This window comes from Mustela erminea, chromosome 6, assembly GCF_009829155.1.
Source record: "Mustela erminea isolate mMusErm1 chromosome 6, mMusErm1.Pri, whole genome shotgun sequence".
NCBI lineage: Eukaryota > Metazoa > Chordata > Mammalia > Carnivora > Mustelidae > Mustela > Mustela erminea.
The window spans coordinates 82,025,739-82,169,917 of NC_045619.1; the positions used below are offsets into that span (position 1 = coordinate 82,025,739).

A 144,179-nucleotide genomic window follows, 5' to 3' on the forward strand; every position below is an offset into this window, starting at 1 on the left:
TAAGACAAAGAGTAAGACACGGAATACTAAGCAATATAAGGCGCAGGGCTGCATTCAGTAAACATCTGTTGAATGAACGAATTGCGATAAATAGTTGTTAAAATGGGCTATGGGACTTTAACAGGGAAAACAGAGTGGACCTATTAGGAAACGGTATATGGAAGATGGAGTTTCTGCCATGGCTTTGGAGGACAAATGCAATTGAAGGGTCAAGGAGAGGCTCTTCAGGTACTTGGAACTCCAGGAGCAAAAGCATACTGGGAAACAGCATGGAGTCTAGTTTGGCAGGAAGGTAGGTCAAGGCATCAGCCTCCCTCTTGAAAAATCAGCAGGGCACACAGTAGGACATAATAGCTCCTTGCCAATGCATTTACTAAATCAAGAGTTAAGTCCCAGGGGCGCCTGGGTGGCTCAGTGGGTTAAGCCGCTGCCTTCGGCTCAGGTCATGATCTCAGGGTCCTGGGATCGAGTCCCGCATCGGGCTCTCTGCTCAGCAGGGAGCCTGCTTCTCTCTCTTTCTCTCTGGCTGCCTCTCTGTCTACTTGTGATTTCTCTCTGTCAAATTAATAAATAAAATCTTTAAAAAAAAAAAGAGTTAAGTCCTGGATGAAGGGCCTTCCAGGCTGGCCTTTGTCCTTCAGAGCCCAGTCTCTTATGAGGTGGGGACAAACCCCTTGTTCTTCCTTGTCAACCAAGGTAACAATTGGTAACAATTTTTCTTTATTTATTTATAAAAAGTGACATTAAAAATGATATGTACTTAATTTAAAATTCAAACAATTCTTAAAAAAAAAGAAAAAGGGGTGAGAAAAAAATACCCCACATTTCATCTCCCAGGAGATAAACATTGCTAACGTTTAATATCACTTCAGATCCTTTCCTTTGCGTATATAGATGGAGGGCTGTCTGGTGGGGAATGGTTTTGCAAAAATGGAACCATAGTACATGCTAATTTTATAGAAATTATTAGATGTATTTCTACTTGATTTTAAAAAGAGAGAAAGAAACTGATAAGAATAAAGGAAATACAGAAAATTTAGGTAAATGTTTCATTAATTTTAGTTCCTTTAAAAAATAGATAATATATTCATGTGGTACACATTTCAAAAGCTACATGTTAGTGAAAAGCCATAAAAATTCTTCCGCCCACCCTAACTCCCATCTATCCAGTGTTCTTCCCCAGAGGTATCCATATTACCAATTTACTGTCCAGAGTTCAGTGTTTTTAAAATTTCTTGACCACAAAGATCCTATAGTTCCTAAAATTAAGGATAAAATTATTGTTAAAGATTTATGAAAGATTATTAAAAACCATACAATTTTGGAGCCATTTTGTTTTAATAACTGTGTTTTAATTTTTTTATAATGGTACCTAATGCTGGGCACCTTACTAAGAAATTTACTTGGGTTATTTCATTTGCTACCCGCAACAACATTATCATCTTCATCTTACTGGCAAGGGAACTGAAATAGTTCAATACTTTGTCAGAGACCAAAAGTAAGAATTGACAGAGCCCTGATTTAAACTCAGGTGGTCTAATTTCTGACATACCCACCACATACACTGCCTCCTTTTAATACCAAATAAAATACTGGTGCCTTTCCCCTGCATATCCACTCATTTCTTGTGTAGCTTGATTTCCTCTCTGTTAGTCTTTCCGAAGAAGGACTGGATCTGCTAAAGCCTCTCATGTTTGAGAATGTGTACCTGTTACCTTTATTCTCAAAAAATAAAACCTTTATTCTCAAACAACAAAACTGGTTATTCCTAAGTCACAGTTTCTTTCCTTCAGAATTTTGTAGACAGAGCTCTATTGTCATTGTTGATTGTAGTGGAGAAGTCTAGCCAGCCTAATTCTATTCTCTTGTAGGTGACTTGATTTTTTTCAACCTGGATTCCTTTAACTCTTCCTTTTAATCCCCCAAGGTCCTTAGTCTAATGAGGCTATATATCTGTTTTAATAATCCTATATCAGTTCTTCCTGGAACATGGACTGCCTATTTCACATGCAAAATTACTTCTTCATTAGTTTCAGTGAAATTTTCTTTTAAAAATATTTGTTTTCTGTTTCATTTGTCTGGTTCTTTACTTCAGAGACACCAATTATCCTTGTATAGGATCATCACTAGCTCTGTTTCACATCTGTGACTTCCTCTCTAATTGTCAAAATCCTTTATCCTTTCTTTCTGCATGTGCAGTGATGTCACCAAGCCTTCCTCTCAGTTAGCACAGCAATTCTGTTCTCAGTCTATTGGATCTTTACCTTTCATGTGTATTGGTTCTCTCATCGTGTTGTTTTGGTCCTCAAGTTGCATTCTTCGCTGTATCCCTTTTTACTTCTGCTGTTTTACCATATTTGTCTTCGACGTTTTATTATGTTTTCATCGAGTACAAAACACTGACAGTGAATTTTTTTCCATTTTTGAATCCCCTTTTCTTTCAGACTCGGTCCCTCACCTTTTATTCTTATCTGTCCTTGTCTGTTCTCCCCTCTAATAATTATTTTGTGCTGTAGTGTATTTGCATCACCGTCATATCCATTATTTTCCTCTCACTCATGCTCAACAGAAAAAGCATTTACCAAGACCTCCTACTTAGGTTGAGATATTATGGGTAAATTCTTCTTGATTTCCTTCTAGTATGTGGTGTTGTCCCCTCCGAGTTGCACGTAAGGAATGGTCCTCCTGCTGCATGAGGTGTGCATGGGTGTGCAGGAGGTGGGAATAGACATCACCTGGGGATGTGTGCAACCTTTGAGGGAAAATCAACGCATACCTATTGAATCACACACACACACACACACACACTACAAGGGTATACTTTAATTACCAGAGAGGGTAAAATCTGCATTTACATTTAAAAAGGAAAATATTGTACTAACTGCAGCATAACCTCGACAGCTGTTTCTGGAAACATAATGATGTTTCTTTCATTCTTGTTCAGGAGATGGTATAATGGGTATAATGTGATGGTTGAGAGCACAGCCCACTAGATTCAAATCCTAGCTCTGCCACTAACGAGCTGTGTCGCCATGCACAAGATACTTCTGTTTCTAAGCCTCAGCTTCCAAACTGGAGATGATGAGGGAACCTATCCACAGAGTTGTTGTGAGTCAGAAGTAGATTTGTACATAGGAAGCCTTTAAACACAGTGCCTGGCATATGGTTACGGATGTAATAAATGCCAGCTATTATTATCATCAAAAGAGTAGCAGTTTCCTCTTATTTTTCCTCCTGCTTTCAGAATTTGATCCAGAAACTTCATGAGTGAGGGCGATTAATGAGCGATCCACCTCCTGACACCACATCTTGGCTAAAAAAGTACTACAGATCTGAAAGTAAAAACATAGATTGCACACACATTGCTGGTGGAATATAAATGATATAGTCATTCTGAAAAGCGGTTTAACAGTTTCTTAAGAAACTAAACATGCAATTACCATTCAACCCATCAATTGTACTCTTGGGCATTTGTCCCAGAAGAGTGAGGATTTATGTTCATACAAAAACCTGTACACAATGTTCATAGCAGTTTTATTTGTAATAGCTAAAAACTGGAAACATAGAGATGATTTTTAGCAGGTTATGTCTGAACAAACCATGGTACATACATATCATGGAATATTACTAAGCAATAAAAAGTATTGAGCTATTGATATCTGTGACAACTTGGAGGAATTTCCAGAGAATTATTCTGAGTCAAAAAAAAAAAAAGCCAATCCCAAAATGTTAGATGCTGTATGATTCATTTATGTAACATTTATAAGAAGCAAAATTTTATAAATGGAGAAAAGATTAGTAATTCCTGGGCTTTAGGGATAGGGGTCTGGGGAAAGAGAGGTGGGTATGCTTGTAAAAGGACAACAAGAAGGATCCTTGTAGTGTTGGAACTATTCATTATCTTGACTGTTATGGTGGATATTTCAACCCACACAGGTGACAGAATTCTGTGGAACTTAATACACACACACACACACACATATGAGTGCAAGTAAAACTGGAGAAATCCAATATGAATAAGATAGGGAGATAGTATCAATGTCCGTATACTGGTTGGATATATATATTATTCTATAGTTTCATAAAATGTTACCACCAGTGGAAACTGTACAAGGGATCTCTCTCTCAACTATTACTTACAATTGCATGTGAATCTATAATTTTCTCAGTAAAAATTTCAATTAAAGAATGGAGGAAAATTCCCTTAATCTCCCCCTCTCTGCAGAAATAGAAAGAGAAGAGGAGGAAGAGGGAGAAGAGAGAGGAGGAGGAGGAGGAGGAGGAGGAGGAGGAAAGGAGAACTCTTTCTCTACTTTTGGAGCCTCAGTAGATTTTCAAGCAGAAAATCCTTCTGTAACATCTTATTGGAAGGGAAGAACTGTGGGAATATACTATATTCTTTGATGCTAACAGCTGTCTGCAGTGGTAGGGATGGGGTACTGGCAAGGAGGGTTCTGCTAGCTGAAGGGGAGAAGGAAAAGAAACTTTAAATGATTTTGAGCCAAGGAGTGATCCCGTGTGTCACAGAAAGAATAACCTTGGTGGAACTCTAGGGGCCTAGGGTACTACTTCGCAGTGCAATTTTGGGGGTGCTAAACAGTTCACTCGGTTTAGTAACCAGCTCTTTCTGGCCTCAGTGTTTGAAATTTGCATGTTAGACAACCCTTACATTAAGGTTTGGCATATCCCATTTGCAGTGCATTTATGTTATCTGCGATGCTGATGTATCTCATTTGGGGCATCAGTTTACCTAGTTTATGTCTGTCCAACTAGATTAAGATCGTGGAGTAAAGGGATTTAAGAGATTATGAAGTTTGGTGGTAGAGGCGAGGCTCAGGAAGTGCCAAAACATATTGAGTTGCCTGTATGGGCATATGCTGATGCCTTATGGGGGTCCTATGGTGGGATGCATGAGTGGGGTTCTAAACTGTCTAGGAAGCCACTCGAGGGCACCAGAGGACTGTGGAGAACTCGGGAACTGATTTCTCAAGTCCTACATAACTTTGCCTATATTATTTCATTAAATCTCCCAACAACTTTCTGTGAGCTACATGTTGTGATCATTATTTTAAAGAGAAAAAGCTGAATCTCAGAGAACTTAACTTTTCCAAAAGCACATCATTAGAAAGTTGTAAAGCCAGGATATCATTGGAGAGCTTCTGAATACCAATCCAGGGCTCTCCCACTTTTCTACACCATCTTCTGCTGGGAATTTGACTTTGCCTGTATTTTACATTTAACTAAAAATTCATCTCATGTATGAATCAGTGCTGATCTACCCATTTTAAAAATTCTAAAGGTGAAAAACCAAACCCAGCTCTAGTTGTCATTCAGTATCTCTGATCTTCTTCTTAGCCAAGTTTCTGGAAAGAATGACCTCCATACTTGGTCATCCTTCCTCACTTTGATTCACTCCTTACTCCCTTCCACTGGGCTTTATCCCCACCAGCCACTGAAGGTACTGGTGCTTGGGCCACCAAGAACCGTACATCAATGAGAGGAATTTCACTGGAACTTTCAACATCTTTCAACAAGGTAGGCCAACACTTTCTAACAATGGCTGAATTTTAGAATCACCCAGAAAGCATTGTTTTAAAAAGAATATCTAAGCCCCAGATATTTTCCCTGAGAATAGTATCCCCTGAGATTGTGGTTTAATTGGCCTAGGGTAGAATTTCTTTATTAACACAGTGGGTAGTACTCAGGGGCTTTAGGTAGGATAATAACATAATTTGATTATGATGACTTGAACTAGGATTGCAGACTTGGAGATGAAGAGAAGTAGAAACGTTTGAGAATGGGTTCAATAGGATTCAGTAATTGATTGGATGGGGGAGAGGCAGGTGTCAAAAGTGATTCCTAGATTTCTGGCATATGTGATTGGTAGTTGGTGGGACCATTTAATAGGATACAGAACTCTGGAGAGGTAGCAGATAGGAGAGAGTGGCCAATGGGGATCGAGCGCTTGGTGTTGCCATGTTAAGTCAGGCATGTTTTTGCGTATACTCAAGGAGAGATTGAAGCATGCAGTTGAATATTCAGATCTGGAGGTCAGAAAGAAGTCAGAAGTTGTCAGCATTGTTAAAAATAAGACAACAGGCTCAAAATAGAACTGCTTATGCTAAGTACATCACCAGACCAAGATTTAACTTAATCATAGTTTCAGCTCTCCCAGAAATGGAATCATAAGCCAGTCCATCAGGAATTCCTGAACCGCACTAGTTAGGCAAGCTGTATGATAGACCTCTGCCATCCCCCAAAGGGAAGTAACCTTGCAGCAAACAATCTGCTTTTTGTGTAGTGTAACGTCCTTGTTTCTTCTCTCTTCTGCCTATGAAAAGTCTTTCTTTCATTTTGTACAGCTTCCCAGAGTTCCTCTCTGTCTTCTAGATTGGATGGTGCTAAACTCATGAATCATTGAATAAAGCCAATAAGGTCTTCAAAATTTATTTGAATTTCTTTGAATAGATTGCATATAAGGTCATGGGTGGATGAAATCACAAATGTAGAGAATAGAGAGAAGAAAGAACAGGGAAAATCCTGTAGAGTTCTGTCACGCAGAGATCAGCAGAGAAGGTACAACCAGCAAAAGAAATCATGAAAAGAAGTGGCCAGTGAAGTACAAGGTAAACCGAGAGCATGGCCATGTAGAGTCCAAGAGAAGAGGAAATCAAGGAGGAGGAAATTGCCCATGCTGCTGTTCTCATCCTGCCTGACATTAGAATTAACCAGGGAGGCTCTCCCTTCTGCCTCCCTACACCTCAGCTACCTCCTGATTAATGCTCTTAGTTCCTAAAGCCTTAGCTTAATTTAGTCCTTAGAGTCTTGGCTTAAAGGTCCTGCTCTTTCAGCCCCAACATAAAAAAAGTCCTCCGGTGTATACTCTCATACCGTCTGTACTCTCTTCTTGGCACTAAATAGGATTTGTAATAACAATTTTACTTGTGTGTTATTTGTTTAAAGATGGTTTAAAGTTTCATCTACCAGATTAAACTCTGTATGAAAGAGCAGGGTCTCTGTTATTTTGCTCACCTCTCTATTATTAGGGCTTTGCATGTATCTGGTATGTAGATGTGCTTAATAAATTCTTATTGGGGAAACAAGTTTTGTTTGTTTGTTTGTTGTTGTTTTTACTTTTACCAGACCATCTACGTTATTATAAAATTTTAGTGATGCTAGATAGAATTTTAATCTAGAAATCTTCAATTTTAATAATTTAGAAGTTTTTAAACTGATTGGTGTTTTAGGATCTTCCTTCCCTTCCTTTCCCTTCCCTTCTGTTCTCTTTTCTTTCCTTCCTTCCTTCCTTCCTTCCTTCCTTGACAAGCCAGCTGACATCTCTATTCCTTTGGAGGTTGGAGAGACAGTCTCAGGTGTCCTTGGCTGGGGGTCTGCTCCCACTTCAACATCACTGGCTTCAGTTACGCAGATGATGCTACTACGATGGGGAGTAGTTCTGGTTCCTATGGGTCATGGGCCAGATGCTGTTGAGAGTGACCTGGGAGCTCTTGCTGATAGCGATCCCCAAGTAGGAGGTGGCCAGGTTTCCCGGCTGGATCTCCCCTTTATGACCATCAGGGACCCCTTTGCCCTGGTGGCTCCTCACGGACCGTCTGGCAGTGAGTCCCACCCATTAACAGCAGGAGGTGGGGGACATCAGATTGCTGTGTGTGGTGCTATGTAGCTGCCTGCTCCTCTTGAAGAGCTGTTGCAGATACCCAACACTACACGGAGGCAGCTCCTCTTGCTGAGGCTGCGGGAGCTGGAAAGAGGAGGGCTTCTTCTTTAGAGAAGACAAAAAGTATGTTTACAGTTAACACTCCATTGAGTGCAAAATTTGGGAGAATAGGAAATATAAACAAAAGAGTTGACATATTCCATTGTTTGCATATTTGACACACTTTTTCTCTTTCTTTGGATAGTTTATTAGTAGTTAATTATAAAGAGAAGTTCTATTGTTTTCATTTGCATTGCATGCTGTACTCTCTGAATACTTCCAACACCAGCTCAATGAGTCTGGGGTTTTCTTAAATTGCTGGATGTCCTGCAGTTTAACTCAATTCTGACATTACCTATCTGGAAATATCATCATATCCCACAGGTTAAAGGCTGTCTCACAAGACTGCTTCCTCCACCCCTCGCCCCCACGGCCCACTCCCACTTTCTAAGTCCAGGCTGTTACCTGTGGTTCTGGCTAACCAAGTATAAATTGACACCTTCCTTAAGTCCAATTAATTTGCTAGCACAGGGGCACCTGGGTGGCTCAGTGGGTTAAAGCCTCTGCCTTCAGCTTAGGTCATGATCCCGGGGTCCTGGGATCAAGCCCTATATCGGGCTCTCTGCTCAGTGGGGAGCCTGCTTCCTCTTCTCTCTCTGCCGGCCTCTCTGCCTACTTGTGATCTCTGTCTGTCAAATAAACAAACAAACAAATAAATAAATAAATAAAATCTTAAAAAAAAATTTGCTAGCACAGCTCACAGAACTCAGAAAGGAAGTTTACTTATTAGATTACTGGTTTACTACAAAGGATAGTAAAGGTACCAGTGAACACTCAGATGAAGAGACACATAAGACAAGGTCTTTATGGATCCTGAACCCAGCAGCTCCTGCCTCCATGGAGTTGGGTCATCCTACCCTCTCAGCACGTGGATGTGTTCTACTTCACCAACCCCGAAGCCCTTCAACCTCCATTTTTTTTTCTGGAGTCTTCAATACAGAAGCATGATTTATGAAATAATTGGACACTGATGATTGACCTCAATTTCAAGTCCCTGTCCCTCCCTGGAGGTCAGAAGTCGGGGGAGTGGGGCTGAAAGTTCCAGCCCTCTCACCACGTAGCTGGTGCCACCAGCAACCAGCCCCCCCCACCCCCCCACCCCACCCCCTGTCCTAGGACCTTTCCAAAAGTTGTGGTTGAAAGGGGCTTATAAAAGGATAACAAAAACACCCATTCCACCTTTATCCCTGTGAAGCTATTTCAGGAACTGAGGACGGAAAGACTAAACATTATAACAAAAGGTATTCCCTTCACTGGGTTTGGGGAGCTGTAAGCCAGGTATCATGGATGAATACCAAAGTATACAAATCCCCAACTTATTTAAATTTTTGAACTTTGATCTTTCTCTGGGCAGGCAATATGCAGTGTGATTCCCTTTCATGATGCTGGGCAGTGACAGCAAGCCGCAGCTCCCAGTCACAAGCATATAATTACAAATAAACAACTGACACACTAACATCCACTCCATGCCCATACAACCATTCTGTTTTTCACTTTCAGTACAGTCAACAATAAATTATATGAGATATTCAGCACTTTATTATAAAATATATTTGGTGTTAGGTGATGTTGCCCATCTATTGGCTAATGTAAGTGTTCATTTAAGATAGTCTAAGCTAAGCTAGGGTGTTTGGGTTAGGTGTATTAAATGCATTTTAGACCTAATGGAACTTTTTTTTCCTTTAACTTCATGGTACTTTCAATTTAACAATGGTTTTGTTAGGATGGAACCCCATCATAAGTCAAGGAAGATCCATTTTTTTTTTTTTAGATTTTTTTTTTATTTATTTGTCAGAGACAGAGGGAGAGAGAGTGAGTGAGTACAGGCAGACAGAGAGGCAGGCAGAGGCAGAGGGAGAAGCAGGCTCCCTGCCTAGCAAGGAGCCCGATGTGGGACTCGATCCCAGGACCCTCGGATCATGACCTGAGCTGAAGGCAGCTGCTTAACCAACTGAACCACCTAGGCGCCCCCCATATTTATTTTTTATGATAAATCACAATATCACAAAATGAGGTCTGGAGATTTAACATCTATTTCCAAGAACATCATTTCATTAGTGTAGAGTCAGAGTTCGAGGATTTAAGGGACATTTACTGTGCTTTGCAAGGCTTTAGGTGCTTCCCATGTCATATTTGGTTTATTCTTTTCAACATTTATGGGAGATAAACATCCTTATCCCCATTTTACAGATAAAACTGAGGATCAAAGGATTACCTAACTTGCTAAGGATGTGAGATAGCACGAAGGATCAGATAATCAAATCAGACTCACAGGATCACATATGTCACACAGTAGCAAGACACTCTAATGGTTTCAAGGATACAAATAACTTTAAGGCAGTGATGAAGCAAGGAGAAGTCTGAGACCCACCAACACAGCTCCCAGGTCACTTCTTCCTCCACTGAGACTAGTTTTATTTCTAATTACTGAACAAGATCAATATGTGCACGGTCACATCACTTACACAGCAGAGAGCTGTTTCTTTCATGAAACATCTCCATTTTATACTCTAATAGTTAAATAGATCGCATGACATTTTTTAGGGAGGGACATTATAAATATCCATAAGCAGATTTGATTACCATAGTAACCATTCCTAGACAGGTCAGATTCATCCTGACCAAAGCATTCCATAGGTAAACATTACTAGTGTGTTTGACTGAGGTATGTGGTTACATGCCTATAAGGAAATTGGTCCACATTATCATCCTTCTTTCCTTCCCAGGGGCATTTCCTCAGTGAAGGGAGAGAGTGTGTCACAGGCCTGCAGCTGATCACCTTGCCAAGGTGGCAGCCCCGGTGAACATCAGAGCCAACGTTCAAATCCAGCTCTGTTCCTTGCAAGTCCATTCTGCTCAATACACCGTACTCTCTAGGAGGACCTAGCTAGGAGACTTCATAAGTATTAATACTTCTTAATATGTCTCAACCTTTAATTTTCATGGTTGTTGCCATTAACATTGCTCAAACTGCCCTGAATAGTCTTTCATAGGGTTGTTTCTGCTGCTACTGCTGACAGCCGAACAGTCTGATTTGTAAAAGAAGGAAGAAAAAAGGCGATCAATCAATCAATCAATCAATCATCAACCAAATGATGCAGAGAAGGAGGCAAAGGTGATTCAACTAATAACATTTCATTTGAACCGGGTGTTGAGTGGGTGATTCTTCTTTAAGACAGCTGGATAAGAGGTATTTGTAGTCACCTTATTAGTTTCAACAGATGATAAAGTCGCTGGTTATTTATTTATTTGTTTTTTAATAAAAGTAGGATAATAGTCTTTGGCATTTAATTTTCAGGATATAACAGAAACTCAGGATACTTCATAGATAGTGATAGGTTATAGCTGGTTAGTACCAGTTTGTGAAAGCCCATTGTGAGCAGTGATGTCATTCACATTGGTGACTTGACATGGGCCGTGGTAGCAATATTCACACTACAGAAATGATCAAGTACTACAAACCAGGACTTTTCTTCCCCAGAAAGCTCATTGTTGAATGTTTACCACCAGGCACATCAATATTCATAGACAGATATTCATACACTTTCCCATTCTTGTATTCAGCATTAATCTGTTACCAGAATTAGAAAGTCGAGTGGAGAATCAAAATATTAACTATAATAGGTAATTGGAGTTTAAATGTACTGGATTTTCTGGGAGGGACAATAAATAACATCCATTTCTTTCCCTCCTGAGTTTGGAATCGATGGAAAGATAAAGATCAGTATCTCCATTGACTTATTAATAACCTAATTGGAGGTCACAGCATAGCTGTGTGCTCAAGGGGGCTTCCTAATTCCTTGCCCCTAAACTGGGTTCACCCATCCTGTTCCTGTTTCATCACAGACTATGAGGCCCCCCTCCACTTCCTGCATGTTTGAGCTGAGTCTGTGTTTGTGCCAAGGTCAGGGGATTCAGAGTGACACAGGGACTGAGAAAAAGAGACAGAGGCTTTGCCTGTACACTCAGTTCCTGCTTCCCGAGTGTCCAGTCATGCTCATTGTGTGGGTCATGTCTCTTCCTTTGGGCGGGGACAATGAGAGGGATGGAAGAGAGGCAGGAAGCCCCTGCTGTATGATCCAAGGTAGGAACTTGAGTTGTGGAAGAGAGTGATTTTTCCTACAATATATTTCATGTTAATCCCCTTTCTTACCACTTAGTAGAATTGATCAGACAGCAGACATTTTGCTCTGTAATGCTGTTGAACTGAACAATTGAGGTGAAAGTGTGGGGAAGTTTTCAAATCTTTCTGTAGGAAGTGGTGGTGATGGTGGTGTATTTTACCTACAGAGGCACCTAAAAATATATGCTAGGCAGTTTTGATTTCTCTTTATCCTTTTTTAAAAAAATCTGTGAGCAAAAGAGCACCTGGCTGGCTCAGTTGGTGGAGTATATAACTCCTGATCTCCGGGTGGTAAGATCAAGGGCCATGTTGGGTATAGAGACTACTCATAAAAATAAAATCTTAGGAAAAAAAAAAGTTAACAAAGATTCTCACTTCTGTCCACCAATGCTAAAATATCAGACCCCTTTGAACATTTTCCTCAAGCAACCAGTTAATTCATTGAAAAAGAGATAATCAGATGAAGGATTTATTTAAATGACTTATTGTTGAGCTGAATTGCCTAGCTGCTTAAAAGAATTGACATCAGTTCTTTCGGGATTGTTAATCCAGTGGCCCTGTGTATACAGACAGCCTCTTTTTCTCTGTCAAACCACAACATAATAAAGTTTTGTCTACATTTCCAGTTTTGTGTGGGAATGTTTAAAAGAATGCACAATCCTATTTTTTTTTTAAAGTATGATACATTATCCTTTGTGCTGAGCATTGTATTTTCTTTTGGGGGTCGAAGATAATTTCAGGTTTTTGTGTGTCTCCTGGTTTTTCCTTATGGTCCAATGAGGTCAAATTACCAAACGGATGATCTTTATATTCGATTTGTCTAACAAACATGTCCTTTGAAGGAGGGTTGTTTAAACCAAGGAACATGTACTATTTGAAAGGCTGATTAGATTATGTTAAAATCCAACCTAGGTTGGTGATGACTGTGGACATCTGCAGACTCTTCTCATCCACGGGAAATGAGGTGGTCCTGTCTCAGCGCCACAGGGCCTCAGAGCTGGTACCAAGTGGCACCATTGTTGGCAGGCCCAGCAGGAGGCCAGGGACAGGGTAGTCATCACTGGGCTCCATCCCTGCGCCCGGGTGAGGAAACACTGGTACACCATTGTAAGGAGGCTTGTTGTCCTGCACATGTGGTCCCCAAGTGAACGGTACCAGGGCACCTCAGCTCTGGAGTGAACTGCTTGCCCTGTTCACACACACTCAAGCCCACACATCACTCAGGAGAATCAATGCATTTTGTCTTTCATTGGTTTGATGTACTTCATTTTAGGGAATGTCTCATTTCCCAAGTCCCACTGAAAAAGTATCATATTGATTATAATTTTGACAGAGATTATTATTAATAATGTTATTTTGCTATAACAGTCCTATTATAGAAAGTCCCTTTTTGGGATGTTTATTGGAAATAATAGACTCTGGTTGGCATATTAACTTGCATTGAATTTATATGTCATCACGTGGTCAAAAATCATAGATGCCTCTTTACGTCCTCATGCTCCTTCCCATCCAGAGACCTCGAGCACCGTTGCTCTTAAACTTAATCCTACTTGGGTTCTCTGTTTTCTTCACTTCAAAGGGAAAAATATAATTTGTAGGAAGAGCTCTGATTATATGTATGAAACAATGACATTTCACAGATGATAAAAGATGAATAGACTATTAAACCCCACACTCTGGTGAGGTTGTGTTTAGAGTTCCAGCTGATACTGTTGTGATCCTCTATTACATGCTAACTAAGTAAGATAACATTGTCATTTTATGAAGAAATTCTTAAATGGTTATTATTAAAGATAGATTACTGGCAGTTACTTAAATGATTGAAATTCTTATAATTTTGTAGACCTAGGGGCATCATTTTGAATTCTCCTTTTTCCCTTATTCAACAAATATTCTATGGACACTGGCCCTATGCCCAGGATCACACTAAGTATCAGGAGCACACAAAGGTACTTAAGGCCCAAGAGACTTGGCTTTGTCTCCTCCGTTATGGTAGCTCATAGTCTAAATGTGAAGATAAGTAAAGGAATTCTGATACCAAATTGTAAGGGTAATAATAGGAGCAGAGTAGTCATCCTAGCTGGATTGAAATTGAGGTTTGGCTACATTTAAAGTATGAAACAAACCAACATTTTTTTTCCTTAAGAATCTGCTCTATCCACACAAAAGAGTAGAAAAGAACTTGGAAATGTGTTTAAAATTGAATGTAGGTATCTATTTTTTATTAACATACAATGTATTATCTGCTTCAGGGGTACAGGTCTGTGAATCATCAGGTTTACACACTTCTCAGCACTCACCATAGCACATACCCTCCCCACTGTCCATCACCAAGCCACCCTATCTCTTCCCTTCTTATGCCCCAGCAACCCTAAGTTTGTTTCCCAAGATTAAGAGTGTCTAATGGTTTGTCTCCCTTCCCGGTCCCATCTTGTTTCATTTTTTTCCTTCCCTAACACCCACAATGCCTCGCCCTGCCTCTCAAATTCCTCATATGAGCGATCATATGATAATTATCTTTCTCTGATTGACTTATGACGCTTAGCATAATGCCCTCCAGTTCCATCCACATCATTGCAAATGGCAAGATTTCCATTTTGATGGCTGCATAGTATTCCATTATATATATAGTAAAGATGTCTAGCTAGCATCAGTAGTTAAGGCAATGAGCAGTAATCTGAATTTCAGTAGGAACTGTGCTGAGCATAGAGTGACTGAGACCGGTGACACTGAATGACTTGGATTGCCAGAGCTAGCAGACAGCCATATACCATAACATGCCTTCTCCATGGTATCTCTCTAACTAGTTTTGTACCTTTAGAGATTGTCTAAGATCCTTAACAATTATTGCATGAAATTGTGTCATAGAGACCAATGCAAATGGTAGCCAAGACTAAATTCTTAAGTGTATTGGCTCCTTGGGAATTTGCTTAGGGTCCCAGAGAACCTCATGATGGAGTTTCTTTATGAACTGGTGGGGGCTTAGCACAATCAAGATTCAGTATGGATATTAACGAATCCTCTATTCACAATCTGGGAAATACTCTTAATTTAGTCATAAATCTGGTGGGCAGTCCCAGCCATGTCCAGCCTTCCAGACATCCCTGCCAAAGCACCAGACATTCAAAAGAACCATCTTGGATCCTCCAAACCTACTCTCCGCCAGCTGACTACTGAGTGGCCTCCTTCAACACCATAAAAACAGAAAAATCACCCCAAATCACTCAAAAATACTGCTTTTCCATCACTTCTCAGTTATTATGGTTCATATAATTTAAAAATCCCACCTTAAGTTTTCAAGTAGGAACTATGTAAGTGGAAAAATTTCTCCTTCAAATCTGTTCAAACCCATCAAATCATGATATAACTATCTAGTTATTATTTTGAGCCACCATGTTTGAAGGTAGTTTGTGCCCCAGCGATAGATAAGTGGAACAGTGTCCCCAAGAGCTGCATTTAGAGAAGCCTCTTCTGCCCTGAAATTATGTGTTCTTATTTTTGAAATTGCATATTGTACCATATTGAATGTATGGGGTTAACAGAAGTCAAAGCAGTCTTGCCAGTACTCTGTTTCAGTTACCTTATGGTTTAAATTGGCTTTTATTGGCTGGTTTGGGGACCTCATCATCAGTGTCACCAACTAGGAGTCCTGTGTGACTCCTGAGTACCCAACACCTAACTAATAAATGAATTGCTGGAGTTTTAACTGTTTGCTGCCTGGGAACGTTTCCAAGGAAAGCAGCTGCTGCTCTGGGAAGAAGGGCAGCTGCACAGGTCAATGGTGTCTGCAAAATGAGTGAGCACAGCTGCAGAAGGGCATCAGGGCAGGCTCCAGAGACCTCTGCAGTACCCACCTTCTTGCTCGACTTCACGGTGGGGTGGGGGGGTGGGGTGCAGCCTCACCCGAAATCCCTAGTGTGCTCAGTCACATTTGCTTGCATCTCTTCCATGGTGTCTGCCACACCCTGCACACTCACTCTTGAATTGCACTTATTCCTACGTATTTATTTTCCTCTCCTCTACTAAACTGTAAGCTCCCAAGAGTGGGTGTGTTGCTGCTCTAATTTGCTGTCTTTGGACAGTGCATGCTGCCTTATGAGACAAATAAACATTTGTTGATTGACTGAATGGATGTTTCTCTCCTAAAGTGACTGCAGTGGTTAATGGATAATGTTCTAGCTTTAAAAGGCCAGCGTGTGGGCCTTCTCCTCTCTTTTCTCTTCATGATTTAGCATCATAGAATATCAGAGCTGGCTGGGAATTTAGAGAACATAGACAGCTGGAGGAACTGAGAACAGGGCCTGCTGAGTGAGTGTGAGAGCTGGGACTCGAGCCCGGGTCTCCTGACTCGGTGCCAGAGCTGCTTCCACCAGACTCAGCAACCTCTTCCTCTCACTGATTTACCTGCTCTCTCCAGCCCGACAGTGGTGACAATATGCCATCAATTAACTGCTCAGTGGAGTCCCTAGCCAGTTCTGCATCTCTGACCGTTGTCCGAAGTCCCTCAACTTCGCTTTTCCATCTCATCGTGTTTGCATTTAACAGTTCATTTTTCAAATAGGAACTTTATGTAGGACGGTCTCCTTCAAATGAGTTGTTTTCCTAATGCTCTCAGACCCATATCATGTACATTCATTGATTCAGTGGGTAATCATCGCATGTTTATCATTAGTATTGCAACAGATGGCTCTAGGAGGTTTCTTCTATCATGTTATTATTCACTTTTAAAATTTACTCAACAGAATCATTTGCTTTCATTTCTTTCTCAAAATATTTACCATTGTGTTAGATGCGCTTTTCATTCATTCATTCATTCATTCATTCATTCAGCAAATACTTGTAGGGGCCTCTGTGCACACCATTGAAAGAACTAGAGGCAGAGCGTTGAATGGGACAGGTGTGGTTCTTGTCTTCACAGAGATCACAGTGTAGCTTTCTCCTGGCTATCTTGGTTCTGCTCTTCTCTAACTCACCCTGAAATCCCCTGGGGGAAGGGGAAAGAAAGCACATTTTCCATCCATCGCAGTCTTTCTTTCATTCCAGGACTCACCCCTTCTGCTCAAAGTCAGTCTTCTCTCTTCTCCCCCCATCCCCAGCCCCTAGGACCCTGCTACTCACATGCAGTGCTTATTCATATCTCTGTGTTACCGTGCAAGGCTCCTCCCAAACTCTGGAATGTCCTCACCACCCTCTTCCGTCAGAAAGACACCATTTCATCCTTCAAGGTCTAGGCCACGTGTTCCTTCCTCACAATACTTTCTAGCCCTCAGCCACAGCAACTTCTTTGTAAGTGTGCAGTCATACCCAGGTTCTTACTTATGGGTTCAAAATCATCTAGAATATATATGAATGCAACTCAAATTAAAATATCAAGATTAGAATACTAATATAAAAAAAACTCAGAAAAGATTTTTATTTTTTAAAAAAATAATATATGCACATGTTAAAAATTCAGTTCTGTGAAGTCCCAACTTACTCCCTTCCACAGAGGAAAGTATGGTTATAAGTCTGTTGCAATGTTTTCCAAATGTGTGGTCTATGCATATAGGAATAGGAATCCTAAAACTTTTGTGAGGGGAACCGGACAGAATGATTTTAAGTTCATTTGGCAAACTAAAAACCAATGGAGACACAAGTAAACTATGTGTAAGAGTAGTGAAAGATGATGTAGGGGAAGAAAAAATTTTCCTCAGCCCTCTTAGGGTCCCTGGCTGAGCCTGAAAATTAAACTGGCAAAGACAGATTTACTGGAGAAAAACATGCAAATTTATTGAATGTCAGTTTCATGTGACCCAAGAGCCTTCATAAGAAAATGAAGACTGGAAGAAACAGACCTGAGTATTTTTATGCTAGTAAGTGTACTGAAGATCGGACAGGTGTAAAGAAATATGATAAGTCAAAGAGTATGACTTAAGTGTGGAAAACTAAGGGAGACAGCAATACCTGTTTGTCAGCATTCTTCTCAGCATCCCCTTGTCTTCAGAGATAAGGATGCTCCTTTCTTTTGAATATAGGGAGGACACCTCTCAGGTGAGAGTTTCAGGGGAAAAGGGCACAGGAAATGTCAGAGTGACCTTGCTTCTGCTGTTTTCTCAAAAATTTTCAGCTCAAAAATATTTAATATGCCAAGATGCCAGTTTGGGGGGTAGTGTGTCCTGAACCCCATCAATGACATGCTTCACCAGTTATAATAATCATAGCTAATACTTACCAATTACCCTGCACCAGACACTGTTCTGAACACTTGACATACGTTGGTCGTTTAATCCTCACAACTTCACGAGTTAGATACTATTATTATCACCCTTTTATAGAGGAAGATATTGAAGTAACTTACCCAAGATCACAAAGCTGGTGGAGTCTGATCTCAATCTAGTCCTTTGGTTTCAGAAGGCCACATCCTGCCACCCTGTTCAAGATTATTAAGCTAGTCATAAAAAGTACGACAATAAAAAGTATGATATTGACATAGGAATAGATAAATAGATCACTGGAATAGAACAGAGAGTCCAGAAATAGATTCGTGGTAGAGATGATGTTCCAATTGAGTAAATGGTGGGAGATTTAATAAATGATGCCAGCATAGTGTGCTATGCCTTTAGATATACCTTTAATATCTATTAAGATTTAAAGTCCACAGAGTCTTTGACTTGGCAAATATATATTCAGAAACCCATCCCTTACAAATAAATACACACAAAAGTTAGGACACACAAAACGGTGGTGTTCATAAAAGCACTGCTTGTATTGGGAGGGGAGAAAAGAGACTGAGAAGAAATAAAGCTGAATGTCGAACAAACAGGGAAATGACTGAATAAATTCCACATTATGCAAGAGTATGCAGGCATTTTAAAAACATATCAGATCTATATTCATTGACCAGGAGAGATATCCTTGGATAGATTGTTGGATAATTTTTTTTTTTTTTAAGTTGAACAATATGGGGCGCCTGGCTGTCTCAGTCGGTAGAGCATGTGACTCTTGATCTCAAAGTTGTGAGTTCAAGCCTCATGTTGGGCAAGAAGTCTACTTAAAAAAATAAAGTTGGGCACCTGGGTGGCTCGGATGGTTAAGCATTTGCCTTCAGTTCAGGTCGTGATCCCTGCGGAGCCTGCTTCTCCCTCTGCCTCACTCTCTCTTTCTCTCTCTGTCTCTCATGAATAAATAAATAAAATCTTTTTTAAAAAAAATGGAGTTGAACAATTACGTTGTAGCCTGTTTCCATATTTACCAAAGTAAACCAAACTGAAAGCAAGCATGTGGCTTGTGTTTGGTGGAGAAAGTGTGGAAGGAATCACTCTATTACCTCAGGAAGTAAGAATGGAGGAATGGGGATAGGAAGATAATAAATGCTTTGGACATTTTGTTTAAATACTTTTGATTGTTTAGTTTGCTGTAAGGACATACCACTTTTGTAAGCTGAGAAAACCTGTGTTTTGAGCACTCCAATCCTGGTGTATTTTCCCCTTTTCTTTCATAATGCTTTGGAATGCTACTCATATTCTGTCAATATTTCTTCTTCCCCACCAAAGACAAATATTTTATTCTCTATAGCCCCAGCTCAAGAATTATCCCATTATGAAGCTTTTTTCCCTTTTTCCCCAAGTGGACTTTCTTTGCACCCCTGTGTTTGTTACTGTTACTTTAGCAGCTAGCACTGTTAACTCTTATTTGTTTCCTTGTCTATTTGCCCTTTGCTAGAAAGTAAACCTTCTAAGAGTGGAAACTGTGTTTTATTTACTTAGTATCCTCTGTGTCTGGCACAGAATCAGAGCTTAATAAGTGTTTGTTTAGTGAAGAGGCTAGGTCTTTGAAGGAAAGACCTTGTCTGGTATAGTTCATGAGCCTATTTATGGCTCTATTTAAAAATACCATTGTTCCAGGCAGCAACCTTTAAAAAACTTGATGATTAAGGAAATAATAAGCCCTCTTTTGCTGAACCTTAGTGGAAAAAAAAAAAAATCCCTAGGATGGTTATATTTAAGTTAGCCTTGAGAGGTTAAGCCCTCATATCAAATATTTACATTTGTAATAAAAATAGATTCCCCCCCCCCCCCCCCCCCAGTTCTGCATTCACTCTTCTGCTTACCAAATGCGTGCAGGCATCATGGAGAGACCTAAGAGGCAGTAAACCTTTCAAGGTTTACTTCTGGTTTTATTTTCCCCAATGAAAAATATTGTTTAAAAAAGTTGTGATGAAGGTAATACCTCATTATTTTTAAAAAGAATATATACAGGGGCACCTGGGTGGTTCAGTTGGTTAAGCATCTGGCTCTTGATCTCAGTTCATGTCTTGATTTCCAGGTCAAGAGTTCAGGCTCCACATTGGATTCTGCGTTGGTCTACACATTGGGCTCCATCCTGTGGGTGGAGCCTACTTAAAACAAACAAACAAAAAGAATACATACAATACAGACATTTATAAAGAAGAAAGTGAAACAACCAGAATTTTACTATGTAGCAATAATATAGTAAGCATTTTGAAAAAGATTTTATTTATTTGAGAGAGAGCATCATCGGGGGAAAGGCATGAGGAGGGGCAGAGGGAGAAGCAGACTTTTAGCTGAGCAGGGAGCCTGATCCCAGGGTCCTGGGATCATGACGTGAGCCAAAGGCAGACACTTAACCAATGAGCCACCCAGGTACCCAATATAACCATTTTAACAATTTGTATTATTATTGTATTATTTCAAGCTGTGTGTGTGTGTGTGTATGTGTGTGTGTGCAAGTGTTTTGTATTTTAACAAAACACAATTGCATTTAAAAAAAATTTTTTTTTAATTTTTATTTTTCGAAGTAATCTCTATGCCCAACATGGGGCTCTGAACTCACAACGGCAAGATTAAGAGTTACGTGCTTTACTGACTAAGCCAGCCAGGCACCCCAAAAAAGGATTGTAACCAAACTATTTTTGCAAACTGATTTTTTTTTGCTTAAAATCAATCTTGTTATTTTCCAAATTAGTAAATATGTATCTGAGTCATCTCTTTTAGTATGATTTCTTACCTGAGTGTACCTTAAATTATTGAACTGATTTCCTTATTAATGAACATTTTAAGTTGCTCTACTTTTTCACTGTTATTAAAAAAAAAGTGTCTTGAGATTGCTATCTTGAATTTTGCGCTTGTCTGAATGTTTTCCTAGGATAAAGTCCTACTCATTGAATTGCTAGACCAAAAGGAACATATATTTTAAAGTTTGGGAAGCAATGGCAAATTTTTCTCCAGAAAAATTTCCAGTGTCTACTGGGGTCAACGCTGTAGACAAGTGCCCATTTTGGTATATTTACCTGCAGCATTGAGTTTGTCATTTTTGTTAATTTGCATTTGCATTAATTTCACTAGAGAGGTCAAGGATTTTCTCATTGTTTTTCTTTGAGCTTCCATTATTGCAATTTGTGTGTGTTAGGTCCCCCAGTAATGGGTCCGTGATTAAAGGAGCGAGACTGATACAAAGCGAAGGTCAAGCAAAGCTTTATTTCACACCAAGCATCAAGAATCAAACTGACTGGCCAGGGCCAAGCCCCTTACAGAGAGGGCAGCCTCTCTCTGTTGCACAGACTAGCTTTTAAGGGCAAAGACCATGTGGTTGGGCCTGGCCACACACAGGTGGCCAGTGAAATTGTAACACACAGAGAAGGCTGCACAGTCAGCTATGTCACACATAAGTGACCAATTGAATTACAGTTTACCCAGTAGTAGACATTTGAACCAGCCTATCACCGTGGTCAGAGTTGTCGCCCAAAAGGTGCCCAAAGGACGGGGCCCATACTGCTTGGTAACTAGGGAGACAGTATGCATCCCCCCACTGATCGGATGTCTCCACCTGGCCTGACCCACCCTTGTATTTGGGCTTTGTTACCTGGGGCTGGTTTCTGGGACTTGTTTTTAAGTAAGTCCCCTGGGGGAAGGGGAGCAGGGACAATTTAAGGGTTAAACAACAAGGTTATTGTTTAACGGATGGATGGAAGTGCTCTGGCTAAATAGGTCCTTACACTATCTCTTTTTTTTTTTTTTTAAGATTTTATTTATTTATTTGACACACAGAAAGATCTCAAGTAGGCAGAAAGGCAGGCAGAGGAAGAGGGGGAAGCAGGCTCCTTGCTGAGCAAAGAGCCGGATGTGGGGCTCGATCCTAGGACCCTGAGATCATGACCTGAGTTGAAGGCAGAGGCTTAACCCACTGAGCCACCCAGGTGCCCTTTCTTCTATTTTTTTTTTTAAAGATTTTATTTATTTGCAAGAGAGAGAAGCACAAATGGGGGAGCAGCAGAGAGAGAGGGAAAAGCAGACTCCTTGCTGAGCAGTGAGCCTGACAGGGGACTCGATCTCAAGACCCTGGTCTTGACCCAAGCCAGAGGCAGAAACTTAACCAACTGAGACACCCAGGTGCCCTAAGTCTCTCTTCTGCATCTTTTCTTCAATTCATGTATCTTGGACCTAGTTCCATTCGAATACAGAGAGTTCTGCCTCATTCTTTTTAATGATGTTATGGTATCCCATTACAAGGAGGGTCATAATTTATTCAACCAGTCCCCTACGGGTGGCCATTTAGATTTCTTCTAACCTTTTGCTTTTACAGTAATAAAATGAACATTCTTATACATTTGTTTTAAAGGACAATTGGGGGTGCCTGCCTCACATCGGGCTCTCTGCTCAGCAGGAGCCTGCTTCCTCCCTCTCTCTCTGCCTGCCTCTCTGCCTACTTGTGATCTCTCTCTCTCTCTGTCAAATAAATAAATAAAATCTTAAAAAAATAAAAAGGACAATTGGAAGATCACAAATATATATGTTAAAATTATAGTAGGATTGCTAGTTCAAAGTAGATATGCATCATGAATTTTGACAGATAATGCCAAAATGAACCAAAGATTTTTTTAAAGTTAGATAATATTTTAGAAATTCAATGGTTACTGAATACTGAAAGACTCTTGAAGAAAGAACAGTTTAAACATGTGGACAAAACCAAATACTATGTAGGGGAAAAAAGACTTACAAATAGATTTGATATTTACTTCAAAATAAGATAAGCTTTGATTAAAATTGATAAAATATAAAGTGGTCGCCAAAATTAAAGACCACTGATGACCCTGCCATCATATACTGGTTGAGAAGCGGCATTAGAAGTGAGACTCTCTGTATTGAAATCCATGGTGTGCCCTTTCTCTGTTGTGTGACCTTGGGCAAATTTGCTCAACTTCTCTGGGCCACAGCTTCTTCATCTTTCAACGTGGGGTTAAGTAAGAGTGCCCATTTCATAAGATTGTAACGAGAATGAAGGAATGCCTATAAAACACTTAGAACAGGGTTGAAGTACTATAAGTGCCCAGTGACTGTTAGCCACGAGGTTAAGTATCATTCGAATGGTAGTGGTAAAGGAGAAAAGATGATCAAATGAGCTAACTGGTAACATACTCTCATATTCACTAGAGAACCGAGACATGAGAGTGAGGTTAGGAATAGATACAGAAGCATGTTTATCTGCAGTGTTCATCCGGCATAGCTGGAGAAGCCTCGCCTTTGTTTTTCAGGAAACAGTTGTTTCAGTTGTTCTCGGTTCCACTCTACAGGATGCGCATGGCTTAGTGCAGGATGAGACTGATTTTGGCAACTGAATGGAACACTGGAGTGCTCAGTTTTCAGGCTGATTTATGGAAAACAATGGCAATAAAGCCATTGATTAAAACATCCTAATCTGACAATACAAGAACATGATTGTTTAGAGTGTTGGATGGGATTTGTGAGTCTTGAATGAATTGCTTTGTTCCATTCATGAGAATAGTAGGGATTTTAACAAATATCATATAGTGTTTTCCATTTTTGAAGAACTTAAAGTTTGCATAGTTTCATATACTGTTCAGGAAAACTACTATCGAGAGCTATATTTGATCCACATATACTTATATATGCCACACCATTAAATGGTCCCTTTATATAATAATAATAACAATAACTCTGACCACTTATACAGTGCTTAACATTCTTTAACAGTTTTTTTCATGTTTGAAAGCCAGTTCAATTGTTTTTCATCATGTGCTCAAATTAAGCTCTGCTCTTGAGAAGAAATTGGAACATCAGATTTATTGAACATGAGGTTAAAGAAAAAAAATTTTTTTTTTCCTAACGTGAAGAAAATGCAGTCTGATGGTGGGGGGGACAAAAATGCAGTCAGGAGGACATATAAAATTAGTCCCTGTTGAAATGTTAATTTTATAATAACATTAACTATGAAAGAAATCATGTGAGAGTCTTACACCATTCAAAACAGTTGATTTCTGTAGGACTCAAACTACATGAATCCCTTGTGGGGGGGGAGAGGGGCAAACGCAGTTATTTCTTACTTGATAACAAAATGCTATTTCTGTATCATTTTTATCTGTAAAATCTCTCAGGAAGAGACAAATTACTTTTCTACTTGCTAAAAACAAATAAAACGAAACCTTGTAATTTAATTCTTTCATTGCACAAACTGTGAAATTCCAGATGGTGGTGCTGTTTTCATGAAGGAAAGTATTCTACAAATCTTGGTTGGTTATTTTTCCAAAGAGGTAAATTATTATAATTGCTCTTTTATTTGCAAATTAAGCTGTTAAAACAACAAGACAGTGTAGATACATTTTCTATTAACTTTTAAAAATTACTGTTTTCAATATGGATTATTTTAATCTGTAATGATTAATCAGCAATATATTTAACAAAAAAGATAGTGGTATATTTATTTATAGTGAATATTAATGTAAAAATGTGCCTTACCATCCTTTGTATTTGAAAAGCAAAATGTCCAAAAAATGCCCTTATCTTTGCAAAACACTGTGCTGCATTTAAGATAGAAAAACCTGTAGAAGAGGTGCAAATTCAAGACAAAAGCATTACTAAGGTGATTAAAATGGCAGCGCTATTCAAATTCAAACGAGGAAGCGAACTATTAAAGCCAAACAAAATAGAACTGCCAATAGTACTGTTTTTACCTTAGATAATGTTTTATTGTTCTTGTTTGTTGTTGTTGTTTTTTCTTCAGTTTGGCCTCCTTGGTGTGAAAGTCTTAAAGAGAGAAAGAAAAAGTAAATGCCTGCATTTCTTTATTTTCAAAAGTCACTTTCCAAAAGGTGAAAATTTCTTTCTATGAAATTTCCTATTTAAAACTAGGCCCAGCTGTCTGGTTGTGGTTCTCGATATCTGTGGTGCTTTAGGGGAAAACAGCACCACATATTTACTTAAATTAGAGAAAAACCAAATGTTTCTTGGGAAAAGATCTGCAGCCATTCTCTGAATCTGGGCAAGGGCTGGTCTCTGAGGCAAATTGTTACTTTGATAGAAGCCTGTATAAAAATGATGGAATGAAACTCTCACAGTAGGAAAGTCAGCCAGTCCCTATCAGGTCATTAGATACCTCATGCCCCTTCGCTCAGTCAAGATGTCCTCAAAGTTTTGGAACTCTTCCCTGTTTTGAGGGGAGCAGACAGCACAGTGGACTCAGAAAGAAATCCAAAGACTTGGATTCCAGAATCTCAACAACTACTAACTTTTGGCCTTGGGCAGGGTGCCTCACTTGTCTAAGCTGTTCTTATAAATAAATTAAAGGGTTGGGCTAGAATGTAGATGACCTCCCTGGCCACTTCCAAATCTATATCTATAATTCTAGGTCAAAAACATTCATAGAGATGTAAATATATATTATATTAATCAATTAATATGAATATATGTACTTATGGATATTAAACATATATACTTAATAAGCAGAATCTATTATATCATATCACAAGCAAGGGAATAGGGTGATTACAGGGTTGCTGAATTTAGCAGTCAGTGATATTATCAAGAACATAGATTTTGGGGGCACCTCGGTGGCTCTGTGGGTTAAAACCTCTGCCTTTGGCTCAGGTCATGATCCCAGGTTCCCAGGATTGAGCCCCGCATGGGACTCTCTGCTCAGCAGGGAGCCTACTTGCCTACTTCCCCCTCTCTGCCTACTTGTGATCCCTGTCCAAAAAAAAAAAAAAAAAGTGTTGTTTTTTTTTTTTTCCCTATCTTTCTGCTCTGTCATCTTCACTATCTTGTCTTTTCTCCTCAGGCTTGTTCTCCACATGGTTGCAAAATGACTGTTTATAGTTCTGGGTGTTACCTGTAGGCATGACCCCATCAAACAGAAGAGGAGCCATTTCATTCTATGACCTCTGGTTATTACCAAGGAAAATCTTTCTTTAAAGCACCCTACTACCACCCCAGTGGACCTACTTCCGTGTAACATATATCATTAACCAAAACTGTATATCACATGCCCATGGCTAAACCATGACTATCTTAGACCAATTAAAATTCACTTTCTGGGGGAAGAAAGGACCGGATGCCCATATCTCAATGAAATTAGTCTTCTGTTAACAAGAAAGAGTTGAAGGAAAGATTGACAGGTAACCAACAGGGCCAGCCACACTGTTAAATAGGGGTTGTTTGATGTCACTATGACCATAGGCTAAGATCAGAAATACATTGCATGGATGGAAACACTCTATACCCATAATGGGTTTCATTGATCAATAATGGTGCAACTCTTTAATGAGTCACATACTCAACATCAGATGTTAATGGGGAGGGCAAGAATAATAACTCCTGACCACCATTTGGTCTCAAATTGTCAACAAGATGCCCCATTACTATGATGCATTACTATTACTTAATTCTCAGAAACTGTTCAGTCCAATAGCATTGATATTTAAGATATAGCATGATGAAAAACATTTGGTGAGCATCGTATCAAAAGAAACAGGAATAGAAAATAGAAAATAGAGACCAAGGAATTACTGGCCAGATGGAAGGAATAGATGATGTTTTCCTACTGCAGATTACAAAACCGAAACTAAGGCATGATATTACAGATATGAAAGAGAATAGGATACACTTTTTTCTAGCTGAGGCTCCAAAGACCATCCTGGTCTGAATTCTGACCAGCAGAAAGGAGCCTATGCACTAAGGGAATGCGAGAGGAACCTTGTGAGAAAACAGGTGCAACATGTCAAAGTTTTGATTATCAAGTAAGGGGTTGTTCTGCCTGGTTAGAATGCACATGAGACTTGAGGAAAGCAGACTGTAAAAGTTTTGAGGAAAAAATTCACCATCTGAGACATGTCAAAAATAAGGTAGAACTCCGACCAAGTGAAATGTTTCCTAGGAGTGTTCAATCTTGTGTTTTATATAAGAGTGTCAAACTAGTCGTCTTTAGAAATGTCGAGTCCAAGTGACTGAGAGTAGTTACTAGAGAGAGCATAAGTGCAATTATGGAATCTAGTAGAAGAGCCAACAAAGGGGCAGGTCCCTGGTTAGCAACACAGCTCTCTAGGGAAAGAAGAGGATAAATATCATATCTACCTATCAGAGTTCAAGTAAAATTCTGCTTTGGAATACAGAATGAAATATTCATAGAATGAGATGAGTATACAGAAGAATAATTAGTTTTTGTTGAAGAGCAATACATCACAGAAGAAATTTTGATCAGTTAGAAAGCCAACTGGAATCGGAATCAATAAGAACTTGGGTTATGGAGTTATAATGCAGAGCTTGTCCCTCAGATCCTAAAGTACTCTGACTTTTGTAGTGAGACCCAGCATTAAAAAATCATGACAACAAGGTTTACTCCATGGGTTACTATGGAACTTTCTTTCATAGCTTTCTAACCTTTTCAACCACAGCTGGAAGAAAGGAAAGGGACCACAGCTAAACAGCATCACATCACATCACATCACATCACATCACATCACATCACAACAGGCCCCTTTCCCAACTCCTAGGTTATTGTGTGACAACACTTAGAATATAAACTCTAGTGGACAGAGATCTAAATATAAAAGCTAAGCCTGTCAAACCCTTAGAGGAAAACAAGAGTAAATCTTCATGACTTTGGGTTAGGCAATGACTTCTGAGGTACAACACCAAAAGCACAAGTCTTAGAAGATTGATAAAAATTAAAAATGTCCATGATTCAAAGGACACTATCAGAACTGAAGGACAAAAACTGAAGGAGAAAATATTTGAAAGTCATATATCTAATAAACCCTTGTATATAGAATATATAAAGAACCCTTACAACTAAAAATAAATAAATAAGTAAATACACAACCCAATTTAAAGATGGACAAAGGACTCAAATAGACATTTCTCCAAAGACTATACACGAATGGCTAAGAAGCACATAAAAAGATCTTATCATTAGTCACAAGGGAAATACAAATCAAAACCACAATGAGATACCACTTCAAATGTACTAGAATGTCCATAATAAAAAAGACTGACAGAACAGATATTGGTGAGGATATGAAGAAATTAGAGCCCCCCTACACTGCTGATGGGAATTTGGAGCCACTTTGGAGGATGAGGGAGCAGAAGGTCAGGTAGGAATTGACTGTAAATGGATTAAAGGTTTCTTTTGGGGATGATGAAATGTTTAAAATTAGGTTATACTGATCATTGCACAACTCTGAAAGTATACTAAAGCCACTGAGTTGTACAGTATAAATGAGTGAACTTTGTAGTGTATAAAGTATATCATAGTAAAATTTAAAATCATATACATGCAAATATATATACATGTGTAGCTACACATACACATATATACTATATATGCTTATAAGCTCTGCAGGGGCATGGAGTTCCTGTGAAAATTGCTTGGCAGTACAGCGTGCAGCATGGTCCTGGAGCTGTCACATGCATATCATGTTATAGGAAGGTATGATTCCTGTGAGAAGGAAATGTATAATATACAAAACAGAAATCTGGCTTTTCAAGTGTCTGGTTTTGAGGCAGATGCTTTGGATAGGCCTGGGTTCAATATCATCCTTTCCTGGAACACAAAGTATAAGATCCAGGGGTCCCTCCATCTAAGATGCCTTACTCTGAAATGAAGCCTTCTTCTAAGGCCTGTTTTCATTGTTCTCAATATCTCAGGTAAATTTACAAAAAAATTTATAACCTTTGCCTTCCAAGCACAAATTTCTTTATATACATATTAGACCTCCTTTTCAACCATGTCCAAACCTGATGTGATTTACTTTTGGCTTACCTGATTTATCCACCTCTAAGAGAGGTATGTTTGAAATTTCCATTGTAATTGGGAGTTTTTGACATGTCTTTGCATGCTCACCAGACTTTCCCTCATTTACTAATGCTGTAATATCAGAGACAAAATGGATTTATGATTGCTCTACCCTCTTCGTGAATTGTTCTATCAATATGAAATATTCCTTGTTCTCCTTCTTGGAACATTGCCTCTTGAATTCTATTTTGCTTGATATGAATGTTGCTGTACTTGTTTTCTGTTTCTTAGCATTTGCCTGGAAAATGTCTTTTTTCCCTCCCTTTTTGTTACAGCTGTGTCTCTTACAAATAACATGAGGTTGAGGTCTCTGTCTTTATTTTATTTTGCTTTGTTTTAGACCAGCCTGAGAATCTCTGCTTTTTAATAAAGGAATTCAATCCATTCATATTGTCACAAATGTTGATTGTTATACCTATTTCTGCCATATTATTTTATCACTTCCTTTTTGTAATGGTCTCATACTTACAAAATACTTGTAAGAATAGTCCGAAGGATGCCAGTATACTTTTCACCCAGCTTCATCATCTGTTAATATTTTGTCACATTCTTGATCATTCCCTCTCTTGATATAGATACGCACACCTATGTCATATGTATTATATATACACTTGGTCATTTTTCACTTTGGAACTGTTTGAGAGTACTTGTGAAGATTATATCCCTTTATTCCTGCATAATTCAGTATGAGTATTCTAAGGAAAAGAAAATTATCCTACAGATCACTCTTCCACCATTACATTTAACATTGTTACTATTATCCAATCTAGAATCCATCTTCAAATATTTCCCACTAATATGTCTTATGGCAATTCTTTTTCCACCCCTGCTTCCAATCCAGGATTGTGCACTGCATTTAGTTGGCCCCTTTCTTTAGTATCCTTTAATATGGAACGTTTCCGAAGTCTTTATTTTATGTTCATGATTTTGACATTTTAAAGGGTATACATCAGTTTGTACACCCATTTTCCTACCATCTTGTTTAATGGGGTTTGTATTTTTCATTGCTTTTTTTCTCTTCTTTCTGGTCTTTGATTCAGTTGTTGAAGTTTTTTATCTGTTTTAGTTTGGTTTAGTTTTGGTTACATTCAGTTGTTCCACTTGCTTGGAATACACAATCTATTTCTACTTTTCTAATGGTTATTTTTAGATGTTTAATGCCTATTCAACATATTTTTTTATCTAGAATTATGCAGCATTTAACTTTACCCTAAGACCAGATGAAGTTTTATACACTTTCGTTTACCAGCTCCCTCTGCTCCTGCTGCCATTTTCTCCCCTGAGATCATCTGGTATTTTAATTTCTGATTTTTATTTTTTCATCACTCCTCCAACAATTAACGAAGGTCAAGTGTAATTTATTCTGATTTCTTAACACCCTTCTTTCTTGTGGTATCTATCCTATGTCTTCTACTTGGGTTTGTCTTTCATTGTTTGCAAATATGTTCTTTATTAGTTTTTTTCAAAAATGATTTGATTGATAACTTTTTTGAGACTTTACATTTACAAAAATGGACTGGGTCAAAACCTTGGGGTCAGTTTTTTTCTCAGAATTTTGAAGTTGTTCTAATTTCTTCTTGATTTCAATATTATTGATGAGTTTTGATGTTAATATTATCTTTGTTCTTATGCAGGTCATCTATTTTTTACTCTCTGAAGCCTTTATTTTTTTTTTAATTTTTATTTATTTATTTATTTATCAGAGAGAGAGCAAAAGCATGGAGAGCTGCAGGCAGAACTGGCAGAGGCAGAGGGAGAAGCAGGCTCCCTGCTGAGCACAGAGCCTGATGTGGGACTCAATCCCTGGACCCTGGGATCCTGACCTGAGCTGAAGGCAGATGCTTAACCAACTGAGCCACCCAGGCATCCCTATCTTTTTTTTTTTTTAAGTAAGCTCTATGCCCAGCATGGGGCTTGAACTTACCACCCTGAGATAAAGAGTTTCATGTTCTGCCAACTGAGCCAACCATATGCTCCAACTCTCTAGAGCCTTTAGAATGCCCTCTTTATTCTTTTTGTTTCAAAATTTTACAAGAACATTTTACAAGATATAAATTCTTTTTTTCACTTATCCTGCTTAGGACCTATTAGATACATATGAATATTTTTTTCTATCAGAGAAATTTTATTTTACTAAGTCCTCAATTATTTCCTCTCTTATATTCTCTCTGTTCTCTCTTTCTGGAACCACTATTAAATGGCTATGGGAATCTGAGTCAATCCTTATGCCTGTTAACTTTTCTTCCATATTCTCTTTGTTTTTTCCCCACTATGTTTTGAGACAGTTCCTCAACTTGCTATTTCAAAAGGCTGCTCATATGTGACCATTCTACTATTAACTCTCAAATTGATCTTTTTATCTTAATTATCAAATTTTTTATTTCTACAATATCCCATTAATGTTTTAGCTACAGTATCCTATTCCTTTCCAGTGATATTTTTGTACTTACTCTGAAAACTTGTGAGCTCTTTTAACTCTTATTATTCAAAATTCTTTATTTGTTGAATTTTGGATTTTCTTCCGAGGTATTAATTTTCCTCAAATCTTTCCATGGTCTTGGTTGTCTGTTCATCTTTTTGAGAATCAGTAAATGCTTCTGTTCTGTTTGAACACTGGGCTGGACAGGCAAGATGTGCCAAGGGTTTAGGTTGGTGCTGGTAGCGTTCTCCTGGTGTCGCTTCTCCAACCCTTAGAGGGCACTCTTGGTTTCTTGCCCTGTTCTCCAGCTCTAGACACAGCTTTCAGATTTAGCCTGTGGGTTAATACAACTCCTCCTATTGTCCTGCCTTTCCCTGTATCTTCGGAGGCCCACTTGGCTTACCCACTGCCCCTTTCCTCCTATTGACTGAAACTTCCTGAGAGAAGGGGAGAATTGGACGCTGAGGTCTTGGTTACTCTCACATTTGTTATTGTTGTTGTTTTACCAGGTCTTAGGAACTCAGAGAGTTACAAGTCTCTACAGATTTGAAGAAAAAAGAAAGTATATTTAACCAAAAAGGTTGGGATCCCGATTTAGACCAGAGAGTGCTGACTTCTTTAGCCTCAAATGCTGCTTAAAACTTGGGATATGAAATTAGGAAAACTGGTAGGAGTTTCATTTCTGCCACTTTTTCTAGGAGTTGTGACCCATCTCTGAACCTCAGTTTCTTTATCAAGATGCTGAGGATAGTATGATTATCTGCTGCTTGTCTTCTGAGGTGATGAAATATGGCAGAGAAGTGATCACACTTGGTGAGTGTTGAAGAGCTACTCAAAAGCCATTATTCATTACACTAAATAGTGCCTCCTCAGACCTTGCAGTAGGGAGGAGTAGGAAATACTACACGAAGGAAGGAGAAGAACATGAGAAAGTAGGAGAGTATGGGAAAAGATCGAAATGACCAAGATGGGGGAAGAGGAGATTGCCACAATCTCTTGCCTCAGACTCCTGTTGTGTAATCAATGTTTCCAATTCCTTAGACTTTTTAAAACCAAGATTTTCTGTGTGTCAAATTCAGAAATCCTGCCTTCTTTATGGCATAACATCTAGCCAAAAGAAATCACTGTGAAGATTCTCATTTAACCAGAGCAGGTAATTGGTTATGGGGGAGAGGGAGGAAGGGATGGCTACTAAACTCAGTAGGGAGGATTATAAAATCATATTAACCTTTCCCTAGAACTTTTTCAAAGGGACACTGTTCTGTGTATCTTGTTCTCTGTGTAAAAAACTCGGAGTTATCTAAAATCTGAATCTGAAAAGATCTTCTATGAAGTGGGGGCTTTGTAGTGGGGTTTTTTCCCCCTCAGTGATGACAAACTAGATAGACCCATAAACATGGCAAATGATCTGAAATCCATGTGGGCTGGACTCATAACCAGAGTCCCCAGTAGGATCCCTCTCCTCTGAGGATTCTCATGCTCTTCCTTTCTTCAGGGAACGCAGTTTCTCAGCCAGTTCAGCCCCAAGAAGTGCAGTATTCCCTTTGGTGCTTGACGTTGAAGAGACCCAATGAGCATCAGTAATACTACAATGGAATGGATAGAGAGATTTCCTTCCAATGTGCTTTCATGTGGGTTATAACAGATGGCCTTAGCTAAGATTGGAATTTTGTGTTTTACTTCTTGGTTAAAATAATTCTTTGCCAAAATGTTTTCTTCACTAGTGTGAAAATGTCTAGCTAAATCAAAATGGTGCTGCCTGCATACAGATTTCTTATGTTCGCTGATTATTATTATTATTATTTTATTTATTTTTTTTTTTAGGGAGGAGAGAATATTTGAATATTTGTTTCCCTCCATTTCCATTCAGGGATTATTTGGTCATATAGAATTCAGCATGGTTTACCCAGTAGTCACTCACTTTTCTTGGAATCAAATGGGCGAAGGGTTTGGTCCAGGGTTTCCTCTGTTTTAAAATGAAGGCACTTAGTGATGGTCAGGGTTCCAGGAGGGAGTGGGTTTAATAGACCAGGAGAAGGGCAAGAGACTGGACACCATCTGGGGATATTTTCAGCTAGATCAGCCAGATTGTTATTGACCTAAATCTGGCAGCTTCTCTGTGGCCAGCACAATAGGAATACAGTGAGCTCCGCCAATTCACCACTGACAGGCTCTCATATTTCTAGGCATTCCAGCAGTGGTTCCCAGAATGTGGATTTCATGGACAAGTACAATGAAAAATAAAAGAAATATGGAGATAAATAGAAGACCAAAAATCTTGGAATAAAGTTCTGCCCTTTAAATAGAGTAATTTCAAATATGTAAAAAAGTCTCCCTCTAATATCCTTCATTTTCTCATTTGTTTCCTGACCACTGAAAGTCAGATCTTGGGTCAGTCCTATGAAACACGAACAGATTTTTGAAAACCACTACCCTAGTCCATAGAGTGAAGGGCAACTTTTCTTTTTTAAGCCTTTATTTATTTATTTGAGAGAGAGAGGAGAGCAAGAGAGTGGGGAGGGTCAGAGGGTGATGCAGACTCTCCACTGAATGGGGAGCCTGATGTGGGACTTGATTCTGGGACTCTGGGCTCATGACCTGAGCTGAAGGCAGTCGCTTAACTGACAGCCACCCAGGCACCCAGCTTGTGACTTTTCAACCTGCAAATCCACTTCAGAAGTTAAATAGCACCCACTACGTGGGAATATAAATGTGAACGAAAGCTCTCCATTGTAAGGACACTTGTGCAACCAATTGTTCAGAACACTTCACCAATAATGTCTTATTTGGTTCACCATTCTTTCAAAAATATTTGTGCAGCTATAACCACTCAAATAGCTGTTTTGGGCTATTATTTCAATTACAAATCTGAATGAGCCCGAGGTGAGTAAAGGGCTCATGTTTAAAAATTAAGAGTGTTTTTGTATTTGAGCTGATGATCTTAAATCCTTGCTGAAAAGGCAAAAAACATAGAGTAAGAAGAAGTAAAAAGCATGAAGATGAGTATGTACATCCCAGAGAGCTCGTTTCTTTGGTGGCATGTGTGTGCACCTAAGAAGCTAGAGTTCAGACAAATGAATTGCAATCTTAATAGCATGTTCCTGGAAAACCAAAACTGCATTTCTCTTTTGTCGGGGATGGAAATGTGCACTGTACTCCCAATTAAGGAAAGGTTGACTGAAGACAAGGAAGGTTTCACTATTCTGTCCTATTGCTCAACAAGCTTGTTTAACAGGCTAAATGGGAGGGAGGGTACTGCTTCATTCCGAGTGTTACTGGGCAGTTGCCAATGACAGTTTAAAAAATAAACTAAAATAAAACCGCTCAAGCATCTAATGGCGTGAAGGACAAGATTGACGTGTTGGGGCTCGCAGTTTTAGCTACAGCAAACTAATGACCACACACGTAATTTCTTGTTATGGATAAGGAGGCATTTGCGCAGCATCTAGTGCTTTTCCTATGATCTCACTGTGGAATCTTGCAAATTAACAGAGGTGTTACATTATTGTGGGAAAAGATGGAATCTGACAATGATCTCAGGCACTGAAGGAACGGGCTGTCCCGCAGCACATGTGAATTTTTCACGCTTCTTGGAGACTGGTGTTCTTAAACTTCCATTGGCATTAATTTTTACTGGTGAGCTTTTGCCCTTCTGGCCCTGCTTAGATGGCTCAGCAGACCACAGATCTGACGTCAGAGTGTAATGCTGTCGGTCCTTTGCCAGGAGTTTCTGCTGTGTGCACACTTTCCTGATGAGACTCTACTCGGCTTTGACTCCTAACGGCATCAGTCTCTGCCAATTACCCTTGTGAAAAGAACTCCTTTAAAGCATGGGTGTGTCTAGCTTTTATAGCAGGGGCTAGTCCCACATTCTGTGACAGCTCTACCTTGAGTAACCCATGTGGGAATTCAGACGAGTGAGGGTTGTGTTCTGACACTCTTAACCACAGTATTCTTTTGGCTTTTACACTGGCCTCAAACATGGTACAAACAGTGATTTCGTTCTTGCTGAGTAGAGTTTTCTCACGGGTTTCTACTGAAACACAGAACATGGGTCCACAGATCAGAGCATCACGGTGATAAGGTAACCTTTGCTGCAGGCTTACTAGCTGACAGGTACTGCGCTGAGCCTTTGACAATGTGCTGTCGCCTTTATTCCTCACTCTAATCTGTGGAGTGGCCATCATTATTCCCAATTTATGATTGAGGAAACCGAGCCTGAGAAAGATGAAGAAACCTGCCCACAGTCATGTAGCTTGTATGTGGTAGAGCCGGATTCCAGCTAAGGTCAGTCTGAGATCAATGCCATGTTCCTACCTCCTTACATTTTCTCCTAGGCAAGCCATTTGTCCTTGGGCTGGTGGAAAATCCTGGGAGAGAAGATCAAGCATTATTACACCCCCACCACTACCGCCACACACACACAAGTCTAGGTTTGCCTCCAATAAAACACGGAATTAGTACTTGTAGAGCTGACTGACAGGGAGTCTCTGCTTGGCTTAGGGGACCAATTCCCTCCAAAAAAATAGTCCTTTCTTGAAGCGTCTGTTGGTGGTATCTGAGATACCAGGTTGTTCAGGCCAGTTCTCTACCCCAAGAATAAAGCTTTTCTCCTTCCCCAACTACCTCAGGATTACTTTCCAAATGGGAGGCCCAAGCCAGTTCCTAAAAACAGGGTGCGACAGATACCTCAACAAGATGGAAGACACGTTCCCTATGTTATTCTAATTTTATGTGGAGGTTTGATCTAAGGCTTCACTTGGAGGCCATGCTGTAGTTCTGGTAGATAGGTGGCCCTGCCTTATGAGGACAGCTGCCTTTGTCAGTTAAACCTTCCCTTTCACTGGCCATTTAAGGGGGACCTTACGAATTCCTCTCTGTAATAAACAGTGTTAAGCAATTCTAGCCTGGATTTAATACCTTCATAAAGTATTTGACTGCCTCCTCCAAAGATAGTAAAACTGGAAAAGTAGCCATGTTCATAGAACTCAAAACTGAAAAATAATACAGAATGGGGTGCCTGCTGGCTCAGTCGGTAAAGCATGTGACTCTTGATCTTGGGGTTGTGAGTTCAAGCCCCAAGTTGTGTGTAGAGTCTACTTTAAGAAATAAATAAAAATTAAAACTGAATAAATAAGAATTCCAAAATGACAAACATTTCAGCATACCCTTCTAACATGGGAATAAACAGAGCTCTTCTTTCTCAAGGCAACTAGGTTCTGAGGAAACAGGGTATACTGAAAGTCTTCTATTCCCTGAAAGGGTTTTAGAATTCTGCTTGATTTCCAGAAGTAGTTGGGGTAATATTTAGAGAGTAAGATAACACAAAAATGAGTCTGTTTGGAATTATCCCAGTATATGCTAAATTCTCTTAAGCCTCAAGGATAAGAGATGAACTGGACAAAAAGAACTTCCTTTGAAGCCCCGTTTGATGAAAGCTGACTTGTTTTATTTTAGAAAAAAGAAAAAGGCTGGAATGACAGCAATTTTGTTACCTAAATTTCTTCTATTGAACTTCTCTTTAAGAAATATTCTGGAAGATTTTAAGATTATCCAATTATTTGCTAAAATAAAATTGAGTGATAACTTTTGGAGGAACTTTCTTAGCTATGACCTTATGTCTATGTGCTGCTCAGTCAGTGGGTTGGTCTACAAAGGAAACATAGCCAAGAACTGTAGTTTATGAATGCATTGTTCTAAATAATGAATGATGTACAGATGATGGTCTGCCTTGCATAATTTGGTCTTGAGTCAACTGATTATTCAGAGTCATATTTTAGCTTGTTTCTTCAGTGTTCTTATGTTTGGTACGAAACTGTCCACTTTCTCCAAGAGACAGTCCTTAAATTTGAAGGAATTATTAGTCTGGAGTTGGGAACAAGGCAATTTAAAAACTCACCACAGGTCCAACCAGAAGAAAAGAGTGGTTTGTATGCCTGGTTAGTATGTGGTTTGGTGCGTCTTGTCCTATACCTCACAGTATGTGGAACAGAATAAAATGGGTCACAGGAATTATTGAATCAAGTTAATTTCATCTGTAACTTCCCACCTAATCCCAAACATGGGTCATTTTCAGAATAAAGTCTTTTTATGTTTTTAAAAATGAAACAAAAAAGATGAGACACAGAATAAAGAAAACAGACACATTAATCTAGGGCAAAACATTAATCTAGGGCAAAACAATTCCCTTCCTTTATAACAGTGGGTCTTAAACTTTAGTAGGAATCAAAATTTCCTGGAGAGCTTACTAAGGTTGTACATTCCTGGCCCTATTTAGTGGGTTTGGGAAGGACTCAGGAATTTACATTTTTAAGAAACATCCGGCTATTCTGATTCAGGTAACCCACAGATCATACTTTGAAGGATATTGAAACCATCCGAAAAGAGATTAGTATCCATAGGTGTTAACACAGCATTTCCTCAGGAAGTGAAACTTCAGGTAGAGAAACTTGAACAGAGAATCTTGGGAACCCATCTTTGGTCTGGAGTTTGCATATCATTTCATTTCCTTTGCATGAGATAAATGACATCCGGGAGAATGTGGGAACAACAACAATAACACTCATGTGCGTGTACATACACACACACACACACACACACACACACACACACATCTATAATTTCTATACCCATTAGTATTTTCTACAAATATATTCTGAGATGCTTGTTTAATCATTAGTGAAGACTTTCTTTTCATTGAGTAAACCTTTGACCTCTTATTTTCTTCACATCTGAACCATGTAGAACTCTCCAGTTCAACACTGACAAGGAACTTTCAGCTAAGACTTACACTGCTCCAAGGTTAGGGGAGCTTCTGGACTTTGTTTTTCCTTTCCCTACACCTACTTCTGCATTGACTACATTGACTAGACTCTCCTGTCCAGCTCCATCAAGATAGACTTCATCTATATGCTCTGACCTGGCCCCATTCCTGATCCCATTTCGTCCGAGATAAGCAGGAAGTTAATAGATTTAGATTCTTAAACTAAACCAAGCAGGATTTAGCATTTAAGTTATCCCCTATTCATTCAACAACCTGTGCACACCTACTCAATATTTGAGAGCCTACTATGTACCAGGCATTGTTCTAAACATTTGGAATACGTTAATAAACCCGAAAGAAAAATCCCTGACCTTATAGAGCTTATATTCCAGTATAGGAGAGAGACAATAAACAACATAATTAAAACAATAAGTGCTATGAAAAAGTAGTTTGGACTATGTGCACACGCATGTATATGTGTGTTTCTATGTGTGTGTATGTGTGTTGTGGTATTACATGGAGTGGCCAGGGTAAGCCTTGTTAAGAAAATGAGAATTGTGGGGGCGCCTGGGTGGCTCAGTGGGGTAAGCCTTCGGCTTGGGTCATGATCTCAGGGTCATGAGATTGAGCCCCGAGTTGGGATAGGTAGAAGGTGGTTAAAAAAGGTAAAAATTGAGATTACGGAGCAGTTTCAGTTATTGACAATGGCAAGGTCTAGATATTATGATGTGAGTGAGTGGCTGGATAGGGTGAAAGAAAAAGTCATTGAGAGTGGGGAGGTCAAGGAATTAAGAGGTCAGACTTGGGATCTGGTGCTATACTGGCCACCAAAGGTTCAAGAGTGACTCCCAGACCACTGCTTAGTGTTCTCAGATGTGATGGCTGGGTCCTTCTGTTGCTTGGCCTGTTTGCTGCCTCAGCTGTTGGCACTGGTTTTTGCCCGAGTTCTGGTTCCTAAGTTCCAATCAGTAATTTGTTTAGTAGTCTGGTTCCTTCTAGAAATGGAGACTTGCTTTGAAGTTCGGGGCAGTTGACTATGGCTCTGTTGTCTTTGGTGAAGTTTCCTGGCCAATGCCTATGTCTGTCCTGACCTGGGAATCACTTCTGATTTCCTGTTGTAGAGTTTCACCACTCAGAGGAACCTGGCCACTTCCTCCTTGGACTCTGTAGCTTTGACATATGACTGATCATGACTGAAACAGTACAACAGTCCCTCTGGGACTCCTTCAACTCCCCAGACCTTCAGAGTCAGTTTGGCAGCTGGGTAGATTCCCTTAAGAGCCTATCCTCATGCAGACTCTCTTAACCTCCCCACCTGTTCATATTCCTAGGAGGCCATTCTACCTTGAGTCAAGGACTAAGTTATGAAATACTACTGAAGGGAGGATCAATAAATGGACACAGAAGTGGCAGGTATTAGACACATAACAGTCTTTTCCAGAAGAATCCCAAGTCCAGCTTCAGATCCTCCATATTTAGAGTTCCTTCTCTTAAAGGTTTTGTTCACATAACATACCTTTTGACTCATAGCTAAAAACCAAGCAGTATGTTAAACCTTTCTGGTAAAGGAAAGTCATGTGAATTATATATAAAACACATGATATAAAGCAGAAATAGCTTTCCAAACGCACTATAACTTTTTAGAACTAGAGCAATGATAAATGTTAAAAGAAAAAAGAATGTCAGTGATAATTTGACAATGCTAGAAGCGAGATGCTGCTTCCACCTGACATAATAAAACAGAATCTAGAGTCTGCTAATAAAGATGGAAATAAAGATGGAGAGGGGCGCCTGGGTGGCTTAGTCAGTTAAGTGTCTGCCCTCGGCTCAGGTCATGATTCCAAGGTCCTGGGATCGAGCCCCACATTGGGCTCCTGCTCAGTGGGGACCTGTTGCCCCCTCTCCCTCAGCCGTTCCCCTCCCTTCCTTGTGCTTTCTCTTTTACTCTGATCTCTCTCTCTCTCAGATAAATAAATAAATTCTTTAAATATGGAGAAAAAGATTCAGTTTATAATAGTGACAAAAACTATAAAATTCTTAAGGAATAAATTTTAAAAAGGAAAGTGTATGACCTCTATGAAGCAGACTGGAAAATCTCCCTGAGTGATGATGTAAAATAAGATTCACATAATTTGAGAGACACTTTTGTTTTGGATGGTAGGAAGACTCACTCTAAGAAAAATGTCTTTCCAAATAAATCTTTCCAAATAAATAAGATTCATGTATTGGAATTCCAACCTGAATCCCAGTAAGCTTAAAAAAATCCTGGGCAAATATTTTAGAATGAAAATAGAAAGTTAAATATCTACATGTGACCCATAATCTTTTAGAAAGATTGAGAGGGACATGTCTTACCAATTATTAAGACATTATATGAAATAACTATGACTGTAGCTAACACTGTCTTGTGTAATTAAAATTTGCTGAGAGAGTAGAAATTAAATGTTCTCACCAAAAAAAAAAAAAAGGATAATATATGTGAGGTGACAGATGTGTTAATTAACTAGATGGCAGGACTCCTTCCACAATATATACACATATTAAATCATCATGTTGTATACTTTAAATAACTTACAATCTTGGGGTGCCTGGGTGGCTCAGTTGGTTGAGTGCCCGACTCTTGGTTTCAGCTCAGGTCATGATCTCCAGGTCCTGGGACTGAGCCCCACTTTGGATTCTCTCTCTCTCCCTCTCCCTCTGCCCCTCCCCACCACCTGCTCTCTTTCTTTCTAAAATAAATTAATAAGTCTTTTTTTTTTTAAGTATCTTACAACCTTGTCAATTATAGCACAATATAGCTAAAAAGAAACAAGAAAAAAAATTAAATAAATTGAAAACATTTTGAAAACTGAAAAAAATGGAAAAAAGACTCTAATTCAAAACAGTGTAGCACAAGACTGCAAATATTGATAGGAAGACTAGAAAGAACATCCAAAAAGAGATAAAAATATAGGAACTTAGTAACGCAAGGAAAAATGGTGGTTTATATAATAAGTGGTGCTGACCTAATTACCTATCCATCTATGAGAAAAGTTTTAGTCCCCTCTCTTATACACAAATATCCTACAGATGGATTGAAAATCTTGACTGTTGGGGCTCCTGGGTGGCTCAGTGGGTTAAGCTTCTGCCTTTGGCTCAGGTCATGATCTCAGGGTCCTGGAATTGGGCCCCACATCAGGTTCTCTGCTCGGCGGGGAGCTGCTTCCCTTCCTCTCTCTCTCTCTGCCTGCCTCTCTGCCTACTTGTGATCTCTGTTTGTCAAATAAATAAATAAAATCTTTTTAAAAAAAAAAGAAAAAAGAAAGAAAATCTTGACTATTATAAATAAAATAATAAACATGTTAAATGAAATTAGGATGATATTTTTATTACCTGGCACTGAGAGTGAATTTCTTTATAAAGACTATAAATACAAGAGAGCCAAAACCTGTAAAAGATAGCTTTGTTTGACTATATGAAGGCAGAAAATAAAAAATGCATCAGAAAGTCCAAAAACAAAAATAATAGACTGGGAAAAAATTAATATTTTATAACATATGTAGTAAACAGAGCATTCCTTTGTCCCTTTTACACAAGTTAATAAGCCAAAGATAAACAGTCCTATTGAACAATGGATAAAGAATGTGAACAGACAAATCATAAGAAAGAAAATGAAAATGGCAATAAATATTTTAAAAAGCTCAATTTCATTCATAGTTTAGAAATTTAAAATAAAATAAAAACAAGATCCCATTTTTTTGTCATCATGACAAAAACTTTAAATGTGTCACAACATTCTTTTCTGGGGAGGATGCAGAGAAAGGGACAGATATATATTATTTGTGGGTGTGTGGATTATTACTAGTAGCTTAGAAAGGAATTTGATGATTTCTATTAAAATTAAGTAAGATAAGTATTTTGGCCCAGCTATCTCACTTTGTGAATTTTTATCCTAGAGAAATAATACACCAATTTATATAAGGTCCTGTAGTCATGGATATTTATTGTAGCCTATATACCATTAAAATCTATATGTCTGTCATGGGAAAAGATTAAAAAAATACATATCCTGGCTTAGCCACACCAGGGGATGCTAATGCATCGAGTCATAGAGTGAGTTTAATCTGTAGGTACTGTGTTGGAAGGAAATCCAAGATCTTGTTAAGTGGGAAAAAATTTAGATAGTTTGCTCAGTGTTTTCAGTACAATATATACTATACTGAGTTTTTGTTCATGTTTTAATGAAGTCATTTAACCCTCACAGCAAATCTATGGGATTATTACTTCCATTTTACAAAAGCAAAGTTAAGTATCAAGATATTGAAGTAACATATCTGAGCTTTCAGATCCAATAAATTTGAATCCAGACAGTTTGATTTTAGAATCCATGTGTGCAACCACCATTCTGAAAGTTACATTTTGGATGTTTAGTATCAATCTAGTGTTCCAAAAACAAACAATGATTATTAACCATTTCTTTTTTTTTTTTAAGATTTTATTTATTTATTTGACAGACAGAGATCACAAGTAGGCAGAAAGCAAGAAGGGGGGAAGCAGGCTCCCTGCTGAGCAGAGAGCCCAATATGGGACTGATCCCAGGACTCTGAGATCATGACCTGAGCTGAAGGCAGAGGCTTAACCCACTGAGCTACCCAGGCGCCCCTCTTAACCATTTCCTAATACATCTCTGTAACATTTGACTTGTTGCAAGAAGGGGCTTATAATTTTTAAAACACCTATTAAGAAAAATATTTGAAAATGAAATTCAAAAAATAAAAAAGGGTTTTAATTACAATATGGTACACTTGAAACAATACAACACTATACATTAATTAACTGGAATTGAAAACTTAAAAGAAAATTAAAAGAGGGAGAAAAAACTTCTGGGAGCATGATGCTGAATCCTACATCTAATTATTCCACTTACAGAGGGAAAGTGACTCAATGTAAACTAATTAATTCATTCTTCAACAAATATTTATTGAACACCTGCCTATCCTGTTCTAGGTGCTGGGGGTATGGCAATAAAGAGACTAGATGTAGATCCTGCTCTCATGGGGTTACATCCTAGCTAGAAAAAGATACAAACACGCTAACTAAAGAATTTGAGGTGGTAATAAGGGTTCTAGCAACAAGAATAAGACAAGATAAGGGATATAGGAAATGAGGTATGAGTGTTATGGGTAGGTGAGTTGCCAATTTTTGTGGAACAGTCAGAGATGATCTTAGGGATAAGGTGACATTTGGGAAGAGAACTGAAGGCAATAAGGTAACAGCCATGTGGCCAACTGTGGGAAGAGTGTGAGAGCAGAAGGAAGAGCAAGTGAAAGGGCTCTGAGATCAGAGTATGCTTGGTATGTTCAGGGTACTAGAAGGTCAGCATGGGGTAGGGGGTAAGGAGGAAGAGATCATGGGAAGACCATGTAAATAAAGGATCTAGCTTTTTCTATGAGTGCCATGGGAAACCACAAGGATGTTGAACAGGTAATGTTATGACTTACTAGCTAATGACATGATATGACTTACTAGCTAATGACAAATATGAGTTTGGTCATTTCAAATTTGAAGGTAGTGCAGTATTTGCCATTCATTCCTCACAGTACATAGAGACACTGCAGTGAGTGTCTCCTGAGAGCATTATTGGAAAAGAGAATTTTAAAATGACCTGGGTATGTGTTTAGAGAAGTCTGAGAGAACAATCAAGTGGGATTCCAGAGGGTAATTGGAAATGCCATTCTTGTTTGAATGGACCCTCTGACAGAATGTGCCGGCCATGTGGTTTGCTTTGCAGCTACCCTATTCAGAGAAAAAAAACATGGAAAACTGATAAGGATGTTTTATTCCAGAAGGAGTATTGTTTGTTTGTTTGATTTTCAGCAAAGGGAGCACGGCTCATAGGATTTACTTAAGACCTGACCTCTTCACCTAAAAAACAAACTAACCAAAACAAAACAAATAAAACCCCCAGGATTTTGATTTGTCAAGAAAGCTCAGAATAACATGATCATTTCAAATATATTTTACACATTGTGGGCCCAGGCAAACTTTGTGTCTTAGGTTGAGTTCCCCAGAAGCAAATCTTAAGACCGATTTGTGTAAAAGTGATTTATTAGGGAGTATTCCTAAGAAGAACCTACAGGAGGTCAGAGAGAAGGAACCAAGCAAGGAAACATGTAGTGTCATGAAAGTCTGAAGGAAAGCTGGCTCCGTGGCACAGGGAACTCTGCAGATAGTAGGCACACCTCCGTGTTGGCCCCATTAGGGCAAAGTCGCTGCACTCTATGACACAGCTTAACCTCAGTGATGCCTTATGTCAGTTATCGGTCAAGCGCTCTGAGAAGGGAAGAGATGCTAAATCCTCAGGCATACAAGTCACAGAGTGGACTCCACTGAAAATCGCTAAGAGACAAGATCCAGGATAAGGACATCATTTGACTATCAGAGGGGTCTTTGAAAACTATTAATGGAAAGTACATCTCACTCTTTCCTTTATGGTCTTCAAACCATCATGCTTCCATAGGAAAATAAACCTTTGGCTCAAATATCAACTTGGATGTTTGAAAAATGAAAGCAAGATACTTTCTCAGGCAGAGAAGCTTCTTAACTACTTAGAAGAACTATCTTTTCGAAAGGTACAGACAGGGGGTACCTGGGGGGCTCAGATGGTTAAGCTGCTGCCTTTGACTAAAGTCATGATCTCCAGGTCCTGGGATTAAGTCCCACCTCAAGCTCCTTGCTCAGTGGGCAGCCTGCTTCTCCCTCTCCCCTTGCCTCTCCCCCCGCTTGTGCTCTCTCTCTCAAATGAATAAATAAAAGATCTTCCAAAAAAAAAAAAAAAAGTGTAGATAGTACATAATACTATCTCTGATGCCCAACTCCCATGTGCTGAGCGGTTCATGCAGACTTAGTTGCCAGTTGCCTGATTGAGGAAAAAGGACTCACTGGTGCTCAGGAACCCATCCTACTCTCAAACATGCTTCTTTTGGCTACAGATGTTTAAAAATTGAAATTGCAATATTTGTCTGCATAAAAGATATATTTTGTGCGCAAAGAATGTATCAAAAATTTATTCAGTCTTCACAGTATTCATAATATGACTAAAAGGCTGGGAGTCAAAGATATAAAATAACCTATGCTAGGGGAACAGTGAGTGTGGCAACATAAAATATCACAACAGAGACAGGAATTTCAGATCCTTTGGATAGTTTCCTTAATAAGAATAATAAGCCAAAGATAACACTCAAGCAATCTGAAATAAAATTGCCAAATAAATTTAAAGGGCATTTTGAAGGGCTCCTGGGTGGCTCAGTCAGTTAAGCGCCCCACACTTGACCTCAACTCAGCTCTTGATTACAGGGTTTGAGGTTAAGCCTCATATTGGGCTCCATGCGGGGTGTGGAGTCTACATAAAAAATGAATAAATAGGGACACCCAGGAGGCTCAATCAGTTAAGCGTCTGCTTTCAGCTCAGGTCATGATCCTGGATCCTGGGATCAAGCCCCACACTGGGCTCCCTGCTCAGCGGGGAGTCTGCCTCTGCCTCTCCCCACCCTTCCCTTCTCCTCCACTCCCCTCACCGCCCCTGGTTCTCTCTCTCTCTCTCAAATACATAAATAAAATCTTTTTTAAAAAATTAAATAAAGGCTATTTTAAGGAACAAATTATAGTCATTTTAAAAGGAATGTAGAATAAGATTGCTAAATTAAATACAAATTTTTGGAGGTTATAGTTCACCTAGACAGAAATAATTTGCATCTCTATCAGATAAAAATTGAGATGTTAATATTTCACATGTGAAGTTTATATATCATAATATAATATTTACATACAAATATTATGTATTTAATTATGTTATTACATGTTACAAATCACATTTATAAATATGTAATCACATGTTACATTTAAATATTACAGTATATACTTTTACAACATATATAGATTTATTGCAAAATCTGGGCCTTTAGTCAATAGTAAGCGGCATATCAAGCAAAAGTACATTCCTGTAAAAATAAAGTACATTCCTCCAGATGATTTAATAATCTGCATGGGTGAGACTGACAAATAACATCCTGGTCCAGTATTATGTCCTCTCTTTGTGTTATTTCTAAATTTTGGATAATTTTTCAAACATCTGTGGCCATAGCACTAGAGATTATAATTTAGTTGGTCTGAAGAAGGACCCCGGCTTATTTTAAAGCTGCCCTAAATTAAAAAAATACATAAAACCTACCCACCACCATTTTGAAACTAGCTAGGATAAGCCAAACTGTGATTGAACAGGGATCTACCAATGGGAATTTTGTGATGCATAAGACCAGGAAATGTCTCTAGTTTCTATGTGTGATACGGAACTAGGCCAGCTGGGAGCCTGAAGATAGAAAATAAGGACTGGGCGCTGGGTTTAGTTGGAGTGTGGGGTGGGGAGTGTTAACATACGGACTGTAGAAGAGCTTACTGAGAAAAGAGAAGGGATGAAGAAGCAACTTAAAGGACAACAGAAACAGTAGAAGAAGAGAGACCTGAGTACGAACTGAGACAAAGAAATAGGAAGAGAATCTGACAGCATATCATTCTTGTGAGTTACAAAAACTCAGTCATAGAACTGATGGGACAAAAGTAAGAGCATTTATAATATTAATAGACATTGCCAAATTTCTTTCCAAAAAAAGTTTATATTACCATCAGCCACATAGGAAAATGGTATTTCTTACTTCCTTACCCAAACTCTAATAGCAACTGTTTTGATTTTTGCCAATACGAAAGCAATAATTTAAAAATGTATACACAGATGTTCTAATTTTCATTTATTTACCTATGACTTAAATTGTTAGATTGAATGCCTTTTCAAGGTTTATTTCTTTTTCTGTTCACTTTTTATATTAATGTCCATTTTTCTATTGGGTTTTTTATATTTTTTCTTGGTGATTTTTAAAATTTGATTTATTAAGAAAATTAACCCTATGTTGAGGACTGTGTAGGCAAAATCTTAATAAGTTTCTAGGTGCTTCTTCTTGAAGACAGTTTAGTCACTGTTAAACAAGGAAAAGTCAATTGAATGGCCCCTCTTAAGTTCTAAGTAGGAGTCAAACTGACAGGCGTCACCCTTAGGGAAAAATGTAACTGAAACATTTTTGTGGTTTATCTATGACTGTCCAAAGCCAAACATCCCTTGGTATGTTGAAACAGTAGCTACTGAAAAGTTCAGGCATATCTGCAGAGCACCAGGCTGCCTCTTGGGAAGATCATATTATGTCTTCTAACCAATTCCTTTCCTTTTGAGTTTTGTTTCCAAACCTCTCTTATAGATTGAGATGATCTCGGAAGGGACAGGAAACAGTCCTAAGGGTCTCAAAGTGAAATTCATCATTGGGATATCTAGAGTCAAGACCTGAGATCAATATCAGGTTTAAATGCCCATGGATGGGGAAAGGGACAGGGCTGGCTCTGATACAGTATGCAACTCTAATTGGAGCCCCTTCTGAGCCAGACAGCCTGGTGGGCATGAGCCTGGTGGGAACAAACTTCTGGTGAGCCGAAGCACTGTAGATTGTTTGGGCTGTCAAGGTGACAGCTAGCATGGCACTATATGGATTAAAGTTATCCTTCCTCCATCACTTCAGCCCTCATTGAGCTGTGGACTTTTAAGGGCCTTACTGCCATAGTAGACACCTGTTAAGAAAGTGTGCAGCGCTGGTGTTGAACAGTGACCCCGTGTGGCAGCACCAGAAGCTGCACACAGTGGGAAAGAGGCTGATGTGAATGGATTACATTCACTAGTTCATTCTCTTGAATTTGGAAGCAGGCACCTCGGGAACCAAATGCCTCGAGGGTTCTTGGACAATTTGAAGGTGGGACTATCAAGAAAGGGTTGTTGGGCATCCTGGTAATTTGACTGAAGGAATATTTTGAATAATTTTGACCTCAAACTTGAGAGTCAGATTATACCAGTTATATTATACCTCTCAAGGAACTACCTACCACCCAAATTAAGAAGCTCTGAATTCCCTTACTTTTTCACAGCAATGTATTTATTTGCATGGGTTCAACAAGAATCTTTTCCTTTCTACCAGAATATAATTGGAAAAAACCGATCTTAGAACCATGGCCTTTCTTGGAATGTCCTATTTGAGAATGATGCTCATTTAATCAGTTATGGTAAACAACTCTAAGGAACAAAGGTTGATTTTAGTTATGGAGCTACAAAACCATCTCAGGAAAACTGACTTTAGTATCATCCCTAAAGGTGGTAAGAACGGGGCAGGAGGGTGGGGGACAGAATGAAGTAGAGATGAATTCACCTAAACTTATAGATCATGCAAGCAAAATATGGGTAGTTTCTTGGGGTTCCTTCCCCAGCCTTGAGCTAACGAATAATAGACATGTACAACTATAATTCTGTGGTTCCATTAGCTGTTCAATACTACATGACTCTCAATTTTCCAAGCAAACCGAAGGAACCCTACATGATTAATTAACACTTTTTGCACCTATGAAAAGAATCTGGCAAACATAATGAGTCCAGCTCTTTTTTTATGGTCAAGAGTAATCCTTGCGATTTTAATGGTCACAAAAAGGGAAGTTGTTAGGGAAATTGGAAAGACTGAAAGGGGCAAAAAAGGCTACTGGGAATACTTTGATGGATACCAGATATCTCTTCTGAATGATCTCATTCTATACACATTTTGCCTTTTGCAGGGGGCATTGTGGGCTTTGAGTCCTGTAAATTATGGAAAACCGATGTAGAAATAGTTGCTGCCCAGAGAAGTAAAAGAATTCTGCTGGTAGAGATCAACTGATTTCCCCCTTTGGATAAGGCCAATTTTATGTCCATTAGCAAATTCATTTTAGCTCTCCTGATTGCTTATGTATATGTCTGTTCTTTAAATTATCCTTTGAACCATTTTCTTAAACATCTTATATGTTCCTTCATTAATAATGAGCTAAATAAAATTTTTGACGTAAAACAGCTTTATGAGAGTCATGGATTTACACTTGTGAAAAAATGTATTTATACACATGTTGTGTATTTGAGCTCTCTTTAGATATAAGACGTGAACCAGGGACCCAGATTTATTTTCTTCAAAAAACGAGTCCTTTTTTCTTAATTTATTGAATAGCCCTTGCTTTCCCTATTAATTTGAAGGCCCCCATTCTGGTGTTATTTGGGCAATTTATGTGTTCTCTCTTATGATCTATTTATTTATTTCCATATCAGTAAAAATCTGTTGTAGGTGCTACAGCTTTATAATACATTTTAATAATCTGACAGGTTATTTTGATGTTGCACTGAGCCCATGAAGGAAGATCAGATTGTCCTGCCAATTTAGATTAGTCTAAAATTTAAACTAACTAAAGATAAAGCACTGGTTTACAAAAGATTGGTCCAGTTATTTGCACCTCATCGACCCCTCCCAGACTATCTTAATCAGGCAGAATACAATTATGAGTCTAGAAGGTAAGAAAACATGTCTTCTGAGTTGCAAAGTTAGTAAGCCCATAGTTTATTCCATAGGGGTGTCAGAGAATAACCCTCACCTGGACAATTATATGTAACACGGAGAATAGAACAGTATTGGCAGAGGCATTCATAGAGTGATAGGGGAAGAAGTCAGAACTATCAAAACCACCAGAGGCTTGAAGCTTTTGACTTAGAACAAAACCCACTCCTATGCTCAATGACCTTTTGGATGTTTGCATTTTAACAGCTGCTTGAGTTTGAAAATAATAATTACTTACACCCTTTGCCTCTGGGGTTTTGGTCAATGAAGCTACATTGGAGTACACAACTTGGATTCCTGTGCCCCAAATTTCTACCTTAAGATCCACATGTGCACCTGTGCTCTGCAGAATGGGCTATCATCGTGGCATCTCAGGGAGAGTCAGGAAGGGCCTTATACTCAGTAATACCATGAAGGCCTAGGTTGTTTTTGCACTAACCTCGTCTTCAAAAGGAATCTGGATATCAGACTCTGACCATCTTGCTGTTCTGATAAAACTTTCCTAAGATCATGGGGGAGGAGCCAGAGATGGACAGAGAAAAGGTCAAGCTGTAGAAGCTTTCCCCTTAAAAGTTCCAGAGAACTGGAAGTGCTGATAGAATTTTCTGTGTTATTGGGAGACTACAATATGAGTAGAATCCCTGTTACAACATAATACAGAAATTGATCTCCATAAAGATTAACCTGAATTTAAAAAGAAAATATTATGTTTAACCTACTCTGATTACAGAGAACGGAGAAATAGGTTAGGTAGTATGTTTCAGATCAGATAGATTTTTTTTTAAGTTTTTTAATTACTTATTTGACAGAGAGTACAAGTAGGCACAGCAGCAGGCAGAGGGAGAGGGAGAGGGAAAAGCGGGCTCTCTGCAGAGCAGGGAGCCCAACTCGGAACTCGATCCCAGGACCCTGAGAGCATGACCTATGCTGAAGGCAGTAGCTTAACCCACTGAGCCACGCAGGCGCCCCTAGATTTCTATCAGAAGAATTTTTTTTTCAAGTGTGGGTACATAAATATAAGCTTTCATGAACAAGTAATGTTCTAGGACACTGACAAATGTGTGCAAATCTGTCTCCAAAGATCAAACGCTCCCCCCACCATTTTAGTATTACATCCCAAAAGAAGAAAGGCAAAATTCAAAAATACTTTTAGCTCACATTTTTAATGTTTAAAAACTATGTTAACAGAGCAATTATAGAACAGAATTTCTTATATTTCTTTATTTACACCATATCCTGGGGGGAAAATAAACTATTTGATTAACCATGAATAGCAAAGTTTTGTGACTTGTGACTCACTTCTATCACTCATCTGAAAGTCATTTACAAGTTTTTACATGAATAAAAGCGGTGTGTTACACATACTGGACCTATATGAAGTCTAAAATACAACAAAGACTCTGGAGACTGGGTTATGTACCAATGGTCAAGATTCAAGTGTTTTGGGAAAAAATGACTTAAGATGGTTTATGTTGGTGTCAACACTGAAAATGGAAGGCAAACATGCAAGACTTTCAAAAGCTTGATAAAATAATGGTCTTCTTTTGTCCTTCAAATTTGTGCTCATAGTTAATGTTTGGTCCCCCCCCCCACCCCGCCAAAGATCCCAACATTTGGGAAATGCAGCAATTCATCTTAATTTTGAAAAGAAAGAAATTCTCCCCCACTTCTGTTTTCATAAATACTGTGTAGTGGTATCAGTGTTAACAGTATAAGACCATTATGAAGAAACAGTTTGTCATTTTGGGTGTATCTATTTCTATATGACAATAATTTGGGTCTAAATATTCCTTATTTGTAGCTCAGAGGATTATCTCTTAAATAATGGAGCATAATACCAGTATAAGAAATCAATGCAACTATTTCTCCGACATTTTGCTTTCTAAACAATTAAGTAAGATTTTTAGATTCCAAGTTTACACTGAGAGAATGATGTTACCTGGGCGAGAAGGTAAATTTTTTCTAATTCCCAAACAAAACCACTAATATCTATAACAACATTTATTCTTGATATGCAAATACTAGATTCTTGATATGCAGACTTCTATTTCAGTGTGGATCCACAACTGCAAAAATATACAGCCTCCTATTTATTTACAACATATTTACATACAAATGAAGTATTTCCTACAATAAACCTCAGCTGCATAGATTCTTCCTTTTAAAAACACAAATTCAAGCCTGTAGACAGATGGGCCCAGTTTGCAGCCCTTCCTCTGAGAAAACCCTAAAGGAAAATGACCGAGCCTTGTGAATGTTACAATTTTCAAGAACTCTCCCTTTTTGATTTAGTGATATTTTTCAGTTGTTAGCCACCCTATTCCCAATTTGTACCTGAAAGCCCTATGTCATCATAAATTCCCTGTGTACATTTTGGAGGAAGTATGTTCTGTTGCTAAAGGATCCCCAGCTTTGCCATCGCTCAGGAAAACCATGTATTAGCACTGCTAAATGGCACAGTCTGTATCTTCTCTGTTTTGAGAGTGGCTACAAGTTGACAGTGAAGTGAAATGGAGGAATTCTGTTCTTCAAACTTCTGCCCTTTCTAAGCCTCAAGCCATTTACCTGGATAAACTGAGGGAAACGCGTGGCTTTTGCTCTGAGCCCTCAGATCAAATATCTGATCATGTCCTCAACCTCTTCCCCACCCTGATGCATGTGCCTTCCGGCACTGTGATTTACTGAAATGGAGCCGAGCTCTCCATCCCTTTCCGAGCAGTTTGTAGGTGCTTATGCGGTACAGACCTTTCTAGAGAATCCACCTGAAGAGGACAGGCGGCCCATCACACGACACACCAGAACGCTGTGGAGAGCTCACTCCTGACACGAATTCAGTAGTTCATCTAAGTCTGCCTTTACAAAGGGTATTTTCTTTTCCTTCTCTGCAAAAACACAAACACTTGACTTCCATTTCTTCACAGCCTCACACAATGTCATCTGAGTGCCCCTCAGCCCAGGCTGACAGACCCGAGGGCAGGCGGCCTTCCTTGACGACTGAGCACCGGCACCAGCATTTCCGAGGAACCATACTCTGAGGTAGGACTGATGGGGAGAAAAGAAATGACGGACGAACGGACCGGGAGCGGTTCTCACACGAATCGCGCATCGAGATCAGGCGGAGGGCTTGTTCAAACCAAGACTGCTGAGGGTTTCCGCCCCGAGAGTTTCTTTTTTCCTTAGTTCTGGGCTGGGACCCCAAGCCCTGCATTCCAACAAATCCCAGGGTGATGCTGCTGCCGCCAGTCTGGGGACCACACTGTGAGGACCACGGGCTTAGAGGCTTGAATCCAACTCCGGAAGGAAGTCAGCTGTGGGGCCATTTCTGGTGTGTCTCTCAAACACAGGAATCTTATCCCAGTCCCTTGTCCACCTCCAGCCCCTTGACTATCCCCCCCACTCCCCACACCCAGGGTGCCTTTCTCAACAGGGTCTGCAAATAGAAAGAAGGAAAGTCGGGGGGGGGGGAGCCTTCTTACACCGACCTGATTACTAGACAGTTAAACCATGGTTCACTAGCACGAAACCCATTCAAAGTGCTGTGTGCGGGCTGGCTCCAGGGACAGCAACATCCTGTTCTCTAACAGGCAGGGGAAGAGACAAACTATAGGAGCAACAGGTCCTATGAACAGAAAAGTCAGGCCAAGCCTGAGACCTCCAGGCAAAAGAAAAGCTACCAGCTGAGGAATGTCCCTGGGGGGCTCACAAGAAGCTCCTCATCCTCCTTCCCCTCCTCCTCCCACCAGGCGCTCCGGTGGCCCTGGACTTCTTTTTCCCCTCCTTCGCTGGAGACTCTGCTTCAGGCCCCGCTGATCTCCGCTCACCGGTGGTGACCCTACCCGCACTGTCCAGCAGCTGGCGTGGGCAGTCCAGATTCCACTAACGGGAGTGACATACTCTTGGCAACTCCGAACAAAGACTCCTTCAAAATAATATTATTTTTGGCTGTTAAGGCTTTTTAGCCATCATGTTATATTATCCTATTCTGCTGAATGATGGGTCTCATCATCTTTCCTAGTTGCTCTGGGGGCCTAAACACCATGTATAACCTGGTTTTAGAGGAAAATACATTCCAGCTTGCAACCAACCACCTAACAGGGTTTTGCAACATGGTCTGCTTATAAATTGGGGACAGCCTGTGTTTAACGAGACTAGATTTCTTTCCTGTACACCCTTTCCTACTCCACTCCCAGTAAATAACATTAGGTAAATTAGGGATTTACGGCATATTGTGTTATAATAACTAGAGAACAGTTCTAAATCCAAAATATGAAACTGGCACTGTTCACTAGTGTTAAGGTTCTATCTACCAAAGGAAAACGTGCTGCTCCCAATGGCTAAGGTATAATATTCTTTAGTCTACTAATTTAGCAGAAAAACTTCTATAGCACTTGACTGCTGTTTAAATTCTACCTAACATCTGTGATACATGTATTTTTGGCTACCAGTTCACTATTCTGAACAAGAAGAATTATTGCAGTACACTTTACAGCTAATCCCACACAAATGATGTAATTAATCCGTGGTATTTGACAAATTACAGTAGGGTCTATTATATCCTGTCAAAAATAAACTTAGATAAACATACAAAGATGTTTAAAAATCTGCAGTATCACAGACATCAACAACAACGTGCCTCCTCTAAATAAATATTTTAAATAATAATAAAAATTCCCTGTACTGACACATAAAATCCAGAGATCCAAAAATACCACTACCCATCCCAAAAGTTAATGGTAATTTTCTAAGTTGACTTTGTGTCAAATGAATTGTTATAAACTAATGAGGAAAATAGAAAGTAGCATAATATTGCTTGCAAGCTCAACTAAGTATATATTTTTTTTAATGGAGGGTCCGTCTACTACCTGGCTATTTCATTACTCGGTGCCCTAGACAAGCCTCTGAGGGGCCACCTGACTTGTTTTGCTTAATTTCTCTCCCTGTTCATCCAATATGGAAGACATTGCTGAAAAGGACAGAGGTGGCTGTGGATTTTACTAGGTTAGTATTCACGTATGGGTAGGTATTCATATCTAATTACCGAAACTCTGACCTAAGGTGGATGTAATTCTGGAGCCATTACATTAAATGCTATGAATGATCCTACCAAGAAATGCAGGAAATAGCTTTTCCCTCTCCCCCAAGAGGATCACAACAAGGTGCTTAGATGCCTGCCTTTTCTATGGAACATTAGTCTGAAAGAGGGAGGGGCAGCTCCTTGTTACTCCCAGTGATGGTGAGTAAAGGCCTTTAGGGATTTTAGTGAGGGAGGAACAGAACTCAGAGCTAAGTGCTTGGAATTCCTCCCAAGAGTCTGTGGTTAGAGTCTACTTATCTCTGGATAAGAAATCTGTGCTTGGTGAACTTATGTGTTTGAGAAATTCAACCAGAATATAAATAAAACACAAGTCCTGTTTCAAAAGACCAGCTCAGAGAGCACCAACATTTCTTGCTGTGTGATAGAGACAATCCAATCACAGGTGATGGTCCAGCTTCAGGAGGATGTAATTCTGGGTTTCCTTGCGGTCCCACAACTTTCCAAGCTATGTCTTACCCCCAACTCTCTTGTAGACTCTGTGTAATTTCCTTCCACCCCCTTTAGGAGATAGTGGGGCTGGAGTAGGGGTGTGAGGCAGCTCTGTCCTCCTGTGTGGGTCATGTCGGGTGGGCGGTAATGGCCCACCCCTTGGTTAGGGATGAGAAGAGGACACAACACAGGCACCAAAGTCCCTGTCTGAGGGAAGGAAGGTACACTGATTCTGTCACAAGTTCTTCTCAAAGGCTATCTCTGAGGGCTCGCTCGCTTGCTTGCTTGATTTCTATCTTTCTTTCTTTCTTTTTTCAAGACTCTGAGTGGATTATTGATGGAGAAGAAATAGGAATGAGGCTTATTTAAGGTACAAAAATCTTGTATTTGTAATAACCTAAATTTATAGATATAAAACAAGTCTTTTAAAGACCCCCTAAAGTACCCAATATAAAACAGGAATTACTTATCCTAGATCACCCTTGGTTGGATACACATTATTCCCTGTGCAAAAAGCTGGTGGACATGAGTAAAAGCTGCTGGGTTTATAATTTAAGAAAGTGTTTTTTTCTCCCTTCAACAATCCAGGTGTAGGGTTGAAGGCTCTTTGCATCAGAGGAATATTTGCTTAGGCATTTTGGATGCTCTTTTTGCAATACTCGTGGTTCTCAGTTTATTACCAAGGTGGTGCGGGTCTCCCTCCGTGGAAGGTGACTCAGATTAGAGTAACTTCAACATGACTGGCCAAGAGGGAAACAAAACTTCATTTGCTAGATAACCCAAATGTGTAGTTTGAGATGTTTACCAAGGTAAGAAATCATTCTCATCCCCTTCCCAGCTAAGAACACTCATCGGAGAAGGTCTCCCCAGGAGGCAGGGTGTGGTACTAGTGAGGCCACTGGACCGCCAGAGCCTGGCTGCCAGGAGATCAGGGCTCCCCTCAAATCTTGGGCAGGTTCTGACCCAGCAACGGCACACACCCTGTCACTCTCTTATGATGATCCCCTGTGTGCTATGGTAACCAAAGTAGGCAAAATATTTATGAAACCGTTTTTTTTTTTTTTCTGTAAAGCAAAATAACTATATACAATTCAAGATTCTTTTCTCTTCTAAAAAGATACCGATGGTGTGAGTGGAACACCAGCAAGAAAATGATTTCAGAACCTGGACGCATAATAAATAAACATGATCGATGATTATGTTTCCAGAGTTCTAAAGGACCGTGAAACCACACACACAAAAAAAATAATAGAGTTAGGAGAGTGAAAAATAACTGATTGTGAAGGGTACTGAGAAATACAATTGCATGAAACTTAAAAAAATCCACAATCCTTAAACTGATCCCAACTCTTAGAGGGACAGGAACTATTATAGAAACAGGTTTCTGTTTTGCTACCGAAGTGTTATTCCATTTTAAGTATCCTGTGAATTCCTGTTTTGCTTCTGTAAACTTGCAAAAGAAGTGATGATAGATTGCTGATGTGTGGTGACGTGACCGAGCCACGGGCTGGAATGTTTCCTGTCCTCAGCTGGTCTCAGTGGCCTTCGTCACTACTTGATGAGCAGGCCCAGTCGTAGATGACCAAGGGAATGCTGACCAGGGAGAACAACACCCCCAGGACCAAGAAAAGGGCAGCCTGGAGCAACATAAAAGCATGGGTTATTTTCAAGGAAGCCAACATCTCCCACATACACCTGGGAAACAAATAGAAATGCTTTTCCTTCTCTTTCTGTGTCCCCTTGTATCTGGAGTCTGTTACAACCATTGGCAAACTCAGAATCATTCCAAGATTGTACGGCTCTGATTCTCCAAGGAGGGGCAAACAAGAACTAGCTATGCAGGGCCATCTCCCATATTCTTTTGTTTGACTTCACCGTCACCTCAGAACAAATCCATTCTACTCACTGAGTATCCTATAGTTTCTTTCAAACTAAGATTACAACTAAAGAAGAGAGAGAGAAAGGACTTTGAAAATATGCAGGCCATTTTGTTACTTTTTACCAACCCACTGAAGTTACCACTGGCAGGCAAACATTTCTATTTGAAAAAGTGGGGGGAAAGATATATAACAAAGACAATTTGATCAAGTGAAATAGAAAATGGGCATCCAGAACTAAGTTATTGTAAGGGTTGAGGAAGGCCAAAAGGGGGACAGGTTACTAAAACCAGACTCTGGGGACGCCTGGGTGGCTCAGTTGGTTGGACGACTGCCTTCGGCTCAGGTCATGATCCCGGAATCCCGGGATCGAGTCCCGCATCGGGCTCCCAGCTCCATGGGGAGTCTGCTTCGCTCTCTGACCTTCTCCTCGCTCATGCTCTCTCTCACTGTCTCTCTCTCAAATAAATAAATAAAAATCTTTAAAAAAAAAAAAAAAAAAAAAAAAAAAAAAAAAAAAAAACAGACTCTGGAGAGCATGAGATTAGAAATTGCTGGGGCTTGAAAGTATCCAGCCAGAGCTTTTCAGGGAGAAGCATGAAGGAACCTGAGAGCCAAGGGGGCTGAACTTGAACCTGGAGGATAGAGCTAAGGGAAGGAGAGGCAAATGGTGAGGTTGTCCACAGGCTTTTCATCGGAGGTCTGGCTTAACTCCCTGGGGGGCCCACATGGACAGGAGCCTTTGTCTAATGCTTTCTGCTAGATCCTACGACCAGTTCTAAGGTGAGAGCAGGGCTGGGGAGGCCCACAGAACTCATGGCCACAGGCCTCTGGCACTTTCAGATTTAATGTGCGTTGTATTTTTCTGCTATGCCAGAGTGACCGCTCTCGCTCTGTGCTTATGAAGCCCCTCCTGGTATGGTTTAGAAGGACGTGGAGCTTATGGTTTCAGGGAGAATCCTGCTGGGGAGGCAGATGCTGTACCAGCTCAGTGCTGCTTCTCCTATAAGCACAAGGATGACTCTGCCTGCCTGCACCTCTCCCCCGGGTCTGCTGATTCGGGTCATGTGTGCACTGGAGCCCTGACACTATCCGGAAGGGCAGCTGAGAAGCCTTCTCCGAGGCCAAACAAAATGGTGCTCTAGGAGGTGCTCAGGCAGCCGCCCCTTCACCCCTGCTTCCCTCACTGTCTCCAAGTGAGGCACCTTCAAGATGCCTTTGAACTTCACCAGACCTGGGAACTAGAATCCCCGCACAGAAAGGTAGTTTCTGAATCCAGGTCTGTTGTTCCAAAGTATTTCTGCCAAATTAGAAGAGGTCTCTTTAAGCAAACGCCGCCATTCTCAGGAAGGGATCCCACGTGCCCTGGGCTGTCGGAAGGAGTTACGGGACCGGGAATGTACAGAAGTAGCGGGCTGCATCAAGTCTTCGAGTTCCTCTCCCTTTCCTAGCTTGCTAAAGACAAGGCATCGCCCCACAGAGACACAGGATGACAGATGTCTAGTTTCCCAGCTGGCCCTGCCCTAGCTCAGAGCCCAAGTTAAGGCACAATAAGAGTAAGACATCTTCAGAGAACAGATCAGAGTCGGATACGGTATTTTCAATCTCCCAAAGGGGAAAACGTCAGGCCTGCTGCTCCCCTTTTGAGGCCGCTAAAAGTAGGATTAGGTGGGGGAGATGGACTATTTATTTGGTAAATTTAAATGTAAAACTAATCAGAAAAAGAGTGGCTGGCCTGAGACATACCCAAATTCTTTGAGTTCCTTTATCTCCATCCTGGCTTGTGATTTTTAAATAAAGAGATGAAGGAAGAATGAAAATAAGCATATTAGCAGATGTGACTCCTGTAAAATAAGAAAAAAAAAATGAAGTCGTTACAGCGGAATTTTAGCTTTCTGAACAGCTATCGTAGAATGAGAAGTATAAGGTTCATAAAGCCATACCTACGACCCCAAAAATATCCTTCATGGAGGGTATAAAGATCACCAACAAGTTGATAATAACCAAGAGTATGAAGGTAACCACGATATGACGGCACAAATTAAACTTCGTTTTCTTAGCCAGTTCAAATAAAGACGAACGAACCTACAGGAAAAGAAGACAAAGGCTCTGTGAGGGCCCCTGGCACACCAGCCGTCGCGTCCTCAGCAGAAACACATGTCCCGGTGCACAGGAATCTGGGAAATGTTTTGTAAGTCCTTGTGCAGGATTACAGGTAGGGGGCTTGGCTTAAGGAAAGTATGTTTATTTACAAATAGGTAGTTAGCTCTGGTGGGGGATAATTTCCGTCTTTATCTGACTAAGTGTGTGCTCTTCAGGTCCGTTTCTGTGCTCTCATCACGCATGAGCAAGATCCAAACACTCTGTCTACATCTTGAAGAAGGAACAGACTCATGAGAATTAAGGTTCATCCCAGCAGAGCCTGCTCTATCTCACTGACCCCAGAGTCTTGAGGTGCCTCCTTGGTACCGTTCCAGCGACCCTGGGAAGTTCCCGCCCGCAGGCTGTCTGTGGGGCAGGCTCCAAACAGGGAGCGACGGGCGAGACCTCGGCTTTTCTTACAGGGCCCCGCGGTCTGTTACTCACCGTGAAGAACAACACGGGCACCGTGAGGATGACAGCAACAATGACAGCCAGCCGCACGGTCAGGATGAGAATGTCATCTTTACTCTGGTACTTGTGAAGGAGGTCTGACTGCACGTTTTCTGAAGCGAGCAAAAGAGAGTGTTGAGAGAGAAACAAGGCACGTTGCTGAATGACAGCTGATCTGAACAACAAAGAACTTGCACCCTAAAAGGCAAGGAAAGCAATGTCCTGGGTGTCGCAGTAACTATTGAGACAGTTTGTGAAGTCGAGAAGAAAAATGCCCTGTGTGAGACAGGCGCCACGCGTCCATAGGTCACCTTACGAGGAATGATGACTGTAAAGTCATCGCTACAAGCCGCTACCAAGTATGGGGGTGCTCGATTTATACCAAATTCAGCCGAGGCGTAAATTGGGGCTAAATAGAACATCCAGTCGAAGCACAGAACCCTTCTTAATCTAGACTTTCCCCACTTGCTGCCGCTGGTCAAAGGACACTACACTGCCTCAGCCTTGTTGGGTGGACGGCAGGCCCACAGAGCCTTCCAGACCCTCCTCTTATCACTCAGCTTCCAGGGGCCAGCCAACAGAGGTACAAACTTCACCACCAGCAGCAAAGAATTCACTTCTATGTTTTTTTTAAATTAAAAAAAAAAAAAGTATCTAGTTTTTGTACCACTTTGAACTTCAGGATGTGACTTCAAAGACAACCAAAGCTAGAAGGGAAGTCCCTGCGAATGCTCACTGCTTTGACAAGACCTCCCTCCCCGCCTGCCATGTCTCCTCTAAGGTCTTCTCACTGCACCGGTCTCAAGGTTCTGGGGGTGGAAGTCCAATTCTATTCTGTGCCATACATTGGGCTCAGTTTTGGAAAAGGGAGCCTAGGTTATAATAAAAATCTCATTAGTTTGAATTTTCTTGAGTCAAAATTTATAATGATCCAAAAATACCTGAGCCTTTTTCTATGACCGAAGACTACAAAAGGGTGTGGTATTTTATTTTATGGGAAGAAAAAATATGGATTTGCAAAGAAAACTCATGGCTGGAACAAGGTAACAGTGAGACTGTTGAAGGAACATGTAGCTCTCCCTCCCTCTCTTTACCTACCCCCAGCGCCGCAATTCTGCAGGCAACCTAGAAACACTATTTTTATGCAAAAATTCAACATGGCATTTATGGATTCATCAGACAATGCTGTTTGCCATTACTTGTGAAAATGGTGACAATACAACTCTGTAATCTGGGTAGCCATTCCCTCCAGGCTGAATTAATCATCTGGAAACGTGTTTAAATTTTTTTTCCCCCAAAAGATATTATTTATTTATTTGACAGACAGAGATTACAAGTAGGCAGAAATGGGACGAAGCAGGCTCCCCGCTGAGCAGAGAGCTCCACGTGGGGCTCGATCCCAGGACCCTGAGACCATGACCTGAGCCGAAGCAGAGGCTTTAACCCACTGAGCCACCCAGGCGCCCTTAAATTTTGAGACATTTGTGTTTATGGGGGGAAAAAAATGCCCCAAAGAAATATTATTTAATAGAGAACAATGTGAAATATAATTATTTAAATTTAATTCAGGTCCCAGATTGTAATGATAATGAAAGATGTTCAATACAGCTTGAGGATCATCTGAATAGCAGAAGGGGAAGACCTGATAAAAGAAAGAAAACTATTCCTACAGGGCCAAGAAGTTACAAATGAAACCCTTTTTCAGATTTCATTCCTTTGAACCCTCCCTGCCATTCCTTCAAATCTTTGCAGGGCTCCAACTTCCAGTGAACAATCAGGCGTTTTATTTTTAATTAACACAAGTGTCATGAGTGTAGCACTCTGCTCTTTCCCACTTTCAACATCTGTCTCTGTCTCTCTTCTCTATTAATGGAATCTGACCCAATTTGCACCAGCAATTAGGAGAGCCTTCTCTGGTATAGTTTTCAACTTTGCTCAGTAAAGGTGGCATGCTTAAAAAACACAGTTTCTTTCTTTCTTTCTTCCTTCCTTTCTTTCTTTCTTTTTTTTTTTTTAAGATTTTATTTATTTGACAGAGAGAGAGAGAGAGAGAGAGAGATCACAAGTAGGCAGAGAGGCAGGCAGAGAGAGAGGGGGAAGCAGGCTCCCTGCTGAGCAGAGAGCCCCATGCAGGCCGGGATCACAGGACCTTGAGATCAGGACCTGAGCCAAAGGCAGAGGCTTAACCCACTGAGCCACCCAGGCACCCCAAAGCAGTTTCTTTTAAGGACAGTATTAGGAAGAAAAAATTACAGTATCTCGTTTCAGTAATTACTCTATTGTGCAGTCTACTCAAATAGGTAAAGGAATCATCACCATTTGCTTTATGTAGAAGAAAAGACCAGCAAAATCAATGGGTAGATTTGTTGCTTTTGGGGGCTATCGTGTTAAAAGTTATTTGGGTATTGGGGCACCTGGGTGGTTCAGTTGGGTAAGCAGCCGACTCTTGATTTTGGTTCCGGTCATGATCTCTGGGACTGAGCTGAGTGTGCTGGGCTCTGGGCTGCGCAGGGAGTCTGCTTCAGGATTCTCTCTCCTCCTTTGCCCTCCCCCCTGCCCCGTGCTCTCTCACTCTCTCTAAAATAAATACATAAATCTCTTAAAAAATATTAAAAGTTCTTCGGCTACAGATTTTTCACTAACTTATCTACAAATACATATATTTGTGTGCGAACAGAAGTCACTTACCGTAGAATGTCAAGTAGCCAAAAATGGCAGTCAAGAAGTACATAACAAACATGGCGAAAAAGGAGATATTGGACACCATCTGCATTTTTTTCTGTGATCGACTAAGAACAAAGATAAGGGAATTTTAAAAATTAAAAACCATGTTACTGAATTTAAGTACTGGTGTTAACACTGAAGAATACTAACAACTTTCTGTCGGGCTAGGGAAGATCTGAGCAGCGGAGCTTACCCGCCATCCACCTCCCCTGCCCCTAGCAATTACACCAGTTTAAAATAGCTTCTTTTATGCCAAACGGGTAATGTGAGAGAGTGATTCATGGAACTACCAATCCCTTAAATGCCCTTCCCCATTCTTTTCAAAGAATATCAGGTTCTCATCTGAAGGAGGAAAATATTTTTTTAATATTTGTTTTTGATATTATCTCCATACTCAGCACGTACAGGGAAAAGAATACTATTCTTCCAGCCCAGAGATCACGGGCAAATCTGAAACTTGATCTCAGGTGTTCTATTGCTAAAGCTGTTATTTAGTTTCCTTTTTTCCCACTGAGTAGCCTCGGGGATGCACTTGGAAGTCTATGTTTCCAGAACAATAAATCCCAAGTGATCACAGCTGTGATGATGAAGGGCTCTATCTCTTAGGTCAAGTTTACTCGGGGAGTTTGGGTGGCCATTTAAGTTTCTTTAATGGCCGAAATAATTTCTCTATGAGACTTGTACTCAATAACAGACCATGATAGTCATAACATTTGTTTGTGTCATAACAGGAAAAACTGAGATGCACACACATCAGAAAATTACAAACTAAAAGCTGGAGTATTAAATTTAAAAGATGTCAAAGACATGTTTAAATGTCCTAAGTATAGGATCATAAGGTAGGATTGCTGTACACATAGATAGATAAAGATATTGCAAAACTTATCCATATATCAATTAAATATGAAAGAGGACAAGTCATGAGTGAATCAATGCTAAATGATATTTTATTTTTCAAAATGGGAAATACTGTATATCTTTTCTGAGCTTAAGACTATGCCATGAAGACTATTTTTATCTGTAAAGTCTGCTAACAGTCAGCTAAAAAGAGAACCCAGGAGGAAATTTATAAGCAGGACTTTAGTTTTCTCTAAAACAGCAATCAAAAACAAATCCACAGAATCATCCTTAATAGTTTAAAATGAACACTTATATTCTCTTGTCCAGTTTTTTGCCTTAACATTAATTTCTTTCTGCCTGATTTCGCAGCCTTTTCCCTCTAAACCAATACAAGGCAAATCAGACACAATGCATTTTGCAGTTTATACATGAATCTGATTATGATTATAACACTTGGCAAGGAAGCATAAGTCACATAAAGCAACATAAAGACTTGAACTCTCCTAAGTAATATAGTATGTGAAAAACTGATTTAACAAAAAAGTCCACATAGGTGGCCACTTTATGTATTTATGGCCAAAACATAATGCAGTTTTCTGATTTTTCTTATTCTCTTTTTCCATTAATATAGTACTTGCTCCAGAATGGCAGAAAGTAAATGTTGAGGCTGGCTGATGAATCCATCTGCCAGATCATTATACAAATCTATTTATTTCAATACAGTACTTGCCTATTAATGAGGGGATGTAAAAAATGATTAAGGTAAAAAAAGGTAAAATGACTAAGGTAAACAACAAATCTCTTACTCTTTAAGCTCACTGTAAATTGGCAGGACTGATGGGTGGCAGACAAAAGCAAACGCAATAGTCGGTAAAGCATACACGGTCTGTTTGAAAGAGAAAAATAAACATTACGAAGAAGCATTTATTACTCTAAAAATTATTCCGCTCCAATATTTCTGTGCTGTCGTCTTCTCTGACAGCTCTTCAGAATCTCTGGATTACTCGATTATTAGGAGGGCTTTGGTGTCGAAAATAGAAGCAGCTTTTCTAAGAGGGCTTATCTAGCTTGAGACGTGAGGCACTTGGCACACAGGGCTCTTAGGTTCCCCTCACCTACATCCTATTTTACTGCTTTGGGCAAAGCATCATCCCATAGTTACAGGGCACGTCACCCTGCACGTTCCCTGCATTAATTTACGAACTCCCAGCAACAACCCTGATCGGTAGACCGACCACTGACGCTCTCCTGACTCCCTTCAACAGGTTAGGTGACATGCCCCGGGCTTCTTCCATCTCTGTTCCACTGCTCTTTGCTCTACAGGGCACGTCAAACCAGACTTAAAAGTTGGCATCTAAAAAGACAACTACTTCCCCAGTCACTACTTTGGCTGTGTCCTTAGCATTGTGCCTGCATACAAGAGAGCTCTCTTTAGTTTTCTTTCTTTCTTTCTTTCTTTCTTTCTTTCTTTCTTTCTTTCTTTCTTTCTTTTTTTTTCTGGTTGTAACATTTTTATTGGCTTCTCAACAAGTAACTTTATTTTATGTATTTTTTTATTAACATATAATGTATTATTTACCCCAGGGGTACAGGTCTGTGAATCATCAGTCTTACACAATTCACAGCACTCACCATAGCACATAGCCTCCCCAATGTCTCTAACGCTGCCAACCTATCCCTCCCACCCACCCCCACTCCTCCAGCAACCCCGAGTTTGCTTCCTGAGATTACGAGACTCTTATGGTTTGTCTCTCTTCCCTGTCCCATGTTGTTTCATTTTCCCCTCCCTTCCCCCCATGACCCTCTGCCCTGCCTCTCAAATTCCTCATATCAGAGAGATCACATTTAATGGTCTTTCTCTGATTGACTTATTTCGCTTAGCATCCTATGGCCATACCACCCTGAACGGGCCCAATTGCATCTGATCTCTTTAGTTTTCTTAGATAAGACTTTTTTTTTTTTTAATTTTTTATTTTTTATAAACATATATTTTTATCCCCAGGGGTACAGGTCTATGAATCGCAGGTTTACACACTTCACAGCACTCACCAAAGCACATACCCTTCCCAATGTCCATAACCCCACCCCATTAGATAAGACTTTTTAAAACTCTCAAACTCAGTACAACTTCTGATGAAAAGAAAAAAAAAAAGAAAGAAAGAAAGGAAGGAAGGAGGAGGAAGAAAAGTAACATTTCTCATGCTCTAATTCTGTGAAAGCACTGGACCAGGCCCATTCTTAAAAAACGCTGTGAGATACAGAACAGTATCCTTGTTTTTCACTTGGGGATCTGGTAGCTTGCCAAACGATTTAAGTCCAAGCCTGACCGGTTCTGCAGTCCACTGTTCCCCATGCTAATAACAGCACTCCAACTGTGTGAAAGTTTGAAGTGTCAGTTTGTGTGTCTGTATTTCAGCATCTGTATTTCCACTGTGCGAGCTGGGGAAACCGGAGGGATGCCTTTCTATCTCCACCAGGGAGGAGCAGGGAGTGGGCTAAGGAGGTATTAATCTGTTTTTAAAGATCTACAAGGAAGAGAGGAGCTGAGACAATCATCCACACAGAGATTTTCACAGAGAATGCTTAAGGTTGTCCTTTATGTAAACTGCATAGGAGGAAGCATGAAATCTAGTATTTGCCTATTTCTCAAAGGTCTCTGAATTATGGGATTTGGGAAGCAGTGGTTTGGTGTTCTGTTGAGAATGAATTCTTTCAAAGCAGATTAATGACAACAAAGAGGAGAACTAGAATGCCATTAACAAAATGCTCTTTTTTATATTGAAAAGATGAGGAAACTCACCTTTGAATTGAAGGTAACATATTTTGGTGTACACATGTCAGAGTTTGTTAAATTAGCACTTATTGTTGAATTTAGCTCTGGAACGGTGCAGGGAATTTGAAATTTCTTGTAGATTACCTGGTATTAAGAAATATAGGAGAAACAATTAGACTTTATCAAATAAAGCCAAATAATAAATAACTGCTGTATAGCATAGTTCTGTGGCAAAACCAAGCCAATCATTTCATCAGCACTTACCACTATTAGGAAAAAAACCATACAGCTCAAAGAAAATCCACTAGTATAGCCAAGATACCCTAAAAGAAAAATTGAAAAAATTTATTATTATTTCATGTATCACCTTGTTTCTTTCAATGCATTATTTCTAGCATAGGTCCAATAATATACAAATATGCCTATGTGAATAGAAGATTTATTATTTGAGAGTGCTCCTTTATTTGGCAAAAAAAAAAAAAGGTGACTTTAAATAAAAGTATCATATTATCACTTTGATTCTAGTTTTCTCTGATACACTAGACAATGCAGATTCCCAGATAGGGAAAAAGAGCCTCCCAAATCCGGCCGTAGCTCTCTGTTGCTATACTCTGATGGAGCCTTACAGCCAAATCCATTACTCCTTGATCTCGATATTCTTTATTAAGTACCTATTGCATACATACTGAATATCAGCTACAGTATTTCTCTTCCCAGATGAGGGGTCCTCACAGAGGAGATGAAGTGATTTCTAGGAATAAATTGAGCGTCTGGGATCTTCACTTGCTCCCCTTGGAGTCCCCATCCACTGTAACTTCCACAGAGGCAGAGTTAAGTGGTCTCTGGGAGGTTGCGTTGTTCCCAGAGAAAAAGAGCGCTTCCTCCTTAAACTCAAAATAGCTATGTGTGTATACACAGAGAAGCCAAAACACAGATCCAGGAACCATAAAATTAAGTCGTTTTTAAGATCTACTTCTAGATCTTACATAACAGCTACAGAGGGTTGATATTCATACAAAACAAAACACTACGGTTAACAGTCATTTGCAGGAAGAACTTTAATCTAAATGTCTTCCTTGAATTTGCCCAGAATTAAAGGTGATGCATTTCGGACTAGATACCAATCTGGCCACATGATTCAATATATACTATTCCCACAACATCAGGCACATTTGTCTCCAAATATAAACATACACACACGAAAATATCAAAACCAAGTGGCTAGGACCTAAATTATGGCAACCTTTGACCTTTCACTTCAATCTTTCCCTTCAATGAAGCAAATAATTGAGATGGGTTAGACTCCGATAATATACGAATGATTCATTCTACTTTAGGGGCTAAATACAAGCAACTTTCTGTCTTGATATTAGATTTGAAAATCTACTGATCTAAATAATCAGGATATTGAAAACCTTGTGTAAGGAGAATTCATATTCTGTACTTTTCTCAGAGTAGCCTGTAAGTTGTGCTCTTCGATACGGCACTGAGTCTGTTGCTGGCCCCAGAGCCTCCCCTCCCCCTTCCACAGCTCAATGGAGGGACTGCTTACGAGGTCACATACTGACCAGTGTTTTTAGCCCATATTAAAGTCAAGCCTGATTAATACTTGTAATTTATCATTCACATAATCTTTACCTTACAAGTAAAAGTAGAGGAGGCAAAGTTATTCATTTTCATTAGGTTTCTGACTCATCTGGACACTGTAGAGACTATGATAAAAGCAAGCTCTTTCCTTACCTAAGTTCTTCAAAAGACACAGAGGGAGGATTATGCCAAAGGTAACGACGACCACCAGCACGCGGCCATCCACATACCAGGCTCTGAAAAAGGCATTTAAGTTGGGTCATATTTTCATAGAAAGTGAAATTTTTTCCTCAAATTTAAAACTTCACAATACATTTCAATGAATTTTTATTATTATTAATTTTTACCATTAATTTCTATCATTTTTCAGGCTTATCCAAACACTTTAATCCAACCACTTCCCATTTACCATCGTCTCTCTCCCTAGTGATGGAAGAAGGGGGATTTCTTTCCCTCCCCCACCAGCTAAATGGGGCCGTCCTCTGAATAATTTACGCGGTTTCAAAGCTGAATGCACACACTGCATTCTGTCAGATTACAACATGTCTTATCAATTATTTAAGGAGAAGTTCCATTTTGTTTTGCTTGGCTAATACCATTGAAAAACAAGTCAGCACAGGTAGGCATTGCTTTCTCCCTAACCTCTTGTATTTGACCTTGAGTCCTGATGACAGAACATGAGGAATTCTGGCTCCTATGATTCTGCCTTGAAAGAAAACAGAGAAACAAAGACTGGCAAGAACTATTAAACAAGAGGGAGTTAAAACAATGGATATGTCAGGTGTAGCTCCAACATTTTCCAAGCTTAGCTAGATTTTTATTGAAGTTGGCTCATGTTAATGTTGCTCCGCTCCCTTCTTTAAGAAAGAGACTAGGGTCTTAATGTGTTTGCATGTTCCACTTCTGTGTTAAATATATGTCTGTGCTAAAAATACTCTGTATCTGTTCTGTTCCGTAGAAACTGGATATAGATTTCAGGCTCTCCGGGAGATGCAGCATCTACTGTTTGCAGCTTGACAGATAAATCTACCTTTTAAATGCTCATCGTCAAATGGCTTTCCCTGCTTCTTTCATTTATATAAAAACCCCAGAGAAATGTGTTGGAACAACAAAGAAAAAAAATAACAACCCAGAGAAAACTCAGGTTCCTGTAGTTTTCATAAAACAAAAACTTTGGTTAGTCCACAATCAAATTAAGAATATTTTTGTTATCTTACAAAAAAATGGTCTATCACTTACGAAAATGCCTCTTCCTCTCCCATAAGAAACTTTATGGCGGAGGGCAGCTCATTTTTGACTATGAAGAGGTAGCTCAGCATTGCTAGAGGAAAATGAGAACATTTTTAGAAAGGAGATACCAAGGCTCATGTTGCAAGCTATATAAAAGGCTACCAGCCTGTTCTTAGACTGACCTTCAATAAGACACAAAGACAGTTTTAGCTACTCAGTATACTTGGGTTTTAAATAAGTGACTGCTCTCTCTGCCTTACTTTCCATGTGCCATTTTAGCAATGAGAACGATACTGCTTCCATTTTGTTAAAATTCATCGGGCCACCCAACCACCAGAATTAGAAAAGATAATAATATTCACATACTTTAAAGTTATGTATAGAAAAAGCGTGTTCCTTTTACCTCCAGTGTTCTGTAGAGAGGTGGCTCCAAAGATTACGAGCTTCCCTGTGGTGCCAAAGACCTGTTCTCCCAGCTTTTCATAAACCATGCAGCCTATTTAAAAATCATAGTTGAGAACACAAGAAATGACAGGGATCTAAAAGTTAAAGAAAGCCAAGATATCCTCATTCGAGGGACTATTCCCCAAGTTATTCTGCCTTTCTCAAAAATCACATACATAGCCTTTTGGGCTTTGCAAGGGTTAAGGTGCTACAACCTCGTGACATTTTAAAATGTCAGACATGACCACCACTTCTCCTTTTTCAAGTTGGCTACAAAAGCATTACAGTTCAATTATTAGGGCATAAGGCTTATTTTTAACTATCTCGAAGAGTTTTCAACCGGGGGCGGGGAATTCCTACTCTGATCTCCTTTCTCAGGTCTGGTACATATCATTAAAGTAAAGATTTGATTTAAAAATAAAAATCCTTATTGTGGGGATGATAGTTTCCTTTTGAATTAATTATGTGAACTGATGAGGCTAATAAGGAATTATCTTAATCTTAATAACATTCCATGAATGCCTCGTGTGTCCTAAACACAATAACAAACATACAATAGTCAACACCAGAATGTTCATCTTTTGTAAAATTTAGTTCACAGATACGTAACTCAGAAAAGAGACCCATAGACAAATCTGTCAAAAGAATAATCTGGCTACAGGAATATCTTAACATGTTCAACTGTCTCATTTCGATAAATACTAAACTGCTAAACCATTCATTAAGAAAACACGTTTATATGTCTTTATGACAGTTTGGCTCACGTTTCTAAAACTTTCACAGAAAGCAATGTGGGTCAGGTTATAATTAAAGCTTTGTTCAATCTCTCAGAAGACTGGTGTTTAAACAAGACAGTGGTAGATGCTCAATCTATTACAAAATGTCCCAGTTAAATGGAGTCTTCTCTGTATAGTAATAGTTGGCCAATGTGGTTTCAGCTAAAGTAAAAGTCAAAGTATTACAAACAGAATCCATTTGTCCCAGGAATAGAAAATAAACACTTCAGGTATTACACTGCCCAGAACTTGGAGCCCTTCCCCAGTACCCTCGCTCCCACATTGCCTCGGGCATACCATTTTCTCCTTGGAATATACACGAAAGGGAATGAAAGCACTGTTTACTTTTAAAATCTCGAAGGCTATAATATCAAAACATGGGATCCTTGTTCTGAATTTGTAAAGACCTAAGGAAAAACTGAAGCTTTTCAAATGAAGTCATTTCAAACTAGAAAACCAGGTATGATTGGGGGTTTGCTTTAAATGGCAGTGCTATTCTCTCGGGGTTCAAGACAATTTACGGTCCATGGTGCCGTGTCTGTTTCTCTGGGTAAACACCACTATAGGTTTTTGAGGAACTGTAGGTCAATGTACTCTTCAGTAATCAGTGGCTGAACCGGGAGGGCATTACTTGTTCACAGTATCACCATGCAAATCATTCATCCTGGCTTTAACAAAATTAGACCTACTATCAGCTTACCTGTTTCCTTGGAACAGATCAAAAGAAGGTTTATTGAATATATAGATAGCAGTGTCACGGAAGTCAAAAGTATCCTAAAGCAAAGAAAACAAGTCTTGTAATAACTATAAAACAACATACTCAGACCTTACATTTTAGAAGGGCAAAGGCTTATTTATTTGGTTAACACTGTTGGTAGCATCCAGATTTTGGAAATGATTAGTCACACCCTTTTTAAAATCCTCAATAAAAATATTCTACCAAATAAAGAGCTGCTCACTAGAATCTGAGTAACCCTAACAGTGCAAATCCTCTATGTTAATTCAAAGCCTAAATAGCTCTCTAAGGTCATTTCAGTTGAAATGACTTTCAGACAGTATTAGGAAAGAAAGCTTTTATGGCCTATGATGTACTTTCTGTTACATCTGAGTGAGAAAGTGTGAAAGAGATGTGAGATGGGGTGGCGGGGGGGGGGCAAGGGCTGAGGGGAAGTCTTGTACTGACTCTTAGGTCGATGACCATGTGACTTTAGGCAAGTTGCTCAATTTCTCCCACCCCTAGATTCCTCACCTATAACATAGACACAAACTAAATGATGTCTATGATTCTTTTCATCTAATTAGTCTGGCTACTTTTGAATCTATGCATTGGACTACTGAGATAATTCACTTTTTTTGCACCTAGTTCCTCTTAAAGACCAAGCATTTCTTCTAACCGATGGGAAAATTTTGACTAGGAAAATGAGAAGACATTTTTGAACGACGAACTCATGTTTTTGTTTTGGTACATCTGGCTCATTATCAAACCCACCCCAAGAAAAAGCACAGCTAAAATGACATGGGAGATCACATAGATTATTTCCAAATCATTTGGTTAAAACAGACTTGGTAATTGAAAATAAAGCCTATTCGCTAAAAAAGAAAAAAGTTCCAGTCCCCCCAAATGAAACCACTCCCTCCCTGATATAGGAGATCTATCCCTAGAACAGTATATAAGTGCAGTTGATTCCACATTTGAGTAAATAAGGCAGGGATTTTTCTGGCAAGGGCCATTGAGAGGCACTTGGCTTATCATGGGATTCTCTCTGTGTGGGATCTCTCTTCCCAACCCCAACCCCAACCCCCTCCCGCACACCCACTGAACCCCTGTCCTTGGGCTCAGCTCAGATGTCACCCCTTTATGTGCCTTCCCTTACCCCAGGCAGAAAGGCAACTCTGTGGCTGTCTCGTGTCTTATGGTGTTTTGCTTCCCCTATAGTTCCCTATAGGCAATGTGGCCATAAGGAGATCGATGGGGGAGAACAGAATGGCCAACTACAGAGCAGACAGAATGCCAGAGATTGGTCATAAAACATAAAAGAGGGACAGAGCTCAGCAGAGGTAAAACAAACATGGGGAGAAAGAACAGAAAACCTAACACTCTGGGTGAAGACCAAACTGACCAGCCAATAAAAAGGGGAATTTAGGTGAAAAGGTGATGATAAGGAAGTGCATTCAGACATATATTGACTTAGCTAAGATACTTGAGGGGGAGGGTGATTCCGAAGGCAAGTCCCTTATTACCTCTTCTGGCTGAGGGACAGGAGAAAGTGAGAGCAGGCAGTCCCATACCCAGCTCATAGTTCTGAGATACATAATGGAGCCCCATTTGGTATGTTCTGCCAGAGAGGAAGATACAGGACCCAACTGTGGTATGATTTTTCTTTCACCTTGTAAGAGATACACAATATTTATTCTGAAGAAGCAAGCTTCGAATTCTGCTCAGAGTTCACTCACATTTTTAGGGACAATGAGACAAACGGGTGACTTCCATGTGCGCATGCGATAAAGCATAGAGGACTTGGGTGTGACGCAGCCTAGCATGGGTTTCCAGTAGGGGATAGGAGAGATGCAAGTTGCTGCTGTTCTCGAGTGACCACATGCCCTGTTGAGTCTATTCCCCTGGGACTGATGTGGGGAGGAGGGGGATCCTGCCACCAGGCCCCAGGCTAATGACTAGAGAGTATGACCTTGCAGGAATTACGTGCCTGGCAGGAGGGACAATTACTAATGTCTACCTAATGATTAACCAAAGGCTAGGAGAACTGGTTACTTATTAGCCAAAGAAACATTATAAGGAAACATTCCTTCCCTCAGCTAGCAGCCCCTGGGACCACATGGGTCTTACATACAGTTGCCTCCCAACATATTCTACTGGGTCAAATATCATTGTAGGTGATGCTCAAGCTGGCCTGTGGCCCTTGGCAAGAAGTCAAGGATTTCTTCATGAACTCCTATCACCTCTTTTTCTCTTTCCAGGAGAAAAGTCTTGGTCAAGGAAGAGATTAGCAGGGGGTGCATCTATGCTCTCCCCCACATTTACCAACAGCAGAGTGAGATCCTCCCACTATTGAAAACAACCCTCCTGCTTCCGTGTTTAAAAGACATAACACTGCACCCCAGACAGAAGGACCTGGAGTGACATTCTGACAGCCTCTGCATTGAACCGCCCCATCTCTGAAGATGGTCTTCTCCATCCCTCCCAAAATCTACAACTTCCCTTCAAAAACCAAAAACTAATATAAAACAAAATGCTTTTTTCTAGCAGGTCATAAAAGGCAAAATCTGTACATAAAATTTTAAGACCACTTTGGGCTATAAAAGAAATCTAGTAGTATTAATGGAATTAAAATGTAGAGAAGTGCACCTCCTTGTTTAGATTCTTAGAAAGAAACTCTAAGTTGTCTAATTGGCTATAATGATGCTAGACTACTTTAAGGGGATCTGGGGGTGTCAAAGACGCAAAATATAACATCAGAATGAAAGCAGGAGGAATGACTTGAGAGAATATAATGACTTATTTGAACATTTCTCCTGTCTTGAGTGTGATTGTACCTCCATTTGTCCAATGAGATCTTTGTACATATAATTGTGGTTTGCTGGCAGAGAAATATACACCGGTATTCCTGTGCTAAGAGGAAAACAAGCGATTCCTTTCTGCATCTCATCCAGACGTCATGTTTGCTTTCACACTTCTGATCACTGACGACAAGCTCTAATATGGTTACGGCAAAAGCCGCTTGCTGAAAAAGGTGTTTGGGGGGCAACTAAATCTCGGCGATAGGAACTGTGCTGTCAAGGTGTTGGTATTTCAGACTTAGGTTCAGCCTTGAAGAGAAGGGGATCCAGAACTTGTAGGTGGACATAGGCACTGGGTAAGCAGTGGCAGGAGTGTGAACACTGTGATCAGGGACTTCCAAGAACCCTCACACTGTCAGCCACACTAGGCAAGAGGTGGTGTGGGGACATCCTCAGAGAGTCTATGGCCCCTACGGGGAAGGAGACTGTTAGGAAACAATTCGAGACTCCAGGACCAGGGAGGGGTCTTTAGACACTGCCCTGTCCAGTTTTCCACCCAGCACAGGCAGCCTCTCTGCTCCATCCCACACACAGGCATCCAGGTCTGCAAAGTGTGTCACAGGGGACCCATACGCCACCCATCCTATCCTGCTTCTGTGAAGCACCATGTACAAGAACTTAGGCTGAGCTGAAACTACCGCTGCCATTTCACCCTTTGGACCTACTTGAATCTACGTAAAATCAAAACCCTCTTCTGCCAAACAGTCCATCTGATGGTGCTCTTTTTCAGATTGTGCCCTTTGACCTACACTTCTCCAATTCTTCCAGCTGTCATCCTGTGATGGGGGCGTTCAGGCTCTTTACATCTCAGTCATGGTCCAGTTCCTCAACCATCCTTTGTCATGGCTGTGTGCTAAGAAAAGCACAATGCTGTCACATCAGTTTGGGTCCAAATAGCACAAAGCATATTAAGATTATTAACTTGAGATGGACATCATGTTTCTTAGTAGGCAACCTATTTTGGTGTTCATTTTTACGGCAGCCAAGCCACACTTTTGATTCTTATTGAGCTTCTGTTAGAAACGCCCATTAGGTTACTCTTCCTGGTTCCATCCTGTGTATACTTTTTTTTAAAAGATTTTTATTTATTTATTTGACAGACAGAGATCACAAGTAGGCAGAGAGGCAGGCAGAGAGAGAGGGGAAGCAGGTTCTCCGCCAAGCAGAGAGCCCGATGCGGGGCTCGATCCCAGGGCCCTGAGATCATGACCTGAGCCAAAGGCAGAGGCTTAACCCACTGAGCCACCCAGGTGCCCCATGTGTATACTTTTTTTTGAAAGGATTCTACACTTTCCATTATATTTTGTCTTTCCAGTCTCGTGATATCTTTTAAAATTGCTGACCTTTTTTACTTATGTATCAGCTACCTCATCAAGCTTCCTATCTTGAATTTGCCTTCATCCAAGTCACTGCTTCTAACTTTGAGTAGAACAAGAACCCAATCTAGAAAATGGCCCACTGTCCCATCAACTGCTCCAGCCAGAAAACCGGAAGTCACCCTTGATCTTTTATCTACTCTCTCATCCCTAACATCTAATCATTGGCAAGTGCCCTTTCACTTCTCTCTCAAAAATAGTTCCTAAATCCAAATGCCTCCCCCCCTCCCCATCTCCACTGTCACTACTCTGATCCCAGGCACCATCACCTCTAATTTCTGGGCAACTATAGTGATCTCTGTCTCACATTTCTTGCCCTCTCTGATCCATCCTCCAACCAGCAGCCAAAGCAATCTTTTTATTTCATTGCTTTATTATGTCCCTCCATTACTAACTAGACTGTAGGACAGGGCGTAACACATCATTCGGAGTCATGGCCCCTCTTATTTGCCTATTTACATACAATACCAAACAAAGCACACAGCAGACTCTTAGCTAAGAATGAATTTACAGAATATTAGTATCTCATTTGTAAGTCATATGGGATCATGCCAAATGTCTTGCTAAAATCAAGATACATTCTGCTTAAGACAATCCTGTGACCAACTAGTTCACTATTATCTCAAAAGATAAAGTAGTTTAGCACAACTATATAGGAAAACCCTATTGACCTCCAGGGAGCAATATTTTCTATGGTATTTGTACATAAAAGTTATTTAATAATTCACCCTTAAATACTGCTTGAGATCTACTTTTTACCAAGTAGATCTGGGAAAGCTGGGATGAAATCTGCCCATTTCTAGTCCTCTGGCGATACTCCTGCTCTCTGTGATTTCTTAAATATTTCTGACAGGGGTCCTAGATATATTTAGTGTATTTGGTGCAAGAAAATTTTGGCTCCTACCTTAAACAATAACCTCTAAACATCTATTTTAAAGACATTTACTTGTTATTGTTTAGAATCACAGTGATAAGACTGTAATTCTTTGCTCTCCCATAACTTACCCAGACATTATATGGATAACATTATAATAAATCTCATTTCTTAAAGTGCTATATGTTAATCAAATGGGAAACTGTGACAATAGAACCACATATTTAAGGCAATTGAAATGTTCTTTCTTTCTTTTTTTTAAGTAGGCTCCATGCCCAGTGTGGAGCTCTATGTGGGGCTTGAACTCACAACAGTGAGATTAAGACCCGAGCTGAGATCCAGAGTCATACACTTAACCCACTGAGCCACCCCAGTGTTCCAACAATTGACATATTCTATGTGATTTCACAACTACATTTGGGTAAATTTATCAAATCCTATCCTTTAAAATGAAGAATTTTACTGTATATAAATTATACCTCAAAAAGACCAACCCCCGACCACATCTTTTAAAAGCCTAGCTAAAAAACAAGAAATTGTATACCATGCTCCCCACCCAGCAGCAGAGCCCTCGAAAGAGGCGGAGATGAAGCAGCAGTCACCACCGCCGACCCAGAAATAGCTTCCATGGGGGTGTTTACATGGGGGTGTTCCGGGCTGCCATGCAGGTGAGTGCTTTCAACTCCTCCAGGACCCATTCCTCTTAAAAAATAAGGGGACCCTTCCCAACCTTCCCTGCACGACTCTCCCCGTCCAAAGTTTAAAGCAGCTGCCCTCAAACTTGAAGGGTATATACGACTCTCCTTAGGATCTTGTTAAACTGAAGATTCTAATTCAGTAGATGTGGGGTGGGACCTGAGAGTCTGCACTTCTCAAAAGTCCCCAAGTATTTCAGATGCTGCTGGTCCAGGGACCACTCTTGGAGTAGCAGGGATTTAAAGCTGCCAGCTCTGGCCCTGTGGCAAACAGATCTCAGCGTTCCCGTTTCTCACAGCTGTTGAACTAGTGCCACGTGGCCTGCCGCACTGTCTGCAGCTGGGGTGCCATGCCACCATCACAGTGTGACTACCTATGACACAGCCCCATGGCTGTCCAGGGGAGAATGCAGTGAAGTGAAGCATTTACAGCTGAATCATTATCATTCCTATGGGATGCAGACCATTCCTGTGGGATCCTGACTTCCTGGACCATTCCTGTGGGATCCTGACTTCCTCGGTATATTAGGGCATTAGTTACTCCACCAATATATATATATTTAAAATTAGGGGCTCATGGGTGGCTCAGTCAGTGAGGTGTCTGCCCTCAGCTCGGGTCATGATCCTGGGGTCCTGGGATGGAGCCCCTCATCGGGCTCCCCTGCTCAGCACAGAGCCTGCTTTGCTTCTCCCTCTCCATCTGCCCCACTCCTGACTCATGCTTGCTTGTTCTTTCTCCCAAGAAATAAACAAAATTATTTTCAATGCCACATCCCTCCCCCCACCCCAGCCATGTTTCTTTTCTTCCAAAAGGGATCTGAGGCTCACTACACTATATAATTCTTCCTGTTCTAAACCCGGTTAAAAGTATAAAACATTTACCATCATCATGATTAGAATAATCCATATAAAAACTCCCTGCACTGGAGCAAAAGTAATCTTTTTCACTAGTTTTGCTTTTATCTACCATCATCTCCCACCAATCTACAGCCCCTCCCTCCAAAATTCAGAGACACGTGATCTGGTTGAGGCAGGATATTTATAAGAAATTTAAAATCCCAGTACAAGGGGCACCTGGGTGGCTCAGTGGTTTGGGCTGCTGCCTTCGGCTCGGGTCATGATCTCAGGGTCCTGGGATCGAGCCCCGCATCGGGCTCTCTGCTCCGCAGGAAGCCTGCTTCCCTCTCTCTCTGTCTCTCTCTCTGCCTGCCTCTCTGCCTACTTGTGATCTCTGTCTGTCAAATAAATAAATAAAATCTTAAAAAAAAAAAAAAATCCCAGTACAAGCTAGTTGGACAAACTGTAGGAAACGTACTATTTTCTGGCCAACCATCTTTCTCCAGTCCTTCCCCTCCGTTACTGGCCTCTCTTTTACTTTCTTCTACCCTTTCCCTTTCTCCAACCTTTCTTCCTGTGTCCCCCCTCCACTTTTTTCTTCATCTCTTATCTCCACTAACTCTCTCTGCCCCTCCATCTCCTCCCAGTCAACTAACTCCTCCAAAGGGAAATACCTAGATGAAGGAAGTAAAGATCTAAAATCACTGCTACAGAGAGCAGAGCACTAGCTGGGGATGAAGGGAGAGCTGGGCAGCATGGAGAACCCAAGCGAAGATGCTGAATGTAGTTACCCATCTGTGTAGTTAAGAAGCTCAGATTCGGGGGGTTTCCAGCTAGTGTGACAGAAAGCTAGCGGGGAAGGGAATTTTAGGGTGTGGGAAAGAGAGGGGTTTTCAAGTGAAAGGCCATGACATCTGCACCGGACAGGGAAGGAAGTGTACTTCTCCCTGAGGTTCTCCGAGGCTGTCGGTGACATTGGAGGACAGGCATGGGAGTACCCCAGGTCGGAGCCTGGACATGGGGAGGGGGTGCTGTGGTCACAAGTAGAATGTCTGGAGGGGGACTGCAGAGGCAGATGGTGTAGCACAGTTCCTGGCCCAGGAAAGCCATGCTAGCGGGAGGCTTAATTGTAAAAAAAAAAAAAAAAAAAAAAAAAAGGCAACACAGAGGAAGAATCGTCTATTTAATTCTCATCCCCAAATGGAAGGGGATGTGCCTGAAAGTGAGAAGAGAGGACCAAGTGTTCTGAGTCCCTCATCCATGTGAAAATTTGAAATATTCTGGAAAATTCAAACCTGTCTTTTACATACAAATCCATTTCCTAGAACTTTACTAATAGGAATTCAATATAATTAATAAAACTATTGATCATCACTACCAATAAATTTAGGGTATTTTCAGTACGTCAGGCCCACACTAAGCACTTTAAAATATTTCATTTATGAGTAGTACTATTACTATTTTACAGATAAGGAAAATTGAAGTTAAGAGAGGTTAAGTATTTTGTCTAAGGTCGCAGAGCTAGCATTAGAGCCCTGAAAGTCTGATTCCAAAGTCATTACCCACCCATGCTATATTGTCTGCCAAAGTCAAATGTCCACAGAGGAATGACAGTGTAAAAAGTAAAACCTAAGCAGAAGACAAACGACTTAGAATGAAATACATCACAGGCCTAACAGAGCCCACTGTTAACAGTGAGATTTGGGGTCATTTCTTTTCTTTTCTTTTTTTTTTTTAAAGATTTTATTTATTCATCAGAGAGAGAGAGAGAGGGAGAGAGAGCGAGCACAGGCAGACAGAATGGCAGGCAGAGGCAGAGGAAAAAGCAGGCTCCCTGCCGAGCAAGGAGCCCGATGTGGGACTCGATCCCAGGACGCCGGGATCATGACCTGAGCCGAAGGCAGCTGCTTAACCAACTGAGCCACCCAGGAGTCCCATGATTTCTTTTACTTAATTTATTTTATGTATTTTCAAAATGGTCTTTAATGATTATCTCACTTACAATAATAGTATTAAAATGAAAAATATAAAAAAACCTCTTAAGTGATAGTAGTATTATTCCAATTCTTCCTTTTGGGGAGGGAGGGGGAAGAGTGGCATTTGTTTAAACCCCAAGGTCATTAATATAGTCCCAATTTCATTTAAGGAGCTCACAAAATACTTAAAGAAAGGAGCAGAAACATATAATTATTCAGTTCCAAAGTGTACTTCCTAGTCACTACACTGTGATTAAATTTCAACATTCTGAGGGTCAGAGGACCAGCACACCAGGATCTGGTGCATGCAATTATTTGTAATATTTACAACTTAGAGAGTGAAAGAAATGGTTTTTAAATGCTGAGCTGGGAACGGGCCGGGATCAATTATTCGTACAATTCCTTCCATTTCTTTCCTTGTAGATAAATCTACATTTCTTGGTGCAAAGCTGCTCTTAAACTAGCCTCACTCACTACTGGTTAGATATTTCGTCTTGTCTAATTTCTAATGAAAGAAATATGCCTCACTGATGACCAAATCAAGAAAGATCTAGTATGATCCTACAGAGAATGAAGTACTTAAAAGATGTATGCAGACAGAACTAGAATTTTATCAACTTAGTTGATACTTCATGAAGTTAAACAGTTAGGAGGAGGGTTGAGTTTAAAAGAGGAAGTTGTACTGGTAAGAAAGAAAGCCATGTGCCACTACCACTTCCTGTTTGTGCTTAGAGTCGTTGGTAGAGGTCTGTGGGTTCTGCGGGCGCTCCATTTATAACTCTTGACATGTGCTCCTTCCTCTTCTTCCACTCCACAAGAATAAGTGGCTTCCTTTTTCCTCAAACCTAGATCCTTACCTTTGAAAATGACGCCCCCTTTATCACACTCTTAAGATGTAACTCCTGAGTGACAGAAAAATTCCACGTAACCATTAAATAAAGAAGTGTGCTGTTCTCGGTGGGTACTTTGGACTTCCACGCTAAGGGGAACGACAGAGCTGTGGCTTCATTCATACTTTCCTCCTCTGTTTCCATGGTAACAATGCACACTGAAGGAGCGATGGAAGAGTTAAGAGGACTACACCATGGGCTTGTTGCCCTCCTTCCCCTCATCCCACACCAATCACAGTGTCATCCTAGCAAGTGCCTTAGCCTCTGTGACTCTTAGCTTCTTTACCTATAAAATAAGGATGATAAATAGGGTTGTTATAGGTCCCATGGCACACGTATACTTTATAACATCTTTTTTTTTTTTTTTTTAACTCTCTAAAGAGAAAAACAAAGCTATTCGCAGCTAGCAAGCCAGACAAAAAGAAGCTACAGGTGGTTTTGGTCAGTACGCTGTAGTTGGCAAACCTCTAATGAAGTTGCAGAAGGTTGAAACATGGACCCGATGTGAAGTGAAGCTTGTAGCCATTGAACAAAGCACAGCTAACTGGCCCACACAAGGGCAGTCTTCCACTCTACTAAACCAGCTACCACTCTGTGAGTAGTGAAAGTTCAAGCTAACCTTGAAAATCCAAATTTCTGGGCTGTCCGGACCTACTGTGCTGATACACACCTCGCTTACTGCAACCCAGGAAAGATTCACGCATCACGGAGGTCTTAATACTGGGAAAACCTCAGACAGCAGAGTTAAGTTGCCTCTCGCAACCTGAGAAAAACACTGTGCTCCAAATGGGGGCCATGCTGTTGTCCTTGGGTAGCACCGGGGCACCGGGACAGGATGCGACTCAGGCTACAGAGGACTCAGCCAACTCCGGGTGCATGCTCTCGCGCATGCGCGCAGTGCACACACCCGCGCACCTCTGGGGCCACGAGAATTGCCTTCTTGGAACCCCTTATCAGACACATCTTAGATGACTCACCAACTAAGCATAACTGCCCAACTCTTAAAAACAATGGGTGGGACTCATCTCCTACGCTTGCCAACCCTCTTCGTTTACAAAATAAGCACTCATTTTTAGCACAACACTAACCACTCTCCTATTTCCCGATTTCTGAAAAGCTTCTTAATCCAGCGAATTTCAATAGAGTTCAATGGCACTGCCACTGCCCTTTTTACATGTATCTCAAATGTTGGCAAGGCTGAATGTGCCATTTCTCCTCTTCCAGTATTATTATTCCCAAACAAGAGAATCTGATGCCAATGATTTTTGCTGCCAGCTGAAGGACAACAGTTTTCTCTTCAGATCATTTCTAAGGAACAGTGACTATAACTCAAAGAATTTTAAAAACAAGTAACTGATTGACAAGAGGGAAGAGGATTGGGACTATACTCATGGACCTCCTCCTAGGATCACCGGAAGAGTAGGGTTTCCCTATTGACTTCCTCTTCAATCGCCTGGTTTTTAAGATCACAAGATCCAGTTGGTCTTTCCGCCGGAGCAGGCAAAGAACTGCCTGCTAAGGAGTGCACAGAGAGAGATGACTTAACATTTACGAGGAATAACTTGATAAATATCACACAGACCATCTCTGTTACTGCTAAGAGCAAAATTATCATCTTGGTGGGCGTGATTCAAACTTTCTGGAATACATATGAAGTAACGAAGCAGTGACAATTCAGGATCATGCAGAGTACATATTTGTGAAGGAACACTGCGGTCTCACTCCAATTTAGTAGAATTTGCTAAAAAAGATAGGAGACTTCAGAGCTATGCTGAGACAGTTATTTAAGAATACAAACCTCCTCATATCGTGAGAAGCCCCCCCACCTTTTTTTGGTGACAGGCTAATAATGATCAAATACCTACAAGATAAGAACAGGACTTAGGGCAATGTGTTGATGGACTTATGGTTCTAATTCCATTTCTGTCTGTCCCTTATGTAGGCTCAACTGTGAAACACTGAATTTAAAGAGAGAAGTCCCCTGCTAGTCTGATCTTGATTTACAGAGATCTTTATATTCTAGATTGACCCTTACTGGCATGGCCATTTACTGGTTTGTTTGTAAACACTGTAATTATAGGTAATACAATATTGCATCTTTTTAGTGGTCCACAGAAGTAAATATTAAGAAAAAGAGAGACAGAATTCACCTACAATTGAAGCAGACAATTTACCACAAATTGAAGGTAATTGCTGTACACTGAAAATGACAATTATGTTCCTTTTTGCAAATAGCAATTTAACAACAAATGCCCTTTTAGCAATGTAATACTAACCTCTTACAGGATTTAACAGGCTCTGAACTATTTAGAATGTTCAGATGAAAGAGGCATTCCCAGGAAAGTAACCAAGTAACCACTTGAGGGCGAGTCCTGTGCTAACCTGGTTATTATCATTACATCTCCACAGCCCACTGAAAATTTGAGGGTGAGCTAAACCTTTCAGTTGGTATCTGCCCTTCAATAAGTTTGCACCAATTATGAGGGCCATTGTTTTGCCCTAAAGGCTTCTTTTGGTTTTGCAAAATCTAATTCTCAAGTATTCATTCATTCATGTCAATGAAACTTTATTGAGAATCACATATATGCAAGCAACTGTTCTAGATCTTGTTGGGGCCGACAGAGTTGGGGGGTGGGGAGTGAGGCATTAGAAGTGGTGGCGAGAGGTGATTTGAACAAGGAAGAATTAGACATTAATCCTGCCCCTGTAGGCCTCAGAGTTCAATCAGAAAGGTAAAGGAGGATCAGAGAAACAGTTCTGGAGGTGGCATCTGACTGGGCCTCACAGGCCCGTTAGGATTCAGAAGCACGGAGGTGCGTGGGAATAAGGAAGGGGAAAGGCCAGGGTAATAAGGATGGTGCAGGTGGCCTTTACAGAAAAGAAGGACATGGTGTGGCTGAAATGGAGGCTCTCTGAAGGCAGATGGGGTTGAAAATACAGTGTGGAGTAGGTGGCACAGCATCAACTGCTTATTCTCCCTCTATAATATCAATCTTAAATATCAATACTGAAAATCTGCTTTTCCTCAGTTTTCTGTAGGTAAGAAGCGGGGTAGGGGGGAGCCTTATTGCATTGGTTTTAAATTCCTTAAGTAAACGGGCTTCTTTTCATTAGTTTCTTCCCCTAAAAACACCCGGTAGGAAGACAATACAGAGTGGAAGCTTTGCACCCCCACTCCGCCCCAGCCCCTGTGCCACTCTCCAGAAGCAACCCTTGTCAACAGCTCACTCGTGCACCCTCCGAAATAGTCTGCGGGCCGTAAGCACACACACACTCTCCTCTCTTGCTCACTTCCACCTAACGGTCAGGCTTTTTCAAACAATAATATTCTTGTGACATGTTTCCATACAAGTACATATAATTCGGTTTCCTCTTTCATATAGTTGTCTAATATTCTATTTTATGGAACTACTCTGAGTACTGAACCAATTCGCTAATAATGGGCTTGGTATTATCTGACTTCGTCAGTACTTGGTTTTTAATTCTTAACATTTAGTTAAATATTTGGAAGGAATTAAGGTCAAGGGCTCACGAAGACAAGGGATGTTCTTAAATAGCACTCGAGGCCAAGTTGGGGATAGATATGACACATATGAAGCAGTTCAGAAGGTATGTTAGTTTCATGATATACTTTAAGCATGTGTTTTATGGGCTATTACCAGGAACCTGACCACCCCTGATCTACAATGTGGTGCACTTGATATTACAAAACTATTTCCATTAAAATAAGGGTGAAGGTTCTTGGTGAAACAGTAGTAACATAATCCAGAAATATTGAAGATTATACAAGATGATTTTTAAAGCTGAAATATTAACTTGCTGGTATCTATTGATAAGAATAGAATTTCTCTAATGATGTACATTAATAATGCAGATTTGGTTTCTGATGAAGATATCACAAAAAGACAGTATAGTGTTTTATGGTTCTAGAGTCAGAAAAGCCTGCACGGAACCTTGGCTCCCCAACTTGGTAAGTTGTTATTAAGCCTTAGTTACCTCATCTGTGAAATGGAGCTAATACTTACTTCATAGTGTTGATGGAGATTAAATGAGATAAAATAGCATATGTAATTACTGTTCAATGGATGTTAACCATTATTTATGACTACCTAATTAATAATTCCACAAACAGGTACTATATAGTGCTAGTATGTACAAAGCATTACTGGTACTCTGTTCATTTTTCTCTCTCATGCACACACACTCTCTCACACATACTTTCTCACACACATACTCTATTCTCCCTCTGTCACATGTACACACACACACACAATCATAGCAGTCCTATAGGGTTGGCACTAATTAATAAATGTCTTCTTGCATGCCACTTTTCAAAGTGTGTCTTTAGCTATATTATATTTTTATCTTCACAACCAAGTGACATAGAAAATGACAAACGGGACTCAAAAACTACAAAAACTCAAAAAAAGAGCCTCTGGATTTGTAATCAACCAAAATAAAATTTGAAATTATATTGTTTCACAATTATCATTTCAAACGGATGGTTTATAAACTCAGCATTTATAATAAATGATCATATCTTTCGAGGTCTCAGAAGTATCATCAATTACATTCTCCTTTTTCACAGTTTTACACTTAAGAGTTACATTATTAAAATAATAATACTAAAATGTCAGGAAGTTATGAAAAAATATAAAATCTATACAGTTTAATAAACCTCTCATTTACTTACTACTATGAGGAAATAATATGTTCTAAAGATATTCATTTTCTATAAAATGTATGCTTTTAATAGATATCTTTAGAAATGTAACTTTCCTGTTTGGGGCTAGGGTGGGAGTGATGGTAAAGTGAGATAAAAAATAAAACAAACCCCACCATTCTTCCATGCCAAGATTTACTTTGTTTTCCTTTTCTTTTCTTTCCTTGGGAAGGGGAGGGGAAGAAGGAGAAGGGGACGGAGACTCTTAAGCAGGCTCACACCCCCTGCGGAACCCTGTTCCAGGTTCAATCTCGTGACCCTGAGATTGTGACCTAAGCCGAGATCAGGAGTTAGATGCTTAACCCACTGAGCCACCCAGGCACCCTGCCAGTATTTACTTTTGATACCACTTTGGCCATGAAGGAGTTACAGAGGAGCTATGTTAAAAAAAAAAAAAGAGTGACAGAAGAGAGAGTTATAGTGGAAGAGTTTTCAGCATTCACTGCCTTTTCCTTGGATCCCCAATCTTAGGAAAACTGAGTTCAATGGGTGCATTTTACCCTGAGATACTTGTGCCTCAGCATATCCCCAACTTGCTGCCTCAGGGTACAGCCCCATTTTGCCCCCAAAAGAGAACATATACCGTCAGAACAATTGTAAGCTGAAGATTCCCCATTCCCATACTTCCTGTTCCTCAGCTGGAATACAGGGCTTCAGAATTCAGGAAAACACAAAACCTAACTGCATTCTTCCAATGGGGCAGAGTTCACTTAATCCAGCCGAATCAGTTGTGTGTTAAATAGGGATGACAGCCATTATGGTTAGGTCAAAATAAATGAGCCCCAAACTCATCCAAGAAAAAGAATTCACTCCCGCTAGTTTTCAGATGACCCCTGTGACGAGCTCCGCACCCAGCCTCATGGAGACTCGGAGGAGCCTTCCCAGCTGCTTTTCTAAAGAAGCTTGGGCAGGCTTGGACTCTTTTTCCGTGTTGGCTAATATGAGTCTGGAACAGGGCCCTGTACCAGATGAAATACCTTGATCCTGCCAACTGCTTCTTGGCTTTGAGCAGCTGTAGGAGCAGCTGGTTTTACGACACACAGAGTGAGTCCTTGTTCTAAGGTAGGAGAGTGCTGCATTTTGTGAAGAGCCTGTAAGTTTGGGTCTTTACACAGCTACCTTCACAAGCTTTCACCTGATGATTCGGTGTGCGGTGCTTGCTATTCACACATTTTGCAAGTAACCAAATGATTCATAAGAGTTTTATGCAGGGCAGTCTTCCTACAACTGTGTCGAGTTTATCCAATTCTTTGCTTCAGTCAGAAACTGAAGAGTCATGAGACAAGAGATCAATTATCCCTGAATCACTGTAATTAAAAATCAACTGAATTCTAGGAATGGCAGATTGAATATAAGAACTTACTCTTGCTCCCTCCTAAGAAAACTAGAGGAGACAATAAGCACAAAACTTCAGAACTGGAAAGTAGACAAAGCTGAACCTTCAACTGGCAGTGGAGAAAGCCAAGACTCATCCAATTTTCACCACAGAATTCCCAAAAGGCCCTGGTGGCATTACTGCAAGTAGGCAACAGTGGAAAGGATGAGCTAAAATAAAGGGAATCCTCAAGAAATAACTAGGTTCCCCAGACCAGGCACCTATTCTGTGAAGCTGAGGGGTTGCTCCTCTCCTATCTGGCAAAGGACATATATCTGAAGAGACATTCTCTGTAAATTATAAAATTCGGGTCTCTGGGTGAGGGACCCAGCACAACTTGGGTTGGGGGGTGTAGGTACTGCCAGGAAAACTGGGATTGGGTGAACACATGCAACTGAGATATCCACCCCCAAACTGTGACCCCCCAAAAGATGGCGGCAATGCTGAGACCCTCCTGGCAGGTAACTAGAAGATGCTGAGTGATCCCAGCAGCCAAAGAGTAACCAACACTGCTGGTTCCCCAAGTAAAAGGCTGGTGACAATACCTTAAGTGAAACTATTCCCAACAAGCCCCACTCATGTGTGGCAGGCGTAAATTGGCCTTGTTTTCCCCATCCCTTACTTTCGAATATAACAGACAAAGAAGGACCACCTGACATTTCAGGAAAGATCTTAAAATGAAAGATCAAGTTCAAAGCAAACAAACAAAAAATCAACTTGTGCCAGAGGGATACAGTAAGTGGAGTTCAGACTGTTGGAGACTCTAGAGGACAAACGGCCCAGTTTCTTCATCACATAGATTGGCATAGGAGAAAAGAAGAGAGAAATGGGGGAACCTACAGCTTAAAAGAGATTAAAACACGTGTCAGCCAACTGCACTATATGGACCTTATGTGAGTACTGATTTGGAAAATCCAGTTGTTGTTTTGTTAAAGGAGATAAACAGGCAATTCAAATATTGTTTGGATATTTGATGATATTAAGGAACTGTTGATAATTTTTTAAGTGTGACATGTTATGGTTATGTTTTAATAGCGCTTATATTTTAATGAGAAATACACTGAAATATTTATGGGTGAAATGATATTAGAGCTGGGACTTGCTTCCGGACAATCCAGGTGAGGGGGATGATTAAACAAGTAAGGCCATGGGATGAAGGGAAAATGGGAATCTTTTATACTCTTGTTCCCACTTTATTTATCCTTGAAATTTCCCAGAACAGAGAAAAACTATCACTAGAATCCTTAGTGAAAACACTGAAATCATAAAACAAAATAATATAAGAAGGGAACATTCCAAGAATTTTTAAAAGCTCCTGTAAAAAAAAAAAATAATAATAATAACAGAAATAAAGGATTCAGTAAAGAGCTGAGGGAAATTCAGGACATGTCCCAGAAACTACTGTGAAAAATTATAGAAATGAAAATAAAGAATAAAACTGGGAGGACAAGTCCAGAAGTTCCAGAATCTGGGGAGCAGTTCCAGAAACAGAGAAAAGGTAAAAAGAGGAAGGAATTCATTGACACAATAATGTGTATGAAAATATCCCCAAACTGAAGACTATTACCTTTTAAAAGAAAAGGAGGTACCGGCAGCCTGAGATTAGGGCCATGTCAAGACACATCGCTATAAAACTGAAGAACATGCGGGACAAAGAGATTCAACAAATTTCCAGAAACAAAACAGAACAAATACCCAAAACCCTGGCTATATAAAAGAAATCAGGAATCAGGAGGATATGGGACTTCATAACAGAAGAACCTAGAGAGCGATGAAGCAATACCTTCAAAATTCTGAAGGAAAATTATTGCCAATAAAGAGTTCTTTATCTAGCCAAACTGCCAATCCAGGATGCAGGTAAGATAAAAACATTTTGCAGACATGAAGCCCTCGGAAAAAGTTATTTCTGTTCATCCTTTCTCAGCAACAAAAGCAAGGAAGTCAATCCAGAAAAAGGAAGAAATGGAATACGGGAGAAATAGGGGATCTAGGAGAGAAGAGAAGGGAAGGGGATTCCCAGAGAAGGGGGTTCCCAGAATGGTGACAAAGAGAGAATTCAAAATAAAAGTCTGTTCCCTCTGCCTCAGTTCCCTTACCTGTGAAGGCAGGAACTAACACTAGTACCTATCTCAGAGACTTGCAAGGATTCAGCATAAAGACTTAGAATAGTACCTGGTACAAAGTAAGAGCCACAAGAGTTACTGTGGTTACCATCATCAAAGAATTGACTCTTCAACTACTTAACATAGAACTAACTAATACTGTGATAATAAACATAAATACATCAGTGTAAAACACATTTCCGAACCGAACATTTTTCCAGCTTAAGAATAACTGAAAATAGTCACAGAATCATCGGTTTTCAGAGGTTGGCACAGTTCTGAGATTTTTCTAGTATAGTTGCCTTATTTTACAGAGTAGGCAACGGCAGCTCAGAGTGGCTAAGTAACTTGCTTAAGACTACAGAGCCATTCAGAAGAGGAGTTGGGACTACCAGTCGGGTGTCTCCAGTCACTGCTCTGAAAGTCACAAGTGCAGTGACCCTGTGGTAACCTCAGAGGGTCAGAGTTCCACGCATTCCAAAAAAGTCACCATAGAAATATTTTGTCCAATGCCATCCTTTCACCCTAAAACCCGGCACCTGGCTCAAGATATACATAAATAGAAAGACCACACAAAATGATCCACCAGCACAATAGAGAGAAGAGGCTGCCGTTGGGTTTACAGAGTTGGGTGGACAATAAGGAAAAAAAGTCTTGAATTCACTGTCCTAAACAGAGTTTTATTTCTTGGAAAGACCTGTCGAGTGCATTTACATGTAAGAGGAAGAATGTTAATCCCTAGTGCTACTGACCAAAATGGCCCAGCATGGATGGACATCATTGATCCCTGGGTAATGGAATGGGCAGCAGTGTACTTTCATCACAGTTTTCTTTTTTCTTCTTCTTCTTTTTTTTTTTTTTTTAAATTTACAATTTTCTAAGTCTAAAGGAATATACACAATTTGTAGGAGTACTAGCCATTCTGGTCACTGCTTCCAAGGAAATAATGCTCCCATCTCAACGATCCAGTGAGTGAGGCCAATGAGGAACATTGAGTGGAGTCTGTGGTGGGGGAAGGCTGGAGAAGAGAATTTCCTCCTTGCCTCTTCAGGCAAAACACCGCTGAAATTCCCTACAGGTTTGAGAGAGGAATCAGGCTGGGTGAGAATTTTCCTGGTATAAATTCTATGATCTGTTTTCTTGTCGTTCCAACTGAAAACAAGCCCTCTGTACATCTGCAGAAAGTCCCATTTAACAGTGAGAGGAAAAGTTATCTGAAAACAAAATTGCCTATTTTCTTTTAACTAACTCTCAGAGGAAAAGTACATGCTAATTTCTCATCTGTGCTTCTTGGCTATTTATTACAAACAAATTTGAGATTACCTTTGGATATAGTACATGTTCCATTGCAATCCAAATACCAAAGTGGCGAGTGGTTGGATTAGACACCTCCAAATATTTTGACATTTTAGCTGAGATTTAAAGTGACAGAGAATCCAAAAATACCAAAAATCTTGTTTTGAAATTTTTAAATCCTTTTTATAAAGGTTCATTTTGGTGTTTCGGTGGATTAAAAAGATTTTCTCTTTCCCCTTCCTCATAAACATAAGGTGCAACTTGGAAAATCATTTCAATAAACAATGTAAAAGTATGTGCTCATGACTTAACCGAGTTAGTAAAAATATGAAGAGTAAAACTATTTAGAAAAATTTCAAATTTCTTCTATAGATGAGCAGAAACATACAGAAAATACAGTTTTAACACGGTAAGTACAGCAATGTCAACACTCACAGAAAAAGTAGGATTCCGGTGTTTGCCAGGGCAAAGGCGAGTCCCAAAATCCCACTGCCCATAATGGCGTTGCTGAGGTTAAACACAGACATGCCCAAGGAGGTTGTTCCTGGAATCTAAACAAAGAGACAAACAAACATAAGCAAATCAGTCCCCAGGAAAGTTCATCATGCCAAAGTCTTTAAAGTGCTATTAGGAGTCGGTGTGGCAATAAAATTCAAGAAATATTTCCTTAGTGGTCTAGTTATTTTTTAAAATGGGTTTCAGCAGAAGATACACAGGATACCCTGGAGAATATAAGTAGCTATACTTCTGGTATTATGCTACATGAATTAAAAACATCTGTCCCATTTTATGTGATTAAAACAAACAAGCATCCTTTAATATAATGACACTTACATATTCATCACATTTCTTTTTTTCCAAATGGCTGTTAGTGAGACTTCTTCTACTCTCGCGGTCAGAAATAAACTTGCTGTAAAGACATGTATAATAATTTAACTTCACGATAATGATTGAAGTTTCACATTATTACTTATCAAAATATCACACATGAAAAGTTATCAGTCAGTTCCTTAAGCATTTACAGCCCGATTCAACCACCTTTCTGTTTTGTTTTGCCTTTTTTTTTTTTTTTGCCAGAATTCACTGTCTCCACTTTCGTTTTACCAAATAAACTCCAAGCGCTCCAAGGGACAGATACTTTGTTTTTCTACTCCTCACTCTACTTAGTAGAAACCATTGCTAATAGCAGGTGCTCATCTACAGATGAAAGTCAACCATCATAAATCAAAAAGAATAATCTCAAATTATTTCAGTACTGATGGATTAAAACACTAAATGCAATGGAAGTTAACTTTTACATAGAATTTTCTCTCACCGACAATTCGATAATGTCAAGGATACTATAAAGGGGGAATTTAAAAGAATCCTGGAAACAGGCCTCCTTCTGAGCTCACATTCCTGGCATGCAAACTTAGTAAATAAAGCATTCCCTCTCTGCTGCAAAAAAGAAAATAACTCTTTCCCCATCAGACCTTCCTTCAGCAACTGCTATCTGCAAGCCAGCAGGCCAGGTGATGAGGGAGGCACGGGGATGGGTAGTAAGTGATGCTGACACCAGGCCAACACGAGGCTATAGGAATTCAGGCTGGGAGATCATGGTGGGGGAAGGCAGAGCATGTAGTCCACGATGAGGGGCAGAGCTATAGGGCTTTAAGAAAGTGTGGCATTTAGAACTTGAGCTCAAATCCTCACTAGCTCTGAGGCACAAGGCATCCTGTCTCGGACTTCTCATCTGTGAAATGGGAGTAACACTATTTATATTATCTCGTAGCATTACTGGGAGAATTAAAGAAGAGACCACGTGTAAAGCATCGGTACAGCTCCAGGCACAGAGTAACAGCACTAGATGTTAGTCACTCCTCTGCATGGGGGAGGTGGGACCGAGGTTGGGATGGGAAAGAGTCAGAAAGGCTGCGTAAAGTAGATACAGACACAGAAGTTGGAATCCAGAAACCTCAAAGAACCATCAAATGTATTAACGATTAATAGGAGACGGTTATGGGCTAAATTCCCAATTAAAAAAAAAGTTCCTAAAATCTTTAAAAACAAAAAACTTCAATTAAAAAAAAAAAAAAAGGAAGGGGGGATGTGCCTGGGTGGCTCAGTTGGTTAAGCGTCTGCCTTCGGCTCCGGTCATGATCCTGGGTTCCGTCCTGGGATTGAGCCCCATGTTGGGCTCCCTGCTTAGTGGGGAGCCTGCTTCTCCCTCTCCCTCTGCTGCTCCCCCCTGCTTGTACTCTCTCTCTGTCAAATAAATAAATAAAATCTAAAAAAAAAAAAAAAAAAAAAACACCACAAACTAAAAAAAAAAAAAATTCCCATGGCACCTGCGTGGTTCAGTTGGTTGAGTGTCCAACTCTTGATCTCCTCTGCATTGACTTCCACATTGGGTGTGGAGCCTAGTTAAAAAAAAAAAAAAAAAAATCCCAGGGTGCCTGGGTGGCTCAATCAGTTAAGCGTCTGCCTTCAGCTCAGGCCATGATCCCAGGACCCTGGGATTAAGACCCTCATTGAGCCCCTTGTAGGGCTCCCTGCTCAACGTGGAGTCTGCTGCTCCCTCTCCCTCTGCCCCTCCCCTAGCCTGCTGTGCTCTCTCTCTCTCTCTCAAATAAATAAATAAATCTTTAAAAGAAATCCCCACTAACGAAACAGGTGTTATTGTCAAAGAAGAGTCCATAGGTAAACCGCTGTATGGATTAGTAAGACACATTAGGGATGCTTTTCAGTTATTCCTTTGAAAATTTAATTGCCCAGTTTTGGGAAGAACTAGTCACAGTGAATTTTTCACTAATAAATGTAAAACCACTTGAACTGGACTATTTTAAAGAAGCAGATATCTTTAAACTGTACGTTACATTTTCATATGGTGTTCTGAATGATGCTGTATTTCACAATAAGACGTTTTTAAATAAAAGATACATCTCATCAAAGTTGGTTTAATTTAGCTACCTTTTTCGTCTTTCATCAAGGGGTCTGGCTTCTCACTGGCTTTACTTCTCCAAGTTCGCCTTCTTTTGCCAGGATAAACTAAAGACAGGCGGTATACATACTCCGAACTTGCCCTGGGGCCATCACCTCATATAAGCCGCGCGATCTGCGGCTTACCCCTTCGGCATCTGCCTGTGCCTGCCACCTGTCTAGCAAGAGGGTGAAACGGAGTAGAAGGCAACCTCGGTCCCCGGAAATGCAGGAGAGACTGTGCCAGCTAAAACCACAGCAGGGAGGTCTGGCTGTGCAAAAGGGAGTAGAGATGAGGAATCCAGAAAAGGAAAAGCCTTGATATTGGTGGGATCAGCCAGAGGGAACTTAAAGGCAGAGGCCTGAGAAATACTACTGCAGGTTCTTAGCAAGAGAATGACCTAGGGAAACCAGTATCTTTGGAGACCAACCTGGCAGTGGTAGTGTTGCTGTTGCTATTAATGATTGGTATGACCCTTCTTTTGCCTTTAACATTTGTTTACGATTTTATGTATTTATTTGAAAAAGAGAGAGAATGAGTGGGGAGGGGCAGAATGAGAGGGAGAGGGTCAAGCGGACTCCCTGCTGAGCACAGAGCCCAGCACAGGGTTCCATCCCAGGACACCAAATTTGGGCACTTAACCAACTGAGTCACCCAGGTGCCCTGCCCTTATTTTAAATCTTTACACAGAATTGAGGTTTACAGATCTGGCCGAAGAGGGGCAAGGAAAAGCTGTCTTCCTTTTCGCACAGACAGCCCCCTAAAAAATGTGGGCACTGGACTTGCCAGGATGAAAAGGACTTGAATTTAGTGTTGCTATTAAATAAAAAAAGACTGTATTTAATCAGGATAACTTTAACAGCCAACTGAAGTCCGACCAAATCTTTATCCACAATGTTCCCCATTTGCCCTTCTTGTGGAGGGACTTGTTTTGCAAAAAGCATTTCCATTATTTTAAATCAAGAGAAAACGTGTTCAAAGAAACTAAACAGAACGCCAATACTCTGCCTGTTAGGGCAGATCTACGTTCCAGCCCGGCTGCGTGTTTCAGAGTCCATGGCGGAGGACTGGTGGGCAGAGAAGAATGGGACGCAGGCACTGTGACCCCGGGGGCATTTACTAGGGTCAAACATTGTACCATGGAAAGGGATAAAGAATAGTCTCCGCGTGATTGCCAGGGCTTTCCTGCAGAATTTCTGCAGGATGAGAATAATGAACGTGACTTGCAAAGCTGTGGTAATAAGTAACCATTAAAAAGCATATTAAAAAACACAGTGTGTCAAATGCCTCTGTGATTCTGCCTCTTCCGGGGTGCTTTCTGCAGCCTGGCTTAATCGGTTTTCCCCTAAATCTTCACTGGCTCCCCCACAGACAAAGATTCAAGTAGGGATCCCTTACCCTGCAATTTCAAGTACTGCTTAACTTAAGGTTGTCTCAACGTCCCAATGTTAGCTCCCACTGCTCTGCAAAATGATCTTCGTTTTGGTGAGGATGAGACAAGCCAGGCCAGGATATTCTGCGCTTCACCCCAGACCTTGACTACTACCAGCCTACTCTGCTGCCCAGAGCCTTTCCAGTAATGCCAAGGGTGGATGCACACATATTTTAATGTGTTATATGTATTACATACTGTTTTCTTACAGTAAAGCAAGCTAGAGAAAAGAAAATGTTATTAAGAAAGTCACGAGGGGGACACCTGGGTGGCTCAGTGGGTTAAAGCTTCTGCCTTTGGCTCAGGTCATGATCCCGGAGTCCTGGGATCAAGCCCGGCATCCAGCTCTCTGCTCAGCGGGGAGCCTGCTTCCTCCTCTCTCTCTCTCTGCCTACTTGTGATCTCTGTCAGTGAAATAAATAAATAAAATCTTAAAAAAAAAAAAAGTCACGAGGAAGATAAAATACATTTACAGTACTGTCCTGTATTTACTTCAAAAAAAAAAAAAAAAAAAACTGGACTTGGGCAGTTCAAGCCCGTGTTGTTCAAGGACCAGCTATAGTAGGAATCCACTCCTGCCTCTCAGGAGACCCTCCATCCTGCTCTCAGCCAGGGGCATCCTGCCAGTTCAAAGCCTTCATCTTCCATGGTCTTCTTATGCTCCCACCTTAAATGGAGTTTTCGGACTCTGACCTATTTACTATTTTTCTGCGTCACAAGGTCATTTTGCATCCTGAGTGGTAAAGTGATGCCCGCACTCCCTCTTCTTCCTATATGTCCCTACTCATGCACCCGCAACTCAGAGGACCCTATTAACCTGAATATGCATCTTCTTTTTAAGAAGTATGGAGTTGCTTAGGCTGCAAGGAAATCTAGCTCAGTAAGAATGAAGTCCTTAAAGAAAGCATCTTTATTCTCTTTATGTTGTTCCAAATTTTCCTTCTCTTAGTCTTTGTATCTCTGCTTTGCATTTCCATAAACTTTTTTTTTTTAACAAATAAGACCAATGTCTTTTGTGAAAAGTCCATTCAAAATAACTAGGTTGTGCGACTTATTACAAGTTTCCATTATCTCACCATTTAAAAGGTGCAATTCCATGCTAAAAAGCATTGACCTCTGGCAAAGAAATTGAAATAAAATTTCTCTTTATTGACTAAAAAAATGGGCTGTGGGCAAAGGTGCCTTTGACATGTGGTCTTAAATGATAAAAGTGTTATAAAAAAAGAGTTTCAGGTCAGTCCGTACCTATGAAGCAGAATTCAACCAACTCTTAGGTAGCCAATTGTTCTGTGCACAAAACAAAACAAAACCTACAGTGGCTGTCGTGATGACCTTCAACAGACAAAGCCTTGGAAAGGATGTAGGCGTTACGCTAAGATAGTGTGAAAGGAGGCGAGAAATATAGAACAGTTATTTAAAACCAAAAATAAATCAACAACAACAATCCAATTAAGGATGGGTTGTATGATAGGAGAATAATCTTCCTATTATAATCTCTACCAATCAGGTTCTTACTAGATTACAGTGTTTCATTTGAGGATTCATAACACAAAAGACACGAGTGCTTGAACTTGAATGACCTTTGTTCATTCTTTCCCTGAAATCCTAACACTCTACTAAAAAGGAAAAGAGAATAAGAGGAAAGAAGCCGTAATGAGGAGATTGGAAAACATGAAAGAATGAAAGAAATGGAAGGCATCTGAAGAGAAGACTGATTCAGGTGGCCAACAGATATGTGAAAAGGTGCTCAACATCACTCATCGTCAGGGAAATGCAAATCCAAACCACAATCAGATACCACTTCACACCTGTCAGAATAACTAACATCAAAAACACAAGAAACAGTAAGTGCTGGTGAAGATGTAGGGGTAAAGGAACTCTTGTGCACTATTGATAGGAATGCAAACTGATGCAGCTACTCTGGGAAACAGTCTAGAGGTCCCTCAAAAAATTAAAAATAAGATTACCATATGATCCAGTAATCCTACTACTTGGTATTTACCCAAAGAGTAACAAAAACACTAATGTGAAAAGATACATGCACCCCTATGTTTATTGCAGCATTATTTGCAAGGGCCAAATTACAGAAGGAGCCCAAGCGTCCATACACAGGTGAATGGATAAAGAAGACAAGGTACATACATACAATGGAATATTACTCAGCCACAAAAAAGAATGAACTTGTCATTTGCAATAACATGGTGGACCTAGGGTGTATTATGCCAAGTACAATGTCAGTCAGAGAAAGACAAATACTGTACGATTTTATTCATATGTAGAATTTAAGAAACAAAACAAGTGAATAAAGGAATGAAGAGACAAAAAACATAATCTTAAATATAGAGAACCAACTGATGGTTATCAGAGTAGGCAGGGCTGGAGGAATGGAGTAAATAGGTGAAGGAGATTCAGAGTGCACTTATCTTGATGAGCACTGAGTAATGTATGGAACTGCTGAATCACTATATTGCATACCTGAAATTAATATAACATTGTATGCTAACTATACTTGAATTTAAAAAAAAATTTTTTTTTTAAACAAAGAGAAGACTGGGAAGTAAACAAAGCCTTAGTTGATGGGTAAACTCTACTGAAAAGAAAACAGACTTTATTTGGAACAGGAGCTATTAAAGCAAGGAAGTACTTTTCTAACATGAAAACTGAACATAGGAAGAAATAGTGGAAATTCCTTCCTTAATGTGTAGAAAAGATATTACATTTTCAAGGGCCCTTCCAAGTAATACAAATTTAGGACATAAATTCTGAAAGCTATAGAGGGACCAAAACAAGCAAACAGAGGCTGGTGAGGGTGTAGTGACAAGAGCTGCCCCAGATCCTTTCAAGAAAAATTTTAATTGAAAGACTCTCAAATTTTGTTAGATACTTCTGGGGTCATAACAGCACTACCTCTGCAGAGTTGAGAACAACAGTAGACAATATACATGAATATTTGCATGGATACAGCTAGGATAATCTACTAATGTTTCAACAACTTTAATATTTCAGCTGCTTTAAAGTAACAATAACCAGCAACCATCCGAAAGCTAAATCGATATTGTTATTCCTTGGGGTGGAGAACAGAGAAGTGCTTCCCAAAGAAAGAGGGTTGCCCTATAATTGATAGAGACTTTTCTACTTTTTTACTAAAAGGGTTACTATTGCCAGACCCTCTGCCGAGTACTTTACATGGATTTTTTCATCTCTTTTCACAATACTTACACTTGGTATCGTATACCATGTACTATTATTAGCTCCATTTTAAAGAAATTAAGTAACGTGACCAAAGTTACATTGTTAAAAACTAAACTGCTGAGCCAGGATTTGAACCTGAGCTGGCTGGAGGCAGAGCCTGAATTCTTAACCTACAAACAGCAGATGAGTATTGCATTTACTATTCCCCAACAATCCCATGAAGTCAATTATTATTATTATCCCTGTCTCACAGGGATAGAACTAAGGCTCAAAGCACGAGATCACAGAAGTGATCGAGCTAGGATTCAGTTCAAATTTAAGTCTAAACCGTGCACTAATGGTTCCGTGTGTGTGTGTCTCTTTTTCTCATTTAACAAATATTTTGTAACATCCATCCTGTCCCAGGCACTCTTATCATATCATTACAAGGTATAAGAGATATAAAGATGATTAAGACGTCTCTTTCTGCCAAGAAGCTCATATCTAGAAAAAGAGCCTAGAGCTTGCTACTCTGAAGTGTGGTGCCCGGAGCGACTATATGGGCATCACCTAGGAACTGGCTGGAAATCAGAATCTCAGGCCCCGTCCCAGACCTCCCAAACCAGAATCTGCATTTTCACAAGGTTTCCAGGCATTTTGCGTGCACGTTAAAATGTCAGCAGTGCAGGCCTAGTGGACATTTTGAAAGGTTTTCCTGTTTCAAGTATAGATTTCCATGACTACAACCCAAAAATTAGGGCATGAAGTAAAACAACTGAACTGGAATAAGGGCAGGAGTCCTAATACCCACATGGCTCTACTCTATTTTTAACTAAACTTAAAAAGATGATTCTGAGAGTATCCTAGTGGGGAGTTTCCAGGCAAAGCTATCTGTTACATGCCAGGTAAGCAAAGATCAATATTTGCTTTCAACAGTCCCTCTGGCTTCCTAAAAAGAGACACTGTGATCTAAAAGTTCACTGCTCTGGCAGAAGGCTCCTCCTAGATTCCCATAATTGAGCCTGCTTCCCTCGCCCCCATGTGAAAAAGCTACAAGAAGAGGGAGAGGTATTTAGGTGTAGCTTCTGCAGGAACCATGATGGGGGTCTTTTTTTTGGTCTTTTCCATTTGCCTGTTTTGGCTTCATGTTGTCACATGCTGTTTTTAATTTGAATTGTCCTAGAGCCAGAAAGGAAGCAAGATTCATGAACTGTGTCAGGCAAAGAGCTGCATCACACTGTATTTGCAGGAGCAAAACCCGATTCCACAAAGCAAGTGGTCAACACCCGCCAGCACTCCCGCTGTCCCCACTTACTGCCTTAGTCACAGTCTGGGAGGAAGTGAGATCAGCCAGGCAAGGTGCCCAAGCCACAGGCAAGAATGGGTGCTTCCAGCTATTACAAGCTGTAATCTCTTCAAAAGCCAACCATTCTTAGTTTAGTAAGTACAACTTTTAAAGATCAAGTTCAGATTCTGAACGGAATAGTATAATGACTCATTTTAAGGTTCTCAAAGGTTTGCACTGCTTCAGGAATGAAGCTCTATTATACAACCAAAATGTCCTACTTGTGAAATGGTTAGACTCCCATCCCCTGTTAGGTGGAGGTCAGCAGTGACTGTAGAACACTCTGGGTGTACAGAGCTTAAGATAGCACTGGTATTTTAATAAAATTGGTAAAGACTCTTGGGGCGCCTGGGTGGCTCAGTGGGTTAAGCCTCTGCCTTCAGCTCAGGTCATGATCTCAGGGTCCTGGGATCAAGTCCCGCATGGGGCTCTCTGCTCAGCAGGGAGCCTGCTTCCCTTCCTCTCTCTCCGCCTGCCTCTCTGCTTACTTGTGATCTCTCTCTGTCAAATGAATAAATAAAATCTTTAAAAAAAAAAAAAGACTCTTTTTTTCATCCATGTCCCAAGATTATAGTTGGAGGCAGCAGAATAGAGCAGAAAGACAGGCATTTCTGACAGACCTGTGTGTACCCTTGGGCAAGTCATTTCATTTCTGAGCCTCAGCTTCCTTATTTGTAACATGCATTTTTAAATTTTCCTTATTTGCATAAGAAAGCTTTGCAAGTCATAAGGAAAAAATGTCAATAAATGTAAAAACACCTGACATTCAAGAAATGGAATTTACTATTGATAATTACTCAGAAAGGGTGCAAGAAGCATATTTTGGGTCCAACCATAAGACATATCCCAACACAGTGAATGGATGATAATGAGGAAGTGTCTGGGTGGCACACTTCACCTCTAAGAACATTTAAGGAAGGGAAAAGGGAGGAGAAGAGGCAGGGCTGGAACTTGAGTTCATGAATGACGGCCCCGAGTCCTCTGCTGGACTTCCAACTGCACACCACAGCAGAAAGGAGAGCAGACTTGCAGAAATAATTTCCACAAAGGTATCTGGTTAGCTGACATATGTTTCCCAATTTCCTTCTGACCAGCCCCAAATGTGTACATTGCTGCTGTTCTCCTAAGCGGTGGTATCTACTGCTATCTACTCCACTCTCTTCCCCTGGCCTTTTAGAAGGCTACATGCTTTCCACAAACCACATCACCAAGTCCCAACCGGGAGAACTTCCTGTGAAATGACCCCTATGTCTGGCTACAAAATCCACATGTCAGAGAATGCCCCAGATCACTTAAAAAAAAAAAAAAAAAGGTTATTGTCCCTACTCTTCTAACTAAGAAACACAGGACCCAAGTGTTGCAAGGACCTGCTGAGGTCACAGCTGGGGCCAAGAGCTTCACGGGCACACTTTTGCCACCTGCCTCCCACCTGCCTCCTCCCACTCATGCTATCTTTCCTTTCTGTTTCATGTACTAAGTCTCTACTACAGTTTCTCAAGAGAGCTACTGGGCCCCAACTCTAGTGATTACGATTTAAAATCTGTGTTATAAATGATGATTATAATGCTGTATTTGTAGTTTTGAAATGGGATCATTGGCAAAGGGGGTGTTGACTGTTGGTGGGTGACAATGTATGTGAGGGCAGATGATGCCTGCTCATGTACACATTCAGCAGCGAAGTTCCAGCAGTCCGTCCGATTCACAAGCACAGAGCTTTTGAAAAGGTAGGGCTGGTTGGGGTCCATCGAATTTATATATTTTTATTAGACTCGATTGAAAGATTTGAAAGGATGAATAAATTACTTTCCTATTTGCTTCCTCTGCTATTGCAGACCGGGCCCAACAGATGTCACATAAGAAATTCAAATTACGTCTTCAAATGGAGCATAACTTTAGTAATGAATAATTCAGGAGAATAACCGAAAACCAGAATAATATTTGAGAGACATTTCTTTCATGGACTTGAAAGTGTTAGCGCAAAAATACTTACCTATTTATTTGACCATTTTCTACTTCAGTGAAATCATTGGAATCGTTGCTAATGTTATCGTCCTCGGGCACTGTCATGTTCTGCAACTCCGTTAATTCGAGTCCACTTTTGAAATGCATCATGTTTACAAAGTATCCGGAGTCAAAAAAATTCGTCCAAGTTCTGTTCTGAGTGTATTAAAAACGGATAGCAGCAAAAATATAAGCTTGACAGACCTAGAAAACAACACAACAAAAACTACTTAAAGATACGACTATCACCACCAATGAAAGATAAACCATTACAAGTAAACAAAGTTAACAGAGTTAACTTCCTGATAACTTGCCCATTTTGCCATCCAATGCATTAAGGCCATCTTTGTATATCAAGTTATGGAGGCTTATCTCTCTTTTTTTTTTTTAATTTTATTTATTTATTTATTTGACAGAGAGAGAGAGGAACAGCAAGAGAGGGAACACAAGCAGAGGAAGTAGGAGAGGGAATGTAGGCTTCCTACTGGGCAGGGAGCCCGATGTAGGGCTCGATCCCAGGACCCTGGGATCATGACCTGAGCCTAAGGGAGATACTTAACGACTGAGCCACCCAGGCTACCCTGGAAGCTCCTTTCTAAATTTTATGCCTGTCATAAATCTCTCTCCATTTTAACTACAAAAGGAGTCCTGTCCCATCCTCTTTGTGTGCATGTTAACAGAAATCAACATCAACAGTGGCCAATACAGATGCCTTTAATGGAACAGTGCATTTAAAATGAAAGTGATGCCGTTATTTTAATGCACCTGATCCCAGGACGCACACAGAGTGGGTACGGACTACACAGACACAAAAGCACCTCAGATTTAGCAAGCCCAGTTTAATAAAAAATGTGGATCCCCAATAAATGGCATCATACGGGATCAACGATGCAACCTGGGGGGGGAGGGGTCAAGCAGCAAAGGACAAATCTGTGGTTTGAAATTTAGCAAACACTTTATCCATCAACTGCAAGAGATTAAATCAATCTCTTCAGTGAAATCACTCTGTGTCAGGGAATTAGGGAATTAAAAACTCATACTCGGGGGATTTAGGTTAATCCACCTAAAACTATATTTCCTCTCCAGAAAGGAAGACTCGCAGAGTTCACAGTCTCTCCCACGTGGATGACAGGGACATACATTTCCATGGTATAGAAGGGGGGAAGAGCTTCGGACTCAAAGCATCACAAATTAAGAAACAGGTGGCCACCAAGACGAGCTAGACACAACTTGAAAAGCAGGGCCTGTGTAGGTGGAGGAGCTCCCAAGGGGTCATCTCAGTGAGGGCCGTGGAATGAGGCAGAACGCCAGTAAGCTTGTTCTTCTTTCACCTCCCAATGGCAAACCCCTTTGAATGGTACTTTGTCTGATCCTCAATTCCATAAGCTGCCTACAGCCTAGTGAAGAATCCAAACTCTGATGTGGGGGCGCCTGAGTGGCTCAGTGGGTTAAGCCTCTGCCTTCGGCTCAGGTCATGGTCTCAGGGTCCTGGAATCGAGCCCCACATTGGGCTCTCTGCTCAGCGGGGAGCCTGCTTCCCGCTCTCTCTCTCTCTCTGCCTGCCTCTCTGACTACTTGTGAGCTCTCTCTCTCTCTGTCAAATGAATAAATAAAATCTTTAAAAAACAAACAAACAAACAAAAAGAAACTCTGATGTGCCCAGCTAAGCACCCTAGTATATCCCAAGAAGCACTGTGCTCATGGATAGGCCAGACCCATAGGCCACACCTTAGAGTGATAATTTTTTAGAACTTTCTTCCTCTCTTTCCCACAACAGGCCATACTGTACTCCTTTTTGTTCATACAGACTCCTATCTAGCACGAAATCCCCCTGCTTCCAGGATCCTTTACAAATTCCAACAGGGAGATTCCGCCAGTGCCGGAGACCTCTGTTCGTGTCCTCCCCCTGTGCTTGTCCTCTGGACTCTGGACCCTCAAATGAGGGGATGGGGAAAACCCTAGAACCCTGGTACGGGTGGGAAATCCTGGAGACAAAGACAATTACAGTACATTTGAAGCCTGCGGCCCTAAGTGTGCTAGAGACGACCCCTGCCATCTGGGGCCAGGGTAAATGGGCCCTGAAGTGAGGGCCTAGAGCTCCCGACACACCCTCAGAGAGAGGGGGACAACTCTGTCCCCTGCTCATGAAGACATTCTCACTGCCCACTGGGAAAGGTGGGAAGAAAGAGAAGAGAAGAGAGGAGAGAAAGAGAAAAGAAAAAAGAGAGAGAAAAGGAAAGGGAAAGAAGGAAGAAAGAGGGAGAGGAGGAGGCGGGGGGTGCGCGGAAAGAAGGGAAAGAGAGAGAAAGGGAGGATGGAAGGAAGCAAGAGAGCAAGCAAGTAAGAAAGGAAGTACTTCCTAATACCTCAGGTTCTGGGAGACTCACCTTCCTACTGGGCAGGGCCTCTCCTGGACAGCAGGAAGCCAGGGCAGAGAGAGACGAGCCTCGCGTCTCCTGGGCAAAGGCACACCTGGTGGCTCGGGGCTGATTGTTCTAGGCAGGAGGCTGGTCCAGGCTAGCAACCTGGCCATCGCTAATTGTTCTCAGTGCCTTCCCACAGCAGCAGTGTTTACAACCTGGCTTTACTTGACCCAAGCTGCAGTGTGCTAACACGCACTCTTACATGTTGGCCGCCTTAATGAAAGCTGCCCAGATGGGCTCGACTGGGTAATGCCCAGCAGTCTTGCCACACTGGCTCTCTCCCGTACAGCTTCCTCGGAGTCTGAAGTGATCCTACAGGGCTGGTGGGATTCAGTGGATGGTGTTTGCGGTTTGGGCTGTGTCCTTTCCTCTCTACAGACTGGTAGGAAATAGGACACGAGACAAAAATTTTCTGAGGAGAGGAAAAGTAGACTAATCATAGATCTAGAATCCACTGTTTGAATTTAAACTTTTGTATCAATATATATGTGTGTGTACAAGTTCTATAGTAATTTAAATAAATGGCAAAAAGGCAAAAGCATAAAAAGAACCAGAGGACATCCTCGCCACTAAAATTATGTCAGTATTAGGCAAATACCAGTACTAAGTTCATCACAAAGAATAAATGTTTTTTTCCTTTGGCTTAAACAGGACATTTTTTTTCACAGTTCAGGAGGCTAGGTGTCCAAGAGCAAGGAGTCAACAAGTTTTGTTTCTTCAGAGGCCTTGTGGATAGCTATGCCTTCTCTCTGTGTCCTCACGGGACTTGCTGCTGTCTCTGTGTTGTCTGTGTCCTAATCTCCTTTTTTAAAAATACATTTTTATTATTATGAAATAACCTATCTGAAATCTAACTCATTCTTGAAAATGAAAGCTGCAAAATGGGGTAAGTTAAAGTTAGTGACACCTCTTACCAAGACTGAGGCCACACTTAGAAATTCCTCTCTGTGCAATTTATCATCTATCTATTAAGGATCGATAATGAAGGATTTCAAAGTTTGAAAAAAGTCAAATTCAAGAATCTGAAGCAGCTTCATAGGAAAGTCACATTAAGACCAGTCCTTGAGAAAGAATTTTTTTTTTCTTATTCTATAACTAATACACACTCACCGTAGAAACATTAGAACAGACATTGTAAAAAAGATCCCACCACCCCAAACTGGGCCACTGTTAGACTATGATGTATTTCCTCTCCTTTTTTCTTCATTATCCTTTCCTTCTTTTTCTTCCCCCATCTCTAGCTCCCTCTTCTCTTTTCTCTCTTTTTTTTAATATTGGGATTTTAGACTGTTTTTAACCTACTTCATGTAGAATTAGATTATAAGCATTTTGTAGAACAGAATTTTTTTTTTTAAAGACTGTATTTATTTATTTATTTATTTGTCAGAGAGAGAGAGAGAGTGAGAGATCACAAGTAGGCAGAGAGGCAGGCAGAGGCAGAGAGAGAAGCAGGCTCCCTGCTGAGCAGAGAGCCCGATACAGGACTAGATCCTAGAACCCTGGGATCATGACCTGAGCCGGAGGCAGCAGCTTAACAGACTGAGCCACCCAGGCGTCCCCAGAAATGTTTTGTAAAAACATATTAGTTCCTGGGGCGCCGGGGTGGCTCAGTGGGTTAAAGCCTCTGCCTTCGGCTCAGGTCATGATCCCAGGGTCCTGGGATCGAGCCCCGCGTCGGGCTCTCTGCTCTGCGGGGAGCCTTTTTCCTCCTCTCTCTCTCTCTGCCTGCCTCTCTGCCTACTTGTGATTTTTCTCTGTCGAATTAAAAAAATATACATATATTAGTTCCTTATTAATAAATAATATAAGCTTTGCAGAAAAAATTAGAAAATACATTTTTGTAAATGAAGGGGGGCACAAATTAACAGGAAAAAAAGTTACCTGTTATGTCAGCACACAGAGATGATCACTGTATACATAGATGACCTTCCAGGGCCTTTCTACCCACATAGATACAGTGCCTGGCGCACAGTAGGCACTCAATAAATATCTGTGAAATGAAAAGAGTACAAATAAAAAACAGGTATACATTTACAAAAATGGAAATCATACAGCTTTTAACACAAACACACATATATTTCTATATTTTATTTATTTACTTGACAGAAAGACAGAGAGAGAGAGAACACAATCAGGAGAGTGGGAAGCAGGCTTCCCGCTGAGCAGAGAGCCCGACGCGGGGCTCAATCACAGGATCCTGGGATCATGAGCTGAGCTGAAGGCAGACGCCTAACAACTGAGCCACTCAGGTGCCCCAGATATTTTTTCGCTTAAGAAGATACCATCTCCTATCCCGAGTTACGTGGAGATAGTAAACGTGGGTCTACACCATCGCTGCAAATGTTTGCTGCTCTGCGAGACGCTGCTCTGCGTAAATTGACACCCAACCCTTTACTTCTGGACAGTGACCCTGCTTAGCAGACAAGAGACTGACAGGTGGAGATGGGGCCTGAGCTGAGACTCCTCAGTGAAGGAGATCATGGTCAACGGCACTGGCAGGAAGTGCAGGTTGAGTTCAAGAAGCAAAGAATGACACCTTCACTGAAATACAGAGGTGATTATAAGACAATACAATTAATGAAAAGGCCTAACAGGGTCACTTTGTGAAGATCTTGATGTTAGCTCAATCATAATTACACTCTTTCAACATTTATAATGGGTTACAAATTAAAGTTTAATCAGCACAGAACATCTTTGGTCCTTTACCACAATCTGGTGAGGTACTCTTAAGCAAGAATTATCTCAGTATGCTGATTGGTACATTTTACCAAGAGCACCAACATAAAAGACGTAAGTCTCTACTCTTCATGGTGTTATGTATCAGAGAAGAAGATCCACAGAGAACCTTGTCTAGGCTTTTTAAGCAAGAAAGACAAATATCTGCATGATAGAGACCCAACTATATGGCAGAACAAAGAGTAAATCCAGAAAGATTTCAGAAGTATACATGGATATGGATGTACAGAAGTCAGGAGGCAAGCAGGCAGGAAGGAAGGGGGAAAAGGGGGGGCCTGGAGCAACGAGCTAAGGTCTTACAAAGTTAGGACTTGAACTATGTCTAAAACCAGGTGGATTTAGACCAGTGGATTGGGAAGACATAACTTGTACTAGGAATAGCACTGGCCAAATGTGCACAGAACAGACTTGCATGACCATTCAGATGAAACTCGCTAGTGCAGAGGGAGCAAGGTACATGTTCTTGAGTAGTGGAAGGTTTACAGCTTTGGTAAATGCTGATTAAAAGACTGCAGGGGGGCATGCTTGGGTATCCAACTCTTGACCTCAGCTCAGGTCTTGATCTCAGGATCGTGAGTTCAAGCACCACACTGGGCTCTGCACTGGGCTCCACGCTGGGCGTGGAACCTACTTTAAAAAATATATATATATGTATATTATATTTTTTATATATATATATATATATATATATATAATAAAATACTATAGAGGGAAAGACAAACCAAAGAATATATTGTCACTTAAGCCACGTCAAAAATCACTTTTGGGGACAAATACAGTCTCAATTGCTAATATACTTCAGAGTGGATTGGCCTGCTTGGTATTTGTTCCTACTCCTGTTAGTCCAGTTCTGTAATGATGGAAAGGTGAGAGCTACATTTCCCATGATCTTTTGCAGCTGGGGTTCTAGGCATATTTGGATCCCACCAATCAGAGAGCAAGGTGGGGGGAGTGGGGCAAGGCTTCCATGTTGCTGGTGCAGTTCTAGCAGGTGCAGCAGAAGGTTCTGGAACCAGCAATTGAGGCTCTGGATTCCTGATCATCAGATTTAGGTCCCGTGGTGTGTTTCTGCATCATGCAGCTGAGACAGTGAGAAACTGGCTTCCTGGTTCCCTGGCTTCCAGATGAAGGCACAAGGAGCAGTTCCCCTCCGGACTAGTTTTAAGTGGTGGTATTCCAGTAATTATTCCAAGAGACCCAGCCTAGGACCTGTCCTGACATCTCTTCTGACAATTTTATAGACACTTAATTACCTGTATTAAATCCTTTTCACTTAACATACGTAGAAAGATCTCTGCTACATGCAACTAAACCCTAACTGATATTCATAATTTTATTCCCCCCTCTTTAAATTTTTTTTTTTTTACGGGAACTTTTAAACATACATGCAAGTAGACAGAACTGAATAATGAGCCCCCATGAACCAACTTCAACAATTATCAATTCAGGCCAGTCTTGTTGAAGTTTAACCCCCACCATCACAGAGAATTATTCTAAAGCAGATCTCAGATATCTTCTCATCTGTAAATATTTCAGCACTTATCTCTGAAAAAAATACTTTTATAAAACAATACCTCAGATCACTATCAAACCTAAAAAAAAAATAATGCCTTCATATCAATAATATCCAGTCACACACACTTAACTTAAAAATTGTTATGAATTTTTTATTCTGTGCAACTAGTAAGATGAAACCTTTCCTAGCTCAACTAGCTAGGTCAGTAGTTTTGAGAAAGCATTAGGCCTCAGGCCACTGATGATCCTATTCTTCCTGCCATCTCTTCTCATGTCTAAGCCAGTTTGCCCATCTGAGGTCCTTGGATAACATGAATCCAGGAGCTGCTTTTTGTATCTCAAAAGGCCTCAAACAAGCCAAACAAGTTGACTAAAATGTCAGGTATCTTTGCTTTAGGCTAGATTGCGTTAACTTGCTGTGATGATCCTAAATTCTGACCAGCAATTTTGTATTTCTTTGAGTAATAAAAACTGGAAATAAATTAATATATTAAAGTTGTAGTCAACACTCATTAAACAGTATACTTAACAATCTGGATATTGCATCACATATAAATTATACTTCAACTAACACAAATCCTAGTGTATAGAAACGCAACTGACTTCTGTACATTGATTTTATATCATGCGACTTTGCTAAACTCCTCTATCAGTTTTGTGGCAGGTTTTGGGTGGAATCTTTTGGGTTTTCTATATAAAGCATCATGTTTTCTGCAAAGAGTGAAAGTTTGACTTCTTTGCCATTTTGGATGCCTTTTATTTCTTTTTGTTGTCTGATTGCTGAGCCCAAGATTTCCAGTACTGTGTTGAACAACAGTGGTGGTAGTGGACATCCCTGCTGTGTTCCTGACCTTAGGGGAAAAGCTCTCAGTACTTCCTCATTAAGGATGATATTCCCTGTGGGGTTTTCACATATAGCTTTTATGATATTGAGGTATGTTCCCTCTATCCCTACACTGCAGAGAGTTTTTAATCAAGAAAGGATGCTGTATTTTGTCAAATGCTTTTTCTGCATCTATTGAGAGGATTGTATAGTTCCTGTACTTTTTTTTAATTAACATGGTATATCACATTGATTGATTTGCAGATGTTGAAGAACCCTTGTGGCCCAGGAATAAATCCCACTTGGTCACGGTGAATGATCCTTTTAATGAACTGCTGGATCCTATTAGCTAGTATCTTGGTGAGAATTTTTGCATCCATGTTCATCAGGGATATTCATCCGTAGCTCTCCTTTTTGCTGGGGTCTTTGTCTGGTTTTGGGATCAAGATAATGGGTGGCCTCATAAAATCAGTTTGAAAGTTTTCCTTCCATTTCTATTTTTTGAAACAGCTTCGGAAGAAGTATTCATTCTTCTTTAAATGTTTGGTAGAATTCTACTGGGAGGCCATCTTGTCCTCGACTCGTTTGTTGAGAGATTTTTTATTTCTGCTTCAACTTCTTTGCTGGTTATAGGTCTGTTCAGGTTTTCTATTTCATCCTGTTTCAGTTTTGATAGTTCACACATATCTAGGAATGCATCCATTTCTCCCAGATTGTCTAATTTGTTGGCATAAAATTGCTCATAATATTCTCTTATAACTGCTTGTATTTGTGCAGTGTTGGTTGTGAACTCTCCTCTTTCATTCATGATTTTATTTATGTGGGTTATTTCTCTTTTCTTTTTGATATGTCTGGTGAAGGGGCTATTGATCGTATTAATTCTTTCAAAGAACCGGCTCCTAGATTTGTTGACCTGTTCTACTGTGTTTTGTTTTGTTTTAATTTCTGTATCATTGATTTCCACTCTAATCTATATTATTTCTCTTCTCCTTCTGGACTTGGGATTTATTTGCTGTTCTTGTTCCAGCTCCTTTTGGTGAAAGGTTAAGTTGTGTATTTAAGAATTCTTTCTTGAGAAAGCCCTGTATTGCTATATACTACCCTATGACCCAGCAACTCCCACTAGCTATATTTATCCGAAGGATACAAACACAGTGATTTGAAGGGGCACATGCACCCAATGTTTATAGCAGCAATGTCCACAATAGCCAAACTATGGAAAGAGCCCAGATGTCCATCAACAGATGAAGGGATAAAGAAGATGTGGTGTAGATATACAATGGAATATTACTCGGCCATCAAAAAGAATGAGATCTTGCCATCTGTAACAACATGGATGGAACTAGAAGGTATTATGCTAAGCGAAATAAGTCAGTCAGAGAACAATAAATATCATATGATTTCACTCATATGTGGAATTTAAGAAATGAAACAGATGAACATGGGGGCAGGAAAAAGAAATAAAATAAGATGAAACGAGAGAGAGACAAACCATAAGAGACTCGTAACTCCAGGAAACAAGCTGAGGGCTGCTGGAGGGGACGGTGATGGGGGATGAGGGAACTGGGTGATGGGCATTTAGGAGGGCACTTGAGGTAATGAGCACTGGGTGTTGTATGCAACTGATGAATCACTAAATTCTACCTCTGAAACTAATAATACACTATATGTTAACTAAATTGAATTTAAATAAAAACTTTTTATTATTTTTTTTAAGATTTTATTTATTTATTTGACAGACAAGATCACAAGTAAGCAAAGAGGCAGGCAGAGAGAGAGGGGGGAATGCAGGCTCCCTGCCGAGCAGAGAGCCGGATGCAGGGCTCAATTCCAGGATCCTGGGATTATAATCTGAGGAGTAAGCAGAGGCCTTAACCCGCTGAGCCACTCAGGCAGCCCTAAATAAAAACTTTTTAAAAAGCTTAAAATTGATACTCAAAATCTTTGAAAATGATCTTTGGGAGGTGGGGAATAATAAAAGTGGCCTTTGGTTGTGAAAAGCCTAGGATCCTGTAAGCAAACTCAAAGTAAAGACATTTTCTCTCTTCTTCAAGACTCTGACTGGCTTAACCAAATGCAAGTCACAACTCTGCTAGCCCTTTGTATTACCACTTCCTCTCCACGCGCTTCCCTGCCCTCCGCCAATCACTCTCAGCTCCATATCTGGAAAGTGACTTGTCTGTAACCTTGAAATACCAGCCCCCACCAGCCTTTTACTGCCAACAACCTGAACAACTTGCTCCCGTCTCCATCGCTCCCCTGAAACCATGCTCCACTGGCAAATTCCGGCCCCACCATTCAGGAGCTGTTGACCCCAGACAAGTAGGTTAATGTCGCTTTGCCTCAGTTTCTGAATCTGTAAACTGGAGATGAAGAATACCCACCTCAAACAGTCATTATCAAGAATCCATGCTCGACTCCAAGGGCAGCACCTGCAACAGTGCCTCTCAGGCTCCTGGGATGATACTTGCTACAACGGCTACCATTTCCCGTCAAGGCAGGTGGCCCTTTCTCAGTTCTCATTTTCTCCAACTCCTTCTTCGGCAGCAGGGAGCACGGCTTCCTGACCTCCCCCACTCCCCACCACTTGCTTCTAAGCACTGCCTCTAGGCTAACTTCCTTCTCCCGCCTGGAGGGTAGGGGTTCCTCCTTCTAGCACACACTCCAAATTCTTTCCTTTTTAAGGTTTCAAGCCTGGAGTGTCAGGTTCCATCCCACAAAGGCATCTTTCAGACTTTTTCCCCAGTCTTTCTCATTTCATAAAACTGGCATTCCTCTGCATTATGAAATAGGATCTCCCTCATAAATACTACTTGATAAAGATCAAGTCACTTAACATGTCACATGTTTCTTCATCTGTAAAATGAGAAGGCTGGAGGGAGAGAGGATTTCTCAGGTTCCTTCCAGCTCAGAAAAATTTCCACAAATTCTTTTTAGACGCCAGCTGCCCGCTGGACTTCTTCACGCGGATGTTTGCCATTACATCAAACTCCACTTGCCTAGCTGAACACATCGCTGACCTCACACATCACTTTTGCTATTCCTGTTAAAGATAATGTTTGTTCTCCTCATCACTCAGACTTGGGGCCCGGGTATGGCTTTAATGCTGTTGACTAACTAATCAGTCACCATGCCCCATCAACATTCTTCCGTATGTCCCCTCTCTGCCCCTCATCCCTGCCCACCCACAACTGGCTCTCCTCCATGCTACCTGCTGACCCTGCCTCTCCCCACTACAGAGTCAGGTTGTTCCTGAAAATACATGTCTGGCCCATCCCTCTTCTCTTCTTGCCAATCATAATTTCCCAAAGCCTACAGGATGAAGTCTAACTCTGGAACCTTACAACACAATCCCAGATTACTCGTAACTAGCTCTTTAATTTTCTCTCCAAGGACATTCCTCCTGAACCTTCCATTCCCTCAATCAATCTGGTCTTACACAGTTTTCTGCTTTGTTCACACCATTCCTTTGGCCCTGAACATGCTCCCCTCCCCCTTCTTGTGAAGCCCATTTCTTTTTTTTTTTTTTTTAAGATTTTTATTTATTTATTTGACAGACAGAGATCGCAAGTAGGCAGAGAGGCAGGCAGAGAGAGAGGAGGAAGCAGGCTCCCCGCTGAACAGAGAGCCCGATGCGGGGCTCAATCCCAGGACTCTGAGATCATGACCTGAGCCGAAGGCAGAGGCTTTAACCCACTGAGCCACCCAGGCACCCCGTGAAGTCCATTTCTATTAGAGTACATTTCTCTTAAAGCCCAGCTTGTTTGTTTTCATGCTTTTTTTTTTTTTTTAAATTTCAAACCAACCTTCCCTGTGATCTCTCTCTTCAATGAGCAACCCATGATTGATTTTTACCTGTCATGGATTCTTTAAGCATTTTTGTATAGATTACTCATTGGCTTATACAAGGGTTCTTATATATGTTGATAGTCTTCATGTGTACTTATCATCCTCCGTAATTAGAATTTCAGCTCCTTGAAAACAGGGGTCATAGACCATGTAGCTCCCTAGCACATGGTAGTAGCAAATACGTTAACAATAATAATGACGACTAAATTTAAAAAACAAGCTATGATCATCTGTCTGCAGACAATATATTAATGATCCTCACAAACACTTCCTCAGTAAAACAAAATAGAAATGGGAAGATAAAGGAAGTAACATGAATAGCCTCACCTCCTGGTTTTCATGAAGTCTGCCACTTACGTCCTTTTACATTTAATCTGGGCATGTGAGAATTATGCTGAAATACATTTAAAACTGTGAAGTACTATATAAATGGAAGGTATTTATCATGAACATCACAGTCACTATGCTTGGAATGTTTAGGAATTCTTGGCATGATTTCGAAAGGTCCAGAGAAAGTGGAATTAATCAAGGCAGTGGTTCTGTACTGGGGACAATTCTGGCAATGTCTGGAGATATTTCTGACCGTCACAAGTGAGGGGATGCTGCAGATTGCTAGGGGAGAGAGGTCAGAGCATGCTGGGAAATGTTATACAATGTACAGGATGGCAGTCCACAACAGTCGTCTGGCTGCAAATGTCAGCAGTGCCAAGGAAAAGAAGCCCCCTGTCAAAGGAAGCTCGCCAGGGAATAAGCGGCTCACTTCCTGGGACAGGAGGAGCCCTGCATCCTATCTTGTTCACAGTCTCCCGACACCTGCACCCATCGCTCCAGAATTCCTCTTCTCTTCCGGTTCCTTTTTTTTCTTTTTTTTAAAGATTTTATTTATTTATTTGACAGAGATCACAAGTAGGCAGAGAGAGAGAGGAGGAAGCAGGCTTCCTGCTGAGCAGAGAGCCCGATGCGGGACTCGATCCCAGGACCCTGAGATCATGACCTGAGCCGAAGGCAGCAGCTTAACCAACTGAGCCACCCAGGCGCCCTCTCTTCCGGTTCCTATGTGGTCTTTTAAATGTCCGTTATCAATGTGGCCAGCCTATGATATCTGGGAATTAACCTATCCATATTTAGATGTTTTGAGACAACTCTGATTCCTCTAAGAAAATACTGATAAACTCCAGAAGTTAACAAAGTCAATCTGTAACTTTGGATATGGGACAAACTGCATATTACATTAAAAAAATAATAATAAATCCCCGTGATGCTTAAATAAATGAGAACAGTGAATGTATTTGAGCAGTGTGGGTACCACAAAACTAAAAATCTTCCTCATTAACTGAAAATTCATAGATTTAAATAACTATGAAAAACACAGCGTTGAAACAACCTGCAACAGTTCAGCCTCTGAGAAAATTCCTTCTTGGCACATGTGTGTTTTTGCTCTAATGATGTTTTTGATCAAGAACTAAAACACTGGATAGGATTGTCTTTGTTTCTAAGGCTTCTCCAAGCTATGACAGGTAGCTCTCAACAAAATATTCAAGAATGAAGAGAAATAATGAGAATTTTAAAGCATCACAAAGTGGTGCATGTAAAACAAAAAGATCATTTACGGGGCACCTGGGTGGCTCAGAGGGTTAAGCTGCTGCCTTCGGCTCAGGTCATGATCTCAGGGTTCTGGGATCGAGTCCCCCATCGGGCTCTCTGCTCAGCAGGGAGCCTGCTTCCCTGTCTCTCTCTGCCTGCCTCTCCATCTACTTGTGCTTTCTCTCTGTCAAATAAATACATAAAATCTTAAAAAAAAAAAAAAGATCATTTACACAAAAAAAGTACAAATACACCTTTGCGTGAAAATAGAAAACATCATAAAATACACTATGCCCCAATACCAAATGATGTAATAATCCTTGGATAATTTTTTCTTCCCTCTAGGCCTGTTCTCTCACCTTAAGACAGGAAGTTCTGATTGACCAATGTTCTCTCCAAGAACACTGGAGAGTTTTAAAACCCTCTGAATTTATGATCCTATCAAGTGTTTCTTAATGGATCGCTTTCAGAGATAAGAAATGGGCTTGTGGGCAAATCTTCTGAATAGGTGAACGCGGCTGGAAGTCCTCTCAGTTCCAGACAGAGACAGAGGGATCACCCAGGGAGTTTAAAACAAATAACCTAAAACACAGCAGTTTCTGATTTAATTGGTCTAGGGTGGGATCAAGCATGGATAGTTTGAACGCTCTCCAGGGGATTCGAATGTGCTAGTACTAAGGTCTATGGATAGATTGCAAATACAACCACAGCCCACGTACGTGTAACAAATGAGCAAGGCAGACTGGGCGTAAGAACCTGGAGAACACGTATCCCACCTATTTCAGTAGGAATAGGACAGATCTTTCCATTTTTTTCAAGAAATGCCAGAAATCAGAGTGCCTGAGTGACTCAGTCAGTCAAGCGCCTGCCTTTTGCTCGAGGTCACAATCCCAACTTCCCCCACTGGGCTCCTTGCTCAGCCGGGAGGGAGCCTGCTTCTTCCTTTCCTTTCCACTTGTGCTCTCTCTTGCTATCTCTGATGCTATTGCTCTCTCTCAAATACATAAATAAAATCTTAAAAAATAAATAAATGCCAGAAATCCAATTTTTAAGTGAGGATCTGCTGTTTAGATATTGACAACTAATTTCAAACAGTTTTAAAGGGAAGTGTACGTCACACAAAATGTACCCACAGGCTTTATTTGGCTTTCTAGCCACCAGTGTGCAGCTTCAACTAAATGAGTTCCAGAAATCAAAGACAGCTTTTCCTCTGTGGTCTGTCCTGTCTCTCCTACTCAGCCTCTTCCTCCCACACCTGGGTCGGAGCCTATCCCTTTCCTTTTCCTTTCCATTGCCTCTTTCTTTTCCAATCTTCTTCATCACTCCTAAAAGATGGAAACTGAGATACACACATTAAATCTTCATGTGGCCCCGGCTGTATCACTGGGCAGGACTGTACAGCTGGGAACACTCACATCATGAATCGTAACCTGAGGCTGTGCATCCATGAAATCAACAATGCGTTGGTTCAGTCAAATCAGGGGAAAAGTCAGTCAAGCTCACAGTTCGGCAGAACTTAGACTTTATATCAAACAACATATGGAGCGCTTCATTTAAATTCTGACTTTGTTTTGTTTGCTTTAAAATCTAAGCCACTGTAATTAGAATCATCCTGGGTGTTTTTTTAAAAAATATTCGCAAGTCTGAGCTCCATCCCAGGCTGACTACATCTGAAGATCTGGAAATGGAATCTGGGCATTGGTAGCTTTTAAAATACTTCAAGTGAGACGGGGAGTCACCTGGGTGGCTCAGCTGGCTGAGTGTCCAGCTCATGTTTTCAGCTCAGGTCATGATCTCAAGGATCATAGGATCTAGGCTTAGCAGGGAGCCTGCCTGGATTCTCGCACTCTGCCCTTCCCCCCACTTGCTTCTGTGCACTCTCATTCTCTCTCTCTCCCCCTAATAAATAAATCCTTAAAAAAAATTAAAAAAAAAATTAAAGACCCCAAGTGGATCTAATGTGAAGGCAGAGTTGAGGATCACTAATCTAAACTCGTCCCGTACACCTGTGGTTTAGCAACACATTGAACTCCAAATGATTATCACCTCGAGTGCTTCTTTTAACTTGTGTAAGGGCTTCCTCCGCTCTGTTCTCATTGTGTCTTCACAACTCTGTATGTGTGTGTGAGCTCACTCTGAGCTTGGACACTATTTATTAGCAATGGACAGATGAGAAAACTAGGCATAAAAATGTGAAATGGTTTGCACAAGTGCCCCAGCTAATCATTGGCAAAGACGCACTGGAACTTCACCTGAGGCAGAGTTCCTTGATTGTAAGCCTGGTTCTTGCAAAGGGGCCATCCCGATCACTGAATTATTACTGTTATTGAGTAACCCTAACACACAGATGGGCACTAGAAAACCAATGACTATAATGTGATCAAATTTCAGAAGTGACTGTAACTGTTTTTTAAAAAGACGTGGTTTAGGGTCAGTGGTCCAAGGTGTTTTTTTCTGAAGTCTGTGATGTGATTTTGAAAGTGCTTACTTCTGCACACATCCTTCCCCCACACCCACATCACCTTTCATAGTTTCCATTAAGATATTATTTTCAGAAAACTGTTTTAAGTGATTAAATATGCACAGAATATTGGAGGTAAGGGGAATATTACTGATCAACTTTCCCACCACCTCTGATAGCTGAGATACCTGAACTCCCTTTTAATTCAAGACATATGGAGTGCTACCATGGTGCCAAGGGCTTGGCACCCATTATCTGAATTAAATCTTCAGGATAACTCAGTGGAATGGGTACCACTATCACCACCATCATCATTACCTTCATTCCCATTTAACAAATGAAAAAACAAAGGGGGAAAAACAAAGATAGCCACCTGGATGGCTCAGTCAGTTGAGCAGCTGACTCTTGATTTCAGCTCAGGGCATGGTCTCAGGGTCCTGAGATCAAGCCCCATGTCAGGTTCCACACTCAGCTGGAAGTCTGCTTGAGATTCTCTCTTCCTCCCCCTCCACCCCTTCCCTTGGACTCTTTCCCTCCTCTGCCCTTCTCCCAGCACTGTCTCTAAGTAAATAAATAAACTCTTAAAACAAACAAACAAATAAACAAAACCCCACAAAAAGCAAAAAACAACCCACTAAGGTTTGGATGTGCTAAACAATTTGCCCAATGTCCCTGGGCTGGTAAGTTGAAACCCAGTATTTACTTTTGGCTCAAAGCCTGTGGCCTCATCTCCTGCCCTCCATCACCTAGAGTGATAAAAGTGCAAAAAGTAAAAGATATATCTTTATGAAAATGCTGAGAGATGATCAGTGAACAGTGATTTGAAAGGGAAGAAAAAAAGGCATTTGGGCTAGGCCTTCCCAAATACACAGGATAACAGTAAGTGTCCTAGTCCAGAATCAATGCCCATGCTGAAGCAGAAAAACCACAGGGAGAGCACGGGGTGAACTGTGAGAAAGATGGAAAGAGATGAGGCGTCGGACTGTGGAGGGTCCTCAGTGCCTGACTAAGGAATCGAGACTTTAACCTTAGGCCATGGGAACACCCAGAAGGTTTTTAGAAGCAAAGCCACTTAAAAAAAAAAAAAAGTAAACTGAGTTTTAGAAATCCAGATCCCATGGAAGTGTGGAGACTGAATTAGGGGAGCAGGGCCTGGTACCCAAGGAGAGCAATGAGAAAGCTGTTCCGCCTCAGGAATTCCTGCTTCACTCTTTACCACGTGTTGTGCTGGCCTGAAGCACGGGTTTCTTCAGGGCACCTCCACATCTCTTTCATGATCCTTTTATCCCAATACATGGCTTGCTTTGCCATGTCTAGGACAGATGACAGGGACCTGAACTTGGGCAGTGAGAATGGAGGTGAGAAGATAGGTTTGAGAGGCATTTGCAAGGGCCTGGTAACTGCTCAGAAGTGGGGAGAGGGTAAGAGGGAAAGGGAAACAGGGTAAAGAAACCTCTGGCATGTTCGCTTGGGAGAAAGGGGAACAGATAATGGGATATAGAAAGGAAGGGATGGTCCCCAGCCACATAAAGAAGTGAATGAGACGACTCAGGTCTCAGTTTGAGAGGCATTTATTAAACAGTAACTGTGTGCAGTATATTAGGGGAACAATAATGAGTAAGATTGGTTTTTGCCCACAAGTGTCATCCAGAGGGAGGAAAAATACAAGACTAGAATAGACAGATGCCTGGCCTCTTAGTCTCTGGACAAACGTCACCCTCCCACACAGGCCCTGCTAGACGGTCATCTATTCCAAGTGCCCTCCCCATCACATGATCTTGTTTTATTTCTCCCTTAAGCTAACAAGTACCTGAAATTCATTAGATGTGCACTTACGGTCTCTTCCCCCAAGAGAAGGGAAACACGGACTTTATCTAGTCACATTATAAGAAGTCCTCAGTAGGAAATAGTTATTGAATATTGGGGGAGGAAGAGCGCCGTGAATAAACTTCATCAAGGTTTTAAGACCTCAAACCAAACTAGGCAAGTTTCCTAAATACCTAAGCTGATATGCTGAGAATTGAAGTGGCCGGAAAGAGTAAAGCCATTTTGAGGCTGGGGCCAAACAAAATCCAGGATCAGTGCCTCATCTTGACTGTTTCCGCATAGATTTCAGGAGTAGCCCCCACCCCCACCCCCACCCCGTGAGACGTTTCAACAATGAGGCCAGCCAGCCACCTAGCTCAGGTTTTATTTCCGTTGTCCTTCTGACGTCAGAAAAAGCACGAGTTGCTGCACAGTTTCTTCTATCAAGGTGACAAATTACAGCCTTGCTGTTCTCTGCAGTCTGCAAACCACAGCCTTATTCTCTCCTCCCCCTTGTATTAAAAAAATTAACTCCACTGCAGAGATGTCAAATCCGTTCACATACACATAAATACCGTTTCTTAGCGCCGGGGTCTTTTTCACTCTTAACTACATAGATCACCATGGTTTCGTCTGAGAAAGTACGTGATCCTGGCGGCAGTAAGGTTTCCACGGGAAGAAACAGTGCTATCAAAACTGGGTCCGCGCCGCAGAGAGAGACACAAAGGGCTCTCAACTGTAGCACCACCTTCTCAAGCCCGAGACCGCCTGAGAGAGGCATCCCGAAATGCGGTGAGGCTGCAACCGCGAAATTCCTTTTGCCGCCATATGCTCTTGTATATCCTCCGATCACAGTTCACCCTAAATCCAGGGGCGGGCGACCTCGCAGGCAAGCAGCGCCCAGGCAGCCCCATAACCTGCGCGGTCCCAGGGGATGCTAAGGAGCCAGACCGTCAGGGACGTGATTATGGGGGTGGGGGGGCGCCCCAGGGCGCGCACTGGGGCGAAGGAGCGCTTTCCTCCCGGCCCCGACGCGGCGAGTTCAAAGGCCTTTTGTGGCCACGTTTAGGGACGCGAGCGAAAAGCCGGAGACCGGAGGAGGGAAAGGGCGAGGAGCCGAGGGCAGTCCGCGCCCGGGCCCCGCGCGAGCGGTGGCCTTTTGTTCCCCAGCTCCCGCGGAATCCAGCTCTCAGAACAGCACTTCTCTTTCTCCCCTTCTTCTGTTGGAAAGCACCTCTTCAGGGCGGGAAAGAACAGTGAATCACCGCCAGCTTCCTTTAGTAATCTTCCCCCTGCATCCTCCTACTCTAGGCTGCTGCGAGAGGGGGCAGAGCTCGAGGAAGGGGCTGCTAACGTGCTCCTGTTTACTCGCGCTCGGCGGTTCGGTTCCCTCGCGGCGCCCAGTACCCCAGCCTCAGCCAGCCGCACGCACACCCCCGGGGGCATCACATGCTCTCCTCCGGGCCCTGTGGACGCAGGAAATTCCCCCCAAATGTCCGGATTCGAGCACTCCTCGGGTAGGCAGCAGCGCCCTCGCGTCCGCTGCACTCTCCCTCCAGACCCGCGTGGTCCCCGACCCTAGTATCATTTAACCAGATCGCGTGCCACACTCTACCGCTATGAAAACAGACCCAAAAAGTAAGCCACAGCCCACGCAAAGGTGAAATCAGGGGCCCCTGCGCCCCCTTACGCTGCCGCGTGCGTTCGGAAGAACAGACGATCTGGACTTTTCCCGTATTTAATACAAGCAAAATCCGAAGGCAGCGGGTAGAACCGCGCACTCCTTCCTTCCACGCCCGCATGGGTGTCTTGTACGTTACCGCCTCCTCTCGCATCCAAAACATGCCTTTCCTCCCTGCCGCCGCTCCCTTGGCTCCCCCTGGAAAAGCAAAATCGCCTTACCTTGGGCAATAAAGGGAAAAGTGGCAAAAGGGGACCAGGTGTCCGCCCTTCCGGGATTCCCCCGGCCGTGTGATGTCCTTTGTGTCAAGGTCTGGCTGCCGCGGCGGGGAAAAGGTGGCCTCCGTCAGCGAGGGCTGGGCGGGGAGGGTTCACACGCGGCGGCGGATTTCCGAGGAAGGTGAAGGGCGGAGGTTCCCAGCGACCTTCAGGCAGAGCGGCGTGGCCGCCCCAGCCCGCGCTCTCTGGCTCTCCTCCTCCTTTCCGGGCCGATTGCATCAGAATCTCCCCCCACCGCCAACCCCCACCCACACTCTGCTCGCCAGCCTCGCACTTACATCCACACGCTCTGGCACGGAGGGTCTCGAATCGCAGTCATTCTCCTACTGGGGGGCGCGTCGCCTTTGCACATCCATGGCTCGTGATGGTTTAAAGGGGAAAGTCAGGCCATTCCTCCGCGTCCCGCGTCCCGCGCGCCGTCGCCTCCCCTCCCGCGCGCCCGCTCTTTAACCAAAGCTGCTTGTCACTGAGCGGTGCCCGTCACATGGTGTCTCTGCTGGCGGCCGCGCCTCGCGACTTCCCTCTTGCCGCTTAGAGGATGCAGCGACCGCGGCTGGCGGAGATTGAGCATCGGGGAAGGGGCGAGGGAGGGGTTGCGGGGCGTGAGTGTGCTGGGCGCACTGACGGTGGCACCGGGAGCAGAGGCGGCGCGCAGCCTGGACACCTGCCCCACGCCCTCCTGGGGACCCGGCAGCGGGCCCAGAATTCGGCTGCGGTGGGGGCTGGAGACCCGGAGCCGTTGGGGATGGAAGTGGGAGCGACGAAGAGGGCGCCCGCGGAGGAGAGGAGGGCTGGCGACGGGGCCCCATTTCGGGGTACGCCAGAGCGCGGATGGGCCGAGGGAGCCAGGGGAGTTGCATTGTGGGAAGGTCGCAGCGTGAGGATGGCCGCGGGAGTGGCTGATCCGCGCAGCCCAGCGAACAGCTGGCGGTGTCTGGAGCTGCGGGCCGCGCTGCAGCGGTGTGTTGGCTCCGGGCACCGCGCCGAGAAGGCCCGGGTTGGTGGGGGAACCGACGGGGGCGTTGTGCAGTGGCTAGGGGAGCGGGGCGCACGAGCACCTTTGAAAACCCTTTGTCCCTACCCCGCAGTGGGAGGCGCCTCCCCTCTTCCGGATCCAGCACCCGCAGACCTCGCCAGCCTTCCCCGAGATCGGTGCTGTGGCGCTCTGTTTGGGGGACTGGGTGTGACGCGACCTCATAGAGGTGCCGAGGTCGGAGCGCGCACCTGCCTGGGCGCGTAGGGGCGCTCCAGATCCGGGGGCAGTGGGGTGCGAGGGAACAGGATGCAGGGGACTGGGCAACTGGGCCCGTTTTCCTTTCTTTTGCTTACTCTTTGTTTCGGGCATAGACCCTTTTAACTGGGCGCTTCCTTGCAGGGGAGTTGTGTTTCCTTAAAATGGCGTCAGGAAATCCCACCTGCGTCTCAGTCAATTAGGCTGTCATTATAGAGCGAATTTGCGGGGTGGAAACTCGAGCTCTTTATTGACAGGAATCGTTCAGTCTCCGTGTTCCATCAAAACAGGAAAGGGAAGATGAATCATAATTCAAAAATTAATCTACCTGGAGCTTTTCAAGCGGGCAGACTGAATGGAATAGCCATCGCTTTTTTGTTTTTTGTTTTTTGTTTTTTTAACCACTCCTGGAAAAGTGAGAGGACAACCAAATTTCAAATCCCTGATAATTAAAATCCCTTATCCCTTCAAATGGCCATAAGTGGTTTCCATTAGTTCAGCAATAGCTTCCTGGGAACACTATTTAGAAGGCATGTTCTTGAATAAACTTGAGAAATCGAAAATTCTGTACAAACAGAAGGGGACGAAATGATGGTAGCTCACCTCGGACAGACCTGCATTCAAATTCTGTCTCTGACACTGTTGCCCTACGTGCTTCACTTTTGTCCCTATTCTGTTTTCCCCACTGGTAAAACAGAGGGTTAATTGTACTCACATCGTGGGAATATTCTACACATCTTCAAAATGTTAGCTGTTCCCCCCTTCTTTCCTACAGGAAGCTAATTTAGTAAGGAGCTTATTAATTTTAAGTAGTGTGCACCTTGTCTGACACAATAATTCTGATAAATAAGAAAAGCAGCCTGAGGGAAGCCTGGGTGGCTTAGTTGCTTAAGCGTATGCCTTTGGCTCAGGTCATGATCCTAAGGTCCCGGAATTGTGTCCCACATCCTCCAGCTCCTTGCTCAGCGGAGAGCCTGCTTCTCCCTCTGCCTGCTGCTCCCCCTGCTTGTGCTCTCTCTCTCTCTCTCTCTCTGTATCTCTCTGTCAAATGAATAAATAAAATCTTCAAAAAAGGCGGGGGGGATCTAAACAGGCAAGGTAGGTAAATTGAGTGTAGTTCCAAAAGCTGTTGAAATCTTTACCTTACTAGGCAGAATGTATCCTCACCAATATTTGTTCGGAGAGCATCTGATCTCAAGCTTATCCCTTGATTAAATTATTTGCTAGTTTCTATGCACCCCAAAGATTGCAGTTACCTAGCAGTCTTGAATTGTTTGAATTGGATTCAAGAGCAGTGACTTGAACTTCTACTCCTTGCCAGCTACTCTGCTAGGCACTTTACACATAAATATTGTCTCATTTAATCCCTCCAACTGCTCAGTTGCATATTATCCTCTCTGTGTAAACAAGAAAGCACATTCCAAGAGGCTGAATTGGCCCAGTTCATTTAAGACAGAAGGCGGTGAAGGGTGAAGCCAGGAAGTGATTCCTGTTCAGGTCTTAACTGAAAGTCTGTGCTCGAGTCTTAACCATGATGGCACATCCTCTTGCCACTAGACACACTTGGTCTTCGAGCTGAAAAGGATCTTCAACCCTCGTCTGGGTTTTAGTTGACAACCTGGAAGGAGACTGTAAGCAGCAACATGGTGAATGAAAGGAAGGGCTGCTGCTGTGTGGAGAACAGGGTGGGGGCCGGGGGGGGGGGGCGGAGGCGGCAGGAGGGAAGAGGTAGTGTTCAGGACAGAGCCTGCTCACGGCAGTGTGTGGTTTTCTTCAGGACTGCTTGTAGGTGAAACTTCCTTTCAAGTAGCTCAGCACTTAAACCCAATTGCTGTGGTCACGAATGGAGGCAAAGGGCGGTGTGATGACAACTCCCTCATTCACTGTGTGCTTGCTGAGACACAAGCAGCAGGACAAGCACTTCACAGATGGTTTCTTATTTAATCCTCACGACATTCCTAAGAGCTGCAGACCAACCATCCTAATCCCCGATTCAGACACTGAGGAAATTATCCCAAGTTCACACAGGTCTGACTGGCTGGTCTAGCTCTAGAATCCCCAGCAAACTCCAAAGCTGATTCTTAGACTCTGGCCCTGATATGTTCCTCCATGTGGGAACAACCCTCTTTGGAGGACCAGGGGGTAGGACTGGTCCCAGGCCACTCTGCCTTCAGGTAGGAACCACTGCCCTGTTTCCAGAGAGTCCCAGGAGTCCGTTTGCTCTATACTGGGTTTGTGAGCTCCAAGGGCATTGTTGATAGTATCTAATATTCCCATAATGGAAGGTAGTCTGTACACATTCACAGGTTGTACTGTGGGCTGCCCTTTGAAACCGAGAAAATAGAATTTCTGTGTCTGCTCTGAAGGTGCTACTAGAGAAGGAATTGGTACTGTGAAAGGAGAACTGATTCACCTGGGGTCACCTGGGATTTTTTCTGGTAGCCTCATGGGGCCTTTCTGTATGGTTCCAAGGAGGGTTGGCTTTGTGGAGAAAGAGCCCCAAAGAGGATTCAGCATGAACTTAAGTCACATCTGCTCTTAATCCAGCTTCATCCTGCCCTCACCTTGGCGGCACTCAGTCCCCGTGTGTGCTGCCCAGGGGGACAGCTTGTAAGGGTCCCCACGAGCTGCGCACTTAACAGAGACAACCATGCTTTCCTCTGTGGGGTTTCAAAACTTTCCAGAGACATCTGGCCCCGCTACTAGCAGACTTCTTGTGGATGAATTGTGAGTCATAGGATAAATACTCTCTTCTGAATATGTAGTTTTTCCTTTTAATCTGTAAAGGACTGTTTTGGGATAGTCTGAATTTTAACAACGATGAAAAATAGGAAAGTCAACTGGTGAGGCTAATCCAGAATAAGCGTCCTGTGCATTTTCTCCTTGTAACAGAAGCAGTATAGCCATCTGTGAACAAAACCTACCTTGTCAGAAGATAAGCTATTTATTCTGAAATCAGGTTTTTTATTCCTATTTGTAGGATCTACTCTAAAATAACAGATGGTCTTTAAAATGACTGGTTTTTCTTTTGACTCACGTGATCACATTTCTTTGCCTGATGAACGCTTTTTACCATTCTTGTTCTTTGAATAATCTTATCCAGAGGTGACAGTATTTTGGCGCCAGGAGTTAAACAGTCACAGCAAAAAGTAATTTGCAGCTAAAAGAGTTCCCAGTCCTCTTGGCCATCTTTCTGCAGATACACAGCACTGTATGAACTCACCCTTCTCAGTAGCACTGGGACAGACAGAGCCTACTGTCACTTCTTCCAGCACGGAAATAAACATTGTACCTCATGGGACTTGTTTTTCTTTCTTAGGACTTCATTTATTTATTTATTTGACAGAGAGAGAGAAAGAGAGGAAAAACAAGCAGGAGTAGTGGAAGGGGAGAAGCAGGGAGTCCGAAGCAGGGCTCGATCCCAGGGTCCTGGGATCCTGACCTGAGCCGAAATGACCTGACGCTTAATGACTACGCCACCCAGGCACCCCAACCTCATTAGATTTGTAATTGATGGGTTCTGGCAGGAGGTCAGCAGTCCCCACTGACTCGAAACTGAATTTTAATTAAAATCTCGAAGTGGGCCTCTTTAACAGTGTCTATTGTCTCTGATTTCGGCCCAGGTCAACTTTGTAGGGTTATTTATTTATTTATTTATTTATTTATTTATATCTCTTAGGGGAGCAGAGAGTAAGGTTCATGATGTATTATGACTGTGTGACAAGATAAAGACCCAGGGCTGATGATCAGTCCTGATGGTTTGGTGTCTAATTTACATGACATTTATGCATCATCGTACATGTCAACTGTGAGTGTATCTCGCTAGCTTGTTGCCACAGGGGATAATGATACCCATCTGATGGGCAAATGAGTCGGTATCTATAGAGGACAGTTAGAGTACTAACTGTTAGAGAACTAACTGACTGAGTACCTCTACCACAGTTAGAGGCACAAAGTGCTTCACTGTCCTCACCTCATACTGAATATCAAGGCCACAGCTCTACTCCCATTTCTGCCTCTCTGGGAATGGGGAGAGAGATGGTATTAGAGAGCCATTTCAGCTCTCAACCTTATCTTTAAGGAGAGAAAGGGAAGTTTAGGATCTACCTAATAAAGTATTAATTAAAAAGTGGAAGTGTTCCAAAGCAGTATAGCATCTGTACTCACTAATGGTACCAGCGTAAATTGGTACGACTTTTTGTAAGGAAGCAAATTAGATGACTGAGTGCAGGCTCTGGGCCACATTGAGTTCTAATTCCAATGCCACGGTTTACCAGCTCTGTAACCTTGGGCAAGTTACTTAATGCCTCTGTGCCTCAGTGTCCTCATCTTTAAAACAAAAATGGACAATAATACCTATCTCATAAAGTTATGTGTAATTTGTATGTTAAAAAACACTTTAAATAGTTCACAACACATCTTAAGTATTCAACAAATAATGAAAATTATTACTGGAAAACAGTTTGGCGCTAAGTAGAAGGAACTCAGATATCATTGGTGTCACTTCTGAGAATCAGTACCCTAAGAATAATACACAAAGATGTCACATGGATGCAGGCTTTGGAATCAGGCAAGTAAAGGTCAAAAGCATGTTTCCAAGTATTCACTTTTCCCCCCAAGTACTCATTTAAAGAAAGGGTGACAATTCATAAATAACAGATTGAAATAAATTGTTCCAGTGGCCAGGCTGAACTATAAACTGTCCCTCAGCCCCTAGAGATACTTAGGAAACAGGATACAGGGCTAACTGTTCTTTTTTCCTGATCCAATGTGTTTCTTCTTTCTTTATCAGTTTGCGTGTCCAAAGGCAATAGAGCTAGAGAGAGGATCTGCATCCAAGAGAGAGGAAGGGGATAGGGAAGAGAGAGGGAAGTGGTTGAAAGGCATCAGGGAAAGATAAGAAAGACAAGAAGATGAGAAATTGAATGACAAGATCAGAAGGCAGGAAGATCTGAAAACCTTTGGAAATGCGTGGCCTGAGCAGTCGGGACCGGAAGAGAGCTGGGTCATCTCAAGGTGTTGGAGGCTCTCCGGGTGCTATTGGATGCTAACAATCTTACTTGGGGGAAATGCAGTTTTTGCCTTTGCCGATGAAAAGATAGCTTTGAAAAGGAGAGACTGATTTTTGTTTTTATTTTATGTTATTTTATTCTTTACTGCTGACAGTCCTTAGAGGGAAGAGTCCTATTCATGACTTGCGTAGAGTAACATGCTTTACTAAAATAAGTTTCTATTCTAAATGATTGTTCTTAAAATAGGAAATACCCCGAAATATCCCTTTTGAAGGACTCTTTATTCAGTTTAATTTTAGGCATATGAAACTACTTTATAATCACAAAGGGGGTAATTTTAACAAGAGATGTAAAACTGATAGTCTTCTGTTGTATGTATTTATAGTTATTTATACACACATATATTTATATATACATATAGTTATTTATACACACTCAAATAAAATGCTCAAAGTTTTTCTTTCAGATGTAACACGTCCAAGATTGAACTCATCATTTCTTTCTCCAACCCAAAGGGTCCTCTTTCCCATCTTGGGAAACACCACCACCAGGGGCACAACCACTCGAGCTAGGAAAAGGGGAGTATCTTGGCTATGTCCTTTACTTTTCACATCAAATTAATTAATTCCTCAAATTAACATTTACTATGTGCCAGACAAATGCTGGTCTTTCATGGAGCTTGGAGTTAGAGTGGGAGGCCAATATTCCTCAGGTGATCTTGGCAGTAGTTGTGAAAATTACAGATGGAAAGGAGTGCTCAGAGGAAAAGAATACAGAGCGTGATTCTGTGAGAGTCATAGAGGAGCATGAACTGGCCTGGGAGTCAGGAAGTTTCCCTTGAGGACAGGAGCCTTGTTTGGATTCCCTCCTCTTTATTCTAAGGGTTTTAATAGGGAGGAGGTAATGGACATGGTCCAGTGTGCATTTTCAAAGGAATAATCGCCTGTCCCATTGCTCAGCTGCCTAAATACTTCAAGCATCTGTTCCTTTTTCTCCGTTCTCATGGCTATCGCTAGTGTAAGCTTCCATCAACTCTCTCCTGGCCAAGTTCTCTCCAAAGGACGTTGATTACGTACTTCATCATATACGTACATATATGTACATGTACATATTTCTCAATAACATATATGAATTACTGTCCTATTTATTACATACATTAAAAACATTTCCCCCAATTTTTAATAATTAAATAAGATTTTACATTTTATATTGCTTAAGAATATTTTATTCTATTACTGAAATATATTCCTTATTGTTATTAAAGTGTTAGCATTTCAATGAGGTAAAGTTGATTCAGTATACTTTATTTTTTAAATTGTGCTTAATGTTCTGTGATACAGCAATTCACAAGTCTGTTTCCAGACTTGATTTATTTTGACGCTGAATTTAATGGCTGTCATAGCTGGCAAAGAAACCTCAAAGACATATGTGGACCCAATGGAGGAGTGACTGTTAGCTTCACTTACACATCCAGCCATTCATTTCTTAATCCCATCCACTAATTTACAAAGATTTATTTTATTCCTTGTTCATCTACAAATGTGCACTTAGATGAGGGTTGTCATTGATGACTATGGAAGAGAGCTCATAAACCTTACTTGATAATTCTGCAAGTGTTTCAATGGACTTCTTACTCACTCTGACGAGATGGGTACCACTTTACCTTGCAATGTAGACTCCCTCAGCTCTACTTTTCCTTATTCCCTTGTGCTTGTATTATTTCTTTAAATCTGAAGTTTCTTTAGATGAGTCTTTCTTTTTTTAAGATTTTATTTATTTATTTGACAGAGATCACAGTAGGCAGAGAGGCGGGGGTGGGGGGGGTGGGGGGGGGGGAGCAGGCTCCCTGCTGAGCAGAGAGCCCAATGCGGGGCTCAATCCCAGGACGCTGGGATCATGACCTGAGCCAAAGGCAGAGGCTTTAGCCCACTGAGCCACCCAGGTTCCCCGAGTCTTTTTTTTTTTTTTAAGATTTTATTTATTTATTTGAGAGAGAGACAGTGAGAGAGAACATGAGCGAGGAGAAGGTCAGAGAGAGAAGCAGACTCCCCATGGAGCTGGGAGACTGATGCGGGACTCGATCCCGGGACTCCGGGATCATGACCTGAGCCGATGGCAGTCGTCCAACCAACTGAGCCACCCAGGCGTCCCTACATGAGTCTTTTAAATCTACTTGTCCGTTTTTAGAAGACAAGTTAAAAGAAAATAGTATTTTGTAAATTTAATCAGTTAAGCACGCAGAAAAGCAATGCATCACAATATGCCAAAAGGGGACAAATTAACAAAGGTGCCATTGTCACCTCCCTGGGCTCCTTCCTCAAGACACCCTCAATGCTGCAAGTGACAGGGGGCCATCTAACGTGTGGGCTGAGGAAGGGTCATTGAAGATCTATGTATTCATCTGAAGAGCAGTTCCGGTATTTTCTCCCTGAGGCCCATTTCTCATTCCATGTCAGCCTTTCCTGAGAGGCTAGTAACAACTCACTCGACCTGCTCTTAGCCACCTCATCTCCCACTGCAGTTTAGAACTCACTTGCCACTTCTGAAATCCAAACTAGCTTATATGCTTCCCTGCATTGAAATAATGTATTCAAAGACTGCATTCCCATTAGTGTACGAGCTTCATAAAGGCAGATGACATGTTTTCACCTGTTTCCAAGTACCTCAGACATAATAGAAGCTCAACCCATATTTGTCCAATGAATGAATGTATGAGTGAGTAAATAGGATATAGTTATGTAGCTTGAATGCTTTCCTATTTAATTTAAATGTCAGGTCCTTAAAAGGACAAGGAATCTAACAAAAACATAAAATATGTATTGAATGTGCATTTAGCTAAGTTTTGAAAGTTTAGGAGCCTGTATATATGTATCAAATGAGTAGCAAACGAATAGCAATTTTTGGAATCTCGTGAATAAATTACAATTTTAAAATGCCAGGGGTAAGTGTCTATGGAGCATCATTCTTAAAAGGAAAAAAAGAAACCCCAGCCTATGTTTAAAAGTAATATATTTAGCTTAACAGCTTCCTAGCTTATGGGGATTATCTGGAAAATTCAGAACCCCAACCACTTCCCTGACAATAAGTCTAGTTTTTACTTTCAGAATAGTCTGGATAAGGGCCAGTGTTCTCCACAGCACATTCCCTGTATGAAATTAACATTTGTAAGTGGAGTCGAATTGAATTTTGTGCTTAAAAAAGTTACGATTTGTTCTATTGTTCCTCCTTGCTCTTCGTATAAAAATGAGAATTTAGACATAATCCTATAGTTAGGATATGAGCCATTTATTTAGCAATATCAGTTTAACAATGAATATGATAGTTCTTTGTCTCTATTCAAATTGTTATTGTTAATTCAGTGATTTCAGTTTTGAAAAGGAACAGAATTATAGGAAAAGTGTCATACTGCCTGGCGTTCGTATATTCATTCATTCATTCATTCATTCATTCACTCTTGTCTTCAACAAATGTGTTTGAAGTTAATTCCTTTGAAAGGCAGCATTCTTTATCTGATTCTCTAATCTCTTTCGGAAATTTGCTCCTGCATTTATCTCCTTAGTACTGCATTTTCATTCCCTCCCCTACTGACAACAAAGTATTCGAAACTCTCATTAAAACAGAGCAAATCATTAAAAAAGGTAGAAAGGAAGGAAGCAGGGAGGAAACAGGAGAGGAAAGGAGGAGCAGGAAAAAGGAAGGGAGGAAATTTCCCTCGATTTCACATCTTTCTCTAGACACAGCTCTTCTCTTGCTTCTATTTAAGAACAAGCTTCCCCAAAGAATAGTTAACAATATGTTTCCAATTTTTCACCTCTCCTTCATTCTCTAAATGCACACACATATACAAACACAAAATTGCAAAGTGAATTTAGTCTCACTGCAGAAGAGTTGGAAAATGCAGTAAAATCTAAGGAAAGCCAAACTCATCCATAAGTTTATAGACTATTAGATAAGCACTACTGGCATTTAGTTCATTTCGTATATGTGCCCATCTTTTTTACATTCAGAATCATGTCCAGTTTTGCATTTTCATGCAACATTAAATTATGATCATTTTATTGTATTATTAACAATTCTCCAAAAACAAATTTTAATGACTACAAAATATCCCATCATATCGTTTTGTATTCTCATTAACTTCAGATTTTCATTTTATTATATAGATATATAATATTTTTCCCCATGACTGATTATTTCTGTAAGTAAACTTCTAGAAACAGAATCTAAGTGTTTAAATGGTTCAAATTTAAGATCACGTTCTAGAAAGAGAGTATGCACTAAAACATTCATAGTATGTGACAGTGCTGCTGACATTGCATCTTTAGCAGTCTTGACTATTATAATTTTGCTCATTTTTATTAATTTAATAAGTGAAAAAGAATTTCTGGATTTAATTTGCATTTCCTTTGTTACTGATTTTATTGAACTTTTAAAATGTGCTTATTAGACTTTTTATTTGTTCTATGAATTATATATCGTATGCTTTACTCATTGTTCTAATATTTTAGTGTTTTTTAATCCATTTGTGCAAATGTTTTATATTTTAAAAGTCATAATTGTAGCTAATTATACATTTTTTCAACTTTTTGTTTGCTTAAACAAATTTAAAATTTGTATGTCAATGAACTGTTGGATTTTTTTTCCTTACATCTATGAGTTTTTTCTTGTACAGATACAATATTCACTGGAATTTGGCCTTACTTCTTATGACTTGGGTTTTTCCCATTTAATTCTTTCATCCACCTAGGAGTCAGAGTTAAGAATCTAAATTGATTTGTTCCAAATCACTAACCAGTTATTCCAGCACCAGCTGTGAAAATTCCTTCTCTTTACCCTCAGCTGTGATGCCTCCTTTATCAGATGTTATTACATTTTAAAATGTATGTGTGATAAGGTTTTACTCCTGATCTATTCTGTCTGCTGATCTGCTCGTTCTATCATCTATACTAACTTAGTAGACCTTTGCTGTGTACTTTAGTATCAACTCGGGCACAAGCCTTTTCATATTTTTCTTAGCTATTCTTAACTGTTTATTATTCCATGTGAATTTTAGGATCATTACTAAGTCAATAAGACAAAAATCCTAGATTTGGACTTTGATTATGCCCATAAGTCAATGTAAACATACACAGAAAACATATATAATAAAAACACATAAAAATCTAAGAGTTCCCTTTAAAAAAAATGTGTAGACTGTCCTCCTGTAATTTTGAACCTATAAGAGTCCCCAGCTGGCTCCGTTGGTAGAGCATGCAGTTTTTGATCTTGGGATCATACGTTCAAACTCCTGTGTTAGATGTAGAGATTATTAAAAAATAAAAGAAAGGTACTTAAGGAAGTAAAGTATAAAATTTTACTAATATATAAATGAAGTATTGAATATGTCAGGAATATACCATACAGTCAGAAGGTAATAATTTTTCCCAATTTATAGAAAATTAATTTTGCTTATTTTTATTATTTTTTAAAGATTTTATTTTTAAACAATCTCTACATCCAGCATGGGGCTTGAACTCACAATCTTTTTTTTTTTTTTTTTTTAAGATTTCATTTATTTATTTGACAGACAGAGATCACAAGTAGGCAGAGAGGCAGGCAGAGAGAGAGGAAGGGAAGTAAGGCTCCCTACCGAGCAAGAGCCCGATGTGGGGCTCGATCCCCCGACCCTGGGATCATGACTTGAGCCGAATGCAGAGGCTTTAACCCACTGAGCCACCCAGGCACCCCTTGAACTCACAATCTTGAGATCAAGAGTTGCGTGCTTCACCGACTAAGCCATACAGTCGCCTTCATAAATCCTTCTTTATTTATTATTATTATTACTATTATTTGAGAGAGGGCTAGCAAGAGAGAGAGAAGAGAGAAGGCGAGCAGGGAGAAAGAGGGGCAGAGGGAGAGAGAGAATCCTAAGCAGGATCCACATTTAGCGAGGCTCTATCTCACCACCCATGAGATCATGACCTGAGCCAAAATCAACAGTCAGAGGCTTAACCTACTGAGCTACTCAGGCACCCCGACCCATAATACCTTTCTTAAAAAAATAAAAGGAGGGGCGTGTGGGTGGCTCTGTGTATTAAGCATCAGACTCCTGGTTTCCCCTGAGGTCATGACCTCAGGCATCCTGAGCTGGAGCCCCCTCTCCACGACCACCGCCCCCTCCGCTCAGCGGGGAGTCTGCTTGAAGCTAATTTCCCTCTGTGCTTCCACACCCTTCCCAATAAACAAATAAATCTTGGGGAAAAAAATAAGGTCCTTTTTTAAGTAAAATACATTTCTATATCAGGAGAGCATAAATAACCTTATGTGTTTTAGTGTTTTCGGGTTTAGTTTTTAGTGTTTCGGGTTTGGTTTTGGTTTTGTTTTGGCTACAAAAAGCGTTCTTGTTTCCCCTCGGTCCACCGCTGGGAGAGAGCTCCCGGGGGTCTCCGAAGCTGCCCCGTGGCCCACCGCACAGGCTCCGGCACTAGCCCGAGGGCCCTCCGAGGCCGCCAGGCTCCCAGGCGCGCCCGCGGGTGAGCCTCCGGGAGAGCCCGGCGTCCAGCCCGCCCGCGTGGGCCGAGCCTGCGGAGGGGAGTCGGGCGCTCGCGTCCCCGGGCCGAGGGGCGCGTGGGGGCCCGGCCGCGGTTGGGCGGGGAGCGAGGAGCCGGGCGCCTGCGCGGGGAGCGGCCGCGGGGGCTCCGGGATGCATCTTCGGGAGCCGCGGGCGCCCTGGAGCTTCTCCGGGGCCGTGCGGGGGGGATGCGGGGCCCGGCGGCCGGAGCCTGGGCCTCGCGGTGCCGAGAGAGGCGGGGAGGCCGGCGGCGTGCGAGGCCGCGGAGCGCGGGCAGCGGGCGGTGGACGGGCCTCGGGCGCGGGGACCGGGCCTTGCGCGGCCGGGAGCCCGGCGCAGGCTGGGGTGCTGGCGGGCCCCGGGGGCGGAGGGCGGTCGAGAAGAGGGTGGCGAAGTCTGTGTGTGGAAGAGAGGTTGGAGGGTGGTCGGAGGCTGGAAGAAGGGGCGCCCCTGGGTGTGTTCCTAACCCACACTGGGGCGCACCGATCTGGGGACCGCCAGGGGCACCGCTTTTGAATTTGCTTAAGTTTTAACCACCCACAGTGTATTTGTTGACATTCTTACTCTGTGAATTAAAATGAAAGACATCACTTGTGTTTGCTATATCGAGTAACAGAGACTCTTGGTCCGAGTTACCAAAAAATGTTTAATAATCAACCAATTGGGTAACTGTTGAAGTTTTGGGTTCCCTGGGGAGAGTGGAAGACTAAGATGAATGTGCGAGAAGGTTATCCCCTTGGGATCTACACTTGAGGAAGGGAAGGAAGCAGCACAGGGAACAGAGAAGTTGGTTGGTTTATGGGACAGTCGCAGCCAGAGCCGCAGACCACGCCTCAGGGAGCTCTGAGGCTGAGGTGGCCCTTCGGGGTTGTCTTGGGTTAGGGTGAGGGGCTGGATATTCTTACCTGCATGTCGACAACTGGATGCCTGCTGCCGGGGAACCCGAGTGTGACCTCAGGCGAATCAGCTTTCTGTGGCTGAGATACTTCTGTAAGAGAGCAAATAAATGAGGGTTTCTAGGGGCTTCTAAAGGGGGACATGGACAATGTCCCTTAATGTCTTCTGTAGTCAAGTAGGCCTTGTAATTTCCACATCAGGTATCAATGTGTACTCAATAAATATAAATGTAAATGCGACAGTAGAAAATTCTTAAGAGAATTTTTTTAAAAAAATGCACACACCCTAGGGTACTTGATGTCATAAACAGGAAGAAATATAAAAGAAAGGATTCTAGGGTTCTCATTGTTCTGACTTATCTGAGTCTTGGGCATGAAAAACTAGGATGCAAGAATTCAAATCTCATTTCCTTTGCTTTCCATTCCCTTCTTAAGGGAGGCAGCAAAATAAAATGAAGCCAGGAAGGACAGCAAGGTTTGGAAATTCACCATACATTCCTAAACAGGCAAGAGGGGATGGAACTTAGTCCCGTCTTCATAGACAGCAGCTAAGCTGAATTCAAACTCAGATCTGTCTGCTCTTAATGCCTGTGTTTCTTTCTCTATGTGCTGTAAATATGAGGGGTAGAACCGGACAAAACAATTAGAAATTATTCTCCATTCTAGCATAGTTCAGTTGTTTGTTTGTTTTTTAAGATTTTATTTATCCATTTGACAGAGATCACAAGTAGGCAGAGGCAGGCAGAGAGAAAGTAGAAAGCAGGTTCCCTGCTGAGCAGAGCCGATTTGGGGCTTGATTCCAGGACCCTGGGATCAGGACCTAAGCCGAAGGCAGAGGCTTTAGCCCACTGAGCCACCCAGGGGCCCCACATAGCTCAGCTTTTAAAAGATTTTATTTATTTATTTATTTATTTATTTATTTATTTATTTATTTATTTTGGGGAGAGAGAGCGAGAGAGCATGCGAGCACATGTGCAGTTGCACGCGCCCACAAGCAGGGGAAGGGGCAGAGCAAGAGGGAGAGAGACAGAATCTTAAGCAGGCTCCATGCCCAGTGTGTTAAAGCCTGTCACTATGGTGGGCCTCAATTTTACAACCCTGATATAATGAGGTGCGCTGAAATTGAGTCAGATGCTTAACTGACTGAGCCACTCAGGTGCCCCATAGCAAAACTCCGTTTTGTCATTCATTGGTTTAATAAATATTTATGGATTGCTTACCAGGCACTTTCCTATTTGTTAGGATAAAAAAGAGATGGATGAGATACAGTTGTAGTCATGAAGGTCTACTGGGCTTTTCAGTCCCGTTAATTATTATTAGGGTGTTTGTTTTTCTGTTTTGCTCCTATGTCAGTGGCAAAGTAACTGAAACCATTATTCAATTAATTCCTTTGATGGCTTGCCCGAGTTACCTACAAGCATGTTGAGTGGGCATCAGAAAGACATTAAAAGCATTAGGTACACCCTGAAATAGATTTTTGGAGATGAAGGTGGATATGCTGGCATGGGGAGGGGAGAGAAAGGTGACCCATTTTTTTAAATGGAGGCAAAGTAAAAGAGTATTCTATCATGGGAGTAAAAATACAAGTTAAGAGGGGGCATTCCTGAATTGTTTGTTGGTTTTAATGAAGAACCTGTAATAGTAAGTTGATGCCCTTCATCCTTCCTTTTGGTATAAGGTCCTACTCACAACTATGGCTTTTGCTACTTAATAGACCAAACTCTAGTCTTGTCCACACGCAAGCTGCAGCTACCTCGGTTCTGAGTATCTTCCCTTGTAAGATGGGGATGATAGCAGTACCAATCTCGTAGGATTGTTGCGTGGATTACATGAGCTACAAGCTTAAATCGGGCCTGATACTTAGTGCTTACTACTTATTAGATCTTGTTAAGAATTGGTACTCTTTACTTGAACACTTAACTCTGTTTATAGTCAGTAGAGCCTGATGGTTAAGAAAATGGTCTCCGGAACCAGACAGCCAGAGTTCAAATGCAGGTTCTGCCTTGGGCTGGCTGCATGACTTTGGGCGAGTGACTTATCCACATTGTTTCTCAATTCCTTGTCTGCCAAGTGGCGATGATATAGGTTCTACTCATAGTATTGTTGTGAACATGGAGTGAGTAAGTGTCTGTAGAGCCTCTAGGATAATCCCCGGTAGAAAGAGCCATGTAGGGCCAGCTCAGTCGTTCAGCATCTGCTTTCAGCTCAGGTCATGATCTGGGGTCCTGGGATTAAGCCTACACCAGGCTCCCTGCTCAGCAGGGAAACCTGCTTCTCCCTCTGCCCCTCCCTCCTGCTCATGCCTTCCCTTTCTCCCTCTCTCAAATAACTAATAAAGTCTTAAAAAAAAAAAAGAGCCATGTAGACATTAGCTATCATCGTCATCACCATCATCATCATCACTGCTTGGCTTGTTAAAGACATGTGCTTCTCCAGATCAGTCGATGTTGCAGAACACATAAGCCCTCAGACACACCCCAACACACTGGAAAGCACACACAAGCATACACACCCCAGCTACAAAGAGTCCAAGCTGCTCCAGACCATTCTCTGGGGAGACTAGCCACGCACTTACTCCTCTGCTGCATTTCCCTGGGAAAGGGAGCTGATTTCTGGAACAGAATGCAAGGGCAAGATAAGACAGGAGGAATGAGCAGCCTCTGGCGCCGCCAACCCTGGGGCAAAGGGCAAGCCTGGTGCCCTCCTCACCTTCCTTATCAACTTCCTTTCCTTCCTTCGGCCACTCCCACCCTCTCCTGCACCCCCCAAGGCCTCTCCTGGGTCTGATGCCCGGTTTCAGTGACTTTTGGCAATGAGTCTGAACTCTAATTAAAATATTTGCCAAGAACTTCAGGTATGCAACCTCCCAAAGGGCCTTTTCATTTTTTGCAGGAGGAAGAGGCAATAGCTGCTTTATTGGTCCACCTTCCCTAGCTCCCCTCCTTTCTATCACGTGCCATGGCCATGGTTAGAGCCCGCAGCAGGTGGAACAGTGGGGCCACGGGCTCGGGCTCTGCCTGCTGCCCTCCCTCCCCACCCCTGAAGTGTGGGGTTGGCTGGACCTCACCCAGGTCAGCTCTTCCACTCCCTCACCAGATCATGAGCCAGTGCAAGGGGTCCTACTTTGGGTTCAGAAAGGTATCATTGGGTATCTAAAAACATTCACACTTCTGGTTGGAGAAAAGAACGGAGCCATTAAAAAGAGAAAGGAGAAAGAAGTTTGAGTGGGGGCTTCGACAGGTCCCCTGAATCAGGCAGACCTGCTCGAAGTAAGCCAGTGGCCACCCAGGTGCCAGCTAAACGAGTGACCAGACAGATCCTGGAAACATCATAGACCTACACCATTCTGAGCCGGGACTCCGGCATTTCCTTTATAACATCACCGATAAGTGGTAAGTCCAGCCACTTGGAGTTATTTGTTTTGTTTTCAGGTTATTCTGTTTCTCCCGGCTCTGCCCTTCGCCACCCACTATCCCCTTGCCTCTACCACATGACAGACCCTAGATAGTCAAGGTCAACCTCCCACGTATTCTCTCTGTAGCCACCAGCTCACCCAGGCCAATCCTACCCCAACCTGTCTTATTGTCTCTTCCTCAACGTGAGTTATTTCCAGTTCCTCTGATCATTCCCTACATGAGGGTAGACAAGAGGTGCTACAGTTAAAATTTCCAAATTTAGGGGCACCTGGGTGGCTCAGTGGGTTAAAGCCTCTGCCTTCGCCTCAGGTCATGATCTCAGAGTCCTGGGATCAAGCCCCACATCGAGCTCTCTGCTCAGCAGGGAGCCTCTTCCTCCTCTCTCTCTGCCTGCTTCTCTGCCTACTTGTGATCTCTGTGTGTCAAATAAATAAATGAAAACTTAAAAAAAAAAATTCCAAATCTACAATCTGTGCTCACTTTGGCTAGTCCAGTGTCAGACTACATGCTCTAAACATTGTTTGGAGAAGATGTTGCTCTGGGCCATGAGGCTTTACCTCCAAATTCTCACTTCTGACTCCTGATCTTGCTCTCTTCCTCTCCCTTTAGCCCATTACAACTTCCTAAATACTTCACTAAAGGCTTCACCAAGCAGAGAGCCTTATGCAGGACTCAATGCCAGGCCTCTGGAATCATCATGACCTGAGCTGAAGATAGCTGCTTAGCCAAGTGAGCCATCCAGGCAACCCAAGTGGCTGGAAAATCTTCAAATAATGATGCTTTGTCCCAAAATTCCACCAGCTTACACCAATCATTTTATCCTTGACTACATGCTTTGATTTTTCTTTAAAGGCATGTGCAGTTAAATTCAGGGACGTCCAGAATATGGTTTATGTACTCCAAAAAGTACCGGGATAGACGACTTCACTATAATTCTAGGAAAAAAATGCAAATTTAAATCTCTGTCTTTTGATGAAAATGGTGTTGAGGAAAGAAAGGGGCATGAGGAAAATCAAAAGTAACCTCGGGACTGGAGCTGTTTTCAGGAATAGACTTGGGAAGGCCATTTTGCCTACAACGAGAATGCGTTAACAGGTACAGCCCAATACCCACAATTGGAAAGCAATGTGGGGACAGTTAATAGAATATCTTGTGGACATTTGAGCAAAGAAATTATGTAACTAAAAAGGATTTTGCCATTTTTAAGAGGCTGTATAGGACAGACTGGAACTTTTCTAAGCCTCAGTTTTCCCATCTGTAAAACGGAATGGAATGGAATGATTACTAAAAATATGTAGAGAGCTTAGACAGGGTTGGTACATGGGAAGCTCTCCCCTAGCACAGAGGTCTCTGTAATTATGCACGTGGAGCAGGGAAGGAGAGACTGAAAGTGAAGGAAACATCTAGGAAGCTCTTCACCAGTAGTAGAAATGTTAGAAGCAGTGATGAGGTGCTCACCGTGTGCCAGGCACCATTCTGAGAGTGCTTTAGAGAACGTGACACATGGACTTCTCACCACAGTCCCATGAGCTGGTTACTGCTATTCCCACTTGTCAGATGGGAAGCTGAGGGACAGAGAGGATATGTGACTTACTTTAAGTTGCCACAGACAGAATTCAAATTCAAATCGCATCGGACACCCTTGAGCGCCACGCTGTTCCATAGTACTGGTGTATCGGTGAAAACAAGGAGGAGGGGTGTGTGGGAGAAACAGAAAGAAAAGGGAGGAGCGAACAGACACTATCAGTGAGGAGAGATGGCAGTGTGTGAGCGAACAGCCCTGGGTGAGTATACAAAGTCCACAGGAATTCTAGCTGGTAAGCGGCGTTGGGAGGAAAACGGTCCCAGAGCCAGAGAAGGAGGCTTCTTTTGTTTTCGGTTTACCGTCCTTGAAATGTTTAAGGTTTAATTAAAATCTCTTGGATCATTTTGGGGCTTTGAAATGTTATTTAAAAAAATAATAATAAAATAAAGAGCATTGCAGAGCACCTGAGTGGCTCAGTCTTTAAACGTCTGCCTTTGGTTCAGGTCATGATCCCAGGAGCCCCACGTCAGGGCTCCCGGCTCGACAGGAAGCCTGCTTCTCCCTCTCCCAGTCCTCCTGCTTGTGCACTCTCTCTAGCTGTCTCTCTCTCTCTGTCAAATAAATAAATAAATAAAATCTTTAAAAAATTAAAAATAAAAAAAGAGCATTGCTTTTTTGCTTTTTGAACAAAGAACACTCAGCACCGGTCAGTCACCTGAAGCCTGTGTGTTCAGTGATTAGTTCTGTACACAGGTGAGCATTTCCCTCAAGTAGCACATGTTTAAAGAGCATAAGTGGCTTTTTTTCACACCCCATTTAATTTACACTGGTTTTACCTTCCCCGCACAGATGGCCTGCTTTTCCTCTTCCTGTGCTTAATTCTCACTGAAGCCAGAGAACGCTAAATGCCCATGAGGATTCAGCGGAGTTAGGGAATACAGGAAGAGGAATCAGTGGTGCTAATAGTTTAACAAAACTTCAGGGAATGCTTTCTAAAGTTATGATCTGAGGCAGAAGACATTAAAAGCATTTTTTGCAGCATAGGAAAATGGGGAGATACAGTAACGTCAAATATAAGAAAACTGAACAGTATATGCAGTAGGATTCTTAAGTGGTAAAATCAAAAAGTGTGTATCAACGTATGTGTCATGTACTTTTGAAAGGCCAGGAATTTATTTTCAGAAATGAATAATGACTGAGCGGGAATTTTGGTTGAAAGGACTTAGGGTGATTTGATTTTCTTCTTTAAATTCATTTTCATTTTTCCACACTGAGGATGTATTCATTTTATAATCAGAAGAATCCCACGCTTTTAAGAAAGAGAAGTGACATTTCGAATCTCTATTTTCTCTGTTAGAGGTTTAAATCTGAATGAAAGCTGTCGTTTTGGCTGAGTTTTTTGCCTGGTGGGGGCAGTATTAAGTCCCCATGATTTCTGCAATTGCCATATTTTTGGTGTGTTTGGGAGAGCCTGAAGTGCGGGGAAGAAGTGAGGCTCCCCTCTTTCACCAGCTGTTACTTGATTAGCGACACTAAGTAGAATCCTTCTTCCTATTAAGTGGAAGAGTCAGCCTCAACGAACAGAAAGAGGGGGTGGTGGTGAAGGAAGGACCTTCAGGGGAGCTTCCTCTTTAACATTTTTCAGTGATGATTACTCCAGGGATCCGGCCAGCTGCAGCCTGCAGCTGTGTTTCCAGCTGTGCCGAGTGGGGCTGGATGATGTGTTTGGCAAATGCCCCAGTGGCCCTTTCCTGGGGCATGTGGACCAGCCAGTAGATATGGTAGAGCTGCGGTTTCACGGAAACTCTAGGGAGTGAGCTTTCTGGATAACTTTCAGAAAGTTGAACTTGTACCTTTCATGTGTCAGAAAGATCAAGTGAGCCAATATTCATAAAATTGAAACCCACAAAGCACTATCTTGATGTGTTTGTATGAGATTACAATTATTTCTCTCCTTAAGCTCTAAAACTTGAAAGCTTCACCGCTGTTATTGTCATAAATGGAGTAGACATTTTTTAGTACTTAGCATATTTTTAAATTCTGAAAACAATGTTACAATGACCATAAAGAATGTTTTAGAACATGAAAAGGATTGATAATGTCAGAATCCAATTATTTTTTTTAACAAATCTAATTACTTCCATTTGAGGGGGCCTTAAAGTATTTATGCTTATAAGAATAATGAAACTATATTACAGAAAATTGGGGGGGCAATATCATCCCCTGAGATTCCACTACCCTAGGACAACTGTCATCAATTCTATATATTCCCTTCCAAGATTTTTTTTTTTTCTGGAGGCAACATCTTTAAACTTTAAATTGTAGTGGATTTACAAATCAAAATCAGATTACTTTAGTAATCTGATTTCTTTTGCTTTTCTGTTTAACACCATACTGAATAGGAGGCAGTTTAGGGTAATGCTTAAAAATCCATATTCTGAAGTCAGGGAGGAGCTCCTTTGAGGAATTTTCTTTTCTTTAAGTAGAAAGGGAAGAGAGCATAGAGAGATAATTGAAAGAAAGCAGGGGAGATAAAAGAAGAACCTTGAAAAGAGCCTTAAATAAGGGTAATACCTACTCCACCGGATTATTGAGACGAAATGAAGTAATATCCACAATATAGCTACTACGTGGCCTGGGACACAGTAGGCATTCAGTGAATGGTAGCTATTGTACCATACTTAGAGTGTTATGTAGACTTTATAATTACTTTAATGCCCTTATCAATATTTTAATTTCACTACAGAATTTCAGCAGATACATATACTACATTTTTACTAGTGGCCATTAATTTTCTTACAATTTTTGAACATAATAAATAATGCAGAACAGGGCTTTTTCACATTTTAGATAATCTTCTGAGACTATATATAGTTGAGTAGAATTATTGTGTCAATGAACATTTTTAGGGTTCTTGATACATTTTACTATATTGATTTTTTAAACATGTTCCAATTTATAATGCCATCATCAATTTTTAAAAGCAATAGTTTTACTGTATCATTGCCAGGATTGAATATTAAATTTAATTTCTGTGTGTGTGTGTGTGTACATGCTGGCATGCATGTGCACACATTGTGTGTGTATGCTTACTAATGTGGTGAAAGTGAATGATGATGTAAGAGTATTTTTGCTAAGGCAGAAGAAAGCCTCTGATAGGCTGACATGTAGAATTAGGAATCACTGCTCCCTATAAGTACTTTGCAGGATCTGTGTGAATTAACTTCCTCATGGAATTAGAAAGTTCCAGAAATATGGCTCCCACAGGATCTACAGGTCAGATGCCTAACTGTATCTCCCAATTTACACTGGTTCAGGAACTCAGTAGGAATGAATGAGAATTTAGCTTACAACAAATGGGGCTCAGATGCAGAAGGTTTTAATGGTAAAAGAGAGAATCTCCAAAAAAGAAAGAAAGATATATTAAACTTCTGGAAAATGCAGTTGAGGCTTTGAGGAAAAACTCTCTTTGAGACCTCACCGCCTTGATCCACTATGGGCAGCCATGCATGCATTCCAGAAGAATTTTGTAATATAGCTTGTAAGAGCCAGAGTGGGCAATAAGAACCTTGTCCTCCAAACATGAGGATCTGCACTCCAATTACTGGTTACTGCTCTGGTCACAGAAATGCAGACAGAGAAGGGGGTGGCCATTGTTGTTGCACCTCTCCCTATTGTTGCAAGCCCCTCTTGCTCTAGCTGACATGACTTCCAGAGAACTTAAAAAGCCAATGACCTTTTCTCCCCTTTGTTTTTCTTTTTCCTCTTCTGGGAGTCAGACATTAAAAACCAAGACATTTAAAAACAGAAAAACAAAAAAGACCCTAAGACTTCCAAAAGCAACTTCAGGGGTGTCTGGCGGGCTCAGTCAGTACAGTACATGACTCTTGATCTTACAATTGTGAGTTCAAGCCCCATATAGGGCATGGAGCTTACTTAGAGAAAAAAAAAAAAAAAGCAACTTCTTATATGGGAACATTGGATAGTCACTGCACAAGCCCAGGGAAGAGCAAATGCACAGAAAAGACCAAGAGGACCTTAATTTTACTCCTCAGTTCGATCCTTGGCACAAAGATAGCTCCCAACAATCAAAATGGAAACAAAAACAATAAATAAAAACAAAAAACCCCAGAAAACCCTGGGCAAAGGGAAGAATGTGATTTTCAGAGTTACTACATTATTAGATACAACTGTTAAGTTTTCAATAGCAACAACAAAAACAACAACAACAAAAATCACAAGGCTACAAAGAATAGGAAAGTAAGGCGCATTAAGGGGAAAACATTAAGAAAAAATTGTCCTCGAAAAAGACTCAAAGGCAGATCTTCCAACGTCTTTAAAACAATTGTCTTAAAGATGCTCAAAGAACTAAAATAAGATGTAGAGAAGGTCATGAAAACAATACATGAATAAAATGAAACTATCAATAAAAAGATAGAAAACAAAACAAAATTTAAAAAACCAACAAAAAGAAATTCTGAAGCTAAAAATGACAATAACAGAAATGAAAAATACACTAGAGGGATTCAAAAGCAAATTTGAGTAGCAGAAGAAAGAATCAGTGAACTTGAAGATAAAACAATGGAAATTATCAAGTCTGAGGAACAGAAAGGAAAAAAAGATTGAAGAAAAGTGAACACAAAGAGTCTAAGGGACCTATGTGTCACCATCAAACAGATCAACATACGTATCGTGGGAATCCCGGAAGGAGAGGAGAGAAAGAGGTAGAGAGAATATTTGAAGAAATAACATGTAATAAAACTCCCCAAATTTGATGAAGACATGAGTACAACTATCCGAAAAGCTCAATGACTCCAAATAGGATGAACCCAAAGACACTCATACCTAAGACACATTATAATCAAACTATCAACACACAAAGATAGACTGAGAACATTAAAAGCAGCAAGAGAGAAGTGACTCATTGCATCAAAGGGATCCTCAGTAAGATTATAAACATATTTTTCATCAGAAACTTTGGAGGCCAGAAGACAGTGGGCTGATATAGTCAAAGTGCTAAAAGAACCAAACGACTAACCAAGAATGCTGTCTATATCCAGCAAAACTATTTGTCAAAATTAAGGGGAGAAATTAAGTCATTGCCAGATAAACAAAACCTGAGGGAGTTTGTTACCATCAGACTTGCCTTCCTAGAGATGCTAAGTGAGGCCTGTAGGTTGAAATGAAAAGACAATAGACAGGAACTCAAAGTTGCATGAAGAAATAAAAAGCCCAACAAAGATAAATACAGAGGCAATTATAAAGTCTAGTATTTTTGTAGCAAAGGTTTATATCTTTGTTTTTTTATTTTCTGCATGATTTAAGAGACTAAGATGTTTTAAAAAAACATTCATTTGTCTAAATGCTAGTATTATTGCAACTTCGGTTTATAACTTCACATTTTGTTTTTTACATAATTGAAGAGACTGACACTTTTGAAAAATTATCAGTGTATGTTTTTGGACATGCAATATATAAGGATATCATTTCAATAACTGAAAGGGGTAGGGGCAGAGAAGTAAAGGAGCAGTTTTTGTACATTATTGACAGTAAGCTGTTATAAATCCAAATTAGCATGTTATAACTCTAGTGTGTTAAATGTAATCCCCTTGGTAACCACAAATAAAACAAAACCCAATTCAAAAATGGGCAAAGACCTGAATAAACACTTCTTTAAAGAAGATACACACATGGACAACCAACACTTGAAAAGATGCTCAGCATCACTAATTGTTAGAGAAATGCAAATCAAAACTA

General features: G+C 41.2%; 1 protein-coding gene across 1 annotated transcript; it reads right to left on the reverse strand.

The window, feature by feature from the left end:
* Positions 1 to 50,785: 50,785 nt before the first annotated feature.
* Positions 50,786 to 119,965, reverse strand: SLC38A1 (solute carrier family 38 member 1). Its single transcript, XM_032347974.1, has 17 exons — positions 119,736 to 119,965; positions 104,941 to 105,049; positions 100,626 to 100,840; positions 90,563 to 90,638; positions 90,164 to 90,279; positions 70,709 to 70,782; positions 69,192 to 69,284; positions 68,798 to 68,879; positions 67,712 to 67,794; positions 66,236 to 66,294; positions 65,999 to 66,115; positions 64,005 to 64,084; positions 62,323 to 62,423; positions 59,629 to 59,747; positions 58,986 to 59,127; positions 58,789 to 58,886; positions 50,786 to 56,802 (listed from the first exon to the last, which is right to left on the reverse strand). The coding sequence occupies exons 3-17, from the start codon at positions 100,745 to 100,747 to the stop codon at positions 56,701 to 56,703; spliced, it is 1,464 nt and encodes a 487-aa protein (XP_032203865.1). The 5' UTR covers positions 100,748 to 100,840; positions 104,941 to 105,049; positions 119,736 to 119,965; the 3' UTR covers positions 50,786 to 56,700.
* Positions 119,966 to 144,179: the final 24,214 nt, after the last annotated feature.

Bases quoted from the DNA above. Each gene is read 5' to 3' on its own strand.
- SLC38A1 (XM_032347974.1), bottom strand. From the start codon at position 100,747: ATGATGCATTTCAAAAGTGGACTCGAATTAACGGAGTTGCAGAACATG. The intron at 59,748-62,322 runs GTAAGTGACTTC...TGCTCGCTTCAG, and splicing joins TGGCTACTTGACATTCTACG to AAAACGTGCAGTCAGACCTC. The intron at 59,128-59,628 runs GTGAGTAACAGA...CTTTTCCTGTAG, and splicing joins TGCCCGTGTTGTTCTTCACG to GTTCGTTCGTCTTTATTTGA.